At 31.2% G+C, this 132,831-nt stretch overlaps 4 protein-coding genes and 1 long non-coding RNA gene across 8 annotated transcripts; 3 read left to right on the top strand and 2 right to left on the bottom strand.

The window, feature by feature from the left end:
• The first annotated feature begins 46,143 nt into the window (after positions 1-46,143).
• On the top strand, positions 46,144-58,985 carry LOC121118400 (uncharacterized). 3 transcript variants are annotated; one of them, XM_071888446.1, is made up of 5 exons: positions 46,145-46,278; positions 46,343-46,955; positions 53,011-53,394; positions 57,272-57,599; positions 58,028-58,985. In XM_071888446.1, the coding sequence occupies exons 2-5, from the start codon at positions 46,695-46,697 to the stop codon at positions 58,576-58,578; spliced, it is 1,524 nt and encodes a 507-aa protein (XP_071744547.1). In that variant the 5' UTR covers positions 46,145-46,278; positions 46,343-46,694; the 3' UTR covers positions 58,579-58,985. The 3 variants fall into 3 exon arrangements, with proteins under 3 accessions (XP_071744545.1, XP_071744547.1, XP_071744546.1); XM_071888445.1 differs by having other exon boundaries at positions 46,147-46,278; positions 46,328-46,955; XM_071888444.1 differs by having other exon boundaries at positions 46,144-46,955.
• A 7,576-nt stretch (positions 58,986-66,561) lies between these two features.
• On the top strand, positions 66,562-71,251 carry Herc4 (HECT and RLD domain containing E3 ubiquitin ligase 4). Of its 2 annotated transcripts, none has more exons than XM_071888443.1 (8): positions 66,562-66,930; positions 67,008-67,192; positions 67,795-67,958; positions 68,016-68,173; positions 68,225-68,632; positions 68,687-70,330; positions 70,530-70,640; positions 70,804-71,251. In XM_071888443.1, the coding sequence occupies exons 1-8, from the start codon at positions 66,742-66,744 to the stop codon at positions 71,095-71,097; spliced, it is 3,153 nt and encodes a 1,050-aa protein (XP_071744544.1). In that variant the 5' UTR covers positions 66,562-66,741; the 3' UTR covers positions 71,098-71,251. The 2 variants fall into 2 exon arrangements, with proteins under 2 accessions (XP_071744544.1, XP_040567809.1); XM_040711875.2 differs by having other exon boundaries at positions 66,575-66,930; positions 67,795-67,961; positions 68,015-68,173.
• A 2,191-nt stretch (positions 71,252-73,442) lies between these two features.
• Positions 73,443-124,968, top strand: LOC121117098 (zinc finger SWIM domain-containing protein 5). Its single transcript, XM_040711395.2, has 10 exons — positions 73,443-74,136; positions 108,383-108,497; positions 115,586-116,006; positions 118,311-118,437; positions 120,632-120,798; positions 121,635-122,169; positions 122,249-122,833; positions 122,895-123,328; positions 123,395-123,613; positions 123,681-124,968. Exons 1-10 carry the CDS (start codon positions 73,737-73,739, stop codon positions 124,218-124,220), a joined length of 3,543 nt encoding a protein of 1,180 aa, XP_040567329.1. The 5' UTR covers positions 73,443-73,736; the 3' UTR covers positions 124,221-124,968.
• On the bottom strand, positions 120,560-121,638 carry LOC121117100 (uncharacterized). The gene is made up of 3 exons (XR_011780076.1): positions 121,461-121,638; positions 120,920-121,029; positions 120,560-120,862 (listed from the first exon to the last, which is right to left on the bottom strand). It is a non-coding gene; the product is annotated as an uncharacterized lncRNA (long non-coding RNA).
• Positions 124,958-129,612, bottom strand: LOC121117099 (uncharacterized). The gene is made up of 5 exons (XM_040711396.2): positions 128,927-129,612; positions 126,166-126,820; positions 125,516-126,114; positions 125,233-125,449; positions 124,958-125,164 (listed from the first exon to the last, which is right to left on the bottom strand). Exons 1-5 carry the CDS (start codon positions 129,533-129,535, stop codon positions 125,019-125,021), a joined length of 2,226 nt encoding a protein of 741 aa, XP_040567330.1. The 5' UTR covers positions 129,536-129,612; the 3' UTR covers positions 124,958-125,018.
• Positions 129,613-132,831: the final 3,219 nt, after the last annotated feature.

The raw sequence follows: 132,831 nt of genomic DNA, 5'->3' as shown, positions 1-132,831 counted from the left end.
ACAAACAAGTTAGGGTTGTTGACTTTGTGGGTCACTACATATAGTTTATCAATATTGGACGTATGATTTTGGGATTACAAATAATCTTGAACCTATTCGTTACTAGGATTTTTCTTTGAGGGAGGGACTTTTTGGGAAATCTATAACAATTTTGACACAATGTTTTTATTATATATATTATATTAATACTAAAATTTGACCAATAATATTTCAAAGAAGTGAGTAATGACAAAATTGACAAATAACTTCTTTTTTTCTTAATTATTATTATTATTAGTTTTTGCTTTTTTTGGAAAACACAAGACATTTGTCAGTTGTAATATTTATAGATGAAAATAATTTATTTCTTCTTTTTCTTGAGAGATAAATTTGAAGAAATGTTTTTTTGAGCAATTTGGGAAAAAATATTTTTTTTAAGGAATACAAAATATATTTTTAGTGTCCAAGAGAACGATAGTCGTCAATCAATTTTCATTTTTGCTCTGTTTTACCAATGTTATCATATTTCTTAATATTTTGTTTGACTGCAAATAGTTAAATTAAAACCTCTTTTTTGGCTATTTAAGTGGTTCAGTAAAAATTAAAGATGGATTGAGCTAGAAAATATCGAGCTTGGGCTAAATCAGGGGGAAATGTCTGAATAAGATATATCATAACCCCATTTGGAGTAACCCTTTATATTATATTCTAGTTTTTGTCTGGTCGACGTTTTGTCTATTCGATGTTTAGTCTATTTGATGTTTTGTCCAGTCGAAAATCCTAAATTACAAATTCCACAATTGTGACAACAAAAAAAATAATTGACAAAAACGTTGTTTTTTCAACTACACGCTCCAACTATGGGGGTACAGGGGCTTTATCACCTGTATACCCCCTATAGTGACGGGCCTGATCCCATCACCATTAAAAAATTTATTGAAGTAAAAACAAGTATGTATAGTATTAAAATCTTTAAAATAGATCTACTACACATATGTAGATAAGATATACGATATACCAGGCAGTACTTATGTTTGAGGATATGCATTTTTGTTCTTGTAATTTTTATTACTTTTCATTACCTCATCAAAAAGGCTTTAAATTAAAAACAATATGTCTACTCCTTAGGGATTCTTAATTATAATCATTATTGGCTTTGTTTTTAAAGTCATATACATATAATTAATTGATTTACATACATACATGCACATCGGCACAAATACATTGTATTGCAATTTTCAACACAACACACAGTTTTTTATTTATTCCAGGCATTTTGTTCATTTTTATTCTTTAGGAATAAACAACAATTGGACTATACAAGTACTACTTTTATCTATATTAATAAAGAAAGTTTGTCTGTTTGTTTGATTGTATGGAGAACACTCATTTTTAATAGCAAGCGTTTGTAACTGTAGCTCAGCAAGTCATATAAAAAGGGTAGTTTAGTTTGTATATTCTAAGCATTATTTAGCGTGGGAGTTTCGTTGTTGTTGGAACCTGAACAATGTTCTTTTTTTTTTCAGGTTGTTATCATTAATTTTTCATTAATGAGGAAAGAACATCTAAGTATTGACTACCGCGTGTGAATGGCTCATGAAAAACTGAAAGTAACATTGAGGATTTATTGGGGACTTGTCTTCTATGTTATTAAAGCAAAGTGTGTCTATTCATCTCAAGATGGAACACTTATAAATTCTTTTAATAGAAGTTATGAGTTGTAAAGTCTTGGAATTAGGAGTAATAACATGATAAATACAAATTATATCTTCATTGATATAGTAGAAATAAAAATATGGTTCATCAAATATATTCTTTTCAAAGTAAAATAGAAAAAATGTAGGAGTAAAAACTTCTAAAACTTATGTTGAAATTTGAAATTTTTTGGAAGACATTTTATATGTATATAATTTTTTGCACAAAATGTTAAAATTTTCGTTAACATTACATCAAATTTTTCGACTAGCATTTCTGTAGGGGTGTGCACTTGTGCAAGCAGACCTCACCTCCATACTGATCATATCAAAGTTGAGTCTTTATTGTTTAGTTTACAACTTACCTGCACATTATTTATTAAGGTAGTATTTAAATTCATACGATTAAAAAGTAAAGATTACTAAAATTAAAAGAAAATATCATTCGATATTCCTTAATTCAATGAAGGTTTGTATTTTCCTTCAAATCAATTAATCATAAGTAGACTCGATTATTCTTACACCTTTTACTATAAAGTATTGTGTATTTTAGAGGTTTTCACTTTTTATGATTCTCCCTCTGCACAAGGACCTTTTCTGCATAGAAAAGTCAAAAAACTGACTTTGGCTAAGTTAAAAGACTCTCAGGCAAGAGTTAAATTTTGTAAGTCAGTTTTTTTATGGTCCCAAGCAAAAAAGGTATTTGTGCAGAGGGATAAAAAGCTAAACAAAAAAGGGGAAGTCTAGTGTACATATATGAAAGTTATTATGAACATTTCCAACTCCCACAGAGTTTCCTTACAACTTATTGCTTCCATTATATATACATACATTTATTTAGAGGCATTTGAAGATGCTGAAATGGGTTCTTCGTTGCAGAAAGCATGCATATAATTTTTTTCCTTCAAGAGGCAAATAAAATGGTCAATGACAAAAACAAAGACAGGCATGTTTTTATTATCGATAATTAATGACCCATTCATACATTAAACAAGTGTGTTATGTAAATATCATCTTGTTTAAGACCTACTGACAAAAAAAAAATGAGTGTCTTTATTTGCTAGTGTTGATATTCGGTCCAAGAACGATTTTTTTTCCGGTCTCAAGTGATTTTGTACGTACCAATTTGGAGTGATATTTCGGTCCAGACTGGGATCTCAGATTGTAGACAAAAATTTAATTGTATTCAAATCGGTGTCAATCTTTGGACAATTTTTTCCTCTATTCTCATTTATGATTTTTGCATTACATTTAACTTCAAATGACTTTATTGTAGGTCGATTTTCATCATTTTGAAGAACAATTAACAATTCATCAATAGTCTATTCGGTCTATTCTGATTTTCTTCTTTCTTTTAGTCAGACAGATTCGAAACCGAAATTTTTTAAAGGACTGATCTACTATCCAGTAAAAATTATAACGGTCTGGAACAGGACAATGATTTTCAGACCTAAACCCAACACTAATATGTACCCATGTTGCGTACAATATAAAACTAAAACTGGTTATAAACAATTTCTTTTGATATATAGTTGAGTTGAAGTTGTGGGATGATGACAACCTATTATTTATGATCTAGTATTCAGTGATTTGATTACATTTCAAATTATGTCATTATTGTATTTTGTTTTACAAAATTAGAAATGTCAAGGGTATTAATTGGATTGTATATGCCTTATACCAGTGATAACTCCTCTTAATAAAGTAATGGCTATTAATCCATTAATCAGTGATAAATGACCAATAATCCAAAATAGGAGATTTTATTTTTGCTATTGCAGAGTTTATAATAGGAATGACCATAGAAAAATAAATAAACAGAAACGGTAAAGGCATTTGGATTGTCAGTTCGGCGGCATCTTAAAGCAGTAGTAGATTAAAATCTTCAGTCTGCTGCAATGAACGTCAGCTATGCAAAGGGGATAAACAAAGATATAGTAATACCGTGAACCACGAGAGACATAACATATTAATTTTTATTAGGATACAGGATTGGTCGAGAGTCAGCGACAGAAGTCTTCAAGCTTATTTTTTTAGTTATTTATTTTGGGATACATTGGTTTGACTTACGAACTCCGATCCAAGAACTAATTGAGCCCCATACAGGTGTGCGCGTCTAAAACTGAAAATTCCTTTAAATTTTACGCCATGCACATATTCGTGATTTTATTGAGTTGAAACCGGTTTATACTTCGAGGCAAGGGTCTAGTTATAAACAAAACTCCTGCAAAATCTAAACAACAGCCGATAATATGGAGAGACGTCGAGTCGCAATTTGGGAACTTTCCGCGCAGGGAAAACCTGCCACTGAAATTGCGAAGTTTCTGAACTGCAGCCGCACCACCATTTACAGTGTGGTAGCCAAAGGGACTCCTGAGGTGACCACAAGATCTAAGTCAATGCCTCGAAGGTCGGACGAAATGGTTACTGCCGTGAAAAAGTCTGTCGAGGATAAGAGAGGCAAGGTCACCGTCAGCGGCCTCTCCAGGGAGTGCAACGTCAGCAAAAGGATCATGGACCAGCTAGTTAAAAAAGATCTTGGCTTTAAGGTCTACAAGAGAACCCCCTGTCAAGCCTTCAAGCCTGTAGACAAGGAAAAACGCCTCGCAAGGTCAAAGATTCTTCTCAACAAGCTTAAGAAAAAGGCCTCACTCGCCTGATTGTTCACCGCTTGACTTCGCAGTGTTTGGGTGTTTAAAGGGGATGCTGTCGAGAGTCCAATACAAGTCCAAGGGCCAGCTGAAGTCTGCCCTCAAGAATGCCCGAGCCAACCTCGACCAGAGCTTCATCGCCAAGTCATGCAGCAAGTTCCGGTCCAGGCTGGAGTTGGTAGTAGAGAACATGGGAGCCATATTGAATTGACATGTGTCTAAGACTCTCATCTTTCATGTTAAATAAATGAATTCGTCGATCACTTTAAAAATTACATAATTATTTAACTATTTTTAAAAATTTCAGTGTGTTCTGTTTTAGACACGCACACATGTATTATTGTATGCTATTTTATCTCTAATGGAAAGAAGTTGCCTAACTAAATTTTAATTACGGAATCAGAGTTAGATAAAATTTCTCCATTTTGAAATTGCCCATTATAATTAATGTAAGAAAATTTACATAATTGACTTCATATGTTGAGAATTATATAACATTAACTGGAACCTTACAGGTTATTTAATTGAGAGTAAATCCTGAAGGGATATGTTGAGTTCTGTTTAAAAAGAAACTACATTTGGAAGCTTTATTCACATAATTTATATATTTTATTATTAGTAGATGTACATATATTGCATATATTGATTATTTATTTAATGATGGGTAATATCTAATTATCAATGTATTTTAGCAGTTAAATATTGAATAAAAATCCTCTTGAATAAACAATATATTTCAACTCCTTTTGTCAACTGATATGTTTGCTACATCATATGGGCATTTTTTGTCTCTCTGTATATGTAGTAGGAATGACTCATGACATTCTTCTAAATGCTCATTTTAATCAAATGGACATCCGAGAATGATCCACACATTTATGTTCAATGACAGACACAAAGTCTCTCCTTGTTGGATTTATTATGCCTGATTGCTACACACCTAGGTACATCAAGATGTTAAACAAGATATACATTTTATGGATATATTTTATTGCAGTAGTAATTAATGATTTTAACTGCTCGCAGTGACTCTTCGTTAAAGTTCATTTTACAATGGCATAAAATGACAATATTATTTAATTCATTACACTTTTATGATTTGTATCCTGGATCAATTGATTTACAAGATGGGTTTTGTGTTCGTGACTCTCTGGTGTCTTATAGGGGGTAAATTTAGCCCATATACGAGTATGTTTTTGATTTAACCCTTCATAAAACATCATACGTGTTATATTTGTTTTATGAGTTGTTGAGTCAGATTAGAGCAATTTGTCAATTTTTTGGCTCAACAACTTCCTGGATGCAATTGTAAATATAGTTATAACTCAAATCAGCAAAATTTTACTAGTTTTTTAGTATAAAATCTGGTTCTTGATCATTTTAAATTTGAATTTTATGAGTATTTGTACCTCTTTTTTAAGGTTTGAGCCAACTTTTTAATTAAAAAAAAACAAAAAAAACTACAAATATTCACATTAAAGTTAATTTATTATTTGATGAAATCCTTATGAAGATTTAAATATGTTCTGTATTTATATGCGATCATCCAAACTTTAATAGATAGCCAAAAAGTATATTGACTGAAATTATGAAGTTGAAAGGTTAGGTAAACAAGTCTTGAGTAAATGGATCTAACAATAATAATACGTGCAAATAATGTTGCATGGCTAAAATGGTATGCAACATGACTGAAAAATCTACTTAAAAAAAGTCCCATATGTCAAGACAGATTTTAGAAATCTCATAAACTCAATTATGTTGAATGAGTGGCGTTGTGATACAAGTTGTCGTCCAACAAAATACTTTTTTCCTCATCTTTGTGAGGGATGAAATATATATAACATAAATAGAGAAGGGCATCAATAATAAAGAATCTAAGTTTTTTAACTGGTCATGTTCCTTTTTAAAAACATGTCAAGAAGATGGGTTTGGCCGAGGAAGACTCATGTAGGTTGTGTGAAGAAGAACCAGAATGTCCTGTACATCTGCTGATGATATGTGATGCCCTTGAAAGCAGGATAAAAAGTGTTGTCGAGATCTGCAATAGAATAATAAAGATATTTTACGTTTTATTGATAACATCAATGGCACTTGTCGTTTCCTATATGTTTTTAAAGAAATTTGTGATTTTGACGGGAATCACCAATGGTAATCTATAACTTATTACCAATTTGTTTAGAAGGGATATTTTTTTATACTCACGTTGCCTTTAGGATTTTATTTTATTTGTACTAATGTAATTATTACAATTTGAAATATATTTTAACTTTAGGATTTATATGCTATACGTACGGTTTGCTCCATTAAATTGGAGTTTATACTATCTTGAAGAGACTGTGTGGTTGCATATGCTTCGAGGATATATACATAAATAGGAAAAAATGTGAAAATCATTATTTTTTAAATAAACATTAACAAAAACAGTCAGTCAATTTTTATTTTTCTGCTTATTTAAAAAAATCACAATTTCTAAGCAAAAAAATCAAAAATATTTGATTTTAACCAATTTAAAAAAAGAACAACACTACTTTGTTCTAAGAAATGAAAAAGGATTTTAAAATTATGACCATATATTCACCCAGTAGACGTTACATGGCTAACAATATATATCTTTACTCATTTTTAAAGGACTTACATTCCCAAACTCTGATTCATGAGAACTCTTCTAAGAAAATATTCCTCGAAATCTCATAGATCCTGTTTAATGTTTAATACCAACTCATTTTTTAATTCAAAGAGGTTCTAATAGAAAAATGATTGCAAATGGATCCATATTTTAAGGTGTGTCTCTTTAATAAATAAAAACGATTTCTTCAAAGATATTTGCACATAACTGATTTTGAGTCTCTAGATTAAAAATCATTCCTACCTTTACCATTCTCTATAGATCCCTTTACATTATAAGAAATGAGCCCCATTTATGTTCCCAAGAAAAGTCATTGACTCCTTCACTTCAGTTTATGGTCAAATAAATGAAATATCAAAGAGAGAATTCAACTTATCGTAGTAGATTGTAAATTATTATATAATCTTAATAGAGATCTAAAAAGTATGTATGAATTTTTTTGCAACTGTTTTGATTGGAAAATAACTAATTCAATAATATATATTTAGAGTGACCCGATAAAAAACACTTACTGAGCTCAGAGTTAATATTAAATACTATAACATAATTGAATTATAGATTACCGACCACTCGATTTGAATTAAGCTAGCAGGAAGACAGATGGTGATCAAACTACTTTGTTCTTTGTATATACTTCTACATATGTGGATCAATGAAAAGCCCTTTTTGGTCATGATGAATATAAGGGATGGGATAAATGGGTAATCAATTATAATTTAGGTATGACAATAAATCCCTTGTTGTCTTAACCCATTTCTTCGTTGCTATAAATCATAAAATGAGTAATGACAGAGGCACGATAGAGTAATGTAAATATTTGCAGAAAGCCAAAAAATATCTAACTATCTTATATCTGCCTATAGAAAAAATCATAATAGCATTACATTGTCAAAAAAAAAAAAAAAAAAAAAGTTAAGTTCCATATTCAATTCTAGTAGTACTTGACACACAGGTTACGAATATGTAATTACTCGTTTTTCGTATCAAATCGTGGTTTCGAGGATAGTTCATTTGAATTGTTTCACCTTTTTTTAAAATTTTAATCATGGAATTCTAGAGACTTGGAATAATGACGTAAAATTTTTGGCCTTCCAAATCAAATCTTACAATTTATCATTATTTTACTGTAACGATCAATTTTGGCAACTTTAACTATAATAAAGGGTTAATAAAAATAATTTGTAAATATGAATGGATAATAATTCGTCCAAAAATACATATGGAATTTCGAGAAAGTCATTCTAGCATCTTTTTTTGTGTGTGTTGACATGTCACATAGGTGTTTCTATTTAATGTAGGCCCGTCCAATCCTGAGAAAATGTAATTTAAATTTTTTTAAATCAACTTTACTTCAAGGTTTTCGTTAGGAAAAAAAATAACACTAGGGTTTTTGATTTTTTTTTTACTCCAAAGAAGCACATTTTGAAGTGTGAATAACTATTCTTTCATGCAGAAAGTAAATATTTTTCTTAAATATCTGTTGATGATAATTATTATTACAAAAAGAATAAGGATGGACTTTGAAATTGAAATGCATCAATCTGTATCTCTCTCAAACTTGAATTCACTTTAGAACATATTTACATTCAACTTTTAAAAAAACATGGGTGTGTGAATAACTTGATGCTAACGGCCTGCTTCAAGATTTCTTGAAAGCAATGATCATTATTTATCACCCGCCCCCCCAAAAAAAATGATGAAATCTAGCATCACCCTCGGTGGAAGATATTCAAAGGCAAAGTGTTCCTATCTTTCTCAACGACAATAATATTTCAAATAGGTATACAATTACAAATAAAAATTAATTTTAAGTATATATTTGCAAACTAGATATCCTGCTTCTCTCTAATCCCGGATAAACATTGACAAATAAAATGTTAAAAAATGAAGGTAAAATAAACCCAAAGAAACCTCACAGAGTATGTATGATAATCATCACATATGATCTTTTAACGCTTCACTGTCAGATTAATTTTTCAATCCTAATTCAGCTTGATGAACTTAAATACAGTTTTGTTTTATTTTATTTCAGTTAGCCTCAATAATGACTTCCAAGCGAGGCTGGAAAGGAATACAAACTTTATAAATTGTCTCCATCTTTTGTTGAGAGATTGTTGACTTCAGGTCTTCCATATTACTATTGCGTATTTGGGAGCCTCATAAATGTATTTGCCACCATAATGTGCATGTAGAATGATTTGAAGTCGTGACTCTGTGGAGGTCATAGTTTTTCTATCAAATTTTCATATTTTTACAATTCATCCTTGAATAATATTTGCAGTATGAGAATACCCAATTATAATTTTGAGACAGTTTAGTTAATTTATAGCTCTTTTTCTCTAAGGTCACTTTTAATTTGGCATTATAAAAATGGAAATATTTTAATTTATTTTCTTTATTTCTATAATCATAAAAAAGAATTAATCAATCTGCAATACATATTGATCCATGTTTAAATATTGGCAATGTTATTTTATTTTCATTTCTGGATTTACTTTACAGACTATTTTGGAGGACTTTTGTACATAACATATAAAATTGATTGTATTTGTGTGATTAAAATGTTAATTATTGACATGGAATAATAAAATAATATAAGGAATCCATATGATTATAAATTCGTGAAGAAATTTATTGCTCCAAGAAGTGTAATTATATACTTATGTTCCAAATTCCGATTTATTTATTTATATCCTTAAATTGTGTCATTTTCATTTTGTAAGATTTTCCAATACATACTATGTATATCCAAGAAATGATATTTCAAGCTCTAATTTGCTTATATTTTCACTTACTAAGGGCATTTTTTTATTATTTAACTAGTAGTAATTAGTGTTTTATTTCGGTCTAAAAATCCTAGACGGGTCTAAGACTATTTTAGTGGGCCGATTAATTCGATCATTTAAAAAAAGTCTTCTCTGAACATGTATCAAAGAAAAATTCGCTCAAGATCGATCCCGAAGAAACTTTTTTGTTTAGATCAATCTCTTTTAAATTCGGTCTGAACGTATTATACATTTAGATGAATTTTTAATGATGTCAGTTGTGTTTCAAAATTATTAGCGTCAATATTAAATGCTTTGGATAAATCATATTTGTACAGTAAGGATAAGGAGAAAAAAAGTCTATAAATTGTGACCAAAAAAATCGATTCATCGAATTGATAACGATTTAATTACGGTCGGATATCGGGGGCTGGACTGAAGTATTGGTCCAAATTGTTATAGAAAAAATAAGTTAAGACCAAACCAAAAAAAAAATACTCTAAATTTTTGAACAAGGCTAGTAGTTGTACTGATTAAGTATAAGTAAACACTACAGTATTACAATTACTCTATGGGACCCAGGAATCTTCTTTGATGCATATATACGTAACGTATATTTCCTTCTCTAGGAACGACCAAGAAGTGAACTTACGCACATTGTTATAATTCTTAAGACAATCAGTGTAAATTGTTTTAACTCAATTCTCTCTTTTATTTTATAAGCATAATTCGGGTTTGGACTTTTGTTGAAGTGAATGAGCACGCCGCAACTCCCATCTGATTCCTATGTTTCATTCTATGAGCTACTTATTATTGAAAATAAATAATAAACAATACCAATTGAAATGATATTCATACTCGAGCCTAATCTCAATCTTTTCTTAACAAAATTTGCAACCCTAAATATACCACTATTTCAATTTTTTCGTTTGCCGTCATGATTTTAGATGTCGATATTTTTGAGGGCCTAAAAAAATCAATTTTTGTTTCGTTGATATTAAGGAAAGTAGTGAACTATTGCATGTCAAAATGGAACAAATAAAAAGCCTTACTGTCTATAGGTAAAAAAATATGACAATGAAAGATTGCAAATCTTTTTGTAGTTGCAATTTGAAAACTTACTAGTTTATTTTCCAAACCTGTTGTCATTATTCTTGAAGAGATAAAATCTAAGTATAAAGTAATCACTAGTCTGTGAAAAACAAAAAGTAATACTTTTGATTTGTTGCAGAATTACACTTAAGTCTTTGTTGGACTCAGAATAGGATTGAGTATCAACATTGGGGTATTTCCTGCCTATGTCCTTAGTAAATACCTAGTGGGATTTGAGTTTATTTCCTTAATATCAAAGCTACTTGAAGCTAATCTAATGAAACGTCATGACAGCTAAGCATGACGTTTCTTCTCCATGACTTTTTTTTCAAATTGTCAGGATGACATCGTTAATTGACAGTTTAAACGGAAGGTAATATTATTATCAATTATATTGCTGTTTGTCAAAAATATATTGCTCTGATATCTTGTTTTATTATATATCAGACACTAATATGCAATTAAAATATGCTATTACCTCATCATACGTACATTCGTATTTCTATTTTTTTATAACATTTAGGGATTTTTAGCACATATTCCTTTGATTTATCTGAAACATTAATGTTTATCATTGGCATCATGTAGTTACAATGTATGTCTTAAGTATTTTGTTTTTTTTATTCTTCAACCCTTTTAATGATGATCGAGGAAGATTTATTTGAAATTTGTCCATTTTTATCTAGTAAAAATTTAAACTTTGATTTGACTTTGATAAACTTTGAAAAAAAGGGATGAAGTGGAAAAAAGTGAGCATTCGATTGATAAAGCAACTTCACTAACGTCATAATTTTGATCATAAACTGAAGTGACGCCATTGTGGGTATCTAGAGTTGATTTATATATTTATTGGTTAAAATTAATTAACAACTACGTATATTGAATACTCATTAATATCTAAGAAAAAATATGATATTTCAAATAAATAAAATAAAATACAAGGCTTAAAATCAATTGATTGCTGTGAGCAAATTTTTCCTCAACTATAAAAACTTCATTACCTAGAAGAGCTAACTCAAATTCTACCAATCAACAATTAGATCACTCATGTCGAGAAAAGAAGTAAACAATCAACAGCTGACAACGAAATACAATGAAAATTAGTATGTTAGTGACAAAACGCCGTGATATAGTTAGCCAATTGTGTCATTCCTCTCATCCATTGAGCATTGTCAATAATAAAATAGTTGAAATATATTCAATGTATGAGCCTAGTTCAACCCTTTAATATCGCCATGTCATAATTGTTTGGTTATGTTCAAGGAACTAGCTATATTTTTGATCAAAAAAATTATAGATTCCTTCCTTTCAAAAATAGTTATTTTTTAGAACAGCAACAATTATTAATGCCACTACAATGAGTTCTAATACTATCTGGAGGAGCTCAAGCTCGAATCATGCAAACTGTTATACAGAAAAACATCATTTTTCAGGATAAATTCCTCTTGGTGAACTCATATTAGCTTTGTACAATTATAAAGTTATAATATTTGTCGTAATTGTAATTTTTTTGAACATCACGTGGTATATTAAGCAACTCTTCCATTTTGGGATAATATTTGAAATCCTAAAACATTGTTTTTGAGAAAAAAATGATGGATTGACTTATTGAATACAACTCAAAATCAAAATAGATATATGTTAAAGGGTTTTCTAAAGTAAACTTTAAAAAAATCAATAAACAAATCATTTAAACTATTGAATTTGCCCTTCAAAAATAAAGTTTCAACTTCAGATCGATCGGGTTTGTACAAGATTGTTTAGTAAGTTTCATTCAAACAATATGAAGTATTATATCCTCTATTGATAATTGAATAATTATGTAAATAATTCATAACGATGATTATTTTTATACAAGGGTAGAAAACTTCATAAAGACTGTATCGATTACTCATATCCCAATTCAAATGTTTAGAGGGATCAAAATAATGTAATTTTAAGTAATTACAATTAAAATAGCCAAGAGTTAGTAAAGTCGCATCTTAAATTTGGTGCCGAAATAGAACCATTTGGAAACATCAGTCAGACTGTATCGATTTTCTATATTCCCATTCATTTGATCTTTCAAAGGATCAAAATAATATAATTTTTACTAACAAGTAACAACTAATTCCCATGAATTATTAATTAAGGCTGACGAGATAGCGGGGAGTCAAAAAAGCCACATGTATTTTCTGTTTGAGTCGGTTTAGAACACAGAGAATATGCATATTCATCTATGATTTGGAGTCACAAATTTTAAAATAGCTTATTAGTTTATTCTACCGGGCTTTAAAAATATATGCTTCTCTCTAAGTTTATTTAATAATTATTGGTAGGCAAGTTCCCAAATATATGACAGTTTGATTTCATAGTGTTTTTTGGAGCTTCAGTAAATTAATTACCTAAATCTATATGTATGTGTAATTACTAATACATATATATTCTCTTCCTCAAAAATAGAGCAAATGAAGTAGGTATGTTACAAAATGCCGATTTACGGAGAGAAAAAAACTTCCCCAGCAATATTTATTAAATAAACTTAGAGAGAAGCATATGTTTTTAAAGCCCGGTAGAATAAACAGCTTGATGAATGGGTTTAGCAAGCCGTGGAGGATTTATTATTGCAATATTAAATTCAAATTATTTGTTTTAAACTATAATTCGCAGTTGTGAGTTTTTTATTATTTCTTCGCCATTTTTAAAATGAATTACATATTATTAAAATCTAAATAGCATTTTATTCGATACTGTATTATAATATTGCTTAGTAATATGTTATTAAAATATTGGTTTTACACAGCAATGAGGAAGTTAACTTATATTTTTAACTAGTTAAGTTAAAATTAATTATTATTTTATATTTTAAAATACAAGTTCAGTTAAAGTTAATTTCGATTTCTATAAGAATTAACTAGTTAAGTTTAATTTTTATTTTTTTTTTTTTTTTTTTTAAGTATTTAAGTTTAATTTAATTTTGATTTTTTTTTTAAGTAGTTAAGTTTAAATCAATTACTTTACAGTAATTTAAGTTAAATTAGTATATCGAACATTGGTAAAGTTCATGTCAATTTCGATGTTAAAAATAATTATTTAAGTTCAAATTAATTTAGAAATTTACCAAGGCTACATAATATAGATTATTCTGTTGGTCAGTCTGGCTAGGATTTTCTCCACTTCCAATTGAACGATCAAGAAAAAAATACAGACTCAAACTCCTAATAACTTCTGTTTTGAAGCAAAAAAGTCATGCAAGGGAAGCTTGTTACGTATGATAACTACTGGAGGAAGCTAATGAGGAATAAAACACGTTCAACGACGTGTCTTCTGATTAAACATAATCAAATTAAGTTAAAGATAAGATAATGCAGTTTAAATAGTTTAGTTAAAATTTAATTTTGATAAATAAAAAAATAACTAGTTAATTATAGTTAAAATAACGCTGTTTAAATAATCAAATAATTTTGTTAAAAGTTAATTAACTTAACTAAGTTAAGTTAAGTTACATTAACAAGGTTATACATTTATATGTGTGTATGATAGCTAAAATTTCTTCATAGAAATAATAAAATGACCAATAATCAATTATAAAAAAGACGAGGGATCAACAAGAAATTGTATTCCTGTCCTTTTGGAAACGGAGCATAACTATAGAATAACTTATTACTTTACAAAAAAATAAATTATGAAATAGCCAGAACGTGTCGAGGGAGAAGAGGGAATCTACAGCTGATAAAAAAAACATAGGTTACTTTTGTGTTAGCGAGGTAACACCATGTAGAAGATACGGAGATTTCTTCGGAAATATTTGAAACACGCTTTTGTCTTCTTGTTCAACTTTTGTTCTAACATAGCCCCATACTTTTTTAAGAAATGATTTTGCTGGACATATTATATAAAAAGTCCTTAAATACATATTCGATAATTTAAAAAAAAATATGACTCGACGATGAAAATATTTCGAAATGAGACATTAAAGATAACCGCGATAATGTTTTTAGAGGTGAAAACGCAGCTGTTATGGATTTCTCTAACAAAAAACTACGCATTATTTAACGCTACCTAAGAAACGCACCATTCATGGATCTATCCATTTTGTATTCTATTTTTATCACGAATAAATAACAAGGCTAAAAATAAACATAAAACAAGTTTTCATTTAACTAAAAAAAGAGAGGAAAACCATTGTAGGAAAAATATAGAACATTAAATATACAAATTGTATATACATATGTGGCACGTCAACATAAAGCAAGCTAGAATGATTTTTCTCAAAATTGAATTTAGATTAAGTTTGTATTCTTATACGAATGATCGCTAATTTTTATAAACAAATTATTCTTATTAACCCCGGGGTGAGTCTCAATTTGAATAGGTAGGCAAAATTGATTGTCACAATAACAGGATGAGAAATGGATAGATTTCATTTGAAGAGCCGTATCGGGACTAGTATAAGCCTCTAAAATTAAATGAAGGTTCTAAACTATGTCTAAAATTCTTGAGTATTTTAATTCATCCCAGTAATTTGAATACAAACCCCATAATTGATCAAATATACATACATGTTTATTATCTTGATTTTTGTTCAAGATTGTTTTTATGTTGACGCACCATCATACATATTTATTTGTTTTTATAGCCACCAAGGTCGAATAGATAGCATGTACAATCTACATATTTTTATTAACTCATTTGAGTCATTAATTTGTCGTCTCATTATCACATAATTTATGGGTTTATGGAGACACATTTTTTGACGTCATGTATTAAATTTCTTTCTAAAAAGATATTATAATGGATATTTAATTCATTGTTATTATATTTTTTTTCTAAATATTTTTAAAAGTTATATTTCAGGGGCTATATACATTTATACTATGTATGTATGTATATAGAGAGAGATTCCCACGGTTTGAATTATGCACATGATTTTTACATGATACACACATCAGAACAATATAAATCCTTCAACCATAAGGCATTGTCCATGACTCAAATAAATTCCATTAGAATTATCCTTCATCTCAAATAACCTTTATGTACAAGGGCTTATCTTCCAGGATCTCAAGATACAAATTTTCCGGAATTTCTGTGTGCTTTATACCTACGATAAATTTTCGAGCAATCTTGCATTTAATTATTTAATGATAATAAGATTTTTAAATAAGTTATTATAAATGTAAAATCATACATGTATGCATACAAAATCATTTATTGACTTTAGATTAAATTAATATTGGCTTGTCTATCCAATGTGTAGTGTGATATTAATTGAAAACAATTGAGTCTCACGCATTTGTGTGATACTTCAGACTTTCAACTCATAAAATGAATATTATTGAATATTCACTTGCTATAAAGTTTTTAACGATTTATGCTACGGTGGCAATGAAGAGCTATGTGCACGGACAAAAAATGATCCCCAACGAGGCACTTCAGTATAACAATTCAACTCTTGAATATTTAATAGGGGACCAGCAAACTAAAAAATATATATTATTCATAAGGTGAACGGTGTGACTCACTATAGCTTGGGATAATGTAATTATTGATTGCTTGAGGGCGCTGATGTCGCGTAAGATCACGCCAACTGTTGTGTGCTCCCGCTGTATTATTTAGCTATACTTATTAGATTTATAATTATGCTCATATTAAGATTACTTATTAATAATATTTCATAGATACAAAATGCAATATTGCGATATTTGTAAGTTAGTAATTATTATAATTTATTCATATGCCATTGTCTAGGGTTATCCATAGGTGCTCGATTCCCTTGAAATGAAAGGACATTTCTTTAATGGAGGACTGCTCTGAGACGAGCTAGGAAGATGTCTATGGTTCACTCAAAGCATCCACCACCAATATTTGTGTTATGACAACAAAACTTCAAGTGAGAAGATTTCTGAGTTGCAAGGCAAACTCTGGCTTCCGTGGCAAGAAAAGCATAACGGCAAATAATGTAGTCCTATCCCTTTCCTTAGTTACAAGCAAGTAAAATACAGTTGAGGAAAATTTTCATTAAATCAATGTTGAAAATAGAGCTAATTTAAGGTATTTAAATCTTCCTAAGAAATTCTAATTTTTAAACCCATACTTTTATAGAATGGTAACATAATTATCGATAAAAAAAACATGATTATGACTCCTGATCAATGCTTAAGTGTGTTAGTGGAATAGGTATAGACTGAGAACATCAAGGACGGTATTTTAAGTCCCACACAAGACGAAGATGACCTGTTCACTACAAATTAATTATCAATATGTTCAAACTGCCTGTACCAAAGAAGACCTCCTTCGAACTATGTTCTTGATCCAAAACTTTGTTAATAATACATCAGGTAGATGAATAAAATAGTATATATACTACACTTGTACTTTAAAATGCACCGTACATCAGTCAGATAAGTCTTTAAAACATGGTTGAACTTTAAGTATAATCAATTTAAGAAAATTGATCTGTTCTTATCATATTCACATAATATGTTGGCTTGTTACCATTTAACGGTTAATATTCTGCTGTGTACAATCAAAAAACTGACTTTGCCAAAGTTTGATCCCACTCAGCCCATTTTTGGCATAGTAAATACCGTTTTAGTTTTAAAGAAATTGTATTTTGGGTCAAAATGGCCATTTTTAGACCTATTGTACCCTTGTTCCTAATATGGGCCTTTAAGTAAAAAATTGTAGTTTTTATTTTTTGAGGATTCAGTTTATCAGATAAAAATATTGTGCACCCTGTTTTAAATTATTTTAGAGGTGCTCGAAGAGTTGTGGACATCTTATTCCCTTTAAATGATTCAATACAAGGTGTACAGTATTTTTAACGGATAAACCGAATACTGCATGATATAAAAAGTACATTTTTTTCCTCATTTCATAATTTTTGTCAGTTTTTTATTGTCCCCCGCAAAAAGAAATATATTCGTGGAGCGGGAGAAAAATGTATATTACAGGACACGGATACTTGTATAAGAAATCTGTGAATTTCAACATTTTGATACACTATCATCAATAGGTGTATGAGTCATTCGTTCCATCAACTCAAATGCACTTTTTCTTCTTCCTTTCATTCACTAGACCATAGTCTCAATGCTACATTATGATGGCATTGAAATGTTAGTAAATGCGACCATAATATTTCCGGACTGTCCTTTAACATTAATACTTACGTACGTACACACACGTCCTACATTGTATGTACATATGTGCCGTGGTCAGTTAGCAAGAAAATAAAAATGTATCCTTTTTTACGTCATATATTCCTACATACAGCCCAATTTTTCATAGACATATTTTGATATGTTATAGACTTTGTATTCAAATTTATACACAAGTCTGTTAATTATGGTTTAAAACTTTCATTTGATTTATGAACCTGTATTTGGTCCCCATATGGTCTTTAATTTAAAGTAAATCAATTTTTCTGTTTTTTAATTGTGATGATTTTAATACTTTAAACGTAATTTTCAGTGGTTTTAAAGTATAAAAAGGTCAAAAAAGATATGTGTAAAAAAATTCTTTGAAAAATATGATTCGTGGCTCCTCAGTGATGAAAAGATTGTGAATCACAGTTATAAAGGATTAGTCAGAATAATTATTTTATAGAAATTGAAAATAATTTATTAAAAATTACAAATGGAATACAGATTCTGTTGTTAGAAATATCCTTCTAGCTTGCTTTTGTTTTGACAGGCTAAGTATATGTATATGTATTATATCTAATATATACATTAGTGTTAAAATTCGGTCCAACACCCTATTTTATTTTCGGTTTGGTTTTAAGCGATTTTTTTTTTCGTTGACCGATTTGGACTGATACATCGGTTTAGACCGCGATCTCAGACTGTAGAGCAAAATTTAATCGTTTTCTCATCTTCGACCGATAGTATCTGTCTAGACCGAATTTTAAATGAAACCAATCAACACAGAACTTTTTTAAAGGACTGGATTAGTTGTGTCCACTAAAAATCATATTGGTTCAGACCGGTTTAAGATTTTTAGACCGAACCCCATCACTACTATACATATGTATATGTAAATAATAATAATGGAAGATCATTTGTGAACATATTATGAACAATGTATTGTACATACATAGTACATAATATAAAATAAAATGCTGAGTGGTAAATGTCTTCGAGACTGGGCAAATGTGAGTTGTACATAATATTTTACTATCCAATGGAAAAATATATATAGGTATATAGATGTATTATTTACCTTTTAGAAGGACGAAAGAACCGTGAGAACTTTTTTATTTCATATAAAGGTGGAAATCTTATAAAATTTGCACATTTCAAAATTTCTTTTTTAAGGGCAGTGAGAAATCCTAGCCAATAAAATTATAATGTGAGAGAGATTTAATATATTTTATAACATGTTGAATAGAAACTCAATTCCAGATTGTAATTCTACATTGGGGACTATTCATGGCATAGTATATTTTATAACTTTTACAAAATATTCCTGAAGTAAGTAGAAAAATATAAGTGCATACATCAAGCATGATGAATTGCTTCATGTATATTCCACTAAAGGTGTATATTTGGACTGACTATTGTCTCGAAATTTGAAAAATATATCTTGAAATAAGTTAGAGTCCATTTCATCCGTCAATATTCTCGAGAAAAATCTAAAGAAGTTTTTGAAGAACTATTGTCGGATAAGCGTCTATGAAAATTGGTTCTTTTAAATATCTTATATTTATTTCTATGTAAGACTACATAAGGGATTTCAATCAATTTTAAAGTAGATTATGTATGTATATATCAAATTTAGTTCCCGATCATTTACTACACGACACGACGTTATTTTGCCAATATATAGAATTGCACTGAATTTTGTTCTTAGCTGTCGATGTTTTTGCTTCTTTCTTCCTTATCACTGCTGTGAAAGTTGATTAATTTAATTATAATTAGTTTTCGTTAAGCTGTTAAAGATTCCAAGCCATCATTAATTACATAGTTGGGAAGAATTGGCTAACAGCTGTCAATTGATTTTGGACATTCTTTCCTGGTTTTTTTTTGTTTTTGTTTTTAGGAGGAAAGGTTGTAAGATACAATAAAGGTAACAACAGTATTATGGTAACGCAGGGGCGTCCGCAGTCTAGTCTTATGACCGGTCCTTCGGACCGATTCTTTACTATCGGTTTGGAATTTTTCAAAAAAATATTGATGGTTTATCCAGCGAAATTAGATATATAAAATATGTATTAAGATTATTGCACATATCTTGCAAAAAAATATGATTTTTTCCATCATAATACAATATAGTACGAACATATTATATTGTTGATTAGTTATAGAAATTATTCTTTTATATAATGGAGTAATTAAAAAAAAAGAAAAACTCCCTCATTGACGTCAAGAAGGATAGATCTGACCTTCATTAAGGACTGGCAAGTGGGACTGGACTGGATGGGACCGCGTCCTAAATAAGGATCGATACAACATTAGTTGAAGCCCTCCAGCTCTCCCCTATTCAGACGCACCTGTAACAGCAATTAGTAGTAGTAGTACTGGATACATTTTTCTATGGATTCAAAATTGTCTCAGACTCCTTGCTATTGAGACATGATATCACGACTCATAAAGACTTGAATTAGACTATAACTTATATGTAGGTTTCTTATGACTTTGAGTTCAAAGTTGTTTTTACATAGTTCTCATTTTCATATAAAGGTTTTATGAAAAATTTAAGCTACGCTGGATTCCAGTTTTTTCTATTCCAAGGAATTAATTATGCATGAGCTATATATTCAGCCTATCAACATAAAAGAATCTTGAACAAAAATCAAGAAAAGAAGAAAATCCCAAGTTATTTTTCACTTCATAGACATATTTAAATCAGGCTCTGTATTCAAATTTGTGGTATGAGTTAATATACCCAAGGATTTTAACTACAGTTGAGAACATATATTTGATTGAAGAAACTTATATTAGTGCTGATATCGCCTCGCAAGTAAAATCAATCAATTTTTCATTCTTTTATTGCAAAAATCAATTTTGGTTACTCAAATACAGTTCTGATAACATCATAATCAGTTTTATATTAACCAACTATTCCCAAAAAGCAAGAACATAAATTTTCATTATAGAAATTTATATTATGTACTTACATATATAGGACAAAAATGTTATCTGTCAAAAACGTCTTAGAAGCAGTCTTCGTTACAAACTTGGTTGGAAAGAATTCAAATTGTCATAAAAGACGCAGTCCTTGTACTTGTATGTATTCCACACAGTAAGTTAAATGAAATTATTCTGTAGAGTTGAATATGACTATTAATAGTACATGTTTAAATATTTCCATGAATATTAAGAGATATTGTACTATTTTGTACCTTGTCCTACGAGTTTAATTCGTTATCAGAGTGAGCTCTTGTGTCAAAAACTCATAAGTAAGCACAATTAAGCTTGAACCGGCACTTGCATCCACTCGCCAATTCTCGTCAATCTCTTTATATAAATAAAAACTCGTGTATCAATGGAAATGTTTGCTCTGAATCCACCTCGTATTCTGAGAATAATCGATTGTTGGGGCCTCGTATCTCAAGGTATTACTGTATAAGCTTTTACTTATTCTTTAAATAACAATGCACCTTTTTTATTAATACTGTTAAAATATATAATCATTCTATAAAGCTATATAGGTAATATTTTTATATGTATGAAAGTATTCCAATGGATTAATTGTGAAGAATGCAAAGGCATAAATTCAAATCATTATGATGCAGCGGTAAACATAATAGTAATAAATGTATTAATCGATGCACATACAAAACAAAAAAACAACAACTTGGTGGACAAATGAAACTGAAATAGTTTATGACTAAAAGTTCTAAAAATGGATAAGAGGTATAGCTAGATCCAACATTCCAAATACTTTAGAAATTATTTCTACGTTGATTTATGGGTTATGTATAACTATGAAAATTCTCTGTAGAATGAAAATGTTACAAAAAAGAAACATGGTAACCCTTTCAATTTGAAGAATGTTTTTGGGGAGAGAAAGAATAATACTCATGACGTTTAATTAGATCAGCTACAATCAGCTGTGAAAAGAGAGGAAGGAGAAAAAGGTATAAACAAGAATATTTGCTACAATTACTCCGATGTAGATTCCCAATTCTACTCTGAGTTCAACAAGGACTCACAACTACAACTCTGCAACAAATCCTAAGGGTTACGGTCCGTCCGTCTTTTATAAGTACAACCGAACATTCAAATAGGTTTTGAATATCATTGAATACCTTTAGGATAGGATTTTCACTACTCAGGAATTAAATAATAATGACAACTATAAGGAAAAGAAAATTTATCTTTTAGGGTATCAATTCCAAAAATGACTTACTTTTTGCCTTTCACACACTAGTGATTATTTTATACTTTATGTTCTCTATTCAAGAACAAAAGAAATTTCCTTCTTTTTCAAGTTTAGCGCTTAATTTTTTCTTCTTTTTTCTTAAAAAACGCCATAGATATTACAACGAGATCGGGCAAACCAAAGTTGGACTGAATAAGCTATAATTATAACGGTCTCAGACCGGTCCAAGATTTCCAGACCCAAGCCCAATACAAGTAAATACTGAACCCACCACTCGCTATATATTTTAATTAGATTGTTTTAAAAATATATATTTATATATATATAGTTTACTTATATAAAAAATTATTAATTTTTACAATCGTATAGTTATTTTGTTTGATTTTCTTACAATTTTTAAAAGCACAATAAACATAAGCTACTTTTTGGTTGTTAAAAAGAATTATATTTAACGACGTCTCAAAGATACCCTGGCACTTGGGGCAGAAAAAAGGAACTTATGATCTGTGCAGTGTACTATTTTTAGTTATTAGGTGTACTATTTAAATTATTTCAGGATGACGTTCATGATGGCAGAATTAACTATGTTGTATATTGCTCATGCAGTAGCAGGATTTGTCTTTAAAAAAACTGTTATTTAAGACTCACTGAGTCATTAGTACAATCCAGAGTGTCAAATGTGATTTAATAAAATCTAGTACCTACTATGTTTTATTCTTTGTAATGGACACAAATCAATATTTTTTTTCTGTTGGCCTCTACATACTGTCATAGGTAGATTACATTGAATACATAGATTGTAATTTGAATTCAATAGAATTCTTTTGATTCAAACCAAAACAGAGTTTATTTGGCTCCATGAACCATAAAGAGATGTACGTGCACAGAATGAGATTCATGAGGATGAAACAATAAAAGTTTATTGAAATGAATAGTCTATCCTATACCATTTTGAATAAGGGCTCATTCCTGAAGCAGATTAAAGCATATATTTTTCTATTTCAAGAGAGACCTTGTAAATGTTTCAACCAGTTTGAAGTCAATAAAAACTGAATGCGACCTTTTTATGTCCATAATAGTTATTAAACATATTTTTTTCTAATATATTTTGACTATTGCGAATTAACTATTATAGACTTAATGAGTTGGTAATTCTTTTGAGAAATATTGTTTACATGCTTTGAATACTATTATACTTTCATCGTTTAATTATGTGATGAATTGCAATAATTTAAACTTTTGAACTCAAATCTATGAACTTCCAATTCGCCTTTAACAATTTGGGTGGTCTGTTGGGGGGTCTGTAGCCCTCACCCCCCCAAAAAATGGAGAAATTTAAAAAAATCACTTCTGTGAAAAAAAAAATTAGTCCCCCAAAATAAATTTCAGGATTTGTTTAAGAAAAAAAAATTTCGATATTCCTTTTTAAAAATAAAAAGGGTCCTTGAAGTAAAAAAGTTAAGGAGTACTTTCTAAAAAAAAGGTTAATAGAAGAAAAAAAAAATCTTTTGGATTTTTTTTTCTAGAAAAGGTCATTCGTTGTGGGGGGAAAAAACGCCGAGGCCTCCCTCCCCCCCAAAAAAAAAAAAAATATATTGAGGACGCCCATGGGTTTTGCCGTTAATTTAATTTCGAATTTTGTAATTTTCACTCTAAAAAAATACATTTTGATTCCTGTTTTTTATAACAAAATAACTTTGTGGAGGGTCCTTATTTTGTTACATTAAAGTTCCTAATCTAGGACAAGAGCCCATAAATGCCACTTTCTAAAACTGTAACTCGAGCAGATAATTTATAAACTCGATTAGTGAGTCTATTCTAAAACAGCTCCAAATTCAATTTCAGAAATTAAGAAAGGTTTGTCATCACTCCCTATAAAATTAAAACTAATTCAGAAGAATTGGTTCATTAGTCTATTCTGATTTACATACAATGTGATATATTTTTTGTATTTCACTATTCTTCTCAAACTTTTGTATCCCTTCGCACATTAATGATATTACCAAACAAATGGACAATACCATTAAAACAAATTATTGATTTTTTTTTTAGCTATAAAAGTGGTTCTCAAATATTTTACTGTGTGTACCACCAGAGAAAATATTAAGATCCCCAGGCACCAATCATGAAATGTCCGGGTAAGGGCGAAAAATTTTAAGAATGATTCTCATTTTGGTTTTATGATTATGAGTTTATTTATATATAGGAATTATATAGGCACTTTTCTTTCACGTGATTAGGAAGTGGTTGCTTTATTCTGGGTCAGACGCCGAACACGCAGTCTTGCAGTTGCTTCCTTGAGTATAAAGTAACCTTTCTAATATCCCAAAATACACCATAGTCTTCAGATTGTGCAGGTGAATAACCGCACCTCAAGTCAGTTTAAACTACATTGCCATCCATTTCTAAGCACGAAGAAACCCTTCCAATATGCTAAAATACACCTGCTTACGAGTTGTGCAGGCAAAATGCTGGGCCTGAGTCAAGTTACATTTCTCCAGCGTTGCTTACCTGAACATCAAGAAACCCTCCTAATATTTAAAATACACTCCGGTTCTCAGGTTCGACAGATAAAGTACTGGCCCTCAAAGCAGTTTAAACTGCCCTGCCATCGTATTTCTATGCACCAAGAACCCCTTTAAATATGCTAGAATACACCACCGCCCACGGGTTGTGGACTGCGGATCTCTGAGGGAGGTTAACAGCTTCCACAACCGCTTCTCTGGGCATCAAAGAACCCTTATAATATCCAAAATACAACCAACCCCTCAACTTGTAGAGATAAAGTGCTAAAAATGCTATTTAAAGGCCATTGTGGATCTGAAGACTAAAAAAGTGTCACCAAATTCGTTTCTGGACCCATAAGAACCTACATAAAAAAAAATCAACAAAATCTATTTGTTCGGCCGTGATTGAAGGACAAATATACAAACCCACAGATATTCACATTTAATAAATAGATAAATATTTATTAATTTAATTTAATACCTATATATATATATATAATTTTCAATATTTCCTAGAAATGTATAAAATATAATCAGACATTTTGTGCAATAAAATTTATATATACTAATGCATCCATGTTTTCATAATCATTGAAAAGTCTTTGATTGAGATATCCTATTTTTTCCAATACAAAGCCATTTTGTATTTGACGAATGATTATGTCTTTAGGAGTCCAAATAAAAAAAGAATGCAATTTCTTTCTTTTGATTTTTTAAATGTAATTGCGATTTTTTTTTTTTTGCAAACATTTCTTCTTTATCAATATTTAAAAGAGCAAACTTATTTTAAGAATGATCTAGTGACTATTATTTTCGTTCATATTTAATTTCAAAGTCTCTTTACAAATGTATTCCTGGGAACAGTTTTTGTCTATTCAAAACTTTGTCCTATTACCCGAGATTTTTAACATATTTTTCTAAGAAAATCAATGTTTTACTTTTAATTATATTGATTTTCAAAATATTAACTTCTCCTACGAAAAACCGAACCTGATCGGGTTGCAGGTTCACTTTATAATAGAATCAGGATCAGCAACAGAATTTTTCAAATTTTCCGATCTAGGCATTGTCGATATTTAGTTGAATTTTTATAAAAAGGATTTTTTATCAATTGATTGATGGAGTTTAATCAAGATTTCTTGGAAATATCTCAATTTTATGAGGTAAAAATATCAAATTTAAGCCACAAGATGGCGTCTCCTTCAATTATTATGCAATTTATTAAGTCAGTGAAAACGCACAGTTTGAGAAACACTCCTCTAAAATAACAATAAATAGATTTGAACCGCTTTAACCCGTATTTATCTCATGACAAAAAGCAATATGTTCAACCTAAAAGGTATTTAAAATAACATGGATTAAAAGTGTTTGGAGAAGGCCATTAAAACTAAGAGCAATTACAGTAAAATCATTTAAACAACTGTGAGCTTCAATGCCTGACTCATTCTTTAGCACTTACATATTATATATAATACAGCTATTATTATACCATTATTTATCCTATAAATCGGACCCATTAAATCTTAAGGTCGTTATATAGTGATTGAAAGACAAGCAGATGCTAACCACAAGATCCTCAATGTATGTACTACAATGTACATATCAGATTCACATTGCCATATGTATTATAATTAGTGTTGGTTTCGCTATAAAAATACTAGACCGATTTGGAGTGAATTGAACAAATTCGCTCCCTTAAAAAGTTAGGTCTATATCGGACCCAAAGAAAAATTTGGTCTGGATCTGACGTATCGTACAAAAAAATCTGTCTAGTCTGATAACGTCATATGAAGTATAATCTGTTGCATAAATCATATTTGTAAAACTCGTAAATTAGGAGTGGGAGAAAATTGGTCCAAAGATTGAGACCGAAAAAAATCAATATATATATATATTGAGACCAAAACGATCGGTCCAGGATTTGAAAACGAGCAAATTTGGCTCTATGGAATAATATCGCGGTGTGGATTTAAATATATATTCCAATTGCTCAAAAAAAAAAAAAAAAAATCATTTAAGACCGGTACATAAAAAAATCAGGTATTGGACCGAGTCTTAACACTAATTATAGGTAATCCCTATATGTCTTCAATTTCTCCACGATTTGACATGAATGTCAAGGCTCCAACAGCCTATATTTGTACTATATAAATATTTATCTATGTTAATATAATATTTATTTTAATTTATTCGTAATATAATCATAACTCTAACTCTTAAAGGATTCAAAGATGGTAATGACCTTCAGAAAATATTAGAGAGAATTCGGTAAAATACTCCTAATAACTTGAGCTATATAAACGGCCGAAATTAAATAAAAGGTGCACAAATGTGTGTATTTTTTAACCCATTTAATGTCCAATTTTACATCCTTAAAAGGAAACTTAATTATGGAAAAAATATAACATTTGCAAGACATATATATGAAAAAAAAAGTTTATTTTAAACGTTTTACGTGGTATCTACCTTGAAAGTTTCATTCTCTCAACTGTGTATATGTATTAAGGTATCCCAAGGCGTATAGATTAACTTTTTTTTTCCAAAAAAATACAGTAGATATATTTAACTGAATTGATTTCAAGAAGTATTTTTGAAGTTGAAATCAAACAGATAACAATTCCTTTTTCAAAGATTATACCATAAATTAATTAATTGATACAATATCAATCTCTTTAAAATAGTCTAATTCCAACCTTGTTTCCAACGTATAGGAATTGTTTCTAAAATTATTAAAATATTATGACAAAGGATAAATAAAAGAAACACAAAATCATATCTTTATAATAATACTGATGGGGAGACATTAACAATTAACAGTTCTTCACGTTTTACTCAATTGCACGAAAATTATTTGTATTTAACATACCAAAATAACACTTATGATGGCATTTAAGTATGAAATGTTCCGTTTCTCATTCCCTCAAGTCATCGTTAAAGTTTAAACTCAAGTCGGCCCATGCTATCAGTAGATTAGTTAATCTTGATCAGCCTCAATTAGGAATCAAAGACACGCTTTTGTTCAAGTTTACAACAACAAAAAATGAGCCAGAAGAAATTGCATAGCATTTAAGGGATTTAACACTTGACAATAGGCTTATAAAATTGTCAAGAGGTATCAAGAAACTAGAAGCTAGAAACTCCCAAAGTCAAGAAAAAATGATAATTCGGCAGGTTAGAACTTCAAATGTGATTAAAACCGTCCCTATGAGAATGTCCCGCAATCTGGCAAGATCGATAAAAAGAATGGCCAAATCCATGAAGATATGAGCAAGTATGATGACTGAAATCGTTGAAGAGAATCTTAAGATGAAAAATACTAGCAAGAATAAAAAAAATATGTATTCTACCAAAGATTCTACCCTTGTCACGGTTGAAAGGAATCTTAACCACGGTTAACTTAAAATAAGAGATTCTGATCCAAGGAAATATGGACCATTTCAACTCCAGATTTGAACCCAATGGATTGGTCCATACATTAATATCTTGAGAAAAGTAATATTCATCTAGCTCCGAAAATATCGATGATCTAAAGAGAATAATTGTCCAAGAATCGGATATAATTCCAAAAGAATGATCTACAATTTCTGTAAATAATTAAAACAACAATTGGAGATTGTTGATTAAGATGAAGGAAAATATATAGTAATCCAGTAATAATATATACAAGGATGTGTAGGTAATTTTTTTTTTTTTTTTTTGTACAAAAGATGGAAAAAAGAATTATTAGATGTGTCTGCCGTTGGCGGCAATTACCTTGTCGAGGAAGGTCCGGAAGGAGGAACAGTCTGAGACGACGTGTGCGGTACTTACCTTGACCGAGTACTTCACGATCGATTTCTTGAGGTCGGGCAAACTGTTTTAAGTTTTTTTTTCAAGTGTGCATCCAGACTGGTTGTGACAATCCTCATTATCTGATCTAAGTGCTCATGAGTGAGTGTAGTACGAAATTTCTTTCTTTTTCACTGCATTTATGTCAGAGAAGACAGACTAACAAGAAGATCAAATTATTTTAGAAGCTCAAATACTGGTGGCATCCAATCCAGAATTATTAAGTAGAAGATGATGACTTGGACATATTCTTCCATTCATCCTTTGATTGCAAATAAATTGTATTTGCAGTCCAGCAACATTTACATTTTTTACAAATTGATGAACCTGCACATTCCATAGTCCATTAGGTAGGTATGAAAATGTATACTTAAACAGATAAAGTACATCATCACAATTATCAAGGTTTTGAAAGCTTTAATAGAATTATTTGATCAAGTCTTCCGTAATTTTTGTTTAATGAATATTTTTTTTCAGGGTGTATGGAATGCACTTGGGGGCCGGACTTGACCCGTCGGCCACCTCTAGAGACCAAAGTACTCCATAGTTCATAAGTGATAACGTTGTTATTATTTTTTTTTCTCAGGCTATTATTATTATTTCATTCTTGAGGAGAGAGCATCCATCATATATGTATTGAGTATCTACGTGTGAGTGTACTCATGAAAATCGGTGACAAACACTAATGATTTCTCCGGTAGTTATCTTCTATATTAATACTAAGTTGAATCTACCTAATTATTTCCTAAGAACTACTGACGAAAAATGTATCTAAATAAAAAGTTATGTACTCGGCACCATAAATTTGTTAAAGGAGAAGGATCTATTACTCGAAAACTCCAAGCAATAGCAGGAATTGCAAAATGTTATTATGCATGAAAGATGCTGAAAGTTTTACTAAACTAATTCAATTGGTAAACTAATGTACATACTGTACTAGTATAATGTGTAAAATTGGTGAAAATGATGCATTGTAGAGAGTGCTGTAACATTTGGATCTTTTTTTGAAGGACCGATAATAGGTACTCCACCGATTTTATTTCCCATATTAAAGACCGATACAACCCTACTCTATTTCTGTTTTTTGTCACCTGTTGATCTATCCTACCATTGATCCGTCCCAAAAGTATTCACGTCGTAAAGTGTACTAGTCCAATAGCTATGGGGGGAAAAATGTAAATTTATAAAATTACAACGATAGCGGTATACTTTGTGAAAATCCACTTTTACAATTGAGAAGACTACTTTTATAGAATGAAACAACTAAATGTTTTAAGAGATGGGCTATTTTGACAGGTTTTTTCTTTTTCTTTTTTTTTTGTTAGAAAAGTAACTATAAATAACCTGCTTAATCTAAAAGATGGAACGTGCAGTTTTTTTAAAAATTGTGATAAAATTATAAACATAGTTCAAATGATATTTTAAGAGAATTATTTCATAAAAATTGCACAACAACGAAATATGTGTGTGTATATACCTATGTGAGAGGTGATAATATATCATCCATGGAAAAAGAAGATATGTAGCTATTGACTCGCTGTATGACCTTTAAAAGGGGCAATTCTATAGGTTAAAAATCATCGATTTAATTAATGGGATCTCTAATTATCCTTTCTCCTACTTGACAAATAATAGACTGGAATCACAATAATATGTACTTCATCCTTCCAAATATTCAACAAATTAAAATAAAACTTGTATGAAAAAACACATGTTTTATTCAATGTTATATGTATTATGTAGATATATCCTCGTATCTTGAAAAGGAAGGATTTAACAAAAAAAAAAAAAAAAACATCTTAAAAATGCCAATGAATCCTTAATGAATATTCTATGTACGAGTATATTCATTTTGTTAACTAAATGATTCTCTTAAGCATTAATAATTCATGAGCCTTGTTATGCTAACTTATAACTGTTATAAGATTTAATAGTAAGAGAAATAATATGTACAGTAGATTGTCTCCTTTTCATGTTAATACTTTTCTCCCCCTCCACAAGGACCTTTTCTGCTGGGACAATGAGAAACTGACTTTGGGAAAATTTGAGGCTTCTTAGACCATGTTGGCGGGGTACAGGACATTTAGGTATTTTTGATTCAAAATTGCCAATTTTAGGCCTCTGGTGCCGTCCCAAATATTATACTAAGAGTAAAAAATTGTTCTTTATTTATTTTTTAGAAATCTGCTTATAAAATAAAAATATTGCGCACTTTGTATTTAATTAGTTTATGGGGGTCTAGGATGTTCTCAATAATTAGCTATTTCCCTGTTTTATCATACATAACCCAAAATAATGTTCCTTCTTTTTTTTCAACAATTATCATTTCAACTAGGGTTCAATTTTGATAGGATGTATTGGGTAGTTATCTTCCATAATATTGCAGTAAAGTTTGTCTTTTAGCCGACGCCTAATTACTCAAGCCAATGACGTGTACTACACTTCTGGTAAAACAAAACAAAGAAATCTTAATTGAGGATATCTTAGGTTTTTTTTTATTTAAAAACAAGGCTCATACCTTTGTGCAAGGAATAAAAATATAAGCCAGAAAGGGGGACAGTATAATGTATAGTTGGAGTTTACATTTGATTATCCACATATTGAAGTTATAAAAGTCCATGAGACAAAAAGAATCTATATGTTACCTTCATTTATGTATGTTTTTCTCTAAAAACATACAAATACAATAGAATTAATATTTATGTGTATATTAAGATTCAGAGACACGTTTTGACATAACCTTATAAAAGTAAAGTATGTAAGTACTTTACAGCTAATGCTTAAATACTTTACCTTATTAATAAAGTCACATTTATTTTAAACACGATGCATGAGAAGACATCACACTTTAAAGTTTAATTCCATGAGGTATTATCAATAATAGTTCCATATGTTCATTAATTGAACAAATTAATTTCACAATATTGCTAATGAAGTATAGAACTAGTGTTGTATAAAATATGACCTACACTACGTCTTAGTATTTTTCTATAGCTACAAACTAAACATCATTTTTTATTTTGCAAAGCTGTTATCATTATTATTTAATTCTTGAAGGACGAACATCTAAGTATAAAATAATAAATAGCACGTGTCCTCATTAAAAACGGATAAAGTTTTTATTTAAGAATAATAAAAGGAAAGAAGATATCTGTGAACCCACTTTATTTCCTTGTTGGTCTGGGAGTACAATTGAGGATCAGCATCGGAGTAATTACACCCTATATGTAAGGTTGATAATTTTGGTAAGGATACAAAAGCGTGTGAGGAGGAGGGAAGAAATACTTTTGGTATCACTGATTAAAATAATAAATATCTTCTTCTATCAAGAACGTTATCAATTCCCGCCTTTATTATTCAATATTAGTATAGTATTAGATACTGATAGTCGATAGGGAACTGAATAAAATGCCTAAAATATCGTCTCCTTCTGTCTAGATTTCGGAAATTGGAGGCCCAGGAATTTGGGAATACTAAACGGACGAGAAACAGATGGCTTGTCAGATTTGTCGATATAAATGTGGGTTTAGTCCTTGTTATGTATTTAATATGTCCTTTCTGGTTTTTATCTTCTTGTATATTCGTCTATGTATTATAAGTACTGAGTTTTACGTATTATAAATAGTGTCGTCTTTGTAAATATATCAGAGTATATTTAGAAGACACATGATCATATAAACACAGTGTAGTATCATTCCTCCACGCCATTTCTTCCTCTCATCTCTCCCGGTCATCCTGGATATCTCCACCTTATAAAGAAGTTTGACTCTCTCGTTCGTCAAGAGGCAACATTGGCGACAAGGATGGGATCAGGATCACGTGACCTCCCTGCTGTGGGATCATCGGCGAAGCTAGCCCTTTTGGAGTTGGGTAGCCCTTTTTCGTCGATGGGGAGAACGCTCGTTCGTCTACGGAAGGCGGAGCAATATGGACTGTGCCTCAGTTTGGGCCTCGTGGAGGAAGGAAGAGAACCTTGGTCACTTTCAAGAAGTGAAGTGTGTGTCCGGGTCAGGGACCACATAATTAAAAATGGATTTATTCCTACTCAATTTTGGTTCTCTACTGTTCCTACTCTCCCGTTCACATCATTGGTTGATGGATGTGGAACGGTCTCTCTTCTGGATCATCCCGAGTTGGATGAGGGTACATCGAGCAAGATGTCTCCCAGTGACGAGCAGGGTGCTCGGGTCCTTAAAACCTCAACAAGGGTGAGTGTTGTTTCTCCCAGGGACGAGTAGGGTGCTCGGGTCCTTAAAACCTCAACAAGGGTGAATGTTATTTCTCCCAGGGACGAGCAAGGTGCTCGGGTCCTTAAAACCTTTATGAGGAGTATTGTCCTCCTTTCTCCGGTGCGCGTGCTGAGAGCACGGCACGTCTATGAAGATAAACTTTTAAAATACAAGGAAGAATGCTTTGTCCTCGCCTGGACATGGATGGAGCGGATCTATAGGCTGCTGTTCATGGAGAGGAACCTGTTTAAGCACCGCCATGGATTTGGTGCTTGGGGGGTGATGTTATGTATTTAATATGTCCTTTCTGGTTTTTATCTTCTTGTATATTCGTCTATGTATTATAAGTACTGAGTTTTACGTATTATAAATAGTGTCGTCTTTGTAAATATATCAGAGTATAGTTAGAATACACATGAGCATATAAACAGTGTGTAGTTTCATTCCTCCACGTCCTTCTTCCTCTCATCTCTCCCGGTCATCCTGGATCTCTCCTATTATAAATAAGATTGTGTCTCTCCCTCGTCAAGACGCAACAGTCCCCTGTCTAAAATTAAACGTCACTCATTATCCTCATCTCATATCAAATAACTTTCTTTATTTTACTTTTCGAATTAAACTTTTTTTTTAAATTTTAGTCTTATTTAAAAAAAAATGATACCATGGATATTCATCTAAAGGATCAAGTTAATGATGAATACATCAAGTCAGACTTTAATTCTGATCTCACAAAGATGCTTATTGCATATAATATACCCTTATTCATTGCTAATCATCCTACGTTTAAAAAATTTATGGAGAAATACACGGGTAAACCCATCCCTTCCCGATGAACCATCATTAAATTAATGGAGGATGTTGGTAATGATCATAATGGTCATTTATAGAAATAACCCATTGTAGATTGTGAAGTTGAGATAATTTTCAGTATTTTTTGAGTTATCCACACCGAATTACGATAAAAGTTATAAGTAAAAAGTATAAAATATTTACTAGTTTCAAAATGGAACTCTGAATTTTGAACCATCTAGCAGTAAGTATTCATTTTTTTTTTTCAATTTAACCATAAAATATGATTCTATTTGAGCTAAAAATATCAAGAATTATGCTACACAACTCATTAAAAACAACTGCTTAAATGGTTACAACAACGGGGGTAGTAGCTTTGGATGGTTCGCAACTAGTTTGTCTGACACTAGTTTCTTCACTTAAAGACTTGGGTATTTAGTCAATAAATAATACTTTTTTATCACTTAAGGATTAGCTATAGTTGATAAGCTCAAAAAATGGCGTTTAGAAAACTCATAAAAGGCAAAAACAACTACCTAAATGGTCACAACAACAGGGTTGTTGCATTGGGTGTAGCATTATAATTAGCAATTGTGTGTATCCTTCATGATTATAATATGTTGTTTTACAAGCATAAATAACGGGAACGGGGGGAATATTTTTTTATACTCATTACTACATAATTAGCTTTTGCTCTAAATCTTTACGATGGATTTAATTCTAACATTTTTATTAGTATATTTATTGTCTAATTTTATAATTTTGACATTTACTTTATTATTAATAATTATTTAGATCTCATCCGTAGAGATATATCTATCCTGTGAACAATTATATATAGCAATTTCCACATGAAGAAAAAGGGGTGATGATCTTTTTGATTAAACTCCACGTCTAGTTTGTGTTTTGCAACCTAAGGTTATGACATATTTAACTGAATTCCGATGTCAAAACAAGAAAATATTAATTGGATCAATCTATTATTTCAATATTCTGTATTTATAATTTATTGTTATTATTAATTATTATGATTCTAATTGATTAATTTTGTATATTTAACATAAATGTACGATGGTTTATTTTTTAGTGTGTAGATTATATTTAATTAAAGCCTTCTTTTTTAGACTTGGAACTTCAAATCTATTTCGAAATACTCTACTTTGTCGTTTCATTAGTTATTATTCTGAGAATATGGTCCATAATTAATTACAATTTCATGGAGTGTGACGTTTTCAAATCTACTGTACCGGATAAAAAACGTATAAGTCAATTATACGTAGTATATTTTCAAAAATTCTTCAAACTGTCAGGATTACTACGTAAATTTTTGGTTTATATTATTGTTACATGTTGGCAAGTCATATTTTATACAACTCTGTATATACCACAACAATATTATATGCAAATAGATCTTACACCAATACTTAGTTTATATTATGAACAAAATATTTGTTAAATAGAGAAGTTATGGAGTAATAAATAAAAGGAAGAGTTTCGTGGTTATTTTAACTCTCTAACTTCCGATAAAATCATTAATTAAATGTTATTTTATTTTTGAAAAGGAAATTCAGAGGGAGTTTCTAGTCAATTAATCCCTTAATCAATGTATCGTTATTATACATTTATATTATAATCTATGGAAAAGAAAGAATTTATTTCAACTCAAAATTAAAAGTTAAAGTGTTTTCATCCTATAATTCATTTTACACATAATTTGTTATTTTGTGAATAAATATGGATTTAAATTATATATTACTCACATATTGAATAGTTGTATAATAATCAATTATATTGGAAATTTATTTTTCTTTTGACATTTATTAACTTGTGGGTAAATTTACATGCACATAGTATTTTTAAGGATAGTAAAATTCATTAACAAGCGATAGATACAACGTAAGGAAATGTAACACAAAGAACATTAAAGGGGGAAAACATGGGTTTTTTTATTAGTTTAAAATAAAACTATATTCGACACAGAGATTTCTTTGGTTCTGAAACATATGCGAGGAACCCCAAATTCTAATAGTTATATACTTTCATTCAATAAACATCATTCAGGAAATGATTTTCCGGAACCGCTAGAGACAGGATGTATATTACGAAACCTTAAGTTGAATGGAACTATGGATAAATCGGGAAACACTGAAATGAAAATAGAATATACTTTTTTTCTTTTCTTTTTTACAATACTGCAAAGAAGAAATGAATAATTCATTTTTTATTTATTCATTCCAAATGATTATTCTACTTTTTTGTGTACTTAGAGAATACTATACGTTAAAGTTATAAACGTATTTTTGTGGTCCACAATTGTTAAATGTTATATATCTACATTTATTTGGTAATTATAAATCTTTACAATAATATGCATACAGTGTGTTATTCTAGAGACCTTAATTATATAGAAAATATCTAATATATCTATCATATATATGTATTACATTTTCATAGGAATTATTTAATGAATTTATTAACAATTTCATCTAATAAATTGATATTTTGCATTTATTATTTTAGACAGAATGATTTGCTGTTGTCCAGGTAGTAGGTAGGACTGGTTATCCTGAGAAAAAAACTCATCAAAATCATAGTAAGGAAGAAATTGTTCAAGAAAACATTCTCTTCATAAGTTTCCAAAAGATCTTGAACACATTAAAGTATGGATCAATTCCATCAAAAGAAAAAACTAGGAGCCAAATCAATATTCAAGGATCTGTAGCAAATATTTTACCATATCAGCTTTTACTCATGAAAGAACAGATACAAATTCAACAGGGCAACAGATATATAGTCCACTTAAACGATATAAATTAAAATATGATGCTGTTCCAACAGTATTCCCGGATATTTCAAAAAACTTTAGAAAACAAAGGACAACAACTTCATCTACTAAAAGTTTATACTTTAGAAAAGATAAGTTAACAATTCAAAGTAGTTTTAAGTGCATTGTATGTCAGATTTGAGCAAGATAGACTTCGTCTTAATTCTCAAATTGAACGTTTATTTCAAGAAGACGAGATAAAAAATTTCACGGATATAAAATAAAACCTGGATAAATCGTATTTACCCAAAGGCATTAATGTAATATGTAATGCAGACTTCGTCATGTTTTTTGCCTTAGCATCACGGTATCTAATTGTTCCTTACATTTTGTTTGGTTTAAAAGTGAATTTTCAATTTTTTCAAAAGGACTTCCTATACCTATTGTCAAAGTGAATCATATTTATATCTTAATCAAAGAGTCTTAGCCATTATTTTGATATCAATAACATTTTAGCCTATTTAAAAAATAAACAGAATGAGCCCAAACTAGCTTCAATCATAAAGTATGCCATTGAGATATTGGAAGAAGTAGTACATCATCAAGACTTAAATTCGAAAGATTATATCAGCTTTATTATAGACCTACTTTACCTTCACTCTGTAAGTGCAAAAGGATAAAGATACTCTCCTGAATTTTTAGGAATTTCAATACTTTGGCACAATACAGGCCCAGCTTTATATAATCAAATTAGAGAATCTAGAATTATTTACTTGCCATCTGAATTGTGTATAAGAAGAATAACAAGTGTGTTCTCAGTTTATGGAGGAGTGCCAGTCTCAACAATTGATAATTTAAAATCTAGAGTTAAATTATTGGATGAAAAAGGCAAGTATGTTTCTATAATAGTTGACGAAGTCTATTCCCCACAGAGAGTTCAATTTAATGGTGGCAATTTTTTGGGATTCTAAAACCATACTTTGTGTTATGGTGAAAAGTGTACTTGGGAAATACAGTGACATTGTAGCTTTGGTAACAATCACAAATATTGAATCTTCCATAAAACAATATTATATGGAAGTTATTGAAGTAGTTACCAAAGTTAGTATAAAACCCGTTGCAACTATTACGGATGTTCATGCCTCAAACAGAAAATTATATGTGGATGTACTAGGAAATGAAATTTTTCCTAGATATATACTGAATCCTCTTTCTACTTCCGTAAGAAAAATATTTATGCTGTTCGATTCGGTACATATCTTTAAAAAAATTATAACAACTTTACTAGAAGACGAAAATTATCATGTGTATCTTTTGAAAATGAGGATATTATTCTTGAAGTCGAATTTGGCCATGTGAGCCAAATCTACATATTGAGCTAGGCCAGGGATTGAAATTAGCTCACAAAATTAATCATTAAGTTATTGTTCCCTAACTAAATGGAGTGTAATGTTGATCTTTCTGTAATTTTTTTTTTCACGAGTCCACTCTGAATGCACTTAACCAAAAGATGATCAATTCAGAAGCTTCAAACAAACAACTTAAGTTTCCAGAATTGATTAAAAAAACGGGAGAAACACTCAAGGAAACATTGAGGTGGTTTATCTTCCGAGATTTTTCATGCTGTCTTTCAAACATACATAGGACTAGTCCATTTAGCTATATATTTACTGGATAAAAATAAAGTTAAGCTTATTTTTCTACGTAAAATTAATTCGGACCCAATAGAAATGCGTTTTGGGGGGGGGTATAGACAACTTGCTGGTAGAAATTATTATATCAGTTGTCGACAGATTTTTGAGGGAGAAAAAAAAAAAGTCGTGTTAGTCTACTTTTAAAATCAATATCATCAATTGCATCAATTTTAGTTGATACAAAAGAGTGTAATTATACAAGTGAAGAAGATGTTTCTACATTTATCAGCCTTATATATTCCAATCCTGCAATGGAATTAGATTCACTTAAAGGTATGTTGACGTTCATTTATTTTGTTTGCGGCTATGTAGCCCATTCTAAATCGTTAAATCGGGAGTGCTGCACCAAGTTCTTATCTTGGGAAGGAGATATTACTTTCTCAATGGATGAATTTGGAAAATATCAAGAGTTAAACACCTTTATTTATTAAATTAATAAAGATGGCCTAAAAAATCCAATTGATGTAATCTATTCGATTGGAGGACATCTCTATGAACTGTTAAAACATATTTTTTCAAATAAAGATAGGCGAAATGATATTTTATCTATAGCTACTCCAAGAAGTGTTTTAGTGAAAGGTTCACGAAGATTTTATATTTCTAATCAAACTACAGCATGGCTTGAAAAATCTTCATACAGTAATAATCATGTTCTTAGCAGTACTTTTTTTTAATCAAATTGCATCAAAAATATTTAATATGTTTGCAAAAAAAAAATTGTGTATGAAGCAAACAGCCATCTTCATGTAAATAAAAAAAGGAAAAGTGTTTGCAAAAATTCTTCTAATACATTCAAATCAGATTGAATAGTGAATTAGCCCCTTTTTTTCAATGAAATTTGTATATTGTACATATAATTTTAGTAGTTTAAAAAGGATAAGTTATGACTTATGAGCTGTTAAAGTTTCCATTTACTGCACTTACTTTATTAATACGATAAATGATAAATCCATTTGCACTCTAGTAAAAAAGTGCAAGCAAAAAGAAGATATCGTTCCATATTCATTTTAGTGTTCCCTGGATAAATACGAGTATAGATTGCTTGAGAGAAATAGCGTCGCGTAAGATCATGGCAACTGTTGTGTGCCCCAGCTGCATGATATACTTTGAAAATAAAAAACAAAAATTATAGATTCTTAAACCATGACATTATTTATGTTGATGTATAACACATATTTTCATAAAACATATGTACTTGAAATTAAGAATTACAAATATAGAGCATATAAGTTGAATATTATACCCTACATGGACTGTTTTGTGAGAAAATGAATGATGATGTGAAATCATGGACTTAGATTAGTCGCACAAGCTTTTTAGGCTCTGAGAAGACATATTGATACCAGATAGAGAGGGAAATATATATATATATATTTAATTTGCTAAATGAAGCATGTTTGATCCTTTGTAACAGTGAATTGTTGCAAATAATGCATTGGGTCTTTTAACTGAAATCAATGGACCTTACTTTAATCAAATACTATGGCATGATTTGATTTACAAAATAAAATATATTATATATTTTGTAGTGTTGGGTTTCGGTCTGAAGATGCTAAACCGGTCAGAGACCTGTATGATTTTTACTGGAGTTATCTAATTTGGTAATTTAAAGAAGTTCGGTCTGGATCGGTTTCATTTAAAATTCAGTCTAGAAGGATTATATAGATGAACTGTTGATGACTTCAGTCGTATTTTTAAACTGTGAAGATCGTCTCATTTACGTCATATAAAGTTAAATACATTACATTAATCATATTATTACATTTCATAAATCAGGATAAGGGGAAAAAATTAGTGTATAGATTGAAACCGAAGAAAATTGGTCTATATATTGAGTCTGAAAAATCCCTCCACGATTTGAAAACGATTAAATTTTGGTGTACAGTCTGAAATCCCAGTTTGGACTGAAATCTCGGTCCAAATCATTTAAGAATAATCCTGAATACCGAACCAAAATAAAAAATTGTTCTCTATACAAGCCTCAACACTAATCTTTAGGTATATTTATTTAAACATAGAGCAAATCATTACTTGAATTTTGTCTTTTTCAAAGGTAAATATGATATTTAATATTTCGTATGTACATATTTTAAGCATATTATATGGACAAGAGTAAACATCCCTAATAAGTGTCTTAATAAATTTGGGTTAATAAGTTCATTTCCACTCCAATAACTCCGTATGAATTATACATATATATATTTTTGATTATAGATTTTGTAATCGATTTGTCCTTTTTTGCATCTAACACTCATCTCAAAGACATATAAATACTCTTTCAAAAGGAAATAAATAAAAGCAGGATATTTACATAAATACGTATTAGTGTATTATTCTGTACATATTGGCTTGTCTCCACACAAGTAAACTGGAATAATTTTACTCAAAATTGAAACAAAAAGGAAAAAATATACTCTTCTTCTATAGAGTGTCCACTCATTCGATTGAGTCCTATATAAATATCTATCTAAAAAAATTATTCTTATTATCCCTTTGGGTGTGCCGCAAATTGGAATTAAAATAGTCAAAATTGGGCTTCACAATAAAAGGACAAGAAATTGACCGATTTTATTTGAAAGGTCATTTCGGAGCCAATATAAGTCTCATAAATCAAATAAAAGTTTTAAACTATAGTTAAAATCCTTTAGTATCATAATTCATTTCACAACTTTGAATATAAACCCTATAACTAATTGACTCAAATAATATGTCTACGAAATATTGACCTGTATGTATATATGAAGTAAAGTAATATAATGTGATTTTCTCCTTTTCTGGCTTTTGTTCAAGAGTTCACGTACCACATATATCAACGTTACAGGTATAACAAAATGGAGTATGAAAATATATTTGCAATTGCATATGCATAAAATTACAACACAATTAATCCCATATTGGATGAGAAAAAAAATCAAACCGTAATCCTTATAAGCAATACTTTTGTCCTAAAAAAATACTTCTTAGTACAAATAAGTCGTATCTGATCCTGAAAATGCTTATATAATTTATTTTTTTAATTTGGATATTGAAAAAAAATTTTAAGAAATAAGATTTCGATTCTCCTATCAATTATTTGATGAGTACTGCCAGTAGCAAATAAATTAATGACTGCTTTATAATTTTAAAATGAATTTTAGGAGTGTATCGTTTTACCAATATTTTTATTAGAAATTGTTAAAAAAATAACTACTATACATAACATTTCTGATATTGCTGAGAGGCCACCTTTATAACAAATTTTAGGATTTTCAGTGTCATAGATCTTGCGGAATTTCATGGATAAGTCGAAAAGGCCCTAACTTTTTTTATGGCATTAATATCCTTCCTTGTGATTCGATGGGAACTTATATGAACAATATATATAATCCGTATTTTCATAACCTGGATGACATGTTTTACATCCTGGGACGAAACAAGGATCTGGCATTCTCCCAAAAAACTAAAAATTAAAATTTATTCCATTTTAAGAGTGAAATAACACTTTCAAATAATATATTAACTTATCCATTCATAATATGTAAATTCAAGAAAGTAAATACGTATATTAAGTTGTAAAAAAGTAGATGGAATGTTATAAGGACTATTGTCTATCAGGGAGAAAATTATTTTCTCGTGTTTCTACATCATTTAATGGTAAGAAATTGTTCTCGCAGCTTAAAAATAGCATAACTCATTCGAATTCGGAAAACTAATTTCGGTGTCTACAGCACTAAAAAATTGTTGTCATATCTGTCGCATTTTTTTAGAATTATTGATTATATTTAAAACTATGTCTTTTTTTTTTTTTTTCTTAAAAAGTTTATATAGTCAAATATTGTCTCGTCCAACAATATTTAAGTGTATAATTTTTCCAAAAGTATTTTGTCAAATTTTTTCTTAAATTTATTTCTCAAATATGGTATTTATAAAAAAAAAATATATTTTTAAAGATTTATCAAGAGTCCATGCCTATGTACGTGATTGTATAGTTAGTTTTTAAGTCATAATGATATCTGTTTGAACTTTTATTTTACTTATTGGATCGAATTGATTGGAAATGCATTGGGTGTTCGATTAGGGATTTAAGGAAAACAATCAACGGAAGCAATGAATATAAACACAAAGAAAAATAGTTAAAGTACAAATTTCTTTATTCTTCACGTGGAAAATCTTTTATTTACAAACAAATTAAACAAATTTTGCAAATTCAAGCATGATTAATTTTGACATCCTTCGGAAAAATCACGTCCAGACGGATCTCTCAAAGACCTTCTTTCCTTAAGATGTGAATCAATATCTTGTACTACGAATTGTACCATTTTGTATTGGCTTAAATTATCTGATAACGGGACAACTCTTTTCAAGTCACCACATTCCTGTACCAGATCAAGCTGAGTGATTACCTATAAATTCACTCTTTCTCTTTTAAAAATAAAGGATAATTGTTTTTCATGATGATTATTAATCACATTTAAGCAGAGCTGGGAATTTGTTTTTTGTTTTTTTTTGACTGGCACTTTCTGTTCAAATATTCGATCTTTACACAGATTCAAAGTAAAAAGAGTTTCAGACTTTATATCAAATTTTTATTAAAACACAAGCTGCTTCAGAGTTGGCACAGAACGTGAGAACCACTTCAAGCTTCTTCTTTTTTTAAATATGTATTCTAATTTCAACGTCAAATAAAGGTAAAAAGTCCATTGGTAAACTTTCCATTACACAATCCGAGTTCATTTGACTAGTTGGAATTACATATAATGAGTGTAAGAAAAACAAACAAATGTGCCGTCCTATTATACCCTTTTCGTCAGGTGATACATTTGCTCAATCATTCGAGCATCTATATATTTCTTGCACTGTGCCCTTCACGACAGAGAGGATCATGAATGAAAATTGACAGATTATATTTCAAATGCCATATCTTGGCCAAATTAACAAATCTCAAAACAAATAGTGTTTTTACATATTTTTATAATTATTGGAGATCTTAGCCCATCCCACAAAGCTGTAATTGACTCAAATAATTTGTCTATGAAAAATTGTGTTTTATGTTGCCAGTATATGTTACTGGCAATGTGCAAAATGCACAGGCAATCTATAAAATTTCAAATAGAGTGGCCATTTTACGTTCATTTACATTGTTGGGTATACTTATTGTCGGTAATTTGATTGATAAACAATTCAATACAAGCAATTTGATCATTCAGGATTTGAATACGATATAATTTCATTGTAAGTAATTTGATAATCGTATGCACTTTCATTAAAATTTATATTGTATTCTGGCAATGAAAGAACTTATCACAAGGAACCAAAAACAAGTTTCAACTATATATATAATTTTATAGAACTTGCACTTTTCAAGGAGATTTCACCTAAATATATATATATTTTTTTTTGTATTCTACACATTTTTGATAGTAAAACTTTTGACAAAAAGGAATACAAAAATTTATCAATATATCAATTATTAATTCATTTAATAATTTGAGAATGATGTCATTTTTAATGATTGTATTGCTCCTAACATTATTTTATAATTAATATAACATATTTGGCGTGCCAACATAAAAATAATCTTGAACTAAAGAAAAAATTCCCTATAATTTTTTTATTTATATATAACGGTAATGTAACGGGTAAAGTGTAATAACAGTTATTTTACAAAATACACAAGCTATGTGCAAAACTACCTTACAATCTATAAAATTTCAAATATAATGCTTCCCCTGAACATCAAGAACCCTCATATTTCTACACAAATCGAATTATTTTTGGTATTATACTTAGAGAGCTTCCTGATATACCCACATTTTATCACTTACATTCAAATTACTCACCCTTTTGGCATATATTTTAGTATAAAAAAATACCTGAACCCTATGGTTGGGGAGAAGCTGCATGAAGTTCATTAACTACTGCCAAAGTTTCACATAGACTTACAAATCCCTCTAAGTATAATACCAAAAACAATTCAAGCCCTAGAGTTGTGTAGAATTACGAGGGTTCTTAATACTCATGGAAGCAGCGGCGGTGGGTTTTTTTACCCAGGTTTTGTACCAGCACAACCCATGGTCCGAGGTGTATTATAGAATATTAGAAGTGTTCCTCAATACTCACGGCAGGAGTGGGGTGGGTAATGACACACCTTGTAGACAAGCGGCCTACTTGCATAGACCGTAGACCGGGATGTATTATAGAATATTAGAAGGGGTCCTTGATATTCGGCAGAGTAACGGCGATAGAATTTGATCCCTCTTAGGCATCAGCTGTCCACTTGCACAACCTGTTGGCCCAGGTACATTTTGTAATGGGGTCTCTTGTGACAATTTCTTATCATAAAATAGTTTGATTTTCCGAATACAATATAAATTTCAATCAAAGTGCAAAAGATTATCCAATTGCTTTCAATGAAATTATATCGTAATCAAATCCTGTATGATGAAATTGTTTGTAATGAATTGTTTATCAATATAACTACTGACAATAATTTTACCTGACAATGTAAATGAACGTAAAATGGCCACTCTATTTGAAATTTTATAGATTGCCCGCGAATTTTGCACATGGTCTGTGTATTTTGTAAAATACCTGTTTTTACACTTTACCCGTAACGTATTTTTAAGTCAAAGAAATTATAGGGAACTTTTTATTTTGTTCAAGATTATTTTTATGTTGGCACGCCAAACATTATCATATTAATTATAAGATAATGTCAGGAGCAATACATTCATTAAAAATGACATAATTCTCAATTTACTAAATGAATTGATTTTTTATATTTTGATAAATTTTTGTAAATTCCTTTTTGTTAAATGTTTTACTATCAAAAAGCTGTAGAAATGAAAAAAAAAATCATCTAGGTGAAATCTCCTTGAAAAGTGCAAGTTCTATAAAAATAAATATATACTTGAAACTTGTTTTTGGTTCCATGTATGTACATAACTTTTATATGTATATTCAAATCTCTGTATGTACATTTAGCATCAGGTAAACTGCCTATATCGCAGAATAATAATAATAATTTCCTCATTGTTTACTCGTCATAATTATGATTTCGTCTTATTTACCTTGATTATTATACTATTTTTTTAAATATTTAACTCCCTCCCCCCCGCCCATTTTTCTTAAATTTTATTTCTGAGAAACAAGTTACAAGAAACTAATGCTGGATTTGAGTCAAAAAAATTGAGTTTGAGGATTTTAGTTGTACATCGAGGATTGACGCTGGAACATCTAGGTTTATAATTTTTTAGAGATTGGTTTTCAATTCGTCTAGGATTATTCGTTCAAAGGAAGTATTTTTCAAAAAAATTGAAATCTAAATTTTTCAAAAAAGATCAAATTCAGCATTTATAATAAATATTCTCTCAAAATTGTCAAAAAACCGCCAAAGAAAAATATTATTAACTGCCCCACTCAAAAAAAAAAATTATTATATAATTTCGCCCCAACTTGCAAATCCATCGAATTGAGTTAGTGCTAAGACAATATCACAATTTTCCAGTTCGAATTGTTTGAAAATTTCCACATAGAATATACATCCCGGAGTTATTTTCTCCACACCTCACAAGAACCACGTGATTTTGTTTAGATAGAGATAAGCCATCTAATGGCCTTTTTGACATTTTTTTTTCGAACGGAAATTGTATTTTTCTCCTATTTTCTATGACGTCATTGGCATGTTATTTAATGCAGCGTTGATTCAGGTCATCCTGCCCCAACGAAGATGGAGGTAGCTTGGAGTAATACTCGAATACAACACTACTTACTTACTACTAAGGTTTTCCACATTTGAGTAGTAAAATAAAACAGAGTCCTTATTTATAAATACGAAAGGAAAATAAAATAAACTTTCATAAAATCTAAAGGATTTTTTGATTAGTAAAGTAGTTTTAGCTCAAATAAACCTGTATCCATAAATAAAACATGAAAGGAAAGGACGTGTCTGCTTTTATGTTTTCAACAGGCACAGAGTTGCTTCTACGACGACTACCACAAATAAACTATGTACTTATTACGATGATGAGTTCAAAAAATGAATTCTATATAATAATAAAAACAGTAGAGTACATATAATAAATGAGATAAAAAGTGTCTCTAGTAGGTAGTAATTAACATAATTCTTGGAGTGTTATTATTGAGCCTGTTTAAGTCCTTTACGCTCGCCCGTGACGCATATTTGAGAAAACCAAGCATAGAGAAATATAAAATACATACACAATATGAATTTACTTTAGTTAACTTTATGTATTACATGTGTTATTTTTGAGAGAGAATCTCCTGGTGGTTTTTGTTTGTAATATGGTGTAAGCATGATTATTTCCCAGATCCAAGGATCAAATTCATTTAGTTCAATGTAGTGAATAATTAAGTATAGAACCAGTGACTAGTGACTGAATGTGACTCCACTTTTCTAAAAGATATGTTGTTTCTAGGGATATTTACGTTTCTGTTGCAACATTTTGGGGAATTACAAACAACAGACATTAAAACCTTTTGCAAAAAGGGGGGAGAGCGGATGCGACTCCTCTTGGACACCAGTGAAAAACATACGATCTGCTCTTGTAGGCTATGATCTTACAATGGGGAATCCATATGCTACAAGCTTCATTGAGGATCCAGGACTCAAAAAGGAAATATTTAATTTAACTTTTCATACTCCGTCGGGAGGACACCAACTAGAACAGGAATGTATTTTCAGACTCATGCTAACCCAGTCTAATGTACTGATTTAATTATTATCTAAGCCTTCTTTACTTACAGGGCATCAATCTGAGAGAATACGCTATGTGCGATGATAGATTTAGAACCTTTATCAGTACAAATATATTGGATTATCTAAAAAAGACGCAGGATGCAATGCTCATCGATAATGGATTCGATATTGGGATTGAAGTAGAAGAGGATGGAAATAATGAGGGATTTATTCCAGCCCTGACAAAATTGGCGTGGACGAAAAATGAGCACTACGAAAGACTGGTCTCATTTTTGACTGGAATGAAGGGAGGTGCTATATCCGTTTCTCAAGCCTTTTGCGTTTCATATAAAGTAAGTCAAATATTTATAGTAGAACCCAGGAACTCAACGCTAATTCCTTATGTAAAGAGCGTCTAGAAGCGATGTAGTCGATATCCGAATGTATAAATCCTGAAAAAGGACTAATCCTTTCTCAACTATTAAGCTTTTACCCTAACTTTGCCTAAAATAAATACATGTACGGGTGATGAACAGGAGCATTATCTAAAATGAGATCTGCCCTGAGTATTAGCGTAGAATATGATAATCTATTTTTTAAGGGGCAATCTCAATTTGACTGACTATTTGAGACTATGATTTATGTTGAAGACATTTGAGGGTATTTTACTCAGAAAAGACAGCACATCAATTATTTTTTCTTTGTTTTTCTAATTTATTAAAAAAAGATTAATTTCCCAAATATAACAATTTATTACTAGATTTTGCCTAAATCCTGTTTCCTACGCCTATTGCCTTGAACAGCAAATTATTTTCAATCCACTAAACAGCAACACCAGCTAGGTGCTGTTGTTTCGTTTAAAAAGCTCACTTAATCTTCCGGAGTATTGTTCAAGCTCAGTCCACATAAATTATTAGAGTAGTAAAAATGGGATGTCAGTCGGAAAATTGTCATTAAGTGAAATGTGAACAGAATATATTACTAAGGTCATTTAAAAAAATTAATTTTTACATTATTTAAAAAAAAAGTCCTTCAATAAAAATCATATGAATTTTATAGAAAAAAATCACAAAAGCTGTTTCGACATTTGAATCGAGAATTGAAGTAGTCAAGTTCAGGGGACTTACTGTATAATGAATATATCAATGATGACTAGGGATGATGTTATATTTACGAAAAATAACATGATATTAACGTGACCAACTACTCTAGATCTCATAGGATTTTTGATTTTATCAATGTATCTATTCTTAACATAGATTCTTAGATTGCTACAAAATAAAAGTAGTACATTTTTTTACTATTAGTGTTGGGCTTTAGTCTGAAAATCATAGACCGGTCTGGACCCGTTATGATTTTAATCATCCGAACTAGTTCAGTCCTAAAAACCGGTCATTCTGGACCGGTCACAAATAATAATTCTGATTAATTGACTGCTGATACTTATGAATTGTCGATGTCGTCAGTTGTGTTTCAAAATTAAAATCATTGATACCTACAATGACATCATATGAGTTTATTGTGTCGCATAAATCATATTTGCAAAACTCATAAATAAGGATAGTGGAGAAAATTGGTCTACCGGGTGGTCCATTGAAATCTGGACACTTAATAATTCAATAATTAATGAAAATTGAGATATTGAAATTAATTCGTATTTCGATATATTAAGGCATAAACAATGCGTTAAAAAATAAAACAAAGCTTAGCTCTATAGCTTACGTACAAGTCGAGAAAATAACACTTCAACGTGATTGACAAATTTTCATTCACGCACTCCAAGCAGTTGGGCGTCTCAAGGACAACTGTCTACGCTGTCAGCAAGTCTGAAACTTTGGAGAGAAAGGGATACTTTGTAAAAAGGCCAAACTGAACATGGAGGATTTAAAAAAAAAATAGCCCAGGTTAATCCCCTGAAGTCCATGAGGGTCCATGTAAGAGATCTCGGAGTTTCACACTAGTCTGTTTAGAGAGCCTTCAAAAAAGTGGGCGGAAAGAGCCTTGTGAGGATTGAGAAGGCACTTTTGACACCAGCAATGAAAGAAACCATATCCTCCTTTGCAATATCCTTTTGAATGAGTCTTTTGAACCCATTTTTGACGCCTTTTGCCCTCTACGGCCCTGACGCCAACCTCCTTGACAACATTTTTTGGTGTATGTCGAGAGGAAGGCCTGCAGTGTCCGTAATCCAAACACCAAGGGCATCAAAGCCAGCACTGGGGCGCGATGACAAAGAACTACATCTGCAAAGGGTACCAGGGCGGCTACATTAATGATTAATAGAGTCCAGACACTCATCTATTTATCGTATAAATTATCTTGTTAAAGTTTAAAATTCAAAGTGTCCGGATTTTAATGGACCACAGTATAGATTGAGATCAAAAATAAAAATTCGTGCACGATTTGAAAACGATTAAATATCACTCTAGAAAGAAATAACATAAGACCGAACCGAAAAAATTGGTCTTGAGCGAGTCTCAACGCTATTATTATCTAGGTGACTCAACAGATAATAACAACAATAGATGGAGAAAACAAACCATGGTGATTCCTTTTTATGAAGGGTTGCATATATTTGAATACATTTCCATATTTCTATTAACTGTTGAAGAAGTAGTTCATATTCAATTTAATTCAAATCATTTCATTTCTTCTTTCTTTCTTTTTTTGCTCATGGATAAATTTCGAAGCAAAAATAATGAAACAAAGCGATGAAAAAATATAACAAAATAAAATGAGATATTTATCAACTAGTTTTTAATAATGTATGGAAGAGCCCGCTCCATTATTATAAAGCAATTCAGAGATTTATATATCTAGTACCCATATAATTGAAAAATTACCGTGCTTCGAGATATATGTAATTATTTTTAATTAAGAATAGACATCTGTTCTACATAATCTACTTTAGGGTACACATAAGGAGTTATTATCTTTATTTTACAAGGTACATTTATGTATGTACATATATAAATGCATATAAATATTTATTTGATAAATTATGATATTTATCTTCTTTTTTTTTTTTTGCTTACACTTTTAAGGTGAACATACATAAGTGTACTATTTTCCTTTTCAAATTCAAATACACTATTCAACATAATTGTTGTCCATGCTCTGAATCCCATATCAAATATTATTGTCATTTAAGTCGTAGAAAACGAAAATGATCATTTAGACCAGAGAGAAAGAAATATATACATTGAGTAAAAAGCTACCCTTTTTTTGTCGGCTAGGCCGTTGAGTATACATTAATATTACTGCATAACTAACCACACAACCTCAATTAACTTAATTAACAAGGGGTAGTTCTGTTAAGTGAAGAAAAAGATGCATTGGGCATCAGGGACAGGACAAAAAATGTTATAGTGATGTAATCTGCCGTATCATAAAAGGGACATCTAGCATGGAAAAAAGGATATTACTACGACCATGTATATCCTCCAGCTAACAGGCTTTTTCAATAGCTGGATTAATTGAATTGACTAAAAGATTGGCCATAACAATATATCAAAATGAAGAAAAACATTAATTCCCTGTTGGGATGATTTACTCGTACAAAGTACACTTTCTAGGTATCCTCTCCACTCTTTTTCTTAAAAGCTGAAATTTAGATCAAGTTATTTCCAAACTTGTCGCCTTCATATGTTTCTTTCTCAATTATTAAGACCTTTCACAAGCATAAGTTTGACCAAGTGATAGACCTCGAGTATACATATATCAGAACCAAAAACTCAGTACCGGTTCTACATACATAGTTTAGAATGATCCTAAACAGACCAAACCCAGGATTTAGAAATGCAGTTTTGTCCCAAAATACCTGGAATATTCAGATTTGTATCCAAAAAAATGATATAGATCTTATTTAAGTAGTCGTGAGTAAGTGGGAAGTTTCAAAGGCGAGACAGAGTTATAAAAGACAACTTCAAATTAGGTTATATTTGTCAACTTCTTGATCTTTGATACGAGTCAATTTGGAAGGGGAGCCTAACAGTAGAAACCAGAATACTCAAAAAAATATTATTTTTCTCGGTTATAGCAAACAAAACTTAAAAATTCTAGCACCGAGAAAAAGTATGCATATTACCCGAATATTTCTATAAAAATAACAAAACTACCAGGATCAAAAAAGTAAGACCCAAAATCCATCACTAGTTTGACCTTTAGAAAATTTAAAAAAAAAAATCAAAGTTGGAGGTATAACCACGATTCAGTACCATATTTCGACGTGAAAGAACCATATAGATAAAAATCAAAGAAAAACACTTGATAAAAACATTAGACTATTTAATACATTATCTTGATTACAATTCCTAAAAATGTATCTGATAAAAAAATTGGTTGTAGTTTAATCAAGTAATGGCCACACTCATTTCTTGTTGCTTGTTGAAATATTTACTAGTCTTCAGACTCGGTCCATGAACAATTTAGTTTTTTAGTTGTTGTCTTTTTCGTTCTCAACGGAGTTTGTAAACACAAATTTGAACCTATATTTTAGTGAAGACCATGGAACGATTTTTCAGTCTCCCTCTATGAATATATTTTCTCTCAGTGATAATGTTAAGAAGTAGTTGACGCCGTAAAAAAAGAAATAGTTGACCAAAACAATCGAATTGTAAAAGTTATGTATGTTAAAAACATAGAGGGTGCTTCCCATATTTCTATTTTTTCTTAATTTTTATTGTACTAATAATAATTTATTAATATAATTATTTGAATTTAGTGCTCTCAATAAGTTAATAAAATATATTTAAATGGATTATTTTATGAAGTATATTAATATGTTATTCCAATTTTAAATTTAAATATAACTTTATCTAGTCTTTCAAAATATTAACGATGGATTTGTTTTAAAGAAAATAAATCGAAATGATCAATACATCTTCATGCCACTGTTTGCAGAATAAATCATTTAATTTATTGAATTAATGGAACGTTAATTAAAGAAGCTTCATGTGCCCACAAAAATCATTAGATTTTCTATTTGCCTCTGTAATGGTTTCTCCATTTTGTAAAGAAATCATAATTCAAATCCATTTCGAAACACCTTGTAGAATTGATTTTTAATGATCCCCCAAAGTAATATTTTGAGGAGTTAATGAAGGAAAGACTTCTACTCACTCATGAGTTGAACAAAGACCATTCCTTAGAAGTACCTTTAGGCAGAATTATGATCGAAAGTTGTTCTATATTTAATACATAAAACAACGTTAAATGAGTTCTTTATTTCTTAGACATAATATACCAAATAGCAATAATAATTCATTATTACATTTATATGACAGTTTCAAAGACTTGTCTGGCCTTGATAGAAAGGGTACATTAACGTTAGTAACGGGATATCATTTTTATACTATATATGTATACTAGTAATGGACGGATTGACTTTTAGGCCGCAGGTCAGCTCGGGTAGTACTGTCTATTTTTAACCAACCCATTCCTTAATTTTTTATGATATTTCTTACTCAAAAAAATTGTCCCCATCCCAGGGCTCTCTAGTCTCATACAATATGCTAGAAACTCACCCAAATCCATCCTTTCTAACGCTTCTATGCTTAACATTGAATTTTGCACACCTTTTGTATAATATAAAATCGGTAACCTTAGATTTGATGAGAGAACTTTTTTTTTAAACTAAAGGGGGATTACCACATATATCAGGCGTGTATGCATAATACGTGTGTAGACAATGTATTTATTAGAACTTTGTATATTATAATCATCAAACCTTAGCAATTATCCCGATCAAAATGAAGAGGTTTTGTGATTTAAAATCTGTTTTGTTTGTAGGAGTGAAAATTCAATGAATGCCTGGCATTTACTCTCCCAAGAGTAAGAAAAATTTTAAATCACAGAACCTCTTTATTTTGGAAGATTATAATTTTAAAAGTTAATGGAAGTTGATTGAGTGGTACTCCGCCCTAACATTGAATGTGATTCCCCCCCCCCTCCTACCAAGAGTATTAAAGAATAACTTAAGACCAAACTTTAAAAAAAATCGGTTTTGAACCAAGTCTCAACACTACATAGTTTGTATATTTTCATTTCGAAGAGAATTTTGAGCTTTAAAAATGGTGGAAAATAGGTTAAATTTTCACTTTTGTTCTTTGTTCCACATACTATGAGTGTAAATAAATGCAAGAATTGACACAGTGAGAATATTTTATTGTGTCTTTATCTTTAAATGAAAACTTTTGTAGATAATACTTTACAGCTTTTTGTTTCACAGTACATGATTTAACTGCCTTTTTTTTATTGTTGTTGTTCACTACAGACGCATAACATATATTTCTTTACAACCCTTTTGGTTTCTGTGGGCACAAATAAATTACATACATACTTTGAAGAGGAGAAACTATCAAAGTTTTCGAACATATACTCGATGTGGTTTATTTTCTTTTTTTGCAGGTAGAAATAAGTCAATTTTTGACCCCAAGTTTTCATCCTGCCTTCCTTGGTGTCCTCAAATATATGGAAAAGCAAACATCCGAAGTAAGACAGCTTCGGGCATTTAAAAAATTCATTCGTGACTATGGTACACATTTTTTGAGTGCTTCTTTCCTTGGAAACAAGATTTCTTCTTATTCTTTCTTTAATTCATTCGAAAAGATGAAGAATGGACGGGAAAAGATTGGGGAATGTGGAGAAATCTTTGCTTATAAAATCCTTGGCATCGATATGGGAAAGAAAAGCGGATCCAAGGATAATGAAGATGACAAAAAGATGAAAAGGATGGAGGAAGATCCATGTCAAAATCTGACGAGTAGGATTTATTTACCACAGGATGAACTTGTAAGTATAAAAATATATGCGTAACGAGTGCAAAAAATGACGTGCTATTTGTATAGTTATGCATTTTTGTTTTAATACCTGTTTTACCTTGATATTTGTAAGATAATATATAATTATAATGTATTTGAATGCACGAAAAAACGTCAAAATAATGCATAAAGCACAACATCTGTAAAGTTGGTTGATTGGCTAATTACATATTTTACACAAAAATATAATAATTATCATTAAACTAGATTAGAAACCACTGAATGAAAATTTCTATTTACAAACTTATGACTAAGGTAATATGTGGTAGGGGGGGTAAGAGGAAATTTTCATTATTTTTCGTAACAAACAGTATTTTTTTTCTTAAATATAGAATATTTAACAACAGATCAACAAACAAAAGTTATTTTTTTGTCAAAACTCGATGTATATTTGCAAAAAAATGTTAGAAATGTGAAATTAATCTAATCAATTTTATTTAAATTTTTGACAAAAAAAAAATTATTTTATTATTAAAAAAACCCAAAATGTTTGGATAATATAATAAAAGTGTATTATACATATAAACATATATTATTTTGTATAATTTGTGTCAAATTTTGTATTAAAAAAAAAAAAAAATAGTCATAAAAAATTTTCTTTTAGATAAAGTTACCTCTATAAAAAATAATAAATTATTCAAATCTCCAAAGAAAAATCATATTCATGTTTGTTAATTCGTTAACAAACGTATTTTTTGAAATTTTCATAAGAGTTCCTTTTATTTGATTACTATTCTTGCAAATACTATTTCAACTATGTTCAAAATCTGTATAACTTTGCTCAATTCTATGATTACCATAAACAGCATTCTTAGGAATTGTACGAAAATGAAAATAATTAATGAAGATTTGTTTCCTTGAAAAGGTTACACTTATAAATTTAACGTCAATCAACACAGGGAAAATTATTTTAAACTCTCAGTCTATTTCATAAGAAACTTCTTTCATTTTTTTAAATGATCTTTACATATATGTGGTGCATCAATATCAAAACAATCTTGAACAAAAATTAAGAAAAAAAAATCCGAAATTATTATTTTACATAGCCGATAATTTATAGACATATTTGCATCAATTATAAGCATTATAATAGAATTTGTGGTATGATTTAAAATACCTAATAGATTATTTTAAGCACAATAACTTTATAAACTATAATTGATTTATGAGACTTATATCGACGCGATATGGTCCATTCTAGTTAAATCTATGAATTTATCATTCTTTTATTGTGACAATTAATTTTGATTATTTTAAGCACAATTTGCAACGCCTGCAGAGGATAAATAAGAATAATTTGTTGACGGTTAGAAATCTTGAGTATTGTATAATTTGTTAATATAAATTATTGCTGACGGTCCAATATGAGTAATCTATAATTTGTACTTTAATGATTTTTGTGTCTACAATTGTATTTAACGTTTTTATTTTGTACAAGCTGTAACTTGTATAAGCAAATTGTACAAGTTGCAATCAAAAAATGGGAAGAGTAATTTTAAATAAAGTGTTAACAATCCTACTTGCAACAAACACAATACGATAATTGTATTTCAATAGATGGTTGATCAATTTAAAACATAAAGAGATTTAATAGTTATAAATGAAATGATAGCATCCATTCATAGATGGTAATAATTAAAAATTAATTTTGTAATATAATAAGGTGTTTAATGAGACGTACAAATTTTAATTAATTATATGTCTCATTATACAAGTTACAATATTTAGATAATATATTTAGCAATACGTCGTTCAAATTGAATTAGAATGTCTGGGTTTTCCTATAGAGCGTTTTTATTTATAAATTGCATTATAAATGAAGGGGACGTCATCTTGAGGGCAAATAGTTGGTATTTTTACAATATAAAATATGAATTATGATGAAACTGCATAATGAATAAAAAACTGAATACCAGCATCTTATGATTTATTTATTGTCATTGCCATTGCTAACTTATCATGTTCCTTCTTCAACTACAATGAAGATTAAAGATACATACTAAGACTAACTCGCTAATCCTCTCCCTAATTCTCTTTTTCAATTTGTATTTAATACACGTTCTCCCTTTTTATGTTATTGCAATAATTCGTTTTTTGGAGTTTTAATTTTTCTATTGCATTTTTGAATAGACAACCGATACCTTAGACACAGAGAATCGATCTTGTTAAATGAAAAAATACAACTTATTAGTGAAAAGTCAAACTTTCCCTCCAGAGTCCAGGAATCTGGCCCGATCAGAATCTACATAGCCTGACGTACGAAACTCAAAATTCTGAACAACTTTAATTTTGTGTCTAAAGTCTGTATATGTATATATGTCTCTTTTTTTTCCTTCTTTTTCTGCGTTTCAATTATGTTTAAAGATAAAAACGTCAATAAATGTTAATAAATTTACAATTTTATTATCATAAGTTTAAAATGCAAAACTTGTCTACCTCTGAATGTCACTAAATGTTATAATTTTTGACATAGAAATATATTTGCAATATTAAAACTTGATGAGAGAAAGAAAATAAAAACATCAATTTTTTTAAATGTAGTAATAAAAGTATAGTTTCGTGAATTCGTTATTCAATAAATATATACATAGATAATAAAGATCTACGTACCTATTTCTTTTCTCCTAGTTATTCCTCCTACTTAGAGAAAGGTTCATAAAAATTCATTTAAATTGGAACATGTCTTTCTCTACATTAAAAATTATATTTTTGATGTTCAATAAATCTCTGAATGGAATACATTTCTTTTTTATTCATTATTATACGAATTTTTAAAGCAGATCACGAAATATTATGTATTAACAGGGGCGTCAGTAGGATTATATATATATATATATATTTTTTTTTTTTTTTTTTTTTTATATTCAAAAATTTTGAATTTTTGAAAAAAATTTCAAAAATTCAAAGAAAATAAAGTTGTTTTTTTTGAAAAATTAAACTTCGGGGGAAAAAATTTGAGAAATTAAATTTTGAGGAAAAAAATTTGAAAAATTAAATACTTTGGAAAAAAATTACAAATATTAGTATTTTTGGGAAAACGTTTCAAAAATCCATAGCTAACGTCACTTTTATAGAAAATGGTATATTTGATCTTCAAAAGGTTTCTTTTTTTTAAATCACTACGTAAAGAATCCAAAATGACTGATATCTTATATCCCCAGAATCTAATCAGGGGCCTCCACATGAGGTGGGCTAGAGGGGAGGGACTTGTGACCCCCCCTAATAAAAGGATTATTTATGTATCAGTAGAAAATGATAGTTTCATATTTTAAGACAATTAAATGGACAGACTAAATAAGTTAATTTAGTCAAATTCAGAGGCTGCCCCAAAAATGATTACTTTAAATTTATCAAAAAAGTAAATCTTGGGGACAATACAAACATGATGCAACACGTTTAACTTTATATGACGCTATACTGCCGATCTTCACAATTTTAAAACACAAATCAACAATCCTTCTACAGAATCGGACTTCATTTGTGTTTTAAAATCGTGAAGATCGGCAGTATAGCGTCATATAAAGTTAAATGTGTTGCATGTGTGTATTAGCAGGGGCGTCTACAGAATCGGTATAGACCGAATTTTAAATGAGACCGATCTGGACCAGTTTTTTTGTTTTTTGTGGGGCAGATCCAAATTGATTTTTTCTTTGAGACCTGTCCAAACAGATCTGTATTACTGAACGGAATGAGCACGGTTTACTAAAAGTAACAACGGTCTCAGACCGAATCCCAAAACTAATACAAACACACACGGTTTTAAATAAAATACAGATATGATTTTTCCTTTCTTTTCAACTTCAATTAATAATAATTAGTTAATTAACCTTAGTTTGATCTCCTTTTAGATTGATAGAACCGAGAAATCCATTTTTGGAAACTCTGTCCCTAAGAAAGGATTAGAAAAATGGAGTGAGGAAAAAACCAAGATGCTCATTCCTATCAAATATCAACTCTCTCCCATAATCAATCTCTTTACTCCAGAAAACATGGACGAACGGTACAATGTGTCATCCTCAACTATTCTAAAATGGTTCCTACCTTTTTATATGAAATACTGCAAAGTGTTCGAAATACAATGTTTTTCGCCCTCGGGGTGTGGATATGATGACACTTGTACATTTGAGGAACAATGTATCGAAGATCGATCAAGTGCAACTAATTACCGATGTGAAGGTATTGTCTAAATTCCATTCATATACCTAGAAACAGTGACAGAGTGGCACGAATTGTAAAATAAAAACTTCCTCCCAGTGCATGTAAAATAGTAATAAGCATTTTGTTGGCGTCTCTAGGGATGTGAAAATTGTCTAAGTCCTGGTGAGTGTAAAACAAAAAGAAAAGTATATGTTGGCAACATTGATAGACGATATATTTGCTGACAAAAATCACAATAAAAACTATTCTAGTGTTCCTTTCTAGCTAATACTTTTGAATTTTCAAAATAGGGAGAAATAATCATTTAGAGCACAAATATAAGGAGTGGGTTTGGGAAGAGCCGTTGTTGATATTTCTAACCCAATAGTGTTGTCACTTTTACCAAAACTCGGCCACTTTCTACAAATAAATTAATGTAGTTCTAATTTATTCTACTATTGTTTTAGCTTCCTCGTGGGCTGATATCACAAATTGGCCAGCCATGGGTACAAACACTGTGAAGGATCCTGATCCCCCTAATATTACTTGGTTTCGAGAGCATGATTCAGATAGCAATGGCTATCTTTCCCTTGCAGAGCTTTATGCTCATGAATATCCCTCTCAGGGATGGTTGGGAAGGCGTTATACGGAAGCCATTGATAAATTATTCGGTGAGGCTGATTTGAATGGGGATCGTTATGTGGATAACGGTGAATATATCAAACTTCACGAGAGACATCCTTGGTACTCTGAGCAAATCGCTTTTCTCATTATTAATTCCGATAATGATGGGTATTTAACTCGTGGAGAGTTTTTTGAGGCTACAAAGTCTTCTCCTGATATTCAAACAATGAACTTTAGTTATAAGCAATTGGAGAATCTGGTTGATGGGCTCATTGCCATTGGGGATGATGACGGAGATGAAAGAATTAGTTTTAGCGAATATGTTAAAATGTCAAATGATGTCTTTGTGGATCATTTTGCTCCTAAATATTTGAAAAAAGTTTTCAAAAGCTGAAGATCCGTGCATAAGGTACAAGCATTTGGAACTCTTTGTGATTCATCATTTGAAATCATAGCTTTAATTATCAAACATAAATCATTTATTATCATGTACCTCCTGTGCCAAAATGTTTTTAATTATTTATTCATTCTGAACTATAGACTATAGTTAATTTAACTATTACAAATTAAAAATGTATTATCCTTACAAATATAATGTATATTACTTTATAGTCCTAGGAACCAGAAGAGACTACTCCTCCCTGACTAAAATGTTTTTCTCAAATTCGACAAAAAGACAATATTTTTTGAAAAATTGTTTTTTTTCGTTAAAAAAAGAGACATTTCTCTATTTTAATAAAAATTTCATTCATCAAATTTGTTTTGTCAAAAAACTCAAAATTGTCATTTTTCAGTACAAACGTTCAATACCAATAAAAAAATTAAAATAAAATATTTTATCCCCAGCAGTTCAATAAAGAAGAAGCATTTTATGATTTCTTATGCATAAAAGTATCACAAGTAATCTGGTCTCTAGTAATGTTATTGGAGTTGTTGAAAATATTACCTTAGACGAGCGCGAATCTTTTTATAGTTGGCAACTTGATGAGGGTTTATCTTTTCCAAAATTCTTGAGAAGGGAACATCTTAAAACTAACAAGTGCGTGAGCTCATGGATAATAGAGAGTACCACTAGGGATTGGTTGGGGAGTTATACTTTTGTTGGACTTAGAGTAGAATGGGGATCTTCATTGGGGTTATTCCTGCCTACATTCTTGCTTGATATGGAGTAGAATTTGTGTTTATTTTATTTTCTCTCAGGGTTGATTAAAATAATCTAATTAAACATCATGGCAGCTAAGCTGCTCTCCTTCCAAACATTCTTCAAATTGTCAGGGTAATCAAAGCAACAATTGTTGCAATTTTCCTTGTATTGTCTATTCTTTTTATTATGTTAAATATTTACCATTCTTATCAAACATGTTTTTTAGCCCTTCGCCTACCCCTGAAGAGGTGTTTGAGAGGAAATCTCTCTGATCTGTAATACAGATCAGTAATTCATAATATAAATCTTATTATGTCTTAATCTACTTTTATACATATATTGAAATTAAATTTAATCATTCAAAATCAGGAAAGGAGAAATTTTCTTAATTTATAACTTAAACTCGATTGCTTTAGACTATTGCAACATTTGACAAGTCACATTCAAACGCAATTGGTGGAGATTCAAATAATATCAAACATAAATATGTAGGCATGCTGTGTTAACATTTAAAAAATATATTTCAAATCAGCACAGACAATTGAGCCAAAAACATAAGTCTTGTATGTAATTGTCGTAACTGTCCCGGTCTCCCCTACTCTAAATTCTTCATTTAAAATTGTTCCTCTCATTTTTTTGGTTACAACATATACAATTTTCATATTAAAGTTACAGCTTGTTCATATTTTAAATAAATTCATGCAAATACTTGTGTTTTTTTTTTGTTTTTTTTTTTGATCAATTGGTTTCAGTCATGCACTTTTAACTAACGTTTTTAATCAACTCAGTGCAAGTATATTAATAAACCTAAACATTCCCAAAAGATACAAATTCTGCAATTTTCATAATGAAGCGGGTTCATAATTATGAATATTATACATTTTTATTTGTGATGAAAACAAAATTAAATGACTAGAGTGAGTGAGAAACATTGAGGATTTTTGTGGAGTTTTATGTGTTGGACTCAAAGTAGAATAGAGGATCGACATCATAGTAACTCATTCCACCTATATCCTTGCCAGTTTGTGTTTAGTTCATCCCTCTTACTGCTCATGACAGCTAATTTAATGAAACATCAGAAGAGCTAAGTTGCTTCCCCCAAACAGTCTTACCACGTTATTTTTCGGTTTCTTTTCTTTTAGTATACCGGTAGATTATATAATTTTGAACTATGTACATAGTCATCATAATCCCGCTTAATAAGAAAAATGTGATCAAATAGGGGAAAATAATAATTACTGTGTACTGTAAATATTCATATAATGCATATATTTGTTTATATACGTACTTGCGGTTTTCGTGGTTTAGGCATGTTCCATTATACCTCTGAGTGTGGGTACCACTTTTACTCCTTTTGGAAGACAAGTAAAAGTTACACATATTAACTAGGTTTCTAATTCATTTGTTTAGAGAAATTGTCAGCAGGAAATGTATGTTTTTGTTTATAGAATAAAAAAGATTGCTATCAATCCCAAAAAAAAATTTTGTTATGAGTTATAATTAATTTGTGAGTTGTGACTTTTCAACATATGATCAATTATTTAATGAAAGCCAAAAACAATGGGTTTGATTTCTTCACATATGTGCTTATGTTTAAAGTTTCATATTTAAAAGACAGGGGTTCACAATTTAATATTCGCTTATTTTATTTTTTGCTTCCTTTCTTTTATGTTATATTTATGCTTCGCAAATTAACTGTTTTATCCGCCAACGTAAATTTTGTTCTGTGAAAAAAGCAAAGAGAATCCGCGTTATAAAAAATATATTAGCTCATAAGCCGAATTTCATATCATTTTGTGACACAAGAGTGACCAATATCGATCAAAAACTGATTTCCATCCGAATATAAACCTTCATTGTATCGGTTAGAAAAAGAAAGGCAAACCATTCTTCGAGGTGCATAATTTTAGCTGCAAAAACAGTTCTCAAAAATAAGCTGGTGGCAACCGATGCAGATGGCAATGATGCAGTTCTCAATGGGGAAAAAGTGAAGGTGATTTCGGTTTATGGACCAAATTAAGACAATCCATAGTTTTTCAAAAATTTAGATGCCATATTTTTTTCGAATGAAGAAGGGGAGGATATGGATTGTGTGTTTATTGGGACATGAACTTGGCCATTAATCAAAAAGCTGACATGAGGAACTATAAGAGAGAAAACAAGAAGAAAGCTACTGTAATGGTGAAAAAAATATTGGAAAAGAGAGACCTTATTGATGAAGCAGCAAGACTGAAAAAAGTCATGTGCAAAGAAAAACTTTTGCTAGAAAAACTCCGATATTGATCCCCAATTCTACTCTGATTCCAACAAGGGCTTACAAGTATAACTCCACAACAAATCCTCAAGGTAACATACCGTTTTTTATGAGCACACAAAAATATTCAATCAGATTTTGAATATAATTTAATCTAGTTAGGAAAATATGTTCACTACTCAGGTATTAAATAAGAATGACAAATGCGAAGGAAAAGGAAATTCATTCTTCAGATTACCAATTCCAAAAAAACTGAAAGCTAAAAAATTCACCGAATTTACATCACTGCACAGTGTTACCTCGCCAACACAAACATTTCATATGTATTTTGTTGTCAGCTGTCGATTCCTTCCTCTGACTTGATACGTCATGGCTATTTCATAATTTATTCTTTTTGATAAATAAACGAAGTAATAAGTTATGAATACTTTTCTCCGTTTCCAATAGGACAGGAATACAATTTTTTGGTGATCCCTCCTCGCATATACACACGTATATTGCCCATTTTATTATTTCAATGATGGAATTTTGGCTATTTTAAAGAATATCGAAAATTATATCGATGCTTTTTAATAAAATATTATAATACAGTCTCGAATAAAATATTATCTAAGAATTCAATTCATTTTAAAATTGTAGAGCAATAATATGACAATGATAGTCTGGGAATACTTCAAAAATAAATATCAGTTGGTGTGATTGACTGATTTGGCTAACTACCAGATGGTTTCGGGCCTTTTTTCTGGGTTTTTTTCGAAAGAAATGTTCCGTGCTACAATAAAGGTAACGACGTGACTGATTCTTATTGTATTTTGAATCTCTTTGAGTCATTGAGGGAGGAGCCTTCATATTCTTAGTTATCATATGTTAGTTAAATATTATTGATTTATGATACATAGTTTGACCCATATCTATGACCTTTCAAAATCAATCTATACATTTCTCACTCTCATTGTGACAATCAATTATGGCTACTTTAAGTGTAATTTGTAGTTCCTCCAAAAGGTAAATAAGAATAATATAATTCGGTAATTCATCGGAGAATACAAATATAATACACACTCAATTTTAATAATAATCATTTTAACTTACTTTTGTGTTGAGGCACACAAATGTAAACGTCTATAGGAAGGTCACAAATATATATGTATTAGGGGCAATGAAATCAAATGATCTAGTTAAGCGAGGGGTGACAATTTTAGTATTTATAGTTCGTTTTTGTAATAAAAACATTTATTTAAATGTTTATATAAAGTCTATTCATGTTTTTCTAGAACAAAACATTTGTTGACATATGTTTATTACAAATATCCAATATTCTTCCAAAACCCGATCATTATATGTTTTTATTAATATTAGGAAAATAAATATTCATTAAGCCTAATCGCTTATAATGACTATGATATGGGCTGTTGATACTTTCATGATTTCATTCTATATAAAAGACTCAACTTAAAGAAAAATTATTCCATAGTTTATCAAAAATTATGAAACTTTAATGATATAGAATATTGCCTAATATTTAATTCAAACATTGCTAGATTTTTCTTTAATCTTGTAATATATTTTTTTTTTCAGTAATGGCGTCTCAAGCTATATTCTACAATAAAGATATGAACTATTTTCTACTATTAAATTAAGAATAAACAACATTTGGGAAGAATTAGCTATTAAAAAAAAATGATTTATGTTAATTATCTTTTAGAGAAAAGGTTGTTATATACAATAGATATCTTCTTGGACTATATATTCCCTAGTCCAACTGTACAATGGTCAATGTCTCAATTCCCCCCCCCACAATTGAAGGATTTACAATTATTAAATTATTGGGATGGCCTTCCCAAAATTGACAACTTATCTATATTCTCTGCATCGAATTAAAAAAGTATATATCCTGAGCTAACCCCTCCATACAAAAAATTCCTGTGGACCCCCAGATTTAGTTTTAACGTACTCAATTCTGCGATTAATTTTTTTATTACAAAAATAATAGTAAATAAAGTATATACGAACTTGTCTAAAACACTCTCTTTATTGATTAATAATGTTTTCTACGAATCAGAATTTTTGAGATATTGTTTTATGATTATTGATACATTTTGTTTGGGATTATTTTTAAGAATTGTATTCACAAATATGTGCTCGTACTTTACAAGTTGTAGCTAAAAAAAAATACATTTATATTGTTAAGTATACAGTGATACATACTACTATAAAATAATTTCACACTTCATCGCGCAGTTGCATTGTATTTCTGATTGAATCAATTTTCAATTAGACTTTAAAATTGTGTTATAAATCCTTTCAGATTTCAAATGAATTTTGAAGGATGAAAAGGAGGGGGGAGTAACTGTCCTCTTTACTCCGGAAATGCCCCCTTTTAACAACCTGCACGTCGTTAATTCTATTGTAACAAGCAACCTTCCCCCCGAAAATTAACGGACAATAGCCTCAAATTCAGTTGGTAATCAGCCCATTCTTTTTACTTAGTGAGTTATTATTCAATAATTGTACATATTTCAAGAAGAGCTAATTAATATTCAACCAATCAGCCTTCAAAACACAGATTAGTGGAGTGGAAAATTAGATACATCGACAAACGACAACAAAATACATCATTTATTTTTTTGTTAATGAGGTAACGTCGTTCTAATCCGTTGCATGCTATGACTGTATTATATATTTCATGTATGTTTGGTTTTTATTCGACTTAAATAGAGTCGAATAAAAAAATAAATAAACACCAAAATCAACAACTTTATGATTAAAAAGCATCATCCACAATCAAGAATCAAAATTTATTAATACTTTAGATATTTTATTAATGTCAAATTATTAAAACCTCCTCATCGTTACATTTAAAGTATCACTGAATCTTTGATCCGAAAGAAACATAGAAAATCCCTAAAATTAGTTTGAAAGTTAGCCAATTATCTTAACTATAGAATTATAATTCAATAATTGTTAAGAATTGTTCACAGCTTCAAACGAACTCATTCTAATTCAACCAATTAACATTCAGAAAAACTAATTAGGAAGGGAGAAGTAGAGACATATACATCTGATGACAAATTACACAGTATATTTTTCTGTAAGCAAGGCAATATTCCTTTCCTAAAACTGTGACTTATCCCAAATACAGGTTGGGAGCACATTTCAAATGAGTCTTTATGGCACCAAGAGAACTACAAGAAGTGGTCAAAGGTTTGGTCTGTTTCTGAAATCTTATGTCAGACTTGAGGGTCTTACAGAACATGGGCAGGGACGAGTCACCGAAATTTAATCCCAGTCTCAAATCGCGTATTTAATGAGACTGGTGATTATATATGTAACAGCATTTGATTTAAGCCGTAGAACACGAAAATTATCATTAAAACCTTCAACCGCAATAGGTTCGGCATTTGGCTTTTTTTACAGCATTATTTTGTTTGTTGTAATAGACCAAATCTATTGCAGTTGAACGTTTTACGTCACAACAATACAATAACACGATATTATAGGTCAGTTTTAGTAACATAGTATTCCTTGTCTTTTGATTGCATTGTTTATTTTTCCCTTAACCCCTCTTTTCCTTGAGCCCTTTAACCAAAAATCGAAAACATAGTATTTATTGCCATTAACTCCAACAATTTCATAGTATTAGTTAAAAATATCTGTTTTAAGAAAAATAATTTGGTCTTTAATTATTTCTTTGATTAATCTCCTGAATCAAACGTTATATACACTGCTTAAATAAATTTATTTTGAAATGCTATGCAGGCATAAAATTATATGTTTTGGGAAAACGTGAAAGTGAGGGGAAAAAAATCAATAATCATTTATTCTTAAATTGAATTTTAGTCAAAATAATTTCTTAAATACATTATTAATACTTTGAAAAACTAAATAAAATTTTATTCAATTGTTTAGTATTCCAAAAACGCAAACCTAAATATGGAAGTACCGGACCGGAGGAAGAGCTAATTAAATAGACAGTTTTATTGGGGGTACAGTCATACACTGACTTATATTTTAACTTTGGTTGTAGATTTGATGTATGATAATAAAATATATATATACAAGTCGACACTTCTTGCTGAAAAGGTACCTTAATATCCCTTCGTCATATTAAAAAAAGTAAATAAATAAGAAAATGTAAAAATTGAAATAAATATTAATATAATTCATAAGATAATATGTTTAAAGACTTTATTAAGCAATTGACACCTATAAATTCATATAATTATGTTAAAAAATTATTATTATTACAATAAACAAGTAACAACATTTAAAAAAATAAAAATATTCGAAGCGCCCTCTATGGTTTTAACATACCTAAGACGGATTTTGTTGTCAGTTGACGATTCTCCCTTGATATGTCATCAATATCATTCATCATGGCTATTTCATAATTTATTCTTTTTCATAAAACACATAATTTATAAGTTATTCTATACGTCATATGCTCCGTTTCCAAAAGAACAGGAATACAATTTCTTGTTGATCCCTCGTCATTTATATGATGTATATATTGGCCATTTTATCATTTCTATGAAGAAATTTTGGCTATTTCTTAGAAGTAATATAATAACTACTCTTTTAATCAAATATTACTATGCAATATTATAATACAGTGTGAAATAAAATACTATGTATATTTTAAAAATATGTAATTAATATTAAAAATGGTCAAAAAATAATATGAGAGTGATAGTGTGCGAGTATATAAAATATAAGTAGAGGTGGTATAATTGACTTATTTGGCTAGCTACCAGATGATTTTGGGCTTTTTTTTTTTTTTTTTTTTTTTGAGGATAAATTGCTTGATCCAATAAAGATAAAGACGTGAACAATTACAATTCGAATGTTTAGGTGAACACTCAATGTATCTTATCATTATCTCCATAGCTGAACTGTATAAATATGGAAAAGGTTGTGTTGTTTTTATTTGAAAGTTCCGTTTTATTTTTAATGTGTATATTTTGTCGTCACTTTATATTATATTTATAAATAATATTTTTCCTCGTAAAATTGCGTTGTGTATGATTAAAGGAGGGATCCAAATAACATTATTTGGGTATCTATGTATCTACCTAATTATATATATTGAAATTAAGGAGTTAAAATTGAAAGTGATTGTGTGGAGTTCAAGTGATATTCAATCTGAAAGATAAGTTAATATGTACAGTTGGGGCCTCGGAAATCATGGGCAACTAGGATTGGGAGCGATTGAAGAAACTAATGTTGGAATTCCATCGCTAGTTAACTTGGATGAAGATATTGATGTAATTTCTGCTGGTTCGGAACATACTGCAGTCCTTACTACCGAAGGCAAAATATATACTTGTGGCTCCAATGACTATGGACAAGTATTCATATTTTACCATTTTTATTTGACATTTGATTATCTCTTGATAAATCCATTGATTCAATGTTTTATTTTCAGTTAGGACATTCCTCGAAACAGAGTAGATTCGAAAAAGTGGAATTGCTCAATTCATATAGTATAAAGAGTGTAGTGTGTGGTGGACAACACACTCTAGCATTGGATGAATGGGGAAAAGTGTTTTCATGGGGTAGTGATACAAGAGGACAGACTGGCCATGATGATGGAAATAAAGATACACCTAAGTATATTAAAAATTTGTGATATTGTGCAATCTTGAAGCTGAGTTGTCTGATGTTTTCTTCTTCAAATACATAAGCAAGCTAAAATGATTTTTCTCAAATTATCGTCTATTTTGAGAACAAATTATCCTTATGATTCCTTTTGAACTGTTCGGTATTGCAATTAAAGTAACCAAAATTAATTTTCACAATAAAAGAATGAGAAATTGACAGATTTTATTTAAAAGACCATATTTGCGTCTATATAAAATAAATAATAATAAAAGTTGAAAACTATGTTTAAAATTTTTGGGTATCTCCACAAATTTGAAAACAAAACCTATAATTTACTCAAATGGGTCTAAGAAATATTTGACTGTATATGAATTAAAAAAAATTAATTGGGTGTTTCTCCTTTTATTGATTTTTGTTCAAGATTGTTTTTATGTTGATGCACCACTCATAGAGTTTAAAATGTAATTATGAATTCAATGTTAATTGTAATTTATTAGAGGAATGCATATTATACTAATTTATGACATACATACTATAATTAAATGAATTTATAAAATGATTATGTCGTTTATAAGAAATTGTTTTAAAGTATATATATATTATTTTTGTAGGATAATTAAATCTTTAGGACTTCAAAATGTTGCTCAAATTGCAGCAGGGCATTATCACAGTCTAGCTTTAACTAATAAAGGTAAAATTTATGCTTGGGGTGACAATACATACGGTCAACTTGGTTTGGGTCGAGAATCTGGGGATAAAGTTGTTAAGCCACAGGAAGGTCTTTCAAATGTATTAGGATATGACCTATGATAAAGAATTTTTCAATTATAGGTTATTGAATCTTTGATCGGCGTTGCTCCTTTGATGATAGCTGCGGGTGCAGAGCATAGTATGATTGTGACTATTTCTGGAACAGTTTATTCTTGGGGCAAGAATTCGTATGGGCAATTAGGCCTTGGAGATGTTAACAACAGCTATTTTCCAAGACAGGTATTTTCAAGTACATTAGATAAGCTAATAAATAAAGTCAATTCATTTAAGATTAGGTTACTCAGAAGTTTAATAATAAAATTCATATCATGTGGCAATGATCACTCAGTTGTACTGACAGAAGATGGCGGAGTGTTTTCTTTTGGACAGGGGCGTTTTGGCCAATTGGGTCATGGTTCATTTAATAATGAATTATTGCCTCGAAAAGTCATGGAATTAATGGGTACTGTTGTTAGTCAGATTGCTTGTGGAGCTAGACACACACTTGCATTGATACCATCAAGAGAAAGGTTATACTCGTTTGGACTTGGTGGATCTGGGCAACTTGGAAGAGAGGCTGTTGAAAATGTCAATATACCTCAGATCATTTACGGACCATGGGTACAACCATCAGGCCAGCCAAAGAGAATAAATCGTCAACATTCTTCGAGTGGTAGCTCTTATATTGAAGAAAATGTTGTAAGTATGGAGCACATATTTAATTTTTATATATTTACAATGTTTTGATTTCAGGCATTATATACAATTGGTGCAGGTGGAAACTCTAGTTTTGCTACAATTCGAAATTTGGATAAGTCAAATGAAAGATTAGATTTTCGTACTTTCTATATTTTTAGATCTGTTTTGACTCTAACTCCTTCAATAATGATACAGATCATGTCCATCGATGTTGACGAGATGGTAGATCAAGTTTTGTTGGAAAGTTTAGAGACAATCTTTCAATCAACAAGTTGTATTAATGCATCATTTCTAACAGATGATCATTTCAATTGTTCTTCTAAGAAACATGGTATTGATTTAAAAGCATGGAACTCTGAGGTTTTTCTACCTTTATCACTATGCCCTCGAGAGTCAATTAAAAACTTAATTCACGATTCTATAGTTAACACATTAATTCCACAACTAATGTCATCACCCCCGGATGTGGAGGCTCTTAGGATCTACCTAATTTTACCATTATATAAAGAAATGCAAAATAATCCTGTCATCTTTCGTGATTTACATTATACTTTTGCGGAACGGTTTTTATCTTTAGATAAGAATCCTCAACGTGTAATAGAAAAGTGGTTATCTATGTCAAATGAGGAATATTTTAGAAATATTGTAAATATCTTCAAATTGGCATTGTTAGAAAGCCTCAAGTTCGAGGAAAATAAAAATTATCGTACTGGATCAATAAGTAAAATTGCAGCTACATTTTTACTTATTTTACGAATATTAAACAGGGTTAATAGTGAAAAGCAAAATTGTATTATACCGGATGAGGATTTTTATATGAATGAAATATCTGAGCACTTTGATTTGCAGAGTAGTTACATCTTTTGGTTGCTTAATAAGCATCAAACATCGACCACAACAAATCATGTATGTAACTTTCCGTTTATATTCGATGCTGCAGCTAAGACAACATTACTTGAAGTTGACCAGGGGTTTCAGATGCATAGTGCCCAACAAAGAGCGACGTTTCAATATTGGTTCAATCCTGGTTTTGGAGAACCTGAGGCGTATTCTTTCTTGAATTTGGTTGTTGATCGAAATAACTTAGTTCAGACAACTCTTGCCATTGTTAATCAACTTTCTCCTGTAGACTTAAAAAAACCTTTACGTGTTAAATTCACAGATGAAGAGGCTGAGGATGCTGGGGGTGTAAAGAAAGAATTCTTTTTATTACTCATCCGTGAGATAACAGATCCAAAATATGGGATGTTTAAAAAGTATGATGATGGAGTGATATGGTTCTCTTCGTCATGTTTTGAAGAACCAAGTATGTTTTTATTAATTGGTGTAATATGTGGCTTGGCTATTTACAACTTCACGATTATTAATATCGCATTCCCTCTTCCCCTGTATAAGAAACTATTGGGTAGTGAAGTTGGAAGTCTAGCAGATTTTAGCTCCCTCTCACCAACCACTGCCACTAATTTTGAAAGGATGCTGCAATATAAGACTTCTCAAGAGATGGAAGATCTCTTTTTAAATTTCACGCTAACTGAGGAAGTTTTTGGGGTAAATCGAGTTGTTGAATTGAAGCCAAATGGAGAGAACATTGATGTTACTTTAGAGAATAGACAAGAATATATTAATCTTTATGTTGACTACATACTAAATAAGTCAGTTGCAACTCAGTATGACGCTTTTCATAAAGGTTTTCATAAGGTAAGTTAAAATAATTCATTCATAGATATGATACATTATTACCAGCGAAAGGTGTAGAAATTTGTACCAACACATTTAAGCTTTCCTTGTTTCTGCAATGTAAAGTATTTTTTTTTAATCATTTTTTTTTTCAAAACTTTTATTTTAACATAAGAGTTTAAAACAAGGCTTTACTTTATGAATTATTTTTTCTCATAAGGTTTGCGGTGGACGTGTACTTGATTTGTTTCATGCAAAAGAGCTCATGGCTTTGGTTGTTGGAAATGAGAACTATGATTGGGATGAGCTTGAAAAAAATACTCTCTATAAGGTATACCTACAAATAAATATTATTTGCACTTTAATGGTTCAAAAACTCCCACCTTCTCTTGAAAAATGTTCAAACATGTGTAATGTGGATAAAAATTATTTAAAAAAAATTACGTATGTAAATGGCTACATTTGTGATTCTATACTTTGTTCTGTATTTTCAGAGTGGATATAAAAAAGATAGTCCGACCGTTCTTGATTTTTGGTCAGTTTTCCATGAATTGAGCTTAGACGACAAGAAGAAATTTCTACTTTTTTTAACTGGTACCGATCGAATACCCATTGTTGGAATGAAGGCTGTTAATTTGATTATTCAAAGAACAACGGATACTGAATACTTACCTGTCGCACATACGTGTTTTAATATATTAGATCTTCCTGATTATAATTCTCGAGCCATACTGAAAAAAAAGCTTTTAATTTCAATCGAATGCACGCAAGGTTTTGGTTTAGCTTAGGACTAGTTTTTAATTACAAATAATTTAAAGATTTATGATTATATAAATATAAATATATATACTTATAGAATGCCTATGGTTATTTCGTCAATTTGCTGTAATAAGAATTTATAAGTAAATTTAAATAAAGTTTGCACCTTTTGCTCTAAATTTAGTCATTTAGTATGAAGTTGATGATTATGATTTGCTCATATATTGTTAAAAATCTGATAAAATGAGGTATTTAGTAACTATATTTCGTCTCTTTCTATCATTGTAAAATAATAGAAACTAATTACATGGTTGAAAAATATTTTGCTCATTCCTCTTATTGGTGAATAGAGATGTACCGATACCATCTTTATGGACAATTATGATTCTTTATTATGTATAGAGGAATTACATAAACAAATAAAAAGGATTTACTGTTTTTAATGTTAAACTTTTTATTAGTTAGGGCTAAGTAAAAATACATAAATATAACTAACTTAATTATTTTAAATAATTTAAATATAAAAAAAAAATCATATCTGTTATCAGGAGTCAATTTATTCCTTGTTGCCTCATATATATAGTCCGGAATACTGTACAGTATTTCAATGGATCAAGTGGGCATGATAAGTATTTACAAGTAATTTCCTAACACCTCTTTATTTTTGTGAAATATGTGTAATATTAGTCAAAATTATAAACTCTATTGAATGATGAATACTAATCTATATATATTCTTATACATCAATTTAGCTTAAATTGAATTTTATGCAAAAATGTGTGATTTTAAGTCAAATATAAAAGTTTATGTTTTTTTTCTATTCAGATATAAAAATGCTCTTGCCTTGGTATAATTGACGGTTGGTTCTTGGTATCATATTGTGATGCAGTGCTCTCAAGTTTTGAAATTAGGCCTGCATAAGATTTGGAGATTTTCGGTAAATTTATTAAATAGAAACATTAGAACATCGTTTTCAGTGAGGAAAATTGTGTGAGTCTTACGCCAAATGAGCGAGACTTGACTGCCCTGACGTTACGGAGTACTGTGCAAAGGATAATTCATGTGGTTCTCTTTTAGAACTGTCAGTCTTAGAGTGTCACATCAAATACACCGAGAGGAATATTCAAAGGGCTCTCATGTTTTAACTTATCTTTGCGTGAGATCTGTGAATTCAAAAGATTTTCATTTATATTTGAACATTATTATACATCTTTGAAATTCTATAATGTTATTGATAAATCGTTATTAACTCTGATTTCCGTCTATATGGTTTTTTTGACGCAAGATTATGGTTTTGAATCGTAAAATATTCTAAAAACGTGAATTAGTTTTAGACGAAGCACATTTCATCACCTGAAATTTGTTATACAGTGTTATTATTAATGCACTTCTTACATGTTGAAGAAAAATTAGAAGAAAACAATATTTTATCCGGGGCCCCTACCGGTGGAACCTCCATAACTAAAACCTAGGTTAGTCTATATTATGATCCTCACTTCTCTTTATTGGTTGACCATTTGAAATAAAAATTAAAAAAATATTCAATTGTTTTTTTTTGGCTTAATTTATTGGATTAGTGTGGATTCTGATTTTGATGCATTGGTGCATCCATAATTATGAGTATTATTATGTTGCATCAATAATCAATAATCAATCAATCTCCCAATGAAGTAAATGATTATTATTTAGGTCGCATTCAATAATTGTATTTATGAATATTATATAAATTCAATTCTAGGATATTGATCTATTCGTATCGCGTCTTTATTGATAATAACGAATGTTTTTTTGAGAGAGGGAGAGAGAAAAAAGGAAAATTTTTATGAAATCTTCGTGTGCCAAGAACATTTTGGCATTGAATCATATAATATACAGACTATCGACTTTTCTGTATCTATCTAAATGTGAAATATTTTAATGAAGACGATATATTATTATTTAATCAGATAGATAGAATCCGTGAATCAGCTTGAATGATAATACTAAGTAAATAAAGGTTTTCTTTTGGACTCTTATTTCTATGATCTGTAATAAGAAGAAGAAGCTGAGGTTCATTTTCAAAACAAACCATCATTTAAATTTTACATGCATTCTAAATTATTTAAGGAATAAATAAAAATCTAGGATAGGAAATGAAAGCAAGTTTTTCTTTCTTTCTCTCTTATTTTTTTAGTGGTCAGAGTTATCAAATTTTCTTGACGGAAACCACAAGCGGAGAAAATAAGGTTAAAGTAATAGGATCCGTGCGTGAGGGGAGGATCTCGCCAAATAATAATAAGAGTAATGATAATGGCTATATATATATATATATTTTTTTTTTTTTTTTGAGAAAGAGTGAGCGGTGTTGTTGGCTCTTTTGATAATTTTTTAAATTGAATGAGGAAGCAAAAGAAGAAAAGAGAGGAAGAAGGGAGAAGAAGAAGACGCGCCTGCCCTGGAAAAATAAATAATACTCGGGTCGGCGGCAACTTTTCCCCTCTGTCTTATGTATTAAAGTTTTTTTGTTTTTTAGTGACTGATTGATGGTGAGGGCGTATGGACATGAATGTCTTCCCTCTACTCAGTGTTGTTGATTGATAATTGTAATTGGTAATAAAAGATTAATCTCAAGTGTTATGATTGAAGAATATGAATCCCTGAGTGGTGTAAAAGAATCATATAGACGGGGATGGCTTGGGCATCATCTCATTATGGCGGCTATAAACGAGCGTGTTCCGGTCCTCGTCATGGAGGAGGTTCCTCTTCCAAAAGACACCATTTACTACTAGAACCCAAATATCCCAATAGTTCCTGCAGTTATTCCCCTTCCAGCCTATTGGATATCTGCGCCAAAAAAGTGGCGTTGACCATTCCATTTCAGAGGATTGAAGAGCGCTATGATCGTATACCAGAGCCCGTTCAGGAACGGATCATTTTTTGGTCATTTCCTCGAAATGAGAGGGACATTTGTATGTACTCCTCCATGGCCCGAGTCCCTGCTTCCTCTAGTCAAGAAATACACAACTCTCCCTTCTATAAAGGCATTAAACTCCTAGAACATCATTGTGTTCACAATGTACTTCAAGTTGGTGAGTCCTCAATTCAAGACTTTTAAATTAAAATACTTTACTTCTTGTTCTCTAGTTGTGTACTGTAATTATTTATTCATTCCACAAAAAAACATGACTTTCCTTTTCCATTCTACATTTCTCCCCCTTTACTCTCAAGATATAATATTATGTATGAATTATGTATTCAGTGTTACACATTAATGCAAATCCTTTGCGTCAAAACCATATATACAATACATGTGATTCTAATACTTGAATACTCAATTATTTGAAACTTACAAGTTAGTCTACGAAATACTGGATATTGTACTTTTAAAAATATAAAAAAGAAAAATTTGTGGGGCTGGGAATTTGTCCTACTTACTTCTGTCTGCTTCCTCAAAGGAAATTTATGTTGGAAAAGGGACGTTTACATAGTCTTACATAACAACATATTGAGAATAAGTCTATTTATTAGTGTTGAGGTTCGGCCTGTATATCCGACCTAGACCGCTCTGAGACTGTTATAATTTTAATTAACTCAGTTCATTTTCTTCCTTCAATTGGTTAGATGAAGTTGTATCGATTAGATATAAGAATACATTTTTTAGTATCACATTTAATCCATCTGACCAAGGAAATTGAAGTCAATATTGTACATACTATATGGATATTTCCTTCTCTAGGACCGAGCGCATGATTTTGGGAGTTCGAATGATCTTTTTTATAATAGAAATCCTTAAAAAAATGTTTCCCTTTGTTTTTTTCATTCAAAAAAGGTCCTTTATTTGGGCGGGGGGATGCAGCCTGTGGGCGCCCCTGGACCAAGTATCGAACATGTGCATATTGAGTTCAAAAGAATAACTCAGTCCAAGTGTGTCGTCCAGTGAGCTACGTTGTTATACAGGGTCTTTCAGGTAAATCCGGACCACCTTTAATTGCACCCTAATAAATAAGGGAAGCAAGTAGAGGTTTGAAATTTTATTTACAAGTTCTAATAATACAAAAGAAAAAAATCATTTAGTGTGTTCGCCATCTTCACCAATCATTCCCTCGATACGTTCCAAAAGGATTTGCAGACCTTGACCAAGTCTGCAGTGGGCATTTTGTCCCAGTACTTGATTATGAAGGCCTTCAAAGAGTCGATGTTGTTGTGTGAATTGCCAGATACACTCCTCTCTAACTCCTCCTAAAAGAAATGGTATTCATGTCGGGGGAGTTCAGGGCCTTGTGAGAGGTGGCCGAGTCTTGTTGAAATTGGAACTCAACGCCATTGGCATCAGCTTTCATCCAAGGTATCAGTTCGTCAGACAGGAGTTCACAGTTGGCACTCTTTCGGTTTATGGGGGGCATGACACTGTCGTTTTCCCAAGGGGCATGATGCCCCCTGAAAACTTGGTTCTAAAGACATGAGGGATATTAGCTCTTTGATTGCTAACCATCTGTTGTTTTGGATGTTGGGGTATCTATCGACTGTCCATTGTCTCTGATCCGAATAAAATATGATTTGGTTACCATGGGACTTCAAATCGTTCAGCAATTTTCTATCGTGGGCAGCCCAGGTGGCCTTCATTTTGTCTGTATGGATATGTCTTGTAGAGGCGGTATGACTTTATCCTCAGGTCAGTGTTTATGGCCCTGGAGACTGTTGCACAGCTTACTTGACACTTTTTTGGCTAGAACGATAATCGGAGTCCCATGTAATGCCTTCACAGACCGTTTCAGGCCTATGAGGAATCTGGGAGTTCATTTTTATACTCCAGGACTTGTGGCTTTTTCTTTTATATGCCTCCTTTCAGCTCTTTGGATAACTGAGCAACTTCTTGAAGTACTGTATCCGCTCTAACCAAATTCGATGATGGTGTTCCTCTGGTCTCCTCCATCGTAAATATTTGTCTTGAATTAAAGGTTGTGCAACTAACTTAAAGCTTACGCTCAACCTCTCGCTTAAAAATTTAAATACCCGAGTTAAATACTTTCCTTAATGTTCAGGATGTAGTTAAAGATGGTCCGGATTTACATGAACGACCCTGTAATTTTAATTATAGTAATTGATTTCTAATTAGGTCTGGACCAGCCTGGTAGTCAAAAATCGATCTAAATATAAATCGGTCTTAATCCGGTCCCACAGGAAAAAGGTTGTTTTTTTTTAAAGAAAAAATCACATGAGACTGAACTGAAAAAAAAAAACGATATTGGATCGAGTCTCAACCCTACTATTAATAAATGAGAGGAGATGTACTTCTTCTACAAAAAGGGGGTGGGGGGATTTATGATCATGATCATCATGGAGAGGGAACCGGTTGTTTATTTCTTTCGTTCTTTATTCCTTTATTTTCATCGGAGTCATTATACTTTTTTATTATTGTATGTTCTGTTATTAGAAGGACTAGGACTAACTATTAGTAGTATGTTGTAATTCTACTACCACGACCCTCTCCTCTCTTTCTTCCAGCAGCGGACGAGACACAAAGATACTTTACTTTTTTTATTATTTGGCTCTGTTGATTATAATCTACAGACTATACATATCTCTGTATAATACTTGTATTTTCCTCTCTTTTTTCTCTCTCCGGAAATATGTTTCGTACTAATTCAACAATCTCTTTTTATATTGTAATTTTCTAAGTAGAAACTTACATACGTAACATAATAACTAGTGTTGGATTTTGCACTGGAAATCCTAGATCGGTCTGAGACTCTTCTAATTTTTGTAAGTGAAAATGTGTTCTGTTTTTCCTAGTCTACGATTTAAATTTCTGCCCACTGTTTCAAACCACCGTCTGGACTGAAATATCGCTCAAGATTGAATATACAATACAATTTTTGAAAGAAAATTATTATTTTTTCCCAGTCCACGGTTTTAATCCAAGGCCTGGACCTAAATATAGGTCAAGATTGTCCTAGCACAGAGTTACCTAACATAAAATATAAAAAATCACAACGCAGTATTTTATTATCAGCTGTTGGTTTTTCTCTTTCTTGTCTCATGGTACGTGCTATTCTGAACTTGATTGGTTAAGATTAAACTGTGAATAATTCCCGACAATTTCTTGAATAATTTCGGTCCTCCTTGTTATTATTATTATTATTTTGGCATAAAGGTTGCAGTACATAATAAAGCTAACGACATGCTAGAAAAAATCACTTGAGACCGAACCGATTGGGAGATTCGGTCTCAGGCCTAGTAGTATGAGCACTAACAATAATGATAAACAGATCGATCAGATCTTCGGATGAGAATCATTTATTTTCTACTACTCTGCTATTTGCAATTGTGTGTTCCTCTCTACTCCTCATGTATGTACGTAATTCTATAAATATATACATATATTTTAGAGGCAGCTCTTTTTCTATTCTTTTTTTTTTTTTTTTTTTTGGAAGGAGTGATATATCACCCATGTTGAAGAAACTTAAATCTATGTATACATTGGAACATACTCGTTTACTTAATTACATAGAACTCCTCGAATCCAATTTTTTTTTCTCCCCCCCCCATGGGCAATGAATATAACATATGTAGCCCGTCGACACCAAAGTAAGCTAGAAGGATTCTAAACTCCAGCTAATATTTTTGGGTATCTTGACTTATCCAACAAATTTGAATACAAAGCCTAGTTTATAATTGACTCAAATATGTCTGCGAAATATCGTGTTGTATGTACATGAAGCAAAAAAAAAAAAATTGGGATTTTCTCCTTTTCTTTATTTTTGTTCAAGATTGTTTTTTTGTTGACGCATCATATATCACCATTGTGTTTTTTCTATGTTGTACATTGTTTAAGGCCTGATTTCTTTTATTTGGTTCCTCCTTTGGGAATATTTCCTGATGAAAGGCTTCTTCTACATACTTACCTAGAGTTGTATAAAATATGAACGCTAACAATTTGAAGAATGTTTGGGAAGGGAGCAGTTTAGCTGCCATGATGTAACATTAGATATCTTCAAGCTGCCGTGAGAGAAAGGAAATAAGCACGCATCCCACTCCTTATAAACCAAGGATATGTGTATAGGCTTGAATTACTCCAATGTCGATCCTCAATTCTACTATTAGTCCATAAGGAACTTATAACTCCTGAGTGAGTCTTAGGCTCCGCCTTTCATAAGCACACGTATTTGTTCTGTCTTCAGGAATTAAATAATAATGATGACAGCTTTAGAAAATAAAAACCCTGTTCAGATGGTTGCAACAAGTAAAAGTATTTGACTTGTTCTATGCCATATTTTGTACAACTCTACGTAGACCTCTATGTAACATTGAACTTCTTCTACTTCTTCCCCCCCTCTACTTCTTTTTCTTCAACAACACCAAATATACTACATACATAAGAATCCTTGTAGAAAGCTTTCTATTTACAACTACGAACTGAACGAACAAGGAATATATTTTACATAATATATAACTTGATTGTATTATGTGTTCTTTTATAAATATTATATGTATTCTTGAACATTTGTCTAGACTCATTCCACCTTACCTACCCTCTTTTTCTCTTTCTTCACAAAAATATGAGTGTGACATTCCAATAATTGGAAAAAAAATAAATTATTTGTTCCGTTCCTTTAAATATGATCCTTTTTTTTCTTTCTTTTTTTTTTTAGATAAAAACTTTTTATATTATGTCTCTATGATGAAAATAATGCTAATAATTGAATATTATCAATATTTATAAATGGTTCAATTTTTGACAAGTATGTCGTCCTTTAAAAATTACTAATTCTTCACTGTGTTCTATGACACATTATCAAGTTTTAAATTTCCAGTTATATTACTCCTAATTATATAGTAAATCTGTAATTTTAAAAGATCAAACAGGAATGATAGTATCAATTTCCTATCATTAAAATATCCGATTTTGCACTTGAATAAGACGTTATGAAACCAAGAAATTGTACCTTGTATACCTTGTCATCTTAGGAATCGGTCTAGACCGAATTTTCCTTTGGGATCCATCTAGACCGAATTTTTCTTTGGTACTTTTTTAAAGGACCTTTTTAAGTTTGGTCCACTAAAAATAATAACGGTCTCAGGCCGAAATCCAACACTAATATCAACGTTAAATGGTATTATCATTATTTATTTTTGGTTGTGCCTTTGACTTCTTATATTTTTATAAGTTTATTTTTAAAGTGGATGATGATGGGAAGGGGTCTTTTTTACTTAAACTTTACTTTACTTTGCTTCCACCTCCTCCTTTTTTTCTTCTTGCTCTTCTAAAATGGTAAAGAGTTGTTGTTTTATGTTAATTAAGCTTGGTTAGTAGAGGAAGGGGAAAACATCTGGTATGTATGTTCTTCTTTCTATCGATTATGATGACGACGGTGATAACCATCCAACAAGGAACACACAATGGAAGGAAGGAACTTTTTTCTTTCTTTCTTTTTTGAAGAAATTGCTGACATATGTTCTTATTTTTATACATACTCGTACATACATGCTATATGTCTTTTCTTTCCATTGAAATATCATCATCATACAAAATATAGTAGTAGTTGTTGTTCTTATACCTAGGGCTCTCTTCCCTACATAACATATATGTACCTAGGCATAGTCGTAAAAAATGACCTCAGACGAGTGCCATATTTTTTGTAGTTGCAACCTTAACAGGATTTTAATATTTTCCAAAGCGGGTATCATTATTCTTTTATTCTTGAAGAGAGAACATCTAAGTATAAAGTATGAAGGACGGAGAATATGCCCTTTTGGACTCTGAGTATAATTGAGGGTCAAAAATTCCCTCCTAGATACGAAGTAAGATTATTGTTTATTTCCTTCCTCTCACAGCTGATTGCAGCTGATCTAATGAAACGCCATGACAGCTAAACAACTCTGTTCTTCAAATTGTCAGAGTTGTTATCTTGGTTTTCGGATTCTTCTTTTTTCAAACATAGCGGTAGGTCATATTGTTTACAATTATTCTTATAAGTAACAAGAACTCATCATGACCCCATCTTTATATACATTTTAGGTAATATCATTGTGCAACAGAAAAGGACTTTGTACCTATACGTCATAATTTATAACATCTTAGAACATTATGATGTTGGGTTCGAGTATTACTCGAACTTTCATAAATGTAGTAGTAAATCTGGTGTGTGGAGAGGATCGGGGTTGCATATAATCTGAGTGGCCAGATTTCTTCCCTTTTTCTCCACCAAATATGCATATGAGAGGATGAAATTTTTGAGATTAATTGTTGTAACTTTGAACTAAATCCGGATTGGGAAAACAAAGGGCCAAATTAAGGAAAGGGGCTATATTTTTTAAGGATTGCATTCATAAAAGTGCATTTTCTAAAGATATGTCAATTATTTAAAAAAGCTACAATAGAATATTTATAAATAGAAAACAATGGATTTTCAGAATTGAAATCCCCAATTAAATAAATCATCAATCACTCCTCTCTTTTTGTAGGATTTTTAAATTTGAGGGAGTGAGGATTCTGGAAATATTTAGATATACCTATGTATCTATAGTTTTTATAAATGTAAATATGGTGGAGAGTGACGAATTAGGTTTACAGAAAATCTGAGGAACCCTGCGCCCCCACGAGTACATCGATATCAATTTATACTTTTAATCAAAAAAGTGTGGGAAATTACCATGTACATAGGTATCTAATGGAATTTACATCATTCCATGATATTTATCAGCATAGTTGTTAGCATTGGTCTATACATTCTCTATTTTTGGTGTAGCTGTTCTACAATCTATTTGAAGAAGTTAGAAACTTGTACATGATATAATACTTGAAATGTACATAATATGTAACTAGGTATGTAAAGTCAGTCATGAGTTTCTCTCCGTCACTTATTATCATCATCGTCATCATCAATAACCCCACATACCCATATCATCATCATGATCAACCCTTTACATTATTACATATGTGTATAGAATGAGTATGTATAAGTAACACACCTATTTCTTTTCTTCTTCTTCTTCTTCTTGATATGTATGTAAAAAGGAGGAGCCAATTCTACATACATTTAGACTACATAGACAGTACATCGTCATTTAAGATTAGTAGTAAATATAATAAAAATAATAATTTTTATATCCCTTGCACGAATTTTTCCTATACTTATGTATGTGTACCGTGTGTAGGGAGGGAAGGAAGGAGGAAAAGAAAAATCACGACTAGTCATAATATAATACGTATGTATTATAAGGTCATAACCGTTTATGCCCTCATGCGTTGTTGGAGATGTTTGGTTCTGGTGGTGGTGCATGAGAGAGAGAGAGAGAAAGAAAGAAAGAAAGAAAGGGGGAAAAAGAGAAAGAAATCAGGAAAAGCTGCAATTTATTCTATGTTATTTTCAAATTGCGATTTTGTACAAGTTGCAGCAGCTATCACAATCCGTGTGTATTAAACATTCAAACGAATAAATGTACGTATTTGTAATGTCGAGTTTCATGCAATACTTATTATTGAATATTCTTTAATTCACTATGTTATGTGCTGGGATGGGGGTTTTGTAGAAGAAAGTACAGTTTAGAGATTATTAAAAAAAAGAAAAACGGTGTTTTTCTTTTTGGTGTATTCCTTAATAGATCCTCGTGGTGTTAGCATCTATCAATGAAGGAAGAATTCCCGCTTATTTTTCGTGCATTTAAAAAAATGCATAATAATATTTATTTAAATATAACTTTATTATTTTCCTTGCACTTTTAAATGTAGAAGGTTCTTCAATTTTGGATACTGTAAAAAATCATATAATTGACAGCTTATGCTAACAAAGGTTAAGAATTCAGTAGTACCATATTTTAATGCCCTAGAACATATTGTAATACCTTGCGACATATGGAATATGCTCAAGCAATGGTTTTATTTATTATTTTTGTAATATATTGCAAAGCACAAGGGGTTTGAAGACACCCGGTCGTAAACCACTTCTCTAGAGGTACGTGGAGGAACGTAACGTTCAATACATAGGTTAAGAAATCATTGGTTATATATATGAATATATAGTTTGGTCATTTTGGTGGTATGTACACGGAGATCGTGATATTTTATTTGGTGGTGCACACTGTAAAAAGTTTGAAAATCACTGTTTCAGATTGTCTATACCAGGGGTTGTCAACCTATGGCACGCGTGCCACTGCCGGCACATGGAGGATATTCACTGATTCGTGCAAATTAGAACATATTCCTGTAGTTTGTGTATGTCTTTTACCATTATTGTTGATAGTGACATACTCATTGATTATAAATGTTAGTTGGCACTCCATGTCTCAAAGGTTGCCTTCTCCTGGTCTGTACATTAATGCTATCATTTTTGTACAAATATAATAGGCGTATTCTGTGATACATAGATAATCATCCAAGGGGCCCAATGTTACATTGTTACTTGTAGATTCTATGATAAGTAATTTCGATACATCAGAGTACGAATACTCAATGGTCGAAGGGAAACGAAACCGGGCTCATTTGGGTCCCAGTTATCGAAATAGTAAAGGGAGCAAATGGGGGACATGATTTGCAGTTGTAATAATTAACTATTGAATAAGATGTTATATGTAGTTGTACCTTCTACTTATATACTATACAAAATCCTAACTTGCTCACAACATATGTAGTGTTTCAACATAAAAATTATCATGAACAAAAATCAAAGAAAGGGCGAAATCCCAAGTTATTTTTTAACTTCATATATATGGTATATACAGGGCAAATTCTCATAATCATATTTGAGTCTATTATAGGATTTGTAGTCAAATTCGTGGGATAAATTAAGATACTCAAAAATTTTAGCTTTAGCTAAGAACTTTTATTGGATTAAATAGACTTATATTGGCCCGATATGGCCTTTCAAATCAAATCTGTCTTTTTTTTATTATGACGATCAATTTTGGATACTTTAAGACCAAAATTAGAACACACACAAAGGGTTAATAAGAATAATTTGCAGATAGAAATGAACGATAATTTATTGAAGAATGCAAATCTTATCTAGTCTCAATTTTGATACAAATCTTTCTAACTTGATTTTGTGTGGACGGACAACATGTATATTATAATATATACAGTACATACATATTCGTAAAGTATAATTGAAAATTCTTTTCTTATTTTGCTCATAGGTAGAACAGCAATAACAACAACACCTCCCCCTATCAAAACCAATTAACTGTGAATCCTTTTATAAAAGTATTATTTTTTACTTCAACCTAAAAAAATAGAGAGAGAGAATAAAAAGAGATCCATGAATTAGATAGCTTTTTCCTCTTTCTCTCTTTACTACCATGCCTTTAAGCATGAAATACCTTTATTATTTTTACATGCATACATAATAATCTAAAACGGTATTTTTCTTTTCGTATTTCAATGTGTGTTTCGTTGCAAAGGCAAAGTATATTTCTCTAATTGGTTTAAAAGTTAAGAATCTTGATCCAGAACTTTGTTATTACTAGAAATGTGCAAAAAGCGGCCTTTTTGGCAAGCTGGGATCAAAGCTATATAAATATAATTGAACAAAAACAAAAATGAACGCCTAACAATTTGAAGACTATTTGGGTGGAGAGTAGCTTAGCTCCCATGATGGTTCGTTAATTTACCTGGGAGAAAGTATGAGGGGGAGGAAATAAACACAAATCCCACTCCGTATTTAGCAAAGACTTATATATGCAGGAAATACAACAATGTCGATCCTCAATTTTATTCTTAGTTGGACCAACATGGACTTAACTTAATATAATTCCGAACAAATTCTGAGTGTACATCTCCATTATCCACTAGCTCACACAATATGTATTTAGATGTTACCTTCTCAAGAATTAAAACAGGTTTATATAATAAAATAAACCATGCCATGAATATTATTCTATCACTAACTACACAAATCCCAGTAAATTGCCCTTTTATGTTAGTATTCAACTGCATTTTTTTCAACTTTTCAAAAAGAAGAAAAAAATGATGCATTCGTTACGAGGGAAAATGAGTAAAGTCATCTATATTGAAATCTCTATATTGACATTTTGCAGAGATTTTTTTCTTCTAAAAGTAAAGGAAATATTTTCAAGTTAACTGGCACTTTTTATGCCTCAATTTTATATCTTTGGCGTGGATCACACAGAAATTATGTTAGTTAGTAAGCTGTATTGCATATATATAAATACTTCTTTGAAGATGTTTTCATTATTTCTTCATTCTTGTAGAGGACAAATCTATTAAATAGCTGTTTTGACAGTTTTGTACACATTGTAAAGTGTACAAATGTATTAAATAAAAGGTGATTTGGGATAAATCAGCTTAATAATACCAGTGCTCGACAACATATGAACTGACGTAATTTTTCAGAGTGATTATATTTTTTATTTAACCTTTTCAGGCATAACTTTGTAACTCTATTTTAACATATCCAATAAATATTCTGTTCTAAGGACATAATCCTTAGTCATGGTACAGTCGTACAAAATATAACCTTTGTTGAGCCCGACACTTATTGTAGTTATGAGCTGAATAGTGTGTTGTTTATTTTCAAAGCTGTTAAAATAAGTATTTTATTTTTGAAGAGAGAACATCTAAATATAAAGTAATCACTAGTCCAGGAAGGAAGAACAGTAAAACTGAGGATTTTTTGCGGAGTTATAGGAGCAAGTTGTTGTTGGAGTACGACTAGAATGGAGGATTCCTTTCTATATTCGAAATGAGACGTGTAATTATTTTCTTCCTCCCTCTTATAGTAGCTGCGTGTAGCTAATCTCATGAAACGTCTCCTCCAAAACATTCTTCAATTTGGCATAGTTACAACATTGATTTTCGGTTTCTTTTTTATAGCATACTTTTACCAACTCTAGCCATGGGCATGGTATCTAACTCATAACAACAACGAATTCCTCCAGAAGAAAAATATACACATATAATAAATAAGAGAGAACCTTCAATTTCATAGTTGATAAGCATTAAAACTTTTGTGGCTTTCGCCCCCCCCCCCTCCTCTCCCTTCTTATTTGCTTACTTGATATCTTGTAATTGTATGGACCCTCCCTATTTAGTTTTATTAGCATGTTGTTAGGTCATATATTTATGCATTTCAATCAATACATATTAATGTGTACAATGTACATTAGACTGTTCCATTTTCAGGTTAATATTTTTCTCCCTTTTCTGTTGGGAAAAATAAAAAACTGACTTTAACAAAGTTTGGGGTCAGTTTCTGGGGCAAAACTGGCCATTATTAGGCCACTTCCACCGGATTTAGTTTATTTGTTACAAATATTGTGTACCTTGTTATCAATAATTTAGGGGGTCTAAAATCTACTCAATGACATGCAATTTCCCTTTTTTTGAAATATAACCAGGGACGCACGCAAGAGCAAGAAATGCCGTTACCCCCTAATTTTTAGACTCGGCCCAAAAAGATTAGCCACCTCCAAGTAAAATTAGAATTTTCATATTCAAATTCTTTTTGTTTCTTTTTTGGAGTGTACAAGGGGCAAAAAATAATTAAGCCATTTTTTCCAAATTAAAACGGCATGTACCTGAGAGGCCTCAAAAAAATTGTTGTCTCCACCAGAAACAGTCTTTGTGCTTGGGAATAAAAGTATTCACCCGAAATCAGGACAGCCCAATGTACATAGATGCTATAAATAAGAGGAATAAGTTGTGAAAACTTATTTTAATGATAATTATTTTTTTTCTTCTTATTATTATTCCTTTGGCATGACTTTGTACGTACGAAGGCAAAATTGGACCTTAAAAATACATAGAGAAGAAATGAGTATGGAGTATGGTTGCGTATAGGCATTGCCAATAAGTAGGAAAGATTCTTTTATTTATTTTTTGATCCTTGGAAGAAATCCCTTCATGCCAGATACAACATACTATCCCTTCTTTCCTTATTTATTTATTTATTTTCCTATTCATACATCTTATTCTTTATATATATATATATATGGGTATGTATTATAGGGCCGTATGTCATCTTTAGGTATTAATACAGTGTTTCTCTAAAGTCATTCTATGGACAAAAAAGAGAGAGAGAATAGTAATAATCCCCCGTATAGCGCGCATCTTTTTTATAGCTTACATTTTCAGAAAGGAAAAATCCCAATATATGTTCAAAATTTCCTCTCTTTAGTCCACAGAGAAAAAAACTGTATTAATATTTGTTAGGGGTGTAAACAATGTCTATCAATAGGAACAATGCTACATTGAATATATAAATAAAATTTGCCACCCCTTTTTTTCACTTTGATTGGGGCTTAAAAATGTCATCGTAAAACAAGGGAATTTCGCATTCTTTATTTTCTTACATGCTGAATACTTTTCCGGACTGACTGTAATCGAAGCTCAAAAATAGTTGAGAAACAATATCCACCTAAATGTAGAATCTACATATGTACGTACATTGCTATATCGTTATTAATAATAGACGATATATAAATTGGTTTCTTTCTCTTCCTCTCTTATTTCACATCAATATATATTTATTCCTGCTGTGTGAAAATCAGGGGAAGAAGAATAAGAAAAACATTCAACCAACCAACCCTCTATGTTGGTTCTTGTTATTTCAGTTGTTATTCTTATTTTCATAAAAATAAGAAAATTGTTATTGTAATAATAATGTATTTTTGAATGTGGAGGTATACCTTTGGTTATATTTGTTTCCATTCCTCCAAGAAGTTTCTTCTTCTTCCTAAGACCTGAAGGAAAATCCACCAGACTCGTAGTCATCCTCCTTCTCCACTACCCACCCCAAAAACATGAAGAATAGTCTTTATAGTATACATTAATATATAATGTACCTAATCTAATTTCTTCGTTCCTTACCCTCAATTCTCCCCTCTTCCTTTTCTTCTCCAGGGGGTTCACCGCCCAATTTACCAAATGGGAATGTACATATGTATCTCCTTTTTTTGTTTTGTAGGGTATGGCTACACGTCTAATTGCCTTCCCAATGACGTAATCTTTCCCTTATTCCAAGTTGGAAGCCTTTTTATCCGATCATGCAATTCAAATTATACAATTTATCTACATACATATATGTATGATAGGCTGCGTTGTAACTTTTATAAGCAGACTGTACAAGTAAAAAGGTTATAAAATCCCTCATTTTAATTATTACGTGTGTCATTTTGGCTTATTAAAATTACTTATGTATTATTACATATTATTTTTTTTACAAAAAAATGAAACTTTATAATGTAGGGCTGTAATTACCCAGGGCCTGAGACCTAATTATTTTGTCAGTATTTGTATTTATTTATTTATTGACGGTGAGTCATTCATTCAGGATCAGATTGTGCCACAGAATATGTGCTATGAATGAGTATTTCCCAACAAAAAGTCAATGATTGTACCATTCATATATCGACACTCCATCATGGAATATTCAATTATTCATCTCATTTTTATTTGCAATTTGTAGACGACATGGATACAGTGTCTACATATATCCATTTTTCGTATTTTCTCGTATTGATTTGATCTTTGCATATTTAAATGAACGTATATATGTATGTATTTTATATGAATAATTCAATGTCACAAGTTGTGTAGGTACTTACTCGTGCGAAGACTATAGAAGGGTGGAGCTCCCCCTGTGGCTATTGTTTTGTTTTCGTTGTTTTTTCTTTCTTTCCCTATTTTACATAGCTATGTGGCTGGCTACATATGTACGTACACTTAACACAACATATCCATAATTACAGTCCTTATAAAATATGAATTAATATCTTAAATTATTGAAAGGGCTTCTCTCTCCCTGACTATTTATTTATTAATTTATGTATCGATCCTCAATTATAATGCTTCATTTGGGTCAGTAATGGTGGCTATATATATAGCCACGTACATTATAAATATAATAATCAAATCGTGTCATGAAATATAGATGAACCCCATGAACCTCTCCCTTTCCTTCTCTTTGGTGTTTGTGTTATGTTACTCTTTCTTTCTTTCTTTCTTTCTCTCTTTCTTTTTTTTTACTTTGGAGAAAGGAAAAGAAGAAGAAACTCCAAAGAGGGGATTAGAGGGGAATCGGAATTTTACAAATAAAAAAATAAGGATTTGAATATTAAAAGTATGGTTGTAAATCCTAAGGATTTTTTAGCGTGCGAGTTTTTTGTTATGGGAACATCTTTCATTCTTGAGGGGAGACCTTCCAAGTATAAAGTGTAAGCACGAGTGTGTGTGTCTACTCTTGAATGACGAATAGATATACTGATAATTTGTTGGGAAATTAGGAGAGTAAGACCCTCTTGGACTAAGAGTAGAATTGAAGAGCGAAAATTGAGTTCTACTTACGAGTATGCAAGTCCTGAGACATGTGTTTGTTTGCTTCATTTGACAACTGTTCCAATCTAATTTAATGAAATGTCATGACAGCTAAGCTGCTCTCCTCTTCCAAATTTTTCCCTGGTTTCTTTTATTTTAAAATACCCAATACGCTTATAATTTACAACCCTTATTATAAAACTATCACCAGAGGAAGGGGTAATTGCATCCCCTGCACTCCTGTTTTGACTATGGCTTATATCGTCTATACATCCCTTGTGAGCCAAAAAAAGAAAAAAAAGAAGAGGTTTTTGAGCCCAGTGTATTATACATTTTGTAGTTTTACTTGATCCATCATAATTTCATTTTATAAATTTTTTTTCTTTTTAAATAAAGAAGAAGAGCCCCATTGTCTATGAATAGAACCCAACAACAAGAGCAGGAACGAAATTATTATTCCATACAAGAGTGAGTTTTAATAATATGACGATGATTAAAGTGGGTAAAAAACAAAAAAACTAGTTCCTTCTTAAACCCATTATTACGCCCTTGCCCCCCCCCCCTTCCCCTCACACACATGTTGAGCTATTTTTTCTTTCTTTCCTTCCTTTCTATATATATAAGTATAATATCATGTACTTGTCTGGTGTTGTACTATACATACATATAGAATAAATAGATTTCTAAAAAAAAAAATTGAATGGCTCTGTGTGACTCATTGAGTTGCTCCAATCTACTCTTGTTGCACTAAATACTCACTACTACCGAAAGGTGTATTTTAAAACAACAATATCAGGAATTGTAAGCATCTGTCTAAAAAGCCAGGAATAAGGAAATAAGTAGTTGCATGAGGATTGTGTAGGTACATTGTTGTACTCTAATCATTGATATATTTGTACTTCCACATTGTATAATGCAGATATAGGTAGGTAGGTACTCAATAATTGCAATAACAAAAGAACGCACATTGTACATACAGTGTATGTATATTGAAAAAGAGAGCTTTGAAAATTGACTTTTTCTCACACACACACACACACATATAAGAAATAATAATAATCTTATAACAAAAAAAAAAAAACGAACAAAAAATAAAAAGGTCAAAAGTTTCCTTAAGGGGGTTTATATCTTAGGGTCAAATTAATTGGCCCTCCTTCCTTCCTTTTTTTCCTTGGAAACTTATATTTTGTATACAAAGTCACAATATATATGTACATTATACATATCTAGGTATAGTCGGTTCACTTACTCACTCACCACTACTACCACCATGACTCCAATGAGATCTTGAGGGCTATATTTAATCCAAGGGAGGGAGGCGGAGAATGAGAAGAAAAACCAATAAATTACCATCGTTTCTACGTAATATGTATACATAGAAATGTATATATACCTACTTAACTATGTGCTTGCTTACTTACTTACTTCCATACCTCTGTATGTTGTCTTTCTTCCTAACAACAACTGTCTGATAGTTCTTGGAATGTGTCTTATTTTCCTTTTTTCTCTATGAATATATATAATATTTATCTCACATCCGTGGTCAAGGAAAACAGGAATGTTCTATGAGAATTTGGTTCCTGTTTTTATCAAGGAGGAGGAGGGGAGATACAGACTCATGTACAATAAGAGTGACATACTTATGTATGTTATGTATTAGTGTTGAGACTCGGTTTTGAGGGATTTTTCTAGACTGATTTTGACCAATATTTCGCCATAGACACGGTGTTACCCCACTAACATTAAACTTTACACCGTATTTTGTTGTCAGCTGTGTATGTGTATGCTTCTTTTTCTCTAATCAGTGATGAATGGGCAATCTATCAAATGATTCTGGGGCCTTTTTCCTTTGTTTATTTTCGTAAGGTTGTGTGATAAAATAAAAGTTACGATATTAGACCGAAATTTAATCGTTTTCTTAAGGTAGACCGATTTTTTTGGGCTCAATCTATGAACCAATTTTCTACCCTATCCTCATTTATGAGTTATACAAATACGATTCAGGCAACACCTTTAACTTCATATGACGTCATTTTAGGTTGATGTTCTCAATTTTGAAATACATGACGTCATCAACAATTCATTTATAGAATTGGTCAAGACCGAATTAAAATGATACCAACCCGGGCGATTTTACCTTTGGGACCAACCTGCAATTTTTTTTCTTTTTTTTTAGACTGGTCCAGACCTAGCTTCTTTAAAGGACCGAATTATTTATGTCTACTAAGAATCATAACAGTTTCAGACCAAACCCCTACACAATTATGTCTATAGCTGATGCTTTGTTGATTACTGTGGGGTATCTTACTTAAGAGTTCAGATAGAAGTCGATTATTACGATAACCCGGAATGCAGAGAATGATTAGGGCTAACAACGATCAAGGAGATTATATTTATTCCATCAGACAAATCAATTACATAAAATAAGTCAAAAAACGACTTTGATCTTGTGGAGATAAGTAATCACCACTGTGTAAAAATAGGATAAATGTTTATATAACACAGTTTAAAAGTATAAAACATTTTTAGTACATAGATTACGGGATAAGTCCAGTATAATTATCGATTACTTGTTCTACATATATAATGGGTAGAGCAGCAAAACGTATACTGTTAATTCATGTTTGTTTTTTCTTATTACTATGAAAAGTTTAGTGATTTTTTTTTATATATTCTGTTTCTGCCGTCCTTTTTATATAAACAAACTAAACTAATCAGTTAGTCATTTCATCATCATGAGCGAGCAACAACCTTTTGCAGCACATCTCCGATATCCTAGATGATGTGATGAAGATTACGGATATTGTTAAATATTCTAGGAGCCTGGTTTTTACGTTGCCCACTATGAAAAAAATGGAGAAGACCTCTCCAGGATGTCAGGAAGTGGAAGGCATAATTAAAGAGGGATAATAAGTTCTTGTTGTGTTAATATAAAGATATATAAGAATAAAAAGGAGGATCCCACTAAGTTGATGAATAGCCTCACACATGACCTTTCTGTGGATCCTAGGACCATCAGGAGGACTATAAAGAACAACTTGGGATTAGTTTCTTTCGCAAGGACTCCATGGACAGAGGAGCATGAAAGCCAGAAGGTTCGATGAGTGCAAGAAAATCCTCATATGGATCAAGGCAAATGAGTCAATTCCACAGCCGTCAGAATGACCGCTAGCAAAATAAGAGGTCCAAGGGTTTACCATACCAAATATACGGCTCAAACTATGGTCGTCGGCGTTGTGCCTCTGATGGAAAGAATATGGTTCCGTTCATTTTCAAGGCTAGACAGAAAATCGGCCAGGAGGCCTACTATAAAGTACTTTGGTACACCATCTTACCATGGCTGAAGACCAACTACCCGGACGGTAACCACATGTGGATTCAGTACGATACCCCCTCTCACACGTCCACCAAGTGCCCAAAGTTCAGGCCAGATAACATGGCTCAATTTGTGTCAAAAGATATGGCCCCCTCTATCACCAAATTTGAACCCACTGAACTTTTCTATATGGGGCACTTTGGAGAGAAAAACCAACAGGACCTCAATCACAAATGTGGACTCACTGAAGTCCTCCATAGTTGCTGCATGGGAAAAATTGTCAGAGGAGTTTGTCATCAACTCCTGCATGGTGGCCTTCAGACGACGTGTAAAAGCTATTATTGAAAATAGAGGTGGTCATATTGAGTGAATAAGCTTTGCAAAAACCTTATCTACATGTTTTGTTAATATATTTTCTTTTTTTTTTGCCTATTATTGAAAATATAAAATTATTGATGTATTTCTAAATCCATCACTTGAATCCACGTTTTTCTACCCTACCCTGTATATCTATTATAATATAATAAGTCTGATTTTTTGTTTTTGATTCTTCGACTTATACTTAACAAAAATACGTATGAAGCAAATTTTTGAATATAACAGAAGAAAAATCTTAAATATTTTTATTAGATTTGTTATTTTCTTTATTCTTATATATAATTTCAAAATATTAGGCATCTCCCCCCTAAAATAGGCACTGATTGGGGACATAGTGTCCTTTTTTTTTTCTTTTTTAAATCTAAATAATATAGTCACCTTAAATTATGGCGTGCGCCTACATAATCAGAATAATGACCAAAAATCAGGAAAAGGAGGAAATCCCATTTATTTATTTTTTTAATTTATAGTTCATAGTTTATAACATAAATGCAGCAAATCAATAGTTTATTGACATTTTTTGTCAATTCGATGCTAATTATTCAAATTCAAGAATTTTAGCTATGGTTGTTATACCTTTAAGTAACTTATATTGACTCTGCTATAAGCCCTTTCAACCATAAAATCTATAAATTTATCATTCCTTCATAGTCAAGTTTAATTTTGGCTACTGCATTTTTCTACACACCCAAGGGATGTCTAAGAATAATTAGTTGATAGAAATGGAGGAGGATTTGTTGAAGAATACAAGTCTAATCCGGAGTCATTTTTTAGAAAAATCATTTTAGCTTTCTTTTGTGTTGACGGGGCGTCATGAGTACACAATATAGCGTCCCAGAGAAATAAATGGATCCACATTCTCCTCCTGTTTGTTATATGTAGGAACGGGCATATATTGGTTTGTGTGGTTATAGATACGTAAATAGCTGTTATGTACACACAATAAATATGTGGATAATATTTGCTCATGTTTTAAATTCAAGAACCTAAAACCACATGATTCATTCTTGTCGTCATTATCATCATCTTTTGAAGAAAAAAACACGTCAAAATGAGTTGTGGATTCTCTCAAAGAACAGTTATTTAAAGACGCGTGTTGTATAGCCTCGATCCTCTTTCTCTTTCTCTCTATTTCTTAACAACGTTCTATTACTACAGCATAGACAGAAGGCGTTGTTATTCTTTGAATTGTATTTTTGGACAAAGGAGGAGATATACATAGCGGTGAAGTGAGAAGAAGGAATCCTCTGTAGTAGTATTACTTATAAATATATATTCACTTAAATGGTTTTTCACATGGAAATTAAATTGATGAGGATGATCCTTGGTTGGTTCTAAGTAATCATGTTTTTATTTTCTTTTAAAAAAATAAATAAATAATATTGTTTCTTCTCCTCTATACTAAAAAAACAACAAACACATCCAAATAACACAAGAGCTATAATAGTAAAAATAATAACACACCACTCTAATGATCTAAAGTAATTTCAAAATAACGACCATTTAGTGTGCCAATATGTACGTATGTAGTTTCTTCTTTCCATAAAATATAATGATAATAATAGTATTTACCAAAATAACAAATACATAATAATGCTTATATCACTGTAATTTTTGGCAATGAGCTGCTCTTTCCCTCTTCTTGATTATAATATAAGTATATATGTACATACAATATATACTTATATAAATCTCTTAATGTCAAAAACGATTTTTTTGGTAGTGTTCGCTCTATCATCATACCCACCACCATGGTTATACTGGATTGTAGATCTTGTGTACAAGTTGCCATTTCTATAAAAGAAGCTACAATTTCTTCGCCTTTAAGGACATTATTTAATTAGAAAATGGGCTGTTCTAATTGCCAACATTTCATTGATACTATCATTTCATTTTAATCTACATATTAAAATTACATGGTTATTTTGTATTGTTGAGTAATATATCTCTGGTCATTTGAACTTTATTATGTGTCTCAGAATACGGATATTTTAGCCATTTGTATTAAAATAGTAAAAAATTACACCTTTAATATATTCATGGAGTATTTAATTATTGCATTATCCTGGACCTAAGTACTGTCAATCCTTCATTTAAAATGATTCATCATATTTTTGGGTTGCAACATGTATAATTTGCTTATGTAAGTTAAATTACATGTACACAACATAGATACCACACACTTTTAACTTAACCTATTAGGACTTTTATCGTCGTCATTTCACGATTTACAATTCTTGAAACCTTTCCACTGACCTCCACAGGTTGTTTTTTTTCTTTTCGGAGTACAAATGTAGTTACTTTACAGCTCATATTGTAAATCGTTAGTAGGACGCAATATGTCTACTGAGTTGGACTGAGTGACGAAGGTATTAAATAGGTAGGGAATCACTAAAGATATAAAACAAAGTGACAAGAGACGTCTGTTAAATAGCTTGAGAAGATTTCCTTGACTATGAAAAAAATTTTACTCGTGCAATATCTCAGTTTTGAGATATTAGAATAGATGACGTTTTTTTGTATAGATTTTTCTCAGGACGTATGCAATTGTTTCCATCCATCAACTTACTGATATCACCCTTGTTAATTCACTTACATAGAGTTTGCGTAGTTAGTTTTAGAGTAAATCATATTCTTGGTACCTCTAGTGGACAAAAAAGTATTCTCTTAACCAACTAAATTCGGACAAAGATAGATCATGCGGTCATTGTTTTGCCAATTGGTTTATAGCTTTTGGGAATCACTTTACACGATAATAATTATCACAAATTTGAGTTTGAATTAGTCACATTTCAATTTTGTCTATTTCTATAAACAAATTATTCTGATTAATCCTTTGAAAACGCCACAAATTGCAATTAAAGAAGTAAAAAGTCATCTTTACAATTATATGACTATTAATCGATAGAGATTCGATTTAAAAGAATATATTCATCGTTGATTTTGTCTTGTTTCGTCCCAAATGGTCTTGTCTTTATTTCATCAATAAAAGAAAACATTTATGCGAGTCGAACGACAAATTAAAAAAAAAAACAAAAAAAAACTTCAAAAAATGATTTTCTTTGTATAATTAAATTGTCATGTAAAAGCATTCGTTGACACAATTAACACCGACTATATCAAGGGCAAATTAAGTTACATAAATCAAATGAAGGTTTTTGACTATGTATGTATAGTTTGAATATAATATATCCTATGATATAAAAATGAGTATAAATTGCACATATTTTCTCTTTTTTTAATTTTTGAGCAAGATTGTTTTGGTATGTGAATTCCCCACTTAGTTGTAGGGTTGTAGAACTCCTAATTGCTGTTGATGTAGAAATTTATATAAGGCATAAGTAGTTGTTGGTTAGTTGGTTGGTGGCAGTCAGGGAGGCTGAGTAGTAGTAAGTCTAGTATGTTGATGATGAAGGGGCTTGGTAAGAAGGAGATGACTTCTTGTTTTTGTGTATTTTTTCTTTTAGTGAATTATATATATTTAAATGTTGTAGTTACTACTACTACCTACGTCATAAAAAAAGAAGAGGGTATATTTTAAACCTACTCATCATCAAATGATACCGCCTCCTCTACGTTGTTGTATGTGTTCAAATCTCCTGATTATGTAGTGAGTTTGTGACTTGGAGGAGAGCCGGTTTTTGAGGAGGATTTATCATTTAAAGGATGTGTTTGTTGTTGTTCAAGTGTTGATGATGATGACTTGAAGGGTTTGAAGTGTTGTCGTTGTCGTCCTCGTTCTATATACACTCTCTCTTCTCTTTTTATTTTAGCATGAGATGAGCCATGCTTGTAAAAAATATGATATTGGAAGAGTGCGATACTTTTTGAAGTTGCAACTTGGAGAGTGTTTTATTTTTCAAGGCTGTTATCATTATTATTTTATTCATGAAGAGTAAGAAGAGTGGTTTGCTTGGGAAGTCTTAAGTCATTGTAGAAGTAAGGATTGACATTGACGCCTAAATTCTTGCTAGATGCCTAGTGGGATTTGTGTTCATTCCCTTCTTCTCGTACTGCACGAAGCTAATCTATCTAATAAAACGTCATGGCAGCTTAGCTACTCTTCTCTCAAACAATCTTAAAATTGTCAGTTTTATTCTTTTAACATACCTGCAATACTATAAACCAAGTGGCAAGCCGACGAACACCTTATCAATACTTCTTTTTTAAATATATATTTACGGGAATACTTTTATCCGCTAGTGGAGTCATTAGGATCAGGCCTATGACTAAAAACGTCACAATAAATTAACAATCTTTTTTATTTAAAACTGGGTCCTTCTTAAAAAAAAAATGATCAAAAAAGTTATTGTCTTCTCTAAAAAAATTTGTACTCTCAAATAAGTTAGAAAAAAATTTAATTCGTCTTTTCTAAAGAAAAAAAACGTCATTTGTCAAATTTTCTCTTTTGTCACTTTTTGAAAAAATGATTTGTCAAATTTAGCATAAAAACAACATTCTGTCAAAATTGCAAAACAAAACAAAAACAAAAATCATAAAACCTATTCATGCCCCTGATTAGGGTTCCAGGAAAATGATTATGAAACGAACTTCATCAACGTCCATGAATTCACCTTTTTAACTTGAATTCTTTGAAGAGAAGAAAACTTAAAAAAAAAAAAAAAATCCCAAAGGCAAAATGATCAAGTGGGGGAAAATGGTACTCATTTCATGGAGTAACGTCATTTGTACTGGTATAGATAGGATTGTTTTTACAAAAGTTTCCGTCTTTGGTCCATAAATGATAAGTACCCATGTAAAAGCACGAGTCAGAAGTTAAATTAGAAACGTACCGGAACCCACCCCTTGTACATCATATATATATATATAGTTGCTAGTATTGAGACACGGTCTGATACCAAATTTTCCCCGGTTCGGTCGGAAGGGATCCTATGCAATTGGTACAGGGGGGGGGGGAAGTACCATTTTTTGGAGAGACCAATTCGGATTTAATTTTATTACTACGGCACTGAAACGCAACACTCATATTGTCGTCTTCCAAGTGGTATAGTTTGGAATGTTAGGAGGAACATGGTGGAGAATGATGCCTTTTTAGAGATTCAATATAACCTATTATACAACCAAAACACATAAAATGCTGTACTCGTATCTACAAACACGGGGAGTGTAGGAGAGAAAATACATACATACATGTTTAAATTACTTCCTCTCTCTGCTCATCATGTATGTAAGTAAAAGAAAGGAAAGAAAAATATACATGGAACATGTTTTCCTACGGTTCAAAGCCCGAAAGAAGAAAAGTGGTTCATCATTCCCCTGGAGGCGAGTCATTCCACCGCCATAATAATAATTAGAAGAATTTAGAAGCAAAAAATAATAATGTATAAAAACATGAAAATCATCTCTTTGAATGGCTTTTCCTCCTCAGTCCTCTTATTCTTAAATACTTGTGTAATGGTGGTGGGACTATTATGAACGTATGTACTTCGTACTAGTGTTGGGGTTCGGTCTGAAAACGCTGGACCCATCTGAGACAGATATGATTTTTAGTCCTTTAAAGGGATCCAGATTAATTCTAAAGAAAAATTATGTCTGGATCGGTCTCATTTAAAATTCGGTATAGACCGATTCTATAGAGGAATGAATTGTTCTATGACGTGAGTTGTGTTTCAAAATGCTGAACATCCACCTACAATAACGTCATATAAAGTTAAATGTGTTGCGTAAATCATATTCGAACAACTCATAAATTAGGAATGGGGAGAAAATGGATATATAAATTGAGAGCGAAAAAGTCAGTCCACGGTTTAAAAAATATTAAATTTCGGTTTACAGTCTGAGATGGCGGTCTGGACTAAAATGTTGGTCCAGAAAAAATAACTCATTACCGAACCGGGTAGAAAAATGGTCTTGGGCCGAGTTTATGCGCTACTACGTACTTCCGTATATCTGTTTATTCATTTCCCAAATCTTACAAGTTATATACCTACATGGAGGGGAAAATGATGATGATTTCTTGTAGGTACATATTATAAACATGCTAATACGTCTAATAATATGTAATCATGATGTGTGCTTCTTTTATATTAAAATAATTAATAATAATGAGTCTTCCTCCCTCTCCCCGTCTCCTTCTTCATGACTGTATGTATGTAGATTTGACAAAGTAATCAACAGGATGTGGTTATGGAACTAATGGTGGCGGTGGTTGTGGCTGGTAGTGTTGTGATGATTCTCTCTTTCTTTCTGTTGTCGTACCTATACGTTATTCCTTATAGAAATTACAAATAATTATTAGTGTACCTAAATATTATGTAGACTACTCTGAGCATGTATAAAATTCCCTTAAATAGAAAAACAATTGGCTAAAATTATTTTGACGTTATCCATAAAGTTCTAAGCCGTTGTTCCAAATTTTGTTGGATAGAAAGTATACTTTATTGGGTTGCCATGAATTATTTATAACTTATTATACAACCTCCATTAATTCAGAGTTTTAAATGAATTAAGGTGTTGAGAAGAAACAATTGCATACGTTACGTGTTGTCATAGACAAGAAAATCTCCTCAAGTCACACACAACCGCTTTTTTTCACTTTTTTTATAGTTTGACACTTACATACATACAAATTTATGTATGTATCAGCTGTCTATTATTCTGCTTCTTTTCCACTGATCAGTGTGGCTTTAAACGTTGATAGATTGAATAAGAACTAGTTCTTGTAGTTAATCCTTACACAATTTCCAACAGTGATTAAATAATAATTCTTATTGTTGGGAATAATTGGTTAACTATTTATCAACTAACCTTTTTTTTTTTTTTTTTTTTTTTTTTTTTTTTTTTTTTTTGGAATGAAAGGTTCTGAGATACCTGATACGCAAAATAGTTCCCCAACAGATGTTTTCCTCCCTCTTTATTATTTTAGCTTTTTCATCTCAAGGGTGTATTCCCTACTTTTCTTTCTCTCTCTCTCTCTCTCTTCCTTTTCTCCTTCCTCAACAGCAGCTCACTACTCAATTTTCCTTCCTTTCTTTTCCCTCCCTCCCTCCCTCCCTCCCTCCCTCCATTCTTCTCTTTCTTTCTTTTGCATTATTATCCTTACTTAGTGAAAGGGTGGTGGTTGCTATTACGTACAACTTTGCTTACTTACATAAACTTTATTTGTTGTTTTTTCTCTCTCTCCCATGCACAAAATGGATTCCATCTCTCTCTGTATGTAAATATAGGTATACACTTATATTCTTTGTAGTATTTCCCTCATCCTTCATAATACATATTAGTAACATAATATACTCATCAGCATTATTATATAATAGTGTATAGGGATTCAAGGGAGCACGTGGAATTATGATACCTGCTAGTGTTGGGTGTCGGTCTGAAAATCCTAGACTGTTATGATTTTTAGTTGACCGAACAAATTTCTTCCTTTAAAGACCAGTCTCAAAGAAAAATTCCGCCTATATAGATCGGCCCTTTAGAAAAATTACCTCTAGATCGGTCCCTAAAAAATTATATTAGAATCCGTGTCATATAAAATTCGGTCTAGATCGATTCTATAGATGAATTGTTGATGACGCTATGTGTGTTTCAAAATTGTGAACACCGACCTACTATAACGTCATTTAAAGTTAAATGTGTTGCATAAATCATATTTGTACAACTCATCAATCGCGATAGGGGATAACATTGGTCCACCATTTGAAAACAATTAAATTTCGATCCACAGTCCGCACCTTACCTTGCTAACCAAAAATTGTCCAGTACATTTTCTCATTAGCTATCGAAATTTCTCCTTATTTCCCTATAATCAGTGTTCTGAAGGTTGATTAGTCGAATTCAAATGATATCTTATTCAGCTGTGCACTATTGTCAACAATTATTGAGGAAAAATTCCAAAGGAACTACCAACTACCAACTGGTAATGGACCATTTTTCTGTTTCTTTTTGGAGGAAACGCTGTATATGTGTCTACGATCGCGCTTTAAACCGAAATATCAGTCGAAATTACTATACAAAATTTAGTGAAGACCTAATTGAGAAAAAAAATTGATAATGAATCCGAATCTCCAAATGTATAGCAACCAACTGTCCTATTTTCCTCTTTTTACATCTTACATGGATATATTTTTTTTTACAAATTCATTAAATGTCCAGTTTTATGAGGTACAAACGGACCATATTTTAAGATTTAATTGGAAGACTAAAATCTAAAAAGATTTCAATTTTTTTAAGTAAGATCCAAAATATCTTTACTTAAAATAAGATATATATTATTGATTCTTGTTTGTTTGTTTTGTTTTTTACAAAAAAGATATATTGTTTATTCAATTTGTTAATATCTAAATATTAGCTACTTCCTCGCTAAACCGAGTCTCCTCTTTTTTTTCCTCTTTTTTTTAAATTGCCCCAAGAATCTAAGCCAGCCTAAGGGCACTGCGACTGCTGTTTTTTTAATTATATAATACTAAGTAATAAATCTATTCCAAACGACACAGAAACATAAATTAATTGAAAAAAATTTCATGTAAATTGAAAAATCTTATATTTAAGGATATATTAATAAACCTATCGCCTGTAATGGGTTAAACTAACCAATCTCATGTATTGTTAGTTTTTATTATTATATATAGGTAGATTAACCACATGAATATTGTCATGAATGGAAAATATCCTGTACGAAAAGTGCTCACAATAATACTAAATAGGTAGTTGTTCATCTAACAATCTGTCCCATCTACAGACGAGACTAGCCCATTTAAAGATATGTAGATATTTTCCCCATTTGCAAAACAATCGTTCAACATAGATAGCAGCCGTCGAAGCTGCCATTTAAAAAAGTATTGGGAAATTAGGAGGAGTTCCGTATGGTACTTGAAGTGTCCGGGGTGGTTTTAATTCATATAGAGACCCTAAGTTAACCTGTACAACCCATTGACCTGGAGCATGGGCGATTATATAGGTTTTTTAAAGTTGCAGCGGTGGTTTTAATCTTTCTTGAGGGTTAAGGCTAATTCTACACAAATCCCATGTGTCTGGAGGGGATTAGGATGGTTATTTTATTGCCACTTATCTGCAGATGGAAAACTATCAACGGGTCCTTCGATGGGTCCTACCAATCACTATAAATTTAGTATAACTGTGGGGAATTTTTGTCACATAACCTTTTCTGGATGGAAAACTGCTGCTGCACCGGATTATATATATGTGTATCTTTGGTCATTCCAATATTGTTATATCGATATATAAATATTATTACGTATTCTAATCGTTATTATTCCGATTGCGAAGACATTTTATTTAACTCCATGTGACATAGATGTATTATTATTTTTATTTTATAGTTGTAGTACATAGTCTGTATCAAATATTATGTTATGCTATGTATAAAAAGTAGAGTATACATACATAATATTACATATTATAATATTTGGATGAAGTACGTGCTTTTGTTGTTTGATCAATATTAATGAATGAAACCTTGCTTGCTCTCTTGTTTTTTTGTTCATGTTGTCTCGAATAGTAAAGTAAACTTATGCCTTCTTGGAATTAAAAATATTATATACTAGCCGTAGTACCCCGCATTGCACTAGAAATCCTCAGTTGTACACAACGTTCGTCATGAACTAACTCCGTCGTAGTTACTCAATATTTCGATGTTCTCTCCTCAAAAATTATTCATGAAATAATAATGATGACAGCTTTAAAAGAATCCACACATTCTTCAGGTTGCCAACAATAACAAAAAAGTTGCTATTCCTAAACTTATTGACTCAGGAATCATTTTCTAAATAGCTGCTTTTTAGCATATTAGAATATTATTGTCTTGAAGATCTAGGATCTTTACAAAAATAAATAAATGACTAAATATGTGGTATACGAGCTAATTATAACTTTTTTTGATTAAAGACAATAGATAAAATGTATCAACATATAATACGATTGTTTGAGTATTAACTAAACAAATAAAGATAGTTAGAACATCAATGAAACTCTTCTAAATTTAATATGTATGTACTCCACTTTTCTTTTTTAATATGAGGCACTTAGCGTAATCACGTTTGTTGTTGAATCTCATCTAAAATTACATTCATTATTTTGGATTTAATATAATGTACTTCCTTTTTATTCATTTTTTTTAATATCAGCTTTAACTACACACACTCATTAAAAATATATTAATCATTTTTGTATAACGTTTTTTTAATATGACATACACGCTCGAATGCATTGTTATTTCTTAGGTCAAGTATCTACGCAGTCCTAAAATACACTCAAAAATGAATATACAGAATCCCAACAGATATCCTAACATCAACACGGACAAACTTTGCTTGTCTAATATAGATGTATGTTAACTTTTTGGTCTAATTATATATAAGGGAGATTTCTTAATGTATGTATAATAGTGAAATTTGTTTCCCAACTTCTTTCGAATTTTGATTTCGTCTAGTGTGGAAAAATATGTCATGTGGTGAAAGAGTAACTTATACAAAATTCCACTATGCCATTTTGTATGTCATAGTTCTTGGTCGATGTTTAAAAAAATGCTAAAATTATTTATTTAGTCAATAAAGCTATTCGTTATTTTGCATAAAATCATTTTGATAGACGTTGTTATTTTTTTTATCACCTATAACCGACGCGTTTTTTTAGAAATCAAAATGGGGTAATTCTAATTAACAAGTAATATAACTGTGGGCAATGACAAAGTCAACAAAATGACATTGTTCTAACCTACAAAAATATTATTAGAGTTTTTTTCTAAAATAACTTCAGGAAATTTTGAGTATATTTCTTTTCTGAAAATGTGAGTTATAAAAAAAATGTATTCTATGCCCAGAATAAGTATAATTTTCTCATTTGGCTCCATAGGATTACTAGATAAATGTTTATTAAGTATGACGTCGTAGCAGAGCAACGACATTTTGCATAGGTTAATATTTTCTTACACCATGACTACATTTCCCCAATAACCGTTATCGAAATTCGAAAAAAGTTGAGAAACAATACGCCTTAATGACACTAGGACTCAGAAGGTATTTTTCCCTACTACGTTTAAATCGTAATTTATGGAAATTTGCCTTGAATATAACTGTTAAAGTCCTATTTAATCCAAAATAATCATATGAAGTCATTCAAAGAAGGTGTTTTACGTAGTAATCGGAGTTACGTGCAAGAATAGAAATAAAACGTGTACATGGGCAATGCCCAAAAAGTCAACAACATTTGTAAGGCTGAAACTTGTGTAAGAACCTTGTGGAGTTACGAAAAGGACTCGGTTGCAAGTCTGTGTCCAATTCATAAATTGCGTTTTCAACGTATTAGGGGAAAAAATGTATGCCCCAAAAGTCAGGAAATTGTACAATTATTAGCATCTGATGGCTTCACCTCTAAACTAAAGTTTCATACTAGGATATGGTCACAGAATGCAATTAAATTTTGAATCCGTTGATAATACAACATCAGCTTCACCTAGATCTCAAGGGGAGTAAAACAATTAGTCTGACTTTAACTAATTTAAGCTCTTTTAACTGAAGTATGAATGGTTCTTGTAAGTGTTGTAGGATTAACCAGAAATGGCTCATTTTCGTGGACAGGTACATTTTCCGTGGTTTTTTTATTTATTATTGTTATGGATGTGACTTGATTCGACTTCTTTGTAATATGTAAAATATAATAAATAATATATACTATTGTTATTCCTCATATTGTTATAATGGGGAGAGTAAAAAAAGATATATATAGTTGTACTATGGCACATTCATGTTGAATGTAAAACTTCCAATTTCAGACGAGTTGTCGTTATCATCATTTATGTATTTATAAATATATTTCAACTGGATTTTTTTTTGTTTGTTTTTTTGTACTCGTGAGCTCAATTGTCAATTTACAAAACATGTTTCTACTACAACATATTAATTATTATGTATTAATATGTGTTGTGTACAAGTTGTAACTTGTATAAGTAGGTTGTACGGTGTTACACATATTTTTATTACAACATCATCAGTCATTTTAAATATTAATTCCTGCTATGATTTCATTTTGATTTATTAAAATGACGCATATACCATGTACTATTTATGATGGGGGATCAACTATCCTCTCTTTACATCCTGCCCGGGAGTTAAAATGTCTTTGGGAAAAACAGTCAAAAATCGACTGAAAATGAGTTATGTAAACAAGCCGGGTTTTAGGAATCTCAAATCTCTATTTCTCAAGACAAGAAAACCTAAGCTAATAATAATAATTAATCGGCATTATTTGAATAACAAAAAACTGTTCCTCCTCCAAAATACTAGAAAAGGTTACATGTTTGCAACTCCGAATGCAGCCTGAAGCCACTTATTCTATTTTCTTATGAGGATGAGTGAGAAGACCTAAAGACACTCACTGATTGGATACGTCACAAATGATATCAAATCTTCCTCTTTAGTGGAACACTTTTTTTAACTCCTAAGATACTATTATTTCCCTCACTGTGGGCATTTGAAATAGATAATTTGCCACAGAATATTTCTTATCAAGTAAGTCACAAGTCAAGAAAATGTTACTTTTTCAAAACTTTATTCTACTTCAACTTCCTTAATTATACAATAATTAAAACTTCCTTCTTACACTAGAACATTATCATTTTTTTAAAACATAAAACTGTAAATTTAATACATATCAGAAATCTTATATGCAAAATCTAAAATATCACCTAGTAAGGGAGTCCTCGTACTCCTAAATTTATAAAGCATGTACGCTATTTTTATTTTCATAAAATGAATATCCTCTTAATGAGGCCTAATATAGATAAAACGAAAAATCTCTGACACTCGACTTCTTATCACTGATAGGCAAGTTAACTTACCTTTTTAACTAGTTAAGTTATAATTATTATTTCATCTTTTAATAACTAGTTGAGTTAAAGTTAATTTCTATATAAATTAACTAGTTAAGTTTAAGTTAATTTTGACTTTATTTCTTTTGAACAAGTTAAGTTTAAGTTAATTTACTTTAGAGTAGTTAAATTAACCTATCAAACATTGGTTAAGTTAATGTTAATTTCAATGTTAAAATAACTATTTAATTTCAAGCCAATTGAGAAATTTATCAAGGCTACATAATAAAGGTCGGTTGGGATTTTCTCCACTTCCAATTGAAGGATGAAGAAAAAAATACAGATTCAAAGTCTCAACATCTTTTGTTTTAAAGCGAAAAAGCAATGCAAGGGAAACTTGTTTCGTATGATAACTACTGGAGGAGGCTAATGTGGAAAAAAACACGTTCAACGACGTCTCTCAGATTTTCACTTCAACTTTAACTTAATCAAATTAACTTAAAGTTAAGATAATGCAGTTTAAAAAATTAACTAGTTCAGTTAAAAGTTAATTTTGATCAATATACTAGTTAATTTATAATTAAAATAATTTAGTTTCAATAATCAACTAGTTAAGTTATAAGTAAATTAACTTAACTAACTAACTTATATAAATTAAGTTAAATTATATTAACTTATCCATCTCTGCTTCTTATCCCTTCCGTATGCTTACATTATGAGAAAAAATGTTCTGGGGTCTCTTTTTCAAATTTACATAAAAACATTGCCTCTCCTCCCGTGTTTTTCCTTATTTGTTTCCAAAGGGTTAAGTATGGAATTTAAAAGATTTTTATAAATTTTATAATGTAATTTTAACAATTTAACACCCCAGTCAATGTCTTCTTTTAACAGATATATTATCCTCTTTTTAGATCCTGTTCGGGGATTTATTATAAATTCATTATATGTCTAGTTTATTCTTGATTAAGAGGACATTTGCCTTAGAAAAATGTCAAATTAAAACTAAGGAAAATACAAAATAAAATCTTGAACGAAGCACATTAATATAAAGAAATCATAATTAATTAATATTCTTAAATAAAACCCAACTTAAACCCTTTAAAACAGTGACTGATTGGGCCATATGTCCTCTTTTTTGAAAAACTACATATTTTCACCCTAATATTGGTCATTTAATATAACATTCAATTATTGCATTGTCTTCATACTCAGGCCCATGACGATGTTGTTTTTTTTAAAGGGGAGGGGGGAGTATTTTTGATCATTTTGAGATTTTTTTTATAAACCTAAATTTGACAAATAAAATTTTAGAAAAGTGACGAAAGACAAAATTGGAAAAATAACTTTTTTTTTTTAGAAAAGGCAAAAAAAATTGACTCAAATTATTTTGGAAGTGACAAAATTTGACCGCATAGCTTTTTTTTTATTTATGAAAAAACAATTTCAGAAGAAAATTTTTAACTGTTTATGAATTTATTTTTATATAAACAAAGACACAATTCTGACAACAACAACCAAACTTTGGCAAAAGAAGGTTGGTTGTTTTTTTGACAAAAAGCTTTTTCTAGGGGAATCCCTCTAGTCACACTATTTGTGATGAGCTGGCCCTGTTCATCAATAATATGATGTGTAAATTAGGTATTGATCTTATTGGGCTGCAACTTGTACAATTTTTTTATACAAGATACAACTTGTACACGACATTTACACCACACTCATAACGGAGTCGTCATTTTTCTATTTGATTATTGTTTATGTTGTTGGTTATTATTATTACTAGATTTCTTTCTTCTTCTTTTTGAAAAGTGGAGCATGTCAGGCGCAACAACACTGTACTAGGTATACATTATAATATAGTTTTTGAACATGAAGGAACCCTCATGCTGCTAATGACATCAAAAAGATGAAGAAGAGGCGGAAATAGCTATTTACATTTTATTATGTATGTTACAACAACTTCTTTTTTCATCTTCTGTGTATTTAGCAGAGTCAGACAAAGTTTGTTTTATGTGACTTCTTTTAGTTTTCTGTTTTGTTTTTTAGCTAAAGAACACTTTTTTCGTATAAATTTTTGATCAGGGCACTACTACTCTTTCCCTTTTTATTCTCGAATGTGAGTATATGTATATATAATAGAATAAAGGTACATAGATACATAGAGAACATCACTTCATACGATTCTTCCTGGGTTTGTTAGTGAATCAAGTATCATTAAAAATGTAGACCAAAGTACTTCCTCTCTTGAAATAAAAGAGAAACTTAACCCCCTTTTTTTGTTTTTGGATTTTACTAACTAAGTAACTAATGACTAAAGATGGGGTTTTTTTAAGAGCGCGAGGAGATAGCGGGATTGAAACATTCAAGAGTGCTACATCTGAAGTAAGACTTGTTAATATCAGCTGCCTGTTTTTTTATTTTGGAGGGGAAAAAAGCAATTACTGCCATAAAGAGGAGATACATTTTAAATTGTAATTATATTTAAATTCATATATATTCATATTATTATTCATTTTTAAATCAATTTACACTAAAAATAAACTAGAATTCCTCCTTTAGAGGGAAATATTGACAGACACACAAATTATTAAATAATGAACAAAAAAGAAGAAAGAGCACACGCATCAACTGTTTCCCTTTTCTAATCGTTATACTAAGTTTTTTTTCTTTACACAAATCCCCTCTTTAATAATAACCTATCTCTTTTCATGTATAGTATATACCATTGAGAACGAAATACATAGAGACGACAAAGAGATTTCAATTGACAGTTCGGCATAGAAGGATGGTGTTGATTAAAATCTTGAGTCTGCAGCAGAGGCGCAGGAATGAATTTACAGGAGAGGGGGCAAACTATATAATCGCGACGTATTAGTCATGCAACCACCTTTCCATATTTATTATTGAACTATAATACTTGGTCCTAAAAAAGTGGGGAGAATGACCACCCATCGGCCCCTATGGTTCTGGAACTACTGGTCGGTAGCAATAAACGTCAGCTATGGCAAAGGGTATAAACAAAGATACAGTAATACGTTGAGATGCAGGTGCTCTTTCGTTTATTTTAAGCCACGAGCTGATCGAGTGTAGGTGACCCAATGCGAGAGCCACTATAAGCATTTTAGCTTTTTTATTATTATTATTTCTTTTGAGATAAATTCCTTTGACTTACAAACTCTGGTCCAGGAACTGGTTCAACTCGTATGTACAGATATTACTATATATTATTTTATCTCTGGGTCTAAAGGGTTATTATTTATAATTTCAATTTCAAAGGAAATAAGTTGATTGTGTCACTTTTTATTACACCCTCATAATCAATTAGAGAGGAATATCATGTATCTAGGGTTGGAATTGCGGACTATGAATGCAAGAAAAACAAACAAATGTGACATCATTTTATAGCCGTTTTGTCAACTGACTCAATCATTTGTTCATCCTGTTGTCTTTATGTACCTATTGTGCATGATTACTAAAAGTAATCATGTTTTTGTTGAACTTGCCTATTATATGTAATCTAGTTAGAAACAATATTTACATTGGTTAATGATTAATTATCTAATGTGTTCAATTCATTTTTTTCAGGTTTTCACCTTAGTGGCGAAGTCGCTCCTCCTCTTCCAAGCAATGGATTGACTCCAGCCTTTGCTCCTCTTTTAGATATTGATAAGAAATACAAGGTGTCTGTTAGTTTTGATAGGTAAGTATTCTCTATCTAGTTTGTTCATTATATAAGTATATTTAAGTTTTACTTTTATGAACACTAATGCATGCATGGGGAACTAATTGCTGCTTTCTTCCCATTTAACATAACATTCCTTAAATTGGATGAATTACCCAAGTATGCTTAATTAATTTTCGAATTTGCAATGTGCCAACATTTGAACCAACGATTCCCACATGCTAATAGGCTCGTACACTTTGTCGGTCGTAGTGGTGGCTCGACTTCAGTCGAGTCGTCTATTTATAAATAAAAATGATGTTTTGTTTCAATTAAGTATTCAAATATATAAAAACCACTTTTCTCGAAGTCTTTCCATGCATTATTATACTTAAGGAGGATCATACCCGTCCTCTTTTTATAGTCTATTCGGAGGTTTTTGTATGTCAATATATGAAATGTCCGGTTTCAAGCAGTTGATTATCGACAAAATTTATAAATATTTTATTCTTAAATTTTCTAAATATTATTACTCCTCCCTCTCTAAAAAATCGTTGGGCTACGTGTAATCTTTTTAGGGTTGTAAATTTCCTGAAACTGTTTGTTTTATTCTAATGCTACTTTCATTATTCTTCTTTCATTCTTAAGGAGGGAACATCCAAGTTTAAAGTGTAACAACGAGTCTGTGTGCTCATGAATGGCAAGGAGCAAAGCTTAAGAATTTTAAGTGTAAGTCCTTGTTACACTCTAGAGTAGAATTGATGAACGAATACGGAGTAATTGCTATTCATGTCCTTGCTTGACTTATGTGTGCATTCCCTTCATCTCGCAGTTAATTTAATAAAGCATCATCAGAGCTAAACCTTTCTCCCCCGAACATTCTTCAAATTGTCAGGGTTACATGTTAACTTTTGGTTTCTCTTTTTTTTTTTCTTTTCTTTTTTTACGCATACAAAATGCTTACAACTTACACCCCTATTCATCTTTTTATACTTTATTTGTATTAAGAATAAAAATCCATAGTTTAGGAACTATGCCCAATAAAACTTGTTTGAAATCGCTTGGGTTGTGATGCCAAAAATTTATTCTTGGCAGTTTCTATTATGTTAACAGTGTTTATTATCATTTATTCTATTAAAAATGTTATACATTTATTTTAAATGGAAAATGTCAAATATTGACAATTTTAACAAAATATTTAAGGTCGGATCTTAATATTGTTTCAGACTTATTGAGGATCATAAAGTAAAATATTGATTGAGAAGCAAAAATTTTAGACACTTTAACGTAGAATGAGTCAATAGTATTACTATTACTTGTGGATGTTAAGTGATTAAAAATCAAATTGTCTCAAAATCAAATAATAATATATATATATATTATTCAGTTACTCTGAGTCTTTTAATTTAAGTAATTCAAGGAAACTTGTCTTTTATAAATAAATAAAAAAGTTTATTTTAAAAATTATATCTTTATATTTTTTCTTACCCCTTCAAAAGAAAATTTATAAGGATGCCTCTGTTTGTCATAACCATGTGTAAATACAAATATAGAGGTGACGAGGCATGGAAAAGCATGTTCCATTGCCTTCAGTTCCTAACTTTGGTTTATTGTAGGGTATATTGGATATCTTATTCAAACTCAGGAAATTAAAAGCTTATATATATATAAATAGAGATGCAACAATTTGAAATGAAATCATAGAGGTCAAAATGATTAATTTTATGGTCACTAGGAAAAAAAATATATACTAGTGTACACACAGGGTAACTCAGCATTAAGAATTCATAATTCTGTAACCGCTGTTTTCTCCCTTTTTCATATGGCTTCATGGCTTAACAAGGGTTATTTCTTAGTCAACCAATAAACGTTTAGAGCACTGTTTAGCAGAAAATAAGCGTAAACATCGACAGCTGATAACAAAATAAATCTTATATTTATGTGTTTGCGAGAATAAGCCGTATTATAATCACAGAACTATTTTGTTGTCGTCATGTTTGAGGTTTTAAGTGATGGTTATATGAAATATGTATGTATTTATTAATTATGAATTATAAATACATCAAGATAAAAGATGGAGAGAGCTCCTTTGCTAATACATATTATTTCTCCATAGTTTAATCTTTTTTTTATTATTATTATTAAAACGAAGAAAGCATTATTTCACCTTCTTCTTAAGATGATTCATGAGTCTTGTTTCATTTTTTTAAAAAGACATGGAATTATTAATATATATTTACTTTTGCTTACTTTGACAAAATATTTCAAATTTTGATTGTTAAGGAAAATATCCTCTACTTTTTCACTAAACATATATTATGTATATTTATTTATATTAAACACATAATCTCACTTTTCCTTCTTTTAAGCAAATATTTTTTATTATTACATATATTAGAGTGGCCCTTAAAAATCAATGCTTTACTATTACTGGCATCATCCTTCCATTTAGTTCCCTTTATAATTAAACTTTCCTGTGTAAAATATTTTTGACTGTAATAAATATTTAATAATATTTGACCTCAGTTGAAACCTCTATTTTTTTCTTTATAACATAAATTTATGTACAATACTAACTTTGCCTGTACGCGTAATACATTGGTTTATTAGTTTCAATATTCTATCCTCTTTAGCATTAATTAGATATTTAATATTTATCTACAAAGTGAACATTTATTTGTTGCACTCTTCTCTTCTGGGTATTGGTGAAATTTAGAATTAACCTATGTTCCATATATATTTAAAAATAAGAACGTAAGCAAATGTTGATAAATTTACAATTTCAGTCAAAAGGTTAATTTCATTTCTGAATGTTGCACAAATGTTAAAAATTTTTGCCACAGGAATATATTTTTGGAGGGTGATTGAGAGAGTGGAAATGAAAACATTGATTTTTTAAGTACACAATAAGAGCCACCCTAATATATATATGTAATTCCTTCAGAAACTCACTTTCAAGGAGGGTTCTTCTTTGCTCATAAGGTGTTGAGACAAGAAGGAGTTATGTATGTATTACTTATATATATGGTAGCCACTCAAAAATATATTTTTATATAAATAATATCTTTAAGTTTCTTTCAAGTATTATTTCCCTTATAATGTTACCAAACTAAGGACTTTATTATGATTCAATCAGAAAAGGACATGCATGGAAATGCTTTCGAGAAAAACAACACCGTTTTTGTCCTAGGATTGTGCGTAGTTTATACGTACTTAAATATCCAATGTATGTACGTTTGAATATAAGCGGAAGAAAAGCAATGTAGTAGTTGGTAAAAAAACAAAGAACAAGCTTATTAAAATTAGAATAAATCAAAAAATATGTTCATTCATTCTCACACCCTCGGTCAAAAAATGACCAGGAATGGAGCGTATTAATTGTAGAATGCAAAGAGAATAAAACTGTCATATTTATCTACAAAAATCCCATCTCTAACTATAACGAGAGTCAATAGATGTTTATAGTGCAAGTATACAATTGTATACCTATCAGTAGAGATGGGTATTTCGGAGAGCACGAGAAGAAGGAGGGAGCAAGACAATTAGTATAACTAAATTAAGACTCTCACTAGCAACAACTGCCCGTTATATGATTATTTGTGGAGAAAATGAAGAGGAGAACCTTTTACAATTAAATTTTCATAAGTGAAGCGAAAATATTTTAATTATAATTAAATGCAATATTTATTTTAAGCTTATTAAAAAGATAGAAGATTGATTAATGACGATGTTACTGGTTGGTAGATTAAGTGTTTTTCATTAGGGAGCTTTCAGTTTTGTTTTCTGCCAGCAAATAGTCGACACCATATTTATTTTTTGTCCTTTGACATTTAGAAACCTCATTCTTATACATGTAATCATGGAGCGATATACACTTGATCAGCGATGACAAATTATCCAAATTTATAATCAAAATAAACGTTCAATGCTGATGCTGAAAGTCATTGCAAAATCATCTTCAGTCATGAAGATGATTTTTGGTTTAATTGCTGTGTTCATAAGGAAAATATCCATTATTGGTCAGGCAGCAATGAACAAGTGCTTCACGAAACATCATTGCATTCTGAAAAAAATATTGTTTGGTGTGGAATTCATGCTGGAGGGATTCTTGATGAATTTTTTTCGTTGATGATAATAATTGCGATGCTACTGTAAATGGACATGCCATTAGTTAGTTATATTTATTACTGCTTGGCATACATACATAAAATAAAATAGTACGAATATAAAGCGACAACCATGACCACACAACGAGGTATTTGTGATGCTACAGCAGATTCTAAAACCTAGTTTACAATTAAATTTTGTTCAATGATTTTTTTTTAATTTTCATAAATTTTAAAATAGGAAAGTCTTCGTTTTCCTCATTCATTTCTTTATGTCTCTCGTAAGATAGGGCGGGCATCTATTGATGAGATGGTCTACACTTTGCAATTCTTCCATACAGACATTGAGCTTGTCTTTCCACTTGCTAGAATAGGGTCATGTCCAGTGTAGGTTTGTACAATGAGTCTCAATTTTTCTCTTCCGAGCTTGATACACTTCGACTTTGGTTTATTAAGCATAGTATGTGTATGTTTCATACTTTGATCTTTTTTATATCGGTCACACCAATATTGATTGAAGAAGTCATGAATTACCTTCTTTATGTAGCTTGGAAGCCTCCCAACTATCGCACCATGATATAGGATCTTTTTTTGCCCAAATTGAAAGGTATTAATATGGCAAACATTCAGTTTCAACTAATCGGTTCCACTTGTCACAAGCAAACGTTACAATCGATTTAATGCAAAGGAAATTTGGTGAGCTCAAATTTTAGATAAGCAGACAAGTTGATTGACCGCATCGATCATGAGATTAAACGCATTTAGATTATCTTTGGGGTCACGTGAAGTCATTGGTCTACACCAATAAACCGGCGACGTTAGAAGAGCTTAGAGAAAATATCGAACGCAAAATTGCTGCAATATTGGTCAATTTATAGGAAAAAGTAGTAGAAAATTGGATTCAGCGATTGGACTACGGTAAACGTACTCGTGGTGTTCATGCTAGAGAAATCAATTTTCATACATTAATGTATATGTTAATAATTTGTATTGAAAAAATAACTTTGGCAAAATCTCTAACATTTTTTTAATATTTATAATAAAAGTTGAATCGCTATTAATGAAAAGCCCTTAATAATGATGACGTTATGTGGTGTTTTTATAAATAAATTATCTGTTTCAAACATGTCTAATAGATGTAGTAACTTTCCTTAAATGTTACAGATGACTCCAAATTGAACGCATAAGACTTCAAATGATGGAAAAACCAGTGGTATCGTTATAAATTTATCTGGAGTTATTAAAATCTGAATACATACCGGATCATCTATTTTTATTTACTCATCACTATTATACAAATTTTGAGAGATTAAGAGTCATTATTTTAGAATGTTCCGATAAACAATGTTGTAGAGCACATATTTAGCTATCCATTACTTAGAAAAACATGGTCCTAGTCTCCACTATGAGCATACAGTAAGAGAAGAGGATTAGATCTCAGCGCTCATCCGCACGGGATTGCCCCAAAGGATCGTCTAGGAATAAATGAAACCTCGAGGAAAACGATTTACAATGTATCCATGCGGTTGAAGGTCGAGGAGTACCTCAGACAATCTCCAGGAGTAGGTAGGAACCCCTCTGTGTTCGTCAACTGCCTGATGTTTGCCTTCAAGAAAAAGCCGAATTCCTCAGTTGCTGACATGGCCAGGAAGATGAACAAGTACCCATCAGAGAAAAGTCCGTGTGGAGCGACAAAAAAAGATCCTGAACCATCTCAAGGGAAGTTATGGCCCAATGTGATATTTTTTGATGAGAATACATTTACGGTTGACCCTGTTTTCTACAGGCAGAATGATCGAGTAGTGACATTTGAGGATGTATCACAGGAGCACCTGCTTACACCAACAAGAAAACCAAAGAGTGGCTCTGGGCCAACATGCAATTCTTGGCAAATGACTTCTGGCCACCGCAAAGCCCAGACCTCAACCCCTTAAACTATTCCATCTAGGCGCACGTGGAGTCCAAATCTTGCAAGAGACTCTATAACAGCATCTACGCCCTTAAGTCTCCCATCAGCATTACCTGGGCCTTCATGAGGGCCAAATACATCCAGAGGGTCTGCATCAGCTTCTGCCACCGCCAGGAGCTCACCATCAGTTGACTAAAAATATGTTCTTTGGGTTTCAATTAATAGTTAATAAACTTGTTTCCTAATTCACCCAGAATTCTGCCGTGGACTTCAATACTTTCTTTGTTAAAATGAGTAAATAATAATTGTTGGCCCGGTACTTATAACAATGATAAATACTTTTATGAAGCCTTAATTTAGAATAGTGGTAAAGTAATATCGTACGTGAAATATATTTGGGGTGGACTATATCCCCATCCCCAGATTTAATATACAATATAATGAAATATATATTTATTTGAAAAAATGGAAACATATAACTTTTTCTAAATAAAATAAGATTATCATATACATACAACTTCTTTTAAAATTAGGTAATTGTTTTTCTAAAAAAAGTTATGCAAATATTTAAAAGAAAATAAAAATACAAGTTTTAAAATCCTTTCTTGGCCCCTGTCTTCCAGGTTACCAAGATATACTCTTTGTTTTTGTTTTTTTAACACTTGACGGAATGTCTACTCTTTTAACATACATAATAGTGATGTGTATTGTTTAAAGAAGAATAAAGTCCTCTTTTTTGTATATTTAGTGTCATTGTGTGTATGTTGATAGTGTCATTATACATAGAGCTAATTTGATTAATAATTAATGATTTACATAACTTTTGACTCTAAAAACATAATAGCAAGTGAGAAAGCAAAAGAGAGGGGGAAGGAAGTTTATATTTTGTACCTTGTTCTTCTTTTTTTCAATTGGATCTATCTAACTATCATCCATTAATCTATTTGCTTCAATAAATGGTTTTATGAATATGAATCCTTATATAATATGTAATTGAGGGATCTAACAAATAGTTACTGTAACTTTAACGTCATAGCATGTTACTTATTTCCATAATCCTACATATCAATTTCAATATATTTTTCAAAATAAAGACTATGATTTACTTTCAGGTGTAAAATCACTTCGGTAACATGTAGCTGTGATTCAAAGGATATTTTCTGGTGCCAACACGTTGTGGCTTTATCTTTATATCGAATTCGGAATGCAGAGCGTGTTGTTCTCCGCGTTCCCATCTCTGAAACACTCCTCCAAATGGACCGTCAACAACTTCAAAAATTTGTGCAGTATTTAATATCTGAGCATCATACAGAAGTCCTTCCAACAGCCCAGAAATTTGCGGATGAAATCCTAAAAATGAAGTCTGAAATTAATCGTATCCCTGGGGCGCCAGATCCTACTGCGGGTGCGGATGCAGAGGATGATAATTCATGGCACCTGGATGAAAGTCAAATTCAGGATCAAGTCAAGAGCTATCTGAATCAAGGGAGTGCCTACATCACCAACAAGCAAATGTTGCCAATGTTTGCTAAAGTACGTATATAATTTCCCGAATGTTGGTTTCTTCCTACTTTGTTTCTTTTAACTCTGAAGTAGTATTGTAAGTACTGGGTATGTAGTCTAACAAAGCTAATGCTGGGGCGTAATCACATATGTCACTTAATAGTGAGTCATCCTTATTCAATCCAGCCAGCCCATCCCTCCCCTCTTAGGTTTCTAGTAAGGAGAGCAGGGATAATTAAATTTCTAATAAGTTTCTTCGATAATGTGATCGAGCACTTTAGTGGAATAACCACCAATGAATGCTGCATTAGCTAGGACTCTTTTAAAGTGGTTGTTAGTACACCCAATTCTGAGCTGTGATTAATTTTCTGGAATTCAAGTGTTAGCTTTCCTTCTTTAAGCAGTTTTATATTTGTGCTTAATTTAAGAGTAAAATGGAGTTAATCGGTTGAGTATTCACATTGATATTATTAGGTATTTGAAGTCAACGGGGGCTTATTGATACACGCTATTTGGGTCAAATTGAAACATATAGGTATTAAAAAAGGGGAAAATAAGAATATTTTCTTTTTCTAAGTTGTTGTGAGTAGAGAAGAGCCCCTAAACCTTTAATATTGAAATGGATAGAAATTATAAAAAGATCACGAATCAAATAATATGCATATAGTTTTGATTAAAATAAATTTTGTTTCAATTAGACCTATTAAGGCTATTATTGTTCATGTGAGAAATTGTCAACTTAAAAATTAATATTAGAGCTAAAGCAGGACCGTTAACTATATTTATAACTACATAGTTAGTGCCAAAAGTTGTATATTTTTTTGAGCTTTACTCCAAAAAACTTTAGGATCTCAATATCACTTCTACATAAATACAAGTTGAATAATATGCCAAAAAAGTACATTTAGTGCCAACTAGCCCCGCTCTCCCCCTATAATATATTTGTGAAGATATGTTGTGCGTAGTGAAAGAAAGGGAGTTCCAACTTATTCATGTATTTTTTCGATGAAAGATAAACTGCAAAATTGAATACGAAATGAACTTTCTTCTGGTATTCTTTTTCCTTCTTCAAACATATGGATGGAGAAGAAGTAGTAAATGAAGAAGAAAAGGAAAACATGTAAAGAGAGAAGGAGGAAGCAGAAAATGGTGGTGCTCGATATGTTGGTTGGGTAATAGTGGTGTCAGTTGTAGTTGTAGTGGACGAGAGAGAGAGAGGGATAGATAGAATGTAAGAGAGAAGAGGCAGTTGGCTTTTGAAATAAATAAATTTTAAATTTTAATTACAGTTTCTATATATATATATATTATTTGGTCTGCATCAGCAAAATACACACAAATAGTTCTCCTTTCTCTCTTATAATAACAAAAATAAGAACTAGAGGAAGAATACATTCTAGGAATAGGTAATCGTAGGATTACACGCTGGTACCTTACTAACAACAAAATTTACTCAGTATTTTTTGTCAGCTGTCGATTTTTCTTTTTTACTCCCTTTATCAGTATTCCAGCTGAAGGTTCATGAATGTTTAAATTGAATTAACTTTTATTTGTTAAACAGGGATGAACAATCCTCAACAACTATTGAATTTTTGATTTCATTGGAGTATGTACCAATTGATTTCGGACATTTTTTATATTTATTTTTTAAGTAGGAAAGGTACACGAGATACGATAAATACTATAATACTATTTTCCTTTCTTTTAATATTTTGACTAGATAATAAATGTAGTATGTGTTCCTCAACACAAAAGCAAGGTGGGATGATTTTTATCAAAATTGAGGATGAACGACATTTGTAATCCTAATCAAATTATCGTACATTTCTAAAAATACATTATTTGGATGTTAAATCATTCAGAGTGCCGCTTAAAGATCGACACAATTATAGATAATTATATTAAAAATTCAAACTATGGTATCTGAACTCATTCCATGAATGAAATTAATAGTTAATTAATTACTAGGACGTAGTTATATTATTTAGGAAGTAAAACAGTAAATTGGGAATTTCTTCCTTCCTTAATTTGGGTTCAAGATTACTTTTGGGTTGACACACCACATACATATCTAGAATGTAGGAATATTGTACCAATAGAAAGCCTCGTTTCACACCTTTTTGTGTGTGTTTCTTTAAAGTACAATCTTCAAGATAAATAAGTTAATTTGAATGTATGTACAACAATACTATGGACTATGCTAAAGGAAAGAAAGAAAGAAAAACAAATATATGTATATAAAGGAGAAAGCCCATAGACAGACAGACAGACAGACACTTACTTGCACAACAATGAGGAAGATAATTATATTATTTTTATTTTTTACATATATAGGTGCGAGAAATGCTACGAGTTCGTGATTCCAATGGATCTCGAATGTTGACTCTCATCACGGAGCAGTTTCTAAAGGGACACAAAAATTCCATGCCAGATACTTGCAGACAACTATGGGACACTCTAGGTATTTAATTAAATATTTATAGTTATTTTTGTACAAGTTATTTAATTAATAGCCCAAGTATGTTAGGCGTCAAAGAACAGACACTTTATTAAAGTAGAAGATAACTCCCCAATAGCTCTTTAAGAGTTACTCTCTGTTTTTATTTGCACACTCACTCGTAGATACTCAATTCTTAGATGTTCTCTCCTCAAGAATGAAATCAGCTTGAGAAAATTAAAAAAATAAACATTATTCAGGTTGCCAGCAACAACAAAACTCTAATCCTATAAAATACTAAAGATTTACAACCTCAAATATATGCACGCTATTTTCTTGGCGTGCTCAGTTTTACCTACACATGCTCGTTGATAAAACCTCATATAAAGTTAAATTTATTATTTTGTATATGTACTCCACTTTTTTTTAATATGCCTCGCTGAGCTATTACTACACAGCCACACGCTATTTGCTACATTGTTATTTCCTAGATCATGTAGCAACACTCAAAAATGAGGAATCGTCAAAAATCCAGACTAATTTGGCTTTATTAATATAGATAATATTCGAGTTTTGAGTTCTGCGCCGAGTAGAGTCTGTGTTAGTATAATATAACCAATATTTGAATTCAGTCGAGTTATAGTCTTAAAAATTTCCACACATTATATAATGTAGCTTCTCCTTTTTAATACAAAATCAACTCTTCTTTTAGTAAGAAAGGAGTAAAAGAGGAGAATGAAGTTTTTTACTGTTCGTTTGAGTGATACTTGAAATTTGACTTATCATTACTTGAATGTATCGAATTGTTTGTATTATTCGAGTTCAAGTAAAGTCAAATTTTCCAATAAATATTTCGAGGTAGTGTCCGTAATTTTCAGAAAATTGTCGACTTAACTAAAGTCGTGTTTTTCGGATCCAGCACTTTTAACTACTATGTAATTGTATTTTATTATTTATGTTGAAAGATTAACATTACTTGGGTATTTGTATTTACGTGCAGACCTACACTAAATTCTTAATTTCATTTTTTGGTAGCAACTTCTATATTTTTCTTATACAAGTTGCAATTTATGTTGTACAAGTTATCTAATAATATTGGGTTTCGGTCTAAAAATCCTAGACCGGTCTGAGACAGTTATGATGTTTAGTGGACCGAACTAAACTGATTTGGTCCTTACAAGAATTTCAGTCTAGATCGGTCCCAAAGAAAAATTCAGTCTCTTAAAATTCGGTCAATAATGAATTGACGTCATATGTGTTTCAAAATTCTGAAGTTCTGCACAGATACCTCATCTGAAGTTAAATTTGTTGCATATACATTATACAACTAATGATTAAGGATAGTGGAGAAAATCTGTCCATAGATTGAGACCTAAAAAAATATGTCAAAAAAAGGACTTAAGACGGGGATCGGTACTGTACCAATGTACCAAGTTCAACACTAATATGTTCATAAAACCGAACGCAAAAGTCTTTTTTAGCTCCTCGCTTCAATAAGAGTAATTTAAATAAAGGATCTAGTGATCAATCTTGGGGAGCTTTCACTTTATTTATTCCCCCCACACATATTTTTTCATTCCATTCGTATCAGATGGTGTTTTTTTTCTTTTAAAAAACCCTCTTAGCCATTAAAAAAAAAAGAATCAAACAGCAACAGCATCTCTGTTTTTTTGTTCTACACATACATATGTATAGCCGAGAGTTTGGAAAGGGGTATTTTATTTCTTCATCGATTTTTCCCCCTTCTCACCCTCCTCCTTCCCTTTGGTTTGGAACTCTACGTCAAATAGATCTATGTAATCATATATAAAAACAACATTGGTAGGGGGAAAGAGAGGCTCCTCCAGAGCCTTTCCTTTATTTTATATTCGTCGTAATTTTATGTGAGTCTCATAAAACTTAATATGATTTCGTATAGCGACTCTCTTATGTTTATATGAACATCCATATATTTTTTATCTTTTATTCGTGGATATAATATGTATTTTTTTTATAATAATGAAATTATAACATTTTAATTTATCTTTATGATGAACGAAAATGGCTAGATACACAAGGAATGAGGAGGGTTAGGGATGTAAAAATGTATTCTAGAAGCCTCATTTATTTAATCTAAAAAGAAGGAGATTGTATATGCTTATAGCAGTATAATATGAATATTTTATTAATTTATTGTAATATCCAAAGCTTATAACATATTTTTTTCATATTTTTTAAGGTTCACTCTGGGTGATTGTTGTCTTAAATCCAGGGGCGCAGAAACAAGATAAGGATTTTTGGAAATCCCTTCTTGAATCCTGGTGTGTTCTCGACTCTTGCCCACTAGAAGATCCCGACGCAAAATCGTATCCAGTTTCATCCAATATGTGGATGGCTAGAGATCAGGTAATTTGGTTCACACATTAATTTACTTATTTATCTGACTGAGTTGGATATTATTTTACCGTACCTTGAAATATTTAATTATGCACTGGCGTTATACTTAAGCTTATATTGCCATACGTACCAATTTGATGAATGATTTTTGGGAATCCTTGATTTGAGCAGTTACACATTTTTTGGGCTCAAAAACTTCATGTAGTCAATTGAAATTAAAATTCAAAATACTGAAAAAATCTAAATTTCATATTAATGATCGTTCAGTGTTTAGTTAACATATTCTTTTATCAAAAAGTGCTGTTGATATTTTTTATTTTTTTTGAAAAATTACAAACTCAACTTAATTTTAGAGGTGTTAAATGGAAATATTTTTTTTTAAAATTACATTATCAAGAACAGTAACTGAATACAAAGTAATGTTCAAATGCTTTGAAATCTCGATTTTTTTTTAATAAGCCATTGTTGATCATAGAAATGAGCAAGGAAACTATCATATCAAAAATCAGAAAATTCTGACCATGCATTAACCTAGTGGTCGTTAATACTTACAGGGTTAAATAAGGAGGTTATTTCAAGGCTGAGTCTTACTCAATTATATAACTATTGTTGATGTAAATATAGCAAATGAAAGAAGATCTAACATTTAATATTTCATGCAAAGTACATACCTACACGTATTTATATAGGTGGATACGTTCGTGTTTCGCCCTCAATTTGAATAAAAGATAAAAATCATGAATAAAGATTTGGCCTTTAATTGTAATCAGATTGAATATAATTATAATTGCTTCTATTGAACTTTTCTCCGCTAAGTCCACTTAAATTATTGTCTTATTTTTTAGGAAGAGAATAATTCCGAAGAGGTCTCCTCATCTCCTGTTATCGGTCCGTTTTATAATCCAAACCAAAAATTCACTCATAAGAAAAAATCAAAATATAGAAGCATATTCCATAATGCATTGGACGCTCTACGTTTGTCTTGGGAAGATAGCGATCTTCAACGTGTTTTAAAGGAAGATATTGATTGTGATCCTACTGGTGTTGAGTCGCATCATCTTTGGAATGAGCATTTACCCACCGCTTGTGCACGTATAGATTCACTAAGATCACATGGCTATGCCTCAGAGGCTTTGCGTTTATCTGTTGCTGTAGTTCGAACTCTGAAATACAATCAGATTATGGATCTTGAAAAATGGAAAGAGCGCAAGGAAAAAATATTAAAGGACTGTACTTCGACAGGGGTATCAAAAAGGCCTGAATACTGTTCTTGGGAAGGATGGATTGGACATGCCTTAAATCCCATTGGTTGTTTATTCAACACCTTAACAGAACCATGTCTTATTCCTGAGGACAGAACCAAAGTTCCTTATCATCTTGGTACGATAAAACTTTACCTTGCTCCCTTGAATTAAAACATATAATAATACGTATTATCTATATTTATATTCCTCTCTAGATCCAGTTTTCAAAGAAAACGGAGTTATTCCAATACCTCCTCGATATCATCATCAAGTAGTTCCTAGCTCAAAGTCCAGGAGGGAAACATATTTAACACTAGCTTTCGAGGCAATTATCATTGGTCTTCTTCAACAAAGAGTTATGCCTCCTGGTTCTTATTCACAAGAGAAAGCAAGTAAACAGGAAGAATATCTAATGCACCGTCTCTCTGAAATTGAATTGGATCCCTTATTAGCTAATGTTCTCCGTTATCAGAGTAATTTATCTCTAGAGAATGGACCATCTTCTGCCTTAGGTTTTGGAATACATCCCGAGTCTGTACCTGTGCAAATTGTCGCCAAATATATATTTCATTCCCTTTTACCCCTTGATGCTGGACTAGCTATCAAAGTTGGACTGAGAGCAATGAGACTCCCTATTCTAGAAGATTTGGGACGAGGCATAGATGATCCTGAAAATGGTGGCGGATTAAATCAAGCGCATCATTCTTTTGCAATGGGAAGGTTTCCAAAGTGGTTTACTCTAGGACAAATTGAAGGACAGCAATGTGAATTAGCATCTATAATGTTTAAAGCAGCCAAAGGTATTAAATCATTTCTCGAAATCCTATATTTTGTCTATTAATGATGCATTTTTTTCTTTAGATGATATCATGCAACTACAGTTAGTGCTTGAATCTGCTCAAAGAAACATCCACAGCTCTTCTCATTTATATAAACTTGCTCAAGATACTTTTCAATACGCCCTCCCGCAAGACTCTCCCAAGCATCCTGGTCTTTTGAACGCATCTCTCCAGCTTGGTCTTCAAGTAATGCGAATGACCCTTAATAACCCATTAAATCTAAGGCGCCGAGAAATGGTTAGATGGCTTGTTACTTGTGCAACTGAGGTTGGGATTGGAGCTTTAGTATCAATAATGAAATCCTGGGGATCTCTCTTTACGCCGACTGAAGCAACGGGACTGGTAGCAACTACAGTCATGTCTCATTCCACAGTGATGCGAATCAACTTGGATTTCAACCAACAAGAGGAGCTTGCTACTTGTGCCAGAACCTTGGCTCTTCAATGTGTCCATGAGGTATGATAATTATAATTTAATTCATATGTATAGACACAATACCTTAATGAATTGATAACATCCTAGGACCCACCCAATTGCGCCTTAAATGCTTTAACTCTTTGTGAAAGTGATGCAATTGCTTTTGAAACCGCCTATCAAATAGTAATTGATTCTGCTGATCATATCATGACTTCATCGCAACTTTTCACGATCTCTCGATATATGGAACATCGAGGATATCCACATCGAGCTTTTAAATTGGCCTTGTTAGCTATGAAGAACGTTCATTTGGCATATAATCAAGTAATACAACCCTCATCAAAAATCAAGTTTGTTAATTACACCATTTTGATTTTTTTTTTTTTTTCAGGACACTCATCCAGCCATCAACGATATTCATTGGGCATGTGCACTGAGTCATTCTTTGGGTAAAAATGAATTGAGCACCTTAGTTCCACTTATAGTAAAAAATGTTGAGTGTGCTACGGTTCTTAGTGAAATTCTTCGCCGATGTTCCGTTACGCCTCCAGGTAGTGAAGGACTTCGAAGAAACAAGGGAGGAGGAAGTAACGCAAACGGTAATAACAACGGCAGCAGTAATAACACTGGAGTACCTCCTCCTGGTTATTCAAACAAAACTATTGCTGAGAGACTTTCCTACGAACGATCTCCATTACGTCAACTCCTCGAGGCTGCAATTGGTGCATATGCTAATACCACACACTCACGCCTCAGTAGTATATCTCCTAGGCACTATACAGAGTTCATCGAATTCCTCACAAAAGCTCGAGAAACCTTTTTACTTGCAGAAGATGGAGCCTTACAATTTGCACAGCTGATCGAAAACATGAAACTCGCATACAAGGGAAAAAAGAAACTGATTTGCCTCATCAAAGAACGATTTGGATAGAGAACTTCCCTAAAATATCTTGTTATTTGTTGTGATAATACTTTTTTTAATTTAAAGAAACTAACCAATGAAACAGTTTTTTTCATACATTTACTACGATGTTGTGATTACGAATGATAATATTGGGAGGTTGATGATAGGCTCACCATGTCGTCGTTGATGATGAAGTGTAATTTTTAATACACACACACACACACATACAGATAAGGATTGATCTCGCAATCTTACATAAATGCATACAATATTGAGCATACCTCCTTCATTTTTCTGCCCCCTATTATATCTTATTCCCTCTCAGGACTCTATCCATTTCCTTTGCGATGATTTAGATTGATTTTATAAAGCTTTAAGACTTATTGATCATCAAGACCCGGTTTATAACAAAAGATTATTAAAAAGTCGCCGGTGGGTGGGGTATTTATTAACTTTAGAACTAAAGAATTTCAATTAAGGGCAGCTTTCTTAGCAAATACATCATTTCCACCACCCCACTTTTTATATTTTTTTAAAGTATGACCTCATTTACTCTATTATATTACTTTTCAACCGCATTTTTGTGATATTAGGTTTTGTTTTTTTAGTGAACTACTATTATTATTATTATCATTACTACTATTGATTTTTTCCTATATACATATAAATATAATTCTCATTATCAAGAATCTCCAAAAAAAAAAACACACTTTTTTTTCCTTTTTTCTAAAAAAAAGAAAGTATATATAGTTAATAAAAAACAATTTCTTACACATATGTATTTATTCATTTAACTAAACTATACATATATAGTTACATAATTAACTATTCATCCTTGTTTATAATAGCTTCTATCAAATTATTAACTGGATTACCACATGATAGAAGAGTAACAGTAGAATAATTGTTCTCAATTTGAATGTTAAGGGAAATGGATTCCAATTCGGAGCGAAGTTTCTCCATTGTTGACTCTGTGGATAAGAGGTGTATTTCTAAGAATTATTTCAAAACAAGATATTAAAATATAAAAAAGCCATACCCTTTGCAGACTTTGCTGAAACGCCTTCTAGCTTAACCTTAGAACAAAAAGGGGCAACAGTTGAGAGAAGTTTAGGCAAATAAGAGAGTCTGTTGAAGTCTTGAATTGCACTATTTCCATAGTCTATGAAGAACACCTTTACTTTTGAGGACTTTTTATTAATTGCTTTGACCTGAGCACGATAGTAGCAGTCATCATCTGACCACTTGCACGCATACTGAAAGGAACAATCATTTATAAATGCACTGTAAAAAAAATGCAAATAAACACAAATTTTTCTTACAATTTCATCCTTTCGAGGTTCTTCATGTAATGTATACTCGTCTAGATTAAGGATAAAAAAGGCTGAATTAAGCGTGCAACAGATGTCTTCGTCCGCTTTCAAACGAAGACAAACCTCATTAGCGTATTCAGTAAAGGACAAGAAATTAACTTCATCATGGTTTTTAAATTTTTCTTTCAGACTTAGGGAGGGCGGAACTTCATAAGAAGTGTATTTAAATAGCATTGTTGTCTCTGGATCAAAGTAGGGGAAAGGAATCACAAGATATGATGCATTTTTCTCTTCCACATCCACTAAAATGACACCACCAACGTTGTGTCGAACTTGGGCAACAATCGAACCACTTGAAATTTTAGCAACTTCTTCGTCCAAGCAATAAAGCTTAACTCCATAAGATTTAAATTCTTCTCCATTAGAGCAGGGAGTATATACATGATCATGAGAAACGTTTACCTTGAGCCCATAATCCACAAGTACACAACTAAGCGTAGAACCTCTTTCTTCAGAGTTGTTGAGGGCTATGGCTCTAAAATAGAAATCAGAGTGTTTCACTTTCACCTCATCACCCTTAACAAAATTATTCAGTTTTTCATGAGACTCTAGAAAAATCAAAAAATGAGTTTAATGACCATAATTTAATATTGATATACCTTTTTGCATCGCGGAGTTAATATAGGCATCCCCTTCTCTAGACTTTAGAGTGAAAGCAGAAATAACATTTTTCTCATTAGATGAAACTTTAAACTCGAGAACGATTCCTGGCTTTACTGAGTCCAAGCTTGTTTGACGAATGAGGGATTTCCTTTTAGTCCATTTCTTTGCTTCCAAAGGAGATCCCCCTTTAGGAGATATTATTCCGTTGACTTTATTTGTTTCTTTTCCTTTATTTTTACTTTCAGAATTTAAAAGCCCCGACAAAAGAGGACCGTTCGTGGTGATTTTACAAGTTGGTGATCTAGGCATACTACCAGGCATATTGCCATTTACAGTTAAGACACAGGACTTACTGACATTTTCAGTTATAACGGTATCATTACTATTATTGATGTCATTGCTCGACTTACTTTTTCTTTCTTTCTGGGGATTTGTAGAATAAATATTTTCCTTAAAAACTGATGCTTTTGGTAACACAAGCAATGATTTTGAAGCCTTATGACCCTCAAACAGATCCAACCCTTTTGTATAGGAGAAGCGCTGCGCCAATCCAGATGAGACAAGCTCTTCTGATAGATCATTACCATTACTATCTATTAATTTAACATAAACGTGACTTTCTTTACTAGATCCCATGGATTGAACATAAAACTATAAATATATAATAATAAAAAGTTATTTATTTAATATATAAACATATATTTTCATCCCCCAAAAAAAAAATTAAATATGTTATGATCACAGAAAAAAGTTGTCTCGATTGGGAATTGAATACAGTTTTAATTTTTTTTTTAAATTGAATTTGTACACTTACATAAGTGAATAGAGTGAGAGGACTTAAAGGCGAAAACATCTTTCCCGAAGGACAATTTGCAAAATGTACATTTTGACGAAGAACAATTTTCCGAAGGACATTTCACCAAAGGGCCATTTGGCCTAAAAATTATATTAAATTGATTGATATATACGATTGCATATCTTAATTCAATTTAAAATGACATGATAAATATGTGTTGTTCATTTGCTATATATGTCATATAGGTAAATTATTGAGTTTTGTTTGCAAAAAAATATTTCTAATTCATTAATGACAATAAGCACAACACAGTAGTGGTTCACTGTAAAATAATTGTGGTAAAAAGCTTGGAGACAAAAATCATTGCGTGGTAAAATTGTCATGTATATTATCATTGTAAGACAAAATTGTAACGGGTAATATCATCGTGAAGCAACATCACTGTGAGCAATATAATTGTGAGTAATTTCGTTGCAATTTATATTATATTCGGATGAGAAAATTATTGAATGACAAATAAACTTGCCTTGAAGTACCCCATTTAATATCCCCATCCCATAGGCTGTACAGGTGAAGCACTGGACCCAAAGAGTTTAAACTCCACCACCGCCAAGACTATAAGCATTTATGACGCTAGTACAATATGCTATTACACACCCAGAACAACAAGTTGTGCCAGTGAACGGCTGGGTACCGAGAAAAGTCGAATTCCATTATCGCAGATTCTTCAAAGACCTTTTTAATATCCAAAAATACACCCCAGCCCATAGCTTGTACAGTTGAAGTACGGGTCCTCAAAGTAGTTTAAACTCCCCCACCACCGCGTTTCTAAGCACCAATGATCCCTTGTTGTGTAGATGAGCTCCTGGGTCAAAAGTAGGTTCAATTCTTCAGCCACTGCTTCTCTGAGCATTCAGAAACCTTTATAATATCCAAAAATACACTCAGGCCCTCAGCTGTACAGGTGAAGTGCTTGACCCCAAGATAGCATAATATCTACCGCCATCGCACTGTTAAGCACCAATGACCCCTTCTAATATGCTATTACCCATCCTTGGCCCACTAGTTGTGCACCATCTACTTCTACGCGAGTACTTAGTACTTTTTTGTTCAATGTTTATATGATGTGAAATATAAATTCATATACTTAGAAATACAATAGATATGTAATATACCGTTATTTGTTATTATTTATTTGACTTATTAAGTATTAAACATTTTAAGGAATGGATTGTGCACACCCTGTGGACTGGGGTGTATAATTGCATATTAGAAGATGTCCTTGATGCTTAGTAAACGCGACGGAAGTTGAGTTTAAAGGGCCTTTTGGCTCAGCAATTCTCTGAAAAACCTGATGGAGGGCGTATTTTGGATATTACAAGGGTTACTTTGATGCACAGGAAAGCGGTGACCCAAGGATTTAACCTGCCTCCGGGCATAGCAGCTCATGTACACAATCGGGATGTATTTTAGCGTATCAGAAGGAATCCTTGGTGCTAAAAAAATATAGGTGGTAGATTAGAACCACCTACTACATGTTGTGTTTATAAAATGATCATTAATGAATATAAACAATACCTATTTATCATACTCTGATTTTAAATTAAATTAAAATATGCAATCGTATATATCAATTGTATCATTTTTCGGACAATTGTCCCGAATAGTCCTTCGGCGAGAAATCTCCGTCCAGCAAAATATACATTCAGTGAATTGCCTTCTCTAAAAATGTTTTCCGCCAATTGTCCTAGAAGCAGTGAAAAGATTTGTGAACAACAATAATTCACATCTGCATACGGAAGTGAATTTATCTCAAGATAATTGGAATCTACTTGCTTCTGTTTTAAGAATGATAACATCCTGAATTGGAGAAATGCATATACATTCGTAAAATAGAAAGATTTGAAAGGCGATGAGATAATGTGTACATGAGAGGACTTAAAACTGAAATGAAGTATTACCTCTCTACCCGAATCCAATACTTGTTTTTTAATAGTAGCTAATAGACGTTCGTTGTCCGCAATAGGCTGAACCTCGTAGAGTGATGCCGAGATGGCTCTAGGAGGTATGGACAGGAGATGGGATGGAATGGTCTTAGCCTCTGTTCCGAATCCCCTGGTTCCATAGTCCGTGTAGAGAACTGGAATCAATCCCTGAGAGTTGATGGCAGAGGTTTGAGTAGCCCTGACCCACTTGACCAACGTGGGATGAAAGACGGCAAACATGGGAGGAAGGATGTCCTCACTCAAAGACTCCAGAGTGGACTCCTCCAACTCCACAGGAACACTCTTGGAATCCAAGAGAAGGACAATCTCATCAACGGATTGCACAGACTCCAGATACACTTGAGAGGGAAGTTCAGGCAGAGGAAGTTTGGTGCTATTCCTTGGCTTCCGGAGCGGCTTATACTTGGATTCGGGGATGAGGGCTGGCGGAGCTTTGCACATCATCACATGCTTGTACCAATGGAAATTCTGGCATTGTTCGGAACAGTAAGGAGCGTAACACACCGAACAACGATATTTGCTTGATAAGCTGCAATAACAACAATGACTCGAGGTCGCAGACATCTCAACTCAACTCCAAGCTCACATGGACTAATGAAATTAGAGCATCATTTCTTAGAGATTTCCCTCTTTAGCGATACAAAGAAAAATATCAAGTCTCCATCCCGAATATACTGCACAGTTCTATTATTACAACTAATTATCCATCACTAATGATCGAGAAAAAACACAAAGTCTTTAACGGGTTTATCTTTTTTCAAATATTATGGAATGTTTTCACGTGACATCAACATTGGTGATGTCATACATTTGAAAACCTTTATTTTATTAATATTAAGGAAAATTGCGAATTATTCATTGGATGTCAAAGTGGAACAACAAATAAAATTGCCTATGTTTATTATTTATCAGGCCCTAATATTTATTAAAAATATGTTTTTGAGTTGCAAATAGAATAGTTTCTTTTTACAAATACAAGTTCAGTTGTACAAGATATATATTTTTTAATGAATTTCTCAAGGACTGCTGAAGAGAAGGACCGTGAGTAACATTTATTTTTTCAAGAGCCCGTCCAACAGTGGGAATAAGAATTTAATCCGAACAAGTTGATATCATCTAAGTTTGAGCTTTACTTAGAAAGAATTGCATTCTCATTTTCATTTAATAACCATATTGTGATTGTGGTCAAAATTGGTTACTGTGTATTGCCACATCTATTTCTAATTATATAAATAAAAATTAAATAACTTAAATGGTGAAAATATGCTGTGTGCTAAAATGTGATAGCTTATGTAAAAAAGATTCATCGGAAAAAATATCGTTTCATAAATTTGCAAAAGACATGGATTTGAAGAGTACACCGAGGATCAAGTTAGAAGTCATCAAAATATTCCGTCGTTTGCTCTACGCATTTTAATGAAGAAGATTTTATTAAAGAGAGTCGAGACTCATACTCGAAGGAAGGTGAAAATAAATACTACAGCTTTGTCTCGAAATATTTCAAAAGATGCTTATCCCCACATATTTTCAAACCTTCCTTCATATATATCACATAAAATAAATCATCGCTCAATATCTAGTACTTGTTCTTCAAGACATCAAAGGAGTCCAGTACTTCAAAATAAACAGAATCAAGAATTTTTGATGAAGGATTTAAAAAGATTCTAAATGAAGTCATTCCCGAAGGAGTTATAATTATAAATCAAAATGACACTCGCCTTCATTTATTTAGATGAGGATCTAGATATTCCCTAAATATTGTCCAGCCTAGTAATTAAATCCGACCTTACTTTTTCTTTAGTATATAGAGGAAACAAAATTAAATACAAAGAAGTCCCTATGTCAAAAAGGAAAACTTTGTAAAGGCTCTTCCACTTTAAATACTCTTTCGTTTTTAAAATCTTTGAAGGAAGCTCCTCCATCCAGCCATATTGTTCTAAAGTCAATTTTAAATAAATTAGAAGACAATTAAACCCCCAAGTAATCGTCGCTGTTCTTCTTGGAACTTCATCAATTTGGCAAAGGCTATCTCCTTCTTTATATCGGGAATTGATTACGTCAAGATTGTTTTGTTTTCCCTCAATATCATATCTACGTAGAATCACAGGGGAAATGACCGTAGATCTTGGACTTAGTCAAAGTGTATTTTTATTATTTAAAAAAGTGCATTTAATCGTTAATTTTACTACAGCGTCATATTCATATTATGATTGATGAAGGTATGTTTATTCTTTAAACATTAATGTATACATATATATTAAATATTTATTATTATTTACTTTCTAGTGTATACAAGTCAAAGAGTGGAATATAATGGAGGAAAGATTTATGGTCTCGAAAATGGACAAATAACGAAAACTGTAGCCATTATGATCAAAAGTATTACATCGCCTTCTGAAGACATTATCGCTTTACTTCCTGTTAATAAAATTTCTCCAGAACTTCAATGGAATATTTTAAGAAATTCCATCAAAGGATTAACGGAGGTAGGATTTGATCTAGTCAGTATATCTTTTGACAATCATCCTACAAATAGGTCAATAATAAAAAAACTTTATATTGAAAGCACAAACTAAAACATTCTTTATTAATCCTTTGAAATGTAATTCAAGTATTTATGCAATTTTCGATATGGTACATAATTGGAAAAATATTCGAAATAATTTTTGACAGAAAAACAATATTCATTTGCCCACCGTTTGAAGAAGGATAATCAACTTTCAAGCCATCCTACAATCAAAAAACAGCTGTACATCAAAATAATATGGAAAAAATGAATGTTAAATTATGTGATGCAATTTTTCATGAAAGCACTATTAATGTCTTGAAGATGGTTTTAAAAAACTAATGTGGATGATACCATCAAATTTTGTTCCATAATTGGCAAATTAATAAACATTACAAATGTGGAAAAAAAATTGTTATCCAACAGAATCTCCTATTTATAATATTAATGATGAACAAAATTATTTTTTAAGAAAATTTTCTATTAGATAAAAGATTGGTCGAGAGAGGAGTTATTTTCATGTCTTTCAAAAGAAACATGTTTTGCCCTTGCACATAGTGCTTAGGCACTGGAAATAAAAATTGAATATTTTATGACTGGAAAAGTTCAGTCGGATCCATTAAAAGCACGTTTTGGGCAATATAGAAGAAAACCAGAATGCAATTTTTATATTGGTGTTTGTCAAATTATAGAATCTGAAAAAATCATTTGTATTAATAACTTAATAAAATACAATAACTTGTCCATAAACTTAATAATCTCGTTATATTTAGTTTTCCTCTTGCGCACACATGAAATAAAAGCTTGCTGTCCTTCTCTTTAGTTGTCCTTGGAATTTCTTGATATGTATGTCAGTTTGTAATTAACAGTAAAAACCGATATCTCTTGCAGACTATTCATGTAAATACTAAGGGCAGGAATTAGTGGACATTAACTTAGTCTACTGTATTAATGCCATATTTGATAAAAAGTGTCGCTATACATTTGTAATTCCGTTCAACCCTAGCTATTTTGGAAACAGATGCTAAAACTTTACAATCTGAATCTTGTAACCCTGAGTCTCACTACCTTTACGACATTTGTTCCTTCTAAAGCTTTAGTCCAAGTAGCGAAACGAGGACCCACCTGATCAATACCTGAAAAATATATTGGTGCACGGAATTATTATTTGGAGATATAATTAGGAGTTATGATGTTATCTAATATAATTTACTTTTTAGAAGATGTTTATTCGAAATCCAGAAGACGGACTTAGTTTAAATAGAGAAGATTTTATAATATGAAATTTTGTTAACCCAATAATTTGTTTATTCTAGTCCAAAGATTACGATGTTTATTCAACGTTATTTTTTCA

This window comes from Lepeophtheirus salmonis, chromosome 5 (assembly GCF_016086655.4).
Source record: "Lepeophtheirus salmonis chromosome 5, UVic_Lsal_1.4, whole genome shotgun sequence".
Lineage (NCBI taxonomy): Eukaryota > Metazoa > Arthropoda > Copepoda > Siphonostomatoida > Caligidae > Lepeophtheirus > Lepeophtheirus salmonis.
The sequence above is the reverse complement of the archived record's forward strand: the minus strand, read 5'-3'. Positions and strand labels throughout refer to the sequence as shown.

Excerpts from the sequence above, each read along its gene's own strand:
- Herc4 (XM_071888443.1), top strand. The coding sequence starts at position 66,742 with ATGTACAGTTGGGGCCTCGGAAATCATGGGCAACTAGGATTGGGAGCG. Across the intron at positions 70,331-70,529 it reads TTCATAAAGGTTTTCATAAG|GTTTGCGGTGGACGTGTACT; the intron begins GTAAGTTAAAAT and ends TTTTCTCATAAG. Across the intron at positions 70,641-70,803 it reads AAAAAAATACTCTCTATAAG|AGTGGATATAAAAAAGATAG; the intron begins GTATACCTACAA and ends CTGTATTTTCAG.
- LOC121117098 (XM_040711395.2), top strand. The coding sequence starts at position 73,737 with ATGGCTTGGGCATCATCTCATTATGGCGGCTATAAACGAGCGTGTTCC. Across the intron at positions 123,329-123,394 it reads CTCTTCAATGTGTCCATGAG|GACCCACCCAATTGCGCCTT; the intron begins GTATGATAATTA and ends ATAACATCCTAG. Across the intron at positions 123,614-123,680 it reads TTCATTTGGCATATAATCAA|GACACTCATCCAGCCATCAA; the intron begins GTAATACAACCC and ends TTTTTTTTTCAG.
- LOC121118400 (XM_071888444.1), top strand. The coding sequence starts at position 46,695 with ATGTGCGATGATAGATTTAGAACCTTTATCAGTACAAATATATTGGAT. Across the intron at positions 46,956-53,010 it reads CCTTTTGCGTTTCATATAAA|GTAGAAATAAGTCAATTTTT; the intron begins GTAAGTCAAATA and ends CTTTTTTTGCAG. Across the intron at positions 53,395-57,271 it reads ATTTACCACAGGATGAACTT|ATTGATAGAACCGAGAAATC; the intron begins GTAAGTATAAAA and ends ATCTCCTTTTAG.
- LOC121117099 (XM_040711396.2), bottom strand. The coding sequence starts at position 129,535 with ATGTCTGCGACCTCGAGTCATTGTTGTTATTGCAGCTTATCAAGCAAA. Across the intron at positions 126,115-126,165 it reads TAACTCCGCGATGCAAAAAG|AGTCTCATGAAAAACTGAAT; the intron begins GTATATCAATAT and ends TGATTTTTCTAG. Across the intron at positions 125,165-125,232 it reads TTCAGCAAAGTCTGCAAAGG|AGTCAACAATGGAGAAACTT; the intron begins GTATGGCTTTTT and ends TCTTATCCACAG.